The sequence below is a fragment of the Temnothorax nylanderi genome, unplaced genomic scaffold, assembly GCF_030848795.1.
Source record: "Temnothorax nylanderi isolate EJ_2023f unplaced genomic scaffold, tnyl_v1.0 TNYL_tig0437_pilon, whole genome shotgun sequence".
Lineage (NCBI taxonomy): Eukaryota > Metazoa > Arthropoda > Insecta > Hymenoptera > Formicidae > Temnothorax > Temnothorax nylanderi.
In genome coordinates, this window is record NW_027249499.1 from 44645 (window position 1) to 152500 (window position 107856).

The following is a 107856-nucleotide window of genomic DNA, read 5'->3' on the forward strand; positions in this document are numbered from 1 at the left end:
AAAAATTAAAGTGTACCAGTTTAAAATATCATAAAAGTGTATATTATTTTAAATATAAAAATAACAAAACGCGATAAAAAAATAATAAAACATTACTAAAGGAATTATAAACAGATAAATAAGTGCTCAAATATTATTCGTGTGTATAGTTATAAAATATTTCAAATAAAATACAAATATCTACACGGTTCTACTTTGGACATTTTTCAGTAAAAAATAAAAACATAAAAAGAATTGAAATAACAAATCCAGCAATAATATTTTGTTAACAGCAATATCCTTCTATTAATAACTTGTATTTTGCCTTTATTAACGGTATTAAATAAATGATTTAACAGTGCTTAGCTTTTATTTGAATGTTTATTATTCTTTCTATAATTATGTACCTATTTTCAGAGCCATTATTGTATATTTGTTAACAAAATATTACTTTTAGATTAAAAATAATTTTACTTGTTATAGATTGGTTAACAAAGAGCTCCATATAATATTAAAAATAATGTAAACTTTATTGTAAAAATCAATATCTAATAAGATTATAATTCTGAAGTACAATCTATAATCACTGTAAACTATAAAAAAAAGTAAAAAAGTAAAGAACTATAAAAGAAGTAAAGATACACGAAAGAGAAATATATAATCAGTAAATAACCCAGACAGCACACATGTCCAAAAGCGGGACATAAGACGTGTAAAACATCTTTTAGACATCTTTTAAACGTCTTACGAAAAAATGGCTAAAAGACGTCTTTATGTCCCGATTTTGGACATGGTGCTGTCTGAGTAATAAATCACATTATCGTTATTAATAGGTATATTTATTTGAAAAATTCCATTGATTGATGTTTTCACTCTTGCAAGATTGAACGCAATTTATTTGTTAGCTCCATCTAAAAAAGAAAAACAATTAAAATTACTTTAAATTAATTAGATTTTTATAAATTAGATTTATTAATTAGATAATTATAAAGATGTTAAATGTTTATGACCATAGCACTGAAGAAAGTCTGATAATAGGTGTGTTCATAAAAATAATAAAACAAACCCAGATAGCACAAAATATCCTAGAAGCATCCTAAATATGTCCTTGGACATCCTGAAAAATGCTTCAGGATATCCTTCAGATGTCTCTAGGATATCTTATACTATCAAGAAAATTATGAAGAATTAAAATTACAAATTTTATTTTATTAAATTTTGCATTGCCATGCTTATACTTGCAAAAATAACAGATTTATCTTGTCGTAATTTATGAGATAAAATTTTCATACGAAACATATAAAATCTACATATTATTTTTTCTTTTAAAAATGGTGGCACTTAGGTAAGAAATATTTAATTTTTTGACATTTTTCAATAAATAAATGTTTTAACTTAACTCTACTATTTTGATGTTTGCTATACTTAAGAAAAACTCGGAATATTTTTTCCATCTGTAAAAAGAAACGCAATGTCGCAGAATTAAGGAAAAATAGAGAATTGCTATGCCAAGCTCTAAGCCGTGTAAGTAGATGATAAAAAGCATTACTGCGTCTCATTGATCCAGTAGCTGAAATACATGTAATACACACTTTTTGATTTTTGAAAATACTTCTAAGTATATATCCATCACCAATGTGATGTATTTTATTTAAGTCTGTTTTACTCCAAGAAATTACTGTTGTATTTAAATTATTATTAATGTTTTTATAAACAGAGTTATCAATTAAGGAACTTTCTGAATCGTGGTTTACAGTCAATACATCAAAGAAATCTGAAAAAAATGTTCTGTCATCTTCTTCATAACTGCTATTACTAACATTCTTCATAAATTGAGACACTGTAATTAATTTTAAATTATTTTTAAACTGAGGTGCATTAGGAATAACATTTTTACGTCTTACAGTAGAAAAAAAGTTTTCGATACAATCTTGCGTCAATCGTGCAGGTAAAAAAAATTTAAAATCTTGTTCGTTTATCAAAATCAAACTCAAGTCTAAAACTGTAGATGTTGATAATATAACTGCAGCTTGAAATGGTTTCCAATTCTCTTTTTCTCCAACTTTTAATTGAGTAAATAAGTTAATTACATCGTGTAGAAAATCTCTAGTTTTTAAAAGTTTTTCAGGATTTAAAGAGCTGAGGGCAAGAGAAACATTTCTACTCGCCATAATATCATACCAACGCCTTAAAAAATCTATAAACCATGCAGTGGTTTGCCGAGTATCATGTTGATTATTATCTGCTAAAAACTTTAAAGAAGAACTGACATCTCGATTAATAACTTTCAATGCATTTGAAACTTTCATTTTTTGAAAGTGATCTTTTGATACTAAATTCTCCTCTCGCATATTTGGAGCTAATTTAATATTACATTCTTTATCAGCCTCTATAATATCAAATAAATGACTAGCTTTAACTTCATCGCAAGGTAATTGATATTTTATTACAAATTCATTTGGAATTTTAAAATTAAATTTTAGTAAAGCCCTACATATATTTTTTAAAGCGTGTGGTACATCAGAGTAAAAAAACAATTTTCTTTCGGTGTTACAAATATGTTGAACGTAATTGACAACTTTAGAACGTCGAGACACTACATTAAATTTTTTCCACATAGATTGATTATTTGGTCCTATATCTGATGTAATTGCATGTACAACAAGACCTACGTTTTTAGCTTTCTGTATTATTTCCTCGCAAATTGACTTTAAAATATCACCACGCGTTGAATTAGCTGTAAAAAAATATGCAACTATTTGCTTCCAGCGACCGGCCAATCCAGCTAACATAAAACAAAGAGCATGAGTCGCATTTCCTTCATGTTCAGGTAAAGTTACTTTTCCATAAAAACTGTCAGTATAGTTACATCATACTGTTTACCAGGAGTGATGCTCATTTCATCCAAAACTAAAACGCAATTTTTATCATAATTATTTTTAAATCGTGAAACTTTAATTCGCATAAAATCGAAAATTTCATTGCAAATTCCACTTTTTAATATTAAACTGTAATTTAACTTTCTTCTGAGAGTACGCAGACTAGGTAAAGGATAATTTTGTTTTAATAATTCATTATAACCTGTTGTGCCACAAGTGAATTTTAATTTAAATACTCGTACTAATGTTTCTTTACTCCAAGAAGATATTTTTTTAAGTTTATTTTGTAACAAGTGCACTTGGTTGTCGTTCAATATGCTTCTTAAAATATAAGATTTATTTTTACATACTTCTTGCTGTAATCTTTTTACTTTATTCTTTGTTCGAAATAATTTACTCTTCATTACATTTTTCAATTTATTACTTTCTTTTAATGACTGCTTCATTTTTGCTAATTTCCTTTCAAGTTTTCGCACTTTCGAACAATTACAGACAGTATCAGTGTTGCATATTGATGCTACTTCTTTTTCTTTATCAAGTGTTTCTTCTCCTCGTACCAATTCACCTCTTTCTTTTAATTGTATTTTTTCTTCATTTTCTATTTGTTCTTCTCTTTCTTCTAATTGTATTCTTTCTTCATTTTCTATTTGTTCTCGTCTTTCTTCTGATTGTATTCTTTCTTCATTTTCTATTTGTTCTCGTCTTTCTTCTGATTGTATTCTTTCTTCATTTTCTATTTGTTCTCGCCTTTCTTCTGATTGTATTCTTTCTTCATTTTCTATTTGTTCTTCTCCTTCTTCTATTAGTTTATTCTCTTCCTTGTTCCATTTCTTTCTATACATACGTCCGATCTTCTCCACGTCGTCATGATCATCCATTGAGTCCCACAGGTCGAAAGAAAGAATACAATGAGAAGAAGGAGAAGAACAAATAGAAAATGAAGAAAGAATACAATCAAAAGAAAGACGAGAACAAATAGAAAATGAAGAAAGAATACAATCAGAAGAAAGACGAGAACAAATAGAAAATGAAGAAAGAATACAATCAGAAGAAAGACGAGAACAAATAGAAAATGAAGAAAGAATACAATTAGAAGAAAGAGAAGAACAAATAGAAAATGAAGAAGAGGTCCCCCCGTTAGCCCTCGGCGGGGGAACAGGTGGAAAGTTCGAGGTGGTAGAAATAGGGTCGAAAACGGAGCTGAGAGAAAGGGTGGAGGTGCAGGATTGAAGGAGGGTATGAAGGAGGTTGAGAGGAAGCTGTGGCATTGGAGGTGAGGGTAGAATCGAGGTGAAACGGCCGGAAATCGAGGGAGAAGAGGAGAGTTAAGAGTGAGGTTAGAATGACGGCGGGGAATTGGAAGGAGGACGCGGCGAGGGGGAGGGTAGGAGGGGTACAGAGTGAGTTGTGGAGTTGAGTGCAGAGAGTGCGGATATGTGAGAGAGCGGGTTCGAAGAATTGATAGATCGAGACGGCATGAGAGTGTGGCGATATATCGATGGACGGCGGAGACAGATTGAAAGACCGAGCGGAGCATTGAGCGGGTGAGCGGAGAGGCGAAGGATTGAGCGGAGCGTCGAGCGGTGCGAGCTGAGAAGGGTGGATCGGCCGCCGCGGGGCAGGAGAAGAAGATGAAGGCGAAGAGACGGTAGCAGAGAGGAGGATTTATAGTCGGCAGCCCAGGTTACAAGACGAGGGAGTCGAGCGCCGAGTGATAACATGGAGTATCGATCGGGCGATTGATCGATATGACGCGAGACGGAGGGTCTGCAATGGTGGCGCGACTGGTGAGGAAGGGAGATGTGAGGCGGCGCGACGGATCGATCGATCGAACGATCGAGGCGAGTTGTGGGTCGAGGGCGGTGGAGAGGAGGGGAGGCCGGCTGCGTGGAAGAGAGAGAGAGAGAGAGAAAGAGAGAGAGAGGGTGAGAAAGCGAAGGAGGAGAGAACGAGTAAGGAGAGGAGGTGCCGAGCGCGCGTGAGCTGAGAGATCGGCCGCCGCACGGCAAGAAGACGGACGGAGGTAGCTACAGAAGGAGGTGGAGGGAAGAAAGGGGAAGGGGGGCGAGGAAAGAGGAAGGAGGGGTAGGATTTGGCGGTGGAAGAACGATGGATGGGAAGGTGATCGAGGGGAAAACCGGGGGTAGGAACCAGTGCCTGAAGAAGTGATAAGGGTGGACAGGGTGGGGGGATAAGACGGAGAATAGGAGTTACGTGTGGCATGAGCTGGGGCCCGAGGTAGCGGTGTTCAGCGAAGGACGTCAGGACAGTATTGGGGGGAACGGCGGAGGACCGAGACGGCGCCGGGTGTCAGATGCCATAGGGGGTGGCACTGCGGCGGGACGTCGAGGCGACGGAAAAGGAAGAGGGGGGGATAGCAGAGAGGGTGAGGGAGGGAGGAGGGAAGGGGAGAGGGAGGAGGTTATCCCTGTGTTACAGAGGCGGGAGCGGTGAGGAGGCGGAGAGCGGAGGAGTCGGAGCACGGAAAGAGGGTCCCAACGAAAGCTCAACGGAGGAAGCGACTAAGAGGAGGAAAAGGAGAGGCAAGGTCCGGTCCGAAAGGGTGGGGGATGCCAGGATGAGAGGCGGGAGCGGTGAGGAGGCGGAGAGCTGAGGAGTGGGAGCACGGAAGAGGGTCCCAACGGAAGGCCAACGGAGGAAGCGGCCAAAAGGAGAAAAAGGAGAGGCAGGGTCCGAAAGGGTGGGGGGGTACCAGGATGTAAAGGGTCGCACGCGGCCAGGTCGGGTATAAGGGGATGGTTTTTTGTAAAGGGTTGGGTACGTCTCTGGAAAACGCCAGTATTATGGTCAGGTCGGGTTAGGAAGGGGCAGGATTGTAAAGGGTTGGGTACGTCCCTGGAAAACGCCGGCTATGTAAAAGTTATGTATGTGTCTGTTGTGAGTTAAGGAGGATTGTAAAGGTTTGGGTACGTTCCGTAAAAACGCCTTGCAAACCTTGCGGGGACAAGCAATAAAGACTACTACTAGAAAATGAAGAAAAAATACAATTAAAAGAAAGAGGTGAATTGGTACGAGGAGAAGAAACACTTGATAAAGAAAAAGAAGTAGCATCAATATGCAACACTGATACTGTCTGTAATTGTTCGAAAGTGCGAAAACTTGAAAGGAAATTAGCAAAAATGAAGCAGTCATTAAAAGAAAGTAATAAATTGAAAAATGTAATGAAGAGTAAATTATTTCGAACAAAGAATAAAGTAAAAAGATTACAGCAAGAAGTATGTAAAAATAAATCTTATATTTTAAGAAGCATATTGAACGACAACCAAGTGCACTTGTTACAAAATAAACTTAAAAAAATATCTTCTTGGAGTAAAGAAACATTAGTACGAGTATTTAAATTAAAATTCACTTGTGGCACAACAGGTTATAATGAATTATTAAAACAAAATTATCCTTTACCTAGTCTGCGTACTCTCAGAAGAAAGTTAAATTACAGTTTAATATTAAAAAGTGGAATTTGCAATGAAATTTTCGATTTTATGCGAATTAAAGTTTCACGATTTAAAAATAATTATGATAAAAATTGCGTTTTAGTTTTGGATGAAATGAGCATCACTCCTGGTAAACAGTATGATGTAACTATACTGACAGTTTTTATGGAAAAGTAACTTTACCTGAACATGAAGGAAATGCGACTCATGCTCTTTGTTTTATGTTAGCTGGATTGGCCGGTCGCTGGAAGCAAATAGTTGCATATTTTTTTACAGCTAATTCAACGCGTGGTGATATTTTAAAGTCAATTTGCGAGGAAATAATACAGAAAGCTAAAAACGTAGGTCTTGTTGTACATGCAATTACATCAGATATAGGACCAAATAATCAATCTATGTGGAAAAAATTTAATGTAGTGTCTCGACGTTCTAAAGTTGTCAATTACGTTCAACATATTTGTAACACCGAAAGAAAATTGTTTTTTTACTCTGATGTACCACACGCTTTAAAAAATATATGTAGGGCTTTACTAAAATTTAATTTTAAAATTCCAAATGAATTTGTAATAAAATATCAATTACCTTGCGATGAAGTTAAAGCTAGTCATTTATTTGATATTATAGAGGCTGATAAAGAATGTAATATTAAATTAGCTCCAAATATGCGAGAGGAGAATTTAGTATCAAAAGATCACTTTCAAAAAATGAAAGTTTCAAATGCATTGAAAGTTATTAATCGAGATGTCAGTTCTTCTTTAAAGTTTTTAGCAGATAATAATCAACATGATACTCGGCAAACCACTGCATGGTTTATAGATTTTTTAAGGCGTTGGTATGATATTATGGCGAGTAGAAATGTTTCTCTTGCCCTCAGCTCTTTAAATCCTGAAAAACTTTTAAAAACTAGAGATTTTCTACACGATGTAATTAACTTATTTACTCAATTAAAAGTTGGAGAAAAAGAGAATTGGAAACCATTTCAAGCTGCAGTTATATTATCAACATCTACAGTTTTAGACTTGAGTTTGATTTTGATAAACGAACAAGATTTTAAATTTTTTTTACCTGCACGATTGACGCAAGATTGTATCGAAAACTTTTTTTCTACTGTAAGACGTAAAAATGTTATTCCTAATGCACCTCAGTTTAAAAATAATTTAAAATTAATTACAGTGTCTCAATTTATGAAGAATGTTAGTAATAGCAGTTATGAAGAAGATGACAGAACATTTTTTTCAGATTTCTTTGATGTATTGACTGTAAACCACGATTCAGAAAGTTCCTTAATTGATAACTCTGTTTATAAAAACATTAATAATAATTTAAATACAACAGTAATTTCTTGGAGTAAAACAGACTTAAATAAAATACATCACATTGGTGATGGATATATATACTTAGAAGTATTTTCAAAAATCAAAAAGTGTGTATTACATGTATTTCAGCTACTGGATCAATGAGACGCAGTAATGCTTTTTATCATCTACTTACACGGCTTAGAGCTTGGCATAGCAATTCTCTATTTTTCCTTAATTCTGCGACATTGCGTTTCTTTTTACAGATGGAAAAAATATTCCGAGTTTTTCTTAAGTATAGCAAACATCAAAATAGTAGAGTTAAGTTAAAACATTTATTTATTGAAAAATGTCAAAAAATTAAATATTTCTTACCTAAGTGCCACCATTTTTAAAAGAAAAAATAATATGTAGATTTTATATGTTTCGTATGAAAATTTTATCTCATAAATTACGACAAGATAAATCTGTTATTTTTGCAAGTATAAGCATGGCAATGCAAAATTTAATAAAATAAAATTTGTAATTTTAATTCTTCATAATTTTCTTGATAGTATAAGATATCCTAGAGACATCTGAAGGATATCCTGAAACATTTTTCAGGATGTCCAAGGACATATTTAGGATGCTTCTAGGATATTTTGTGCTATCTGGGTTTGTTTTATTATTTTTATGAACACACCTATTATCAGACTTTCTTCAGTGCTATGGTCATAAACATTTAACATCTTTATAATTATCTAATTAATAAATCTAATTTATAAAAATCTAATTAATTTAAAGTAATTTTAATTGTTTTTCTTTTTTAGATGGAGCTAACAAATAAATTGCGTTCAATCTTGCAAGAGTAAAACATCAATCAATGGAATTTTTCAAATAAATATACCTATTAATAACGATAATGTGATTTATTACTCAGACAGCACCATGTCCAAAATCGGGACATAAAGACGTCTTTTAGCCATTTTTTCGTAAGACGTTTAAAAGATGTCTAAAAGATGTTTTACACGTCTTATGTCCCGCTTTTGGACATGTGTGCTGTCTGGGTTATTTACTGATTATATATTTCTCTTTCGTGTATCTTTACTTCTTTTATAGTTCTTTACTTTTTTACTTTTTTTTATAGTTTACAGTGATTATAGATTGTACTTCAGAATTATAATCTTATTAGATATTGATTTTTACAATAAAGTTTACATTATTTTTAATATTATATGGAGCTCTTTGTTAACCAATCTATAACAAGTAAAATTATTTTTAATCTAAAAGTAATATTTTGTTAACAAATATACAATAATGGCTCTGAAAATAGGTACATAATTATAGAAAGAATAATAAACATTCAAATAAAAGCTAAGCACTGTTAAATCATTTATTTAATACCGTTAATAAAGGCAAAATACAAGTTATTAATAGAAGGATATTGCTAACAAAATATTATTGCTGGATTTGTTATTTCAATTCTTTTTATGTTTTTATTTTTTACTGAAAAATGTCCAAAGTAGAACCGTGTAGATATTTGTATTTTATTTGAAATATTTTATAACTATACACACGAATAATATTTGAGCACTTATTTATCTGTTTATAATTCCTTTAGTAATGTTTTATTATTTTTTTATCGCGTTTTGTTATTTTTATATTTAAAATAATATACACTTTTATGATATTTTAAACTGGTACACTTTAATTTTTGCCGCGTACAATCCTATATCCTGTTTGCATGCAAATGGCGGCGTGTTGGCCAGTCTCTCCCTGGAGGGTCTCTAGTCTCTCCCTGGAGGGTCTCTAGTTCTACTGAACGCGACCGTGGTCATAACCGCGTCGTATCCCTGTCGTAAGTCGGTGTCATAAATATTGGCATTTGGCCAATATGTATGACTCCGTTTACACGGCACCGTTAATCGGGTTTTATAACATCGGTAGTTCTTAGGCCGGTCAATCACAGCTATTCCATTCTTCTGAAGAATGATTACGATTGGTCTTCCTGACAACTACCGATGTTATAAAACCCGATTAACGGTGTCATGTAAACACAGTCTTATGACACCGACTTACGACAGGGATACGACGCTGTTGTGACCACGGTCGCGTTCAGTAGAACGACTGCTGAGTTGTGATCTTACCAACACTCTACGTTGATTGGTCGATTCACTTATGACTTACGACTTACGATACAACTCATTGTAGACCGGGCTTTAGGATCTGACATGTAGGCGGGGCTTAACCAAATATGGCGCAGAATAGGTAACACTTTCTCATATAGGGTCACTTTCTTCGTTTTTAATGCACTTTCCAGGCTTTGAAACGATCAATTTTCTCAAAATTGCCAAATAAATGTTTGACATGTATAAAACACTCATTAGAGTTGGGAAAACAATGAAATCGAACATTTAAATTTTTTTGAGACTTTTATTTCGAACCAAATGATGAAGTTTTTATTGTCGATAGGAACCAAGAAATATCTGCAGATATTAAAATTATAGCTCCGGGACAAGACAAATATCCAGTCCCTTGGCACTTAACGGAAAATTTCGATGAATTGTGGTTTCCAAAAATTTTTGGAGGAAAAATTCTAGATAAAAAAAAATAAATTAACGTACTCGCAACGAATAAAATTTGAATCGAGGCACAGAGATAGAAGATCGTGTCAACTTACAAGAATTTTATTTATGGCTAAACAAAAATTAGGAAAAGTCAATAATGTCAAATATAAATATTTGCTTAAAGGGATCCTAAAGACGTCTGTAATACCGACACTTGTTTTAACCTCAACTTGCGAAACATTCGCTTTATATAAAAATTCTACAATGTATTGTTACAAGAAGACTGTGGCGTGCCCAGCGGATTACATCCAAAAATACGATACCGTTGTCAGAATTAGGTTTAGACTCTAAACAAAAAAGTTATCTGTGAAAAAGCATGATTGCAAACGTACACTTAAGGTGGAAGCACATAAAATTGCAGGAGCCATGAGCAGAATGCAGAAGCCATATGCGCATGCGCTATGGTATCTGTAGAGCTCTACAAATTCCATAGCGCATGCGCATATGGCTTCTGCATTCTGCCCATGGCTCCTGCAATTTTATGTGCTTCCACCTTTAAAGTGTACGTCGTAGCGCATTGTGGTTTGCGGCATTCTTTTTCTCAGCGAAAGATCTATCAAATACACCTATCAAATTGAGGGGCCCCGGAAATAACATTCTTGCCAAAGATTAAGAAAATGGCAATTTGAATATTAGACAAAAGTTTAGAAAGATCGCTAACGTTTTCATAAACGGTAATACTATGTCTGCACAAGAAGCCGTTTATCATGTCCTTGGCCTGCCACTTTCATTGTGCATAGAGCTGTTGTTTATATTAATACTGTACCACAAAAAGACGTGTTCGTATGTTGAAAAATGACAAACATTTAAGAAAAATGAGCGACGAATCAACAGATAAAACATAATTAAAAAGTACAAGAATAGGAATTATCAAAAATTTTCTGATGTTTGTCTCGCCGATTACGCAGCTAATTGTGAAGAGAAAAGGATTACATACAAAACGGATAGCGATGATGAATATGATGAAGACAAAGGAAATTTAGAGAACGGAAAGAACAGGAAATTATTAGATTTCGTCGTTACAAATTGCAAGAAGATAGATATAATTATTTCAGGGAACAGGTTTTGTTGTTCTTACCTTGGAAAAACGAAATAGATGATGTGGAGACAAAAGAGTGTGAAAAAATTTATATAGAAAATATTCATGTAATTGAGAAAAATAGAAAGAAATTTTCAGTGATAGATGATGCAGAAATTGACAATGCGCTGGCTCAAGCACAAAAAGATCAACAAGAGATAGAAGATGAGGAGATAGAATCTTTTATGAAAACAAAAATCCCAAAAGAACAAAAAATAGATATATTTGGTCAAACAGATGTAGCGATTGCTCGAAAGACAATAACAGAAAAATAAGTAGTCCTCCTAAAACTACAAAAGAAGAAATGATGAGTATAGGGGAGACCGGGGCGGAGTCGTCTACAGTTATCTCGAAATCTGTATGTTGTGTGAACTCGCTATTAATATTGTAAACGCTACTTTTATGGTGCCCATGTGACCAACGGAGTTTAGTGAGATTATATGCCAAGTTGTGATTTTCATTAAGGCAAACGTGTTTTCGGAGGTCAAAAGTAAAACTTTTTGCGCGTCAAAAATTTTTAATATTTTAAATATTATTTTCTCTCCGAATCTCGAGATAAGTGATTCTGAAGAGTAATGCATTCTGAACACGAATCCAGTGAAAATTTTTTATTTTCGTTGATTTCTAATATTTCATGAGCGATCAAACTTAAAATCTGTGTCCGGGGCGAAGTCGTCACCAAGCCATATCATGGAGGCTTCGAATGAAAATCAAAGTCAAAAAAGCAGCAGTGGTTGGATTCCGGCGAGGACTTGGATAATATGTGCTGCGTGTGCTCAGAGATGACAGAATAGAGCTGACGAGAAACAGTGCATTTCGTGCGAGCGTAGGGCACATAAGTGTGTGCGCTTTTCTTGTAATTATTTTCCGCCATCGTGTTTTTAATTAATGTTTCTATTTTTCTATTAAAAAATAATTAATAAAATGTATCCTATCATTTTTCACGATCGGAATTATGAATTTTCATTTAAAATTCAGTCCGAGAATGGAGTGACGACTCCGCCCCGGCAATTTTGACATTTCAATTTTTGCAACTTTGTCGTTTTCATTCTATATCAGTTGAACAAAGACGTAGACCAAAAATGTCTTTATAAATTTTGTAGCCAAGGGTTCACTTTTTACAACAGTATACCACATTTTACTAAAATTATTTGCTTTGTTGTTAAAAATCGGCACCAAAAAAATAGTGACGACTTCGTCCCGGTCTCCCCTACTTCAAAAATTAAACAACAAACAAAGGAAAATCGCAATGCATATTTTACATTGTTTTACAACTGATAATTTACCAATTAAACTATACGTCAGCGGATCAGCGGGTGTTGGAAAAAGCACAGTCATCAACGCGATTTATCAGCTATTATTGAATTATTTTGACGATATATCTGGTGAAAAGAACAATTCGGTAAAAATATTATTATGCGCACCTTCAGGAAAAGCAGCTTTTCTAATAGATGGCGTAACGTTACACACTGTTTTTGCATTACCGATTACATAGTATGGAGGACAAGGGTGGAGGAGTATAGAGGGGTGACAATAATGTCGTCGCTGTATAAGGTGTATACAGCAATCTTGGCAGAGAGGTTAAGAGAGGAGCTAGAGGGGAAGGGAATAGTACCGCAAAACCAAACTGGTTTCAGAAGGGGAATGGGAACAATAGATAACATTTATGTGTTGAATTACCTGGTGAACAGAAAGTTGGAGAAGAAAGGGGGAAAACTGATAGCATGTTTTGTGGATCTTAAGGCGGCGTTTGACTCGGTAGATAGAGGGGTATTAATAAAAGCGATGAGAGAAAGAGGAATAAGGGAGGGGCTGGTGAGGAGGACGGAGGAGATTCTGAGGGAGACGAAAAGTAGGGTAAGGGTGGGAAACGAAATAGGGGAAGAGTTCTGGACGGGGAGGGGGGTAAGACAGGGGTGTCCGCTGAGTCCGTTACTTTTTAACATAATGTTAGCAGATATGGAAGAGGAAATGGGCAGAGTTAAATGGGGAGGGATAATGCTAGGAGGTAAGAGGATATATATACGTTGGCGTATGCCGATGACGTAGTGTTAATTGCAGAGGATGAGGATCAAATGAGGAGTATGCTTGAGAGATTAGAGGGATATCTAGGTAGGAAGAGGTTGGAGTTAAATGTGGAAAAAACTAAAATAATGAGATTTAAGAAAGGAGGAGGAAGGGACTGTAAAAGAAGATGGAGATGGGAAGGAAAAGAAATAGGAGAAGTAAAGGAATTTCGGTATTTAGGATATGTGTTCCAAAGGAACGGAGGGCAGGAGGCACAGGTAAGAGAAAGGATCAAGAAGGCGGCAGCGGTGATGGGGAAGGTTTGGGGGATAGGGAAGAGAAGATTTGGGAAAGACTGGGGAAAAAGAATGTGGCTGTTTGATAGACTGGTGTGAACGGTTATGGGGTATGGAGCAGAAATATGGGGATGGGAAGAGAGGGAAGGAATGGAAAGGTTGGAGGAAAGGTATATCAGATGGGTCTTGGGAGTAGATGGAAAAACGCCGTGGTACTTAGTTAGAGAGGAGCTCCAAAGGGAGAAATTAAGAGGGAGGGCGGGAATAAGCGCATGGAGATTCGAGAAGAAGTTAGAGGAGGGAAAAGAAAGTGAGCTGGCGAGGTTATGTTGGGAGGAGCTGAAGGGAAGGGAGAAGGAAGGGAGAGCAGGATCGAGCTGGGAACGGGAGAGAGAAGGGTTCTTTGAAGAAAGAGGAGTGGGGTTAAAAGAGCTTGAAAGGTTGAGAGAAGAGGGAGACGGTTGGCACCGCAAGCTAGTTGGAGGAGACAAGGAGACGCAAAGGAAAGAGAGATGGGAGAAGATCGAGAAATCGGATTATAATAGGTGGTACAAGGTAATAAAGGGAGAGGGTATCCCAGGATATCTGAAGAAGGGATGGGGAGAGAGCAGATGGAGAAGGGTGGCAAGGTTTAGATTAGGGAGTGAAATGAGAGAGAGAGCAGGTACTGGGAGGGGGAAGAGAGGAAGAAATGTAGGATGTGTGAATATAGGGAAGAAACGTGGGAGCATGTGTGGGAGGAATGTAGAAGGTGGAAATCAGGAGGAGGAAGTTGGCAGGAAGCGGTGGATTGGGTTTTGGGTGAGGAAGGGGGAGGAGAGGAATGGATGATGGAAATAGAGAGGGAAAGAATGGAAGGGAAAGGGGAGTCGGAGGAGTAAGGAGAAGGATTAGGGGATGAGAGAAAGGGAGAAGGAAGAGACAGACAAGGGAAGGAGGAGGGAGAGGAAAGTAGAATAAAGGAGAGGAGAGCAATATGCGGAAGGGCTGTAGGTGAAGGCGGAGGAGCTTCTGAGGGATCCGGACGAGGACAGGGAGGAGCCGAGACAGGAAGGATCGAAGCAGACGGACGTAGAACCGGAGGAAGCGGAGGAAGACAAACAGAGGGGGGAAGGAAGAGGGGGAGGGAGAGGGAATTTAGGCAAATTGTAAGGTCGCATAAGGCCAGGGCGCGAAGGGGAGTTTATGTAAGAGGTTTGGGTACGTTCCTCACAAAAACGCCTTGTAAACCCTACGGGGATACACAATAAATTTATCTATCTAGTATGGAGGACAAATGCCAGAACTGTCAGCAGACAGGGCAAATAGGTAAATACTATTCGAGAAAACTTATTTGAATTAAAATTATTAATTATAGATGAAATATCGATGGTGGATAGTACGATGTTTAGTCGAATCGATACAAGATTAAGACAAATAATGGGTCGTAATAGAAGTTTTGGTAGAGTTTCTGTCTTGGCGGTCGGTGATCTTGATCAATTACCACCGGTTATGGATAGTTCAATATATTTATGCCCGAAATCGTGCACGTTAAGCGTATTTTCAGAAAATGTTCTACGGAGTGATTTTGAATTTTTTGAGTTAATGGAAATAATGAGACAAAGAGAAGATAAAACATTTATTGAAGCTCTTAACAACCTTGCAGGAGGAACAATGTCTGAAAATGATATTGCTCTAATTATAAGTCAAGAGAGTCTACAGAAGAATACGTCCCAAAAGATGCAATCAGATTATATGCTGATAATCAATCAGTTGATAGTTTTAACAAAGTAAAAATTGATTTAAAAGATGGTATAGCTTATGAATATAAAGCCAAAGATACAATTTTAGGAAAAGTCAATAGTAAATTGCGAAATAAATTACTTACATCATAAAAAAATAAAAAAGAACAGAATGTGGTGGCTTGGCTTACAAAGTAGTATTAAAAGTGGGTATTAAATACATAATCTATATATATAAAATAGAATGTATGTATGTATGTATGTATGTATGTATGTATGTTCTTTATACACTCTTAAACTATTCGACCGAATTTTTACCAAAAGTATATGAAATAGGGGTAGAATTTTACGGGGAGTGTTATAGAGTGTATAGTTTTTCGTTACCGATCTTTTTGGAAACCTAGTTAACGGAGCTTGTGGCATATTGAAGAACATAACGTTTAAACAAGGTACAGAAGAACCAATTAAAATATGGCTAGATTTCAATAATAATAGAATTGGTGTGGAACAACGGAGACCATACGTAAAATATATGAATTTAAATTCTATAGAAATGTGTTTGGTTCCTATATATCACCACTCTCTGTCATATTGAACATTAATGAAAGAATGGGGTATGAAATCGTAAGACAACAATTTCCCATTATGCCTGCCGAAGCTTTGACAATACATAAGAGTCAAGGTCAAACCTACGAAAAAGTATGTATTGATTCAAGAAATAATTGTCGTATGACGAGGCCAATGCTATACGTAACACTGAGTAGAGTGACAAAATTATCTGATTTATACATTCTGCTTGGAAGTTTTACACCACCAAAAAAACCATCCAAAGATAATCCTTTGGAGTTAGAAATGAAACGTTTAAGAGAAGAGAAGTGTCTTAAATTATCATATTCCAAAGTAATAGAAGGAAATCGAATAAAAATTATATACCAGAACGTACGATCACTGAATAAAAATTTAATCAATATATCTTGTGATAAGTGGTATAAACAAGCCGATTCATTAGTTTTTGCAGAATCACAAACAATCAAAACAGATAATTTGACATTTGAAGGATTTAATATTTTTTTCTGATCAGATAATTATGATAAACGTTTACCAAAAGTAATAATATGCTTTATCCGAAAAGAAGTGAACGCATTTATTAATGACCATATACAAAAAGATGAAATTATAAATTGTCAATATCGTCATATAGATTTGATACATATATATATATATATAACCATAAATGAGGTGGAAATCATTACTGGTTATAAATCTCCATCAGTACCTAGAACTATGTTTAGGTATGAACTAATGTAATATTTGAAGCAAGTCAGTAAGTAATGAAAGAATTATAATAGGTGACTTCAATTACGACTCATATAATGAAGGAGAGAGAGATATCCCTGCTTAAAAAAACCGATTGAAAATGATGGAAACAGATTCAAACTTTATTGAAAATGTATCTACTTTTATGATAAACTATCGTTTCAATCGGACTCACATTTCGGTTACTATAGAAAACTTATCTATTCCTATCGTTTCTTAACTGTATCTTATTTAAACGATTAAATACTATTGTAAACAAATGTATGCTTTTCTATACAGCCTGTCGAGTTATCTAATCCAATCAGAAAATTACGATTTGCTGTTTATATAAACCTATATTTGGTAGTTAAACTTATCTATTTCTATCGTTTCTTAACTGTATCTTATTTAAACGATTAAATACTATTGTAAACAAATGTATGCTTTTCTATACAGCCTGTCGAGTTATCTAATCCAATCAGAAAATTACGATTTGCTGTTTATATAAACCTATATTTGGTAGATAAACTTATCTATTCCTATCGTTTCTTAACTGTATCTTATTTAAACGATTAAATACTATTGTAAACAAATATATGCTTTTCTATACAGCCTGTCGAGTTATCTAATTCAATCAGAAAATTACGATTTGCTGTTTATATAAACCTATATTTGGTAGTTAAACTTATCTATTCCTATCGTTTCTTAACTGTATCTTATTTAAACGATTAAATACTATTGTAAACAAATATATGCTTTTCTATACAGCCTGTCGAGTTATCTAATTCAATCAGAAAATTACGATTTGCTGTTTATATAAACCTATATTTGGTAGTTAAACTTATCTATTCCTATCGTTTCTTAACTTTATCTTATTTAAACGATTAAATACTATTGTAAACAAATATCTGCTTTTCTATACAGCCTGTTGAGTTATCTAATTCAATCAGAAAATTACGATTTACTGTTTATATGAACTTATATAGATAAAACTTATCATCTATTCCTATCGTTTCTTATCAGGATTTTCTGACATACAATCTATCATCTTCTATACGGCAGCAAATCGCTTCGTTTTCTATCGTATATTAATGATATAAATTGAATCCGCATCAACCAATCGGCGATTAGTTTGCGACAATGCCGCTAGGCCGTGCATGATAAAAAGCGCTTCTCGTATTTAAAATACATCCAGTCACAATATATAAGCAGACCTCCTGCGAGGCGAAAAGCAGAGAAATCCAGTATTGTAACCGGAGGGATCTCTTCCTATATATATATATATATATATATATATATATATATATATATATATATATAGGAACATATAAAAACTGATTGAAAGAAATGAATCGGTATGAATCTGATTCCTTAATTCACGGATTCGTAACGATTGAAATGGATTGACTAAAACCGATTCAAACGATTCATTAACCATATTAAAACGATAGAAACTGATGTACAGTTGATAAGACATTTCAATAAAAACACGATAGCATATTATTAATTTCGATAAAACACAGTCAGATAAATATCGATTAAGAACGATTACTAGGTTATATGCCAAATATCATTAAAAATGATAGAACATTTATCAAAAATATTAGATTTGTTATCTGATATTTATGAACCAAAAACACGATAGCATATTATTATTTTCGATAAAACACAGTCAGATAAATACCGATGAAGAACGATTACTAGATTATATGCTAAATATCATAAAAAATGATAGAACATTTATCAAAAATATCAGATTTGTTATCTGATATTTATGAACCAAAAACACGATAGGATTATATAGACTTTTTTTTAATCTAATTCTATCAGATCTTTTAAGCAGGGATGATATGATATGATTTATTATGTCCAAGCATGGCTAAAGGGCAAATATACATAAATACACAGTATATTGCACTAGCAACAGACTAGAGATGCAGTGAAACACAACAAAACTGCAATATTGAATAGTACAAATAATATAAACTACAGTATAAAATAACGCACTTAAAACTAATACAACAAGTACAGAAATAAAACTAAGAACTAACGCACTTAAAACTAATAATAAAGAAAGAAATTGAGGAAAAACAAATCAATACATCACAGTTCACTAGCAAGCAGAAACTTTTTAAGAAGATTCTTGAAGGAAGGGAATGAAGAAGCCGAAGTGATATTAGAAGGAAGAGAATGCCAGAAATAGATCGAGGAAAGATGAAAAGAGTTTCTGTAGGTATTTGTTCTATGGGAAGGAACATGAAAAGTTTGTGATGCAAGGCGGTCAGATCTCCTCAACGATGGATCAAGTAAAATGAAATGCTCACTCAGATAAGAAGGAGATGACATATGAAGTATACGAAACGTTTGGTAGCCGAGAAAATACAATCTTCTATTTTCAACTGAAAGCCACCTCAGTTGGCGTCTAAACGGAGTGATATGTTCATCACGCTTAAGATAAAAAATGAAACGAATACAACAGTTGACAAGTCTCTGCAATACATTGTTCAACTCTCCACTCAAGCCGTGATAAACCACCCACTCGGCATGTTATGTTGCTGAAATATTGAAATATTCGGAAACAATGCAGAAACACTTCATTAACATCTCACTTGCAACTATGCATCTAAAATATTTCAAAAATGTACCTGCACCATGTTTTTTGCAATATTGCATTAACAATATGTTTGAAATCTTTCAGAAAGTTGTTTACAATATTTATAAGTTTCTGTAATATTGTAAAAAAAATGTAGCAGATGCAATATTTCAGAAACGTTTCCAAAGCACTACAAAAGCACTATTAGGTTTACTTTGCACGAATAATATTTCTGTAACATATCAAACGCAACACCGCATCTAAAATACCTGTGAAAAATCTCCGAAAGATTGCGTCGGTAATGAAAAATTGAATTGCAGGCAGTGAATTTTCTACAATATTGCGGGAGAAATATTGCAGATGCAATGGTTTAGAAACATTTCTGATACATGATAAAACTATTATTACGTTTGCATTGCACGCGTTATATTTTTGAATGTTTTACATACAACATTGCATTTGTAATATTTCCGAAAAGTTGCTGACAGACTTTAGAACTTATAAAAAATTAAATTTATTATTATATAATTATTGCATTTTTTCTCTTTTATTAAGAATTTTCTGATATTCCAAATTTTGTCATATGGCATTTTTAATATAAAATATAAAATATTTAATAATATTTAATATAAAATAATATTCGACGCTGACTGGCAAAAAAGATTTATTCGTATATCTGTATTGTTAATATTGTTATGCGATAGCTTTATGCTCACCAAAATAAGCAAGTATAAGAAAGAAAGAAGCGTCAGAGTCAGAGGATCACCACTACCCTGTTCGATCATCGATGTCAAGCGACAAGGCGCCGGTATACTACTTGGATGGGTGACCGGTTGAGAGAGCGGATTTCTTCGGACAAACGCGCGACGGCTATACGCACATATACGGCTTAATATATATTTTTTTGTTCCGGTAATAAAATATTTTATTTTTCACATATCAACAAATAGTTTTTGCGTCAGTAAGAAAATTTTGTTTGCTGATACGAAACATTTTCTTAGTGTAAAATGTATTTGAAACATCTCTGAAGTGTTTCCGCAATATTTCGTAGATATATTTGAGAAATACTTCATAACATTGCCGAAATCTTTCAGCATGGTCGCATTTGAAATAATTGCGGACATTGAAACATTGCCGAAATGATGTAGAAACGGTCGTGAAAAATTTCTGAAGTATTAATGAAAGATGTAATACTAGGTGCGCAACTAAGTTTCCGGGTTTCACACATAGATTGCACCAATAACACATGTACTCGACTTACATGTCTGAAGTTGTCTGAAGTTATAGCTTGAACATCTGTTAACAATAACCAGTCGTTATATAAACACATATCGCAACGCAAAAATATTTTTTCTAACAACGGAGATGTCGGGTTTTGTGCCAAATAAACAGCATTTGCGGGAAGCTTTGCTTTTCTGCTTTAACTTGAAAAAAAATGCAGCTGAAGCACGTCGTTTGCTTGAGGAGGCCTACGGCGAACATGCACCATCGAAAACTACCTGTGAAGATTGGTTTAAACGCTTCAGAAGTGGCGATTTCGACACTGAGGACAAGGAGCGCTCCGGAAGACCAAAAACAATTGAGGACGCCGATCTGCAAGCGTTATTGGATGAAGATGATACGCAAACACAAGATCAACTTGCGGAGGCATTAAACATGACTCACCAAGGTATTTCCAAACGTTTACATGCCATGGGAAAAATTCAAAAGGAAGGAAAATGGGTGCCGCATGAGTTGACTGAGAGATAGATGGAAAATCGAAGAGCCACTTCCGAAATTTTGCTTTTGCGGCATGAAAGATAGAGTTTTCTTCATCGAATTGTTACTGGCGGTGAGAAGTGGATATATTTAGAGAATCCCAAACGCAAAAAATCGTGGCTTTCACCTGGTGAAGAATCAACATCGACAGCACGGCCAAATCGTTTTGGAAAGAAGACAATGCTTTGCGTTTGGTGGGACCAGAAAGGAATCGTGTACTATGAGCTGCTGAAACCGGGCGAAACTGTCAATGGGCATCGCTACCGACAACAACTGATCAATTTAAACCATACATTGCTCGAAAAACGGCCAGAATGGGACACGAGACACGAACGAGTGATATTGCAGCACGACAACGCTCCGTGCCATCGCAGTTCCATCGTCCAGGACACCATCAAAACGCTGAAATGGGATCTGCTACCGCACCCGCCGTATTCGCCAGACCTGGCGCCTTCCGATTATCACTTGTTCCGGTCGATGGCGCATGGCTTGGCTGGGCTACACTTGACCAATTTCGAAGAAGTGCAAAATTGGTTGGATGAATGGTTTCGGTCCAAAGACGCGTCGTTTTATTGTCGCGGCATTCATGTATTGCCAGAGAGATGGCGAAAATGTATAGCTAGCGAGGGACGATACTTTGAATAAACCATTTTTTGTATTTCTCTTGAAATTTTCCATTTATTATTGATCAAAAAAACCCGGAAACTTAGTTGCGCACCTAGTATTTCAAATGGAATTTTGCAGAAATGCCTTTGAAATATTACATGCCGAGTGGGCAGACAGCAGTAGTCGATATGCGGCATAATTAGAGACAATACTAGCTTTATCCTCAACCCGATAGAAAGAGAACTTTTATTAAACTTAAGCTTGTACAAAGCGTGATGAACCTTCTGAGAGACATGTAAGATATGTTTTTTCCATGATAAATTAGACATGAATGTCACACCCAGATTCCTCACTTCTCTTACAAAGGGTAAAGGCGTCTGGTTTACAATAATAGGTGGCAAGCAGTCGAGGTCAATATCATTGGTATAAGACCGACTAGCAAATATAATTACTTTTGATTTAGCCGGATTAAGTTTAAGACCATTTAAGTTAGCATAGTCGAACAACGCATTTGCATCTCTTGAAATAAGCTCCAGAGCTTGACGAATGTTAGCCAAAGAACACTGCAGATATATTTGTATATCATCAGCAAATAGCATATGATAAACAAAAGACAGGATTCCTCCAATATCATTGATGTAAAGAGCGAATAAAAGGGGGCCAAGTACAGAGCCCTGAGGAACCCCCGAAAACGTGTATAACCACTCAGAAAAATTACCCTCATCATCCACTACAGCTTGATAACGGCCAGTGAGATAAGAAAAAATCCACGCGAGAACCGCATCAGAAAAACCGATTTCTTTCAGCTTGATGAGCAATCGTAGATGTGGGACAGTATCGAATGCCTTACTAAAATCAAATAGAATCATTAATGTAATCAGTCTATTGTCAATTCCGCTCTTAATATCATCACAGACACGCAGAAGTGCAGATTGAGTGTTGTGACCCACCCGATACGCAGACTGTCTAGGATTCAAGAGGTTGTATTTATTTAGGTAATCTGTGATTTGTGAGGCTACAATTCTTTCGAGGATTTTAGACATTTCCGGCAAATTAGCAATGGGTCTCGTATCGGACGGAGATAGCGGAGTACGAATTTTCGAGAGAGGACGGATCAGCGCGCGTTTCCACATTGAAGGAAAGAAGGAAGACTCTAGTGAGCGATTAAGCAGCGGTAAGAGCCATTGAGAAATAACGGGCCAAGTAATACGAAGAATATGAAGCGGAATGCCGTCAAAGCCAGACGCACAAGAGTGAAGCGGTCCACTAGTTATGAACTTGTACACCAAGTCAGGCGAAATAGTAGAAAAGACAAATTCAGGGCGATGAGAAGGTCGAGAAACTGAAGACATGGCAGAAGTGAAGTCTGCATACAAGCAGGGAGGTTGAGAATTAGAGACTGAGGCATAATATGAGTTTAGTTGATTTGGTGTGAAAAAGCGGAGAGGAGAAACTAAATTTGACTTGACTAGTCCAAGACGAGCCAACTTCCTCCACATTTTAGCAGGGTCGGTGATATTACTAAGTGACGCATATTGAAACTCTCCTTTGGCACGTTTAATGTCGAGAGAGAGAGAGAGAGAGAGAGAGAGAGAGAGAGAGAGAGAGAGAGAGGAGAGAGAGAGAGAGGAGAGAGAGAGAGAGAGAGAGAGAGAGAGAGAGAGGAGAGAGGAGAGAGAGAGAGAGGGAGAGAGGAGAGAGAGGGAGAGAGGGAGAGAGGGAGAGAGGGAGAGAGGGAGAGAGGGAGAGAGAGGAGAGAGGGAGAGAGGGAGAGAGGAGAGAGGGAGAGAGGGAGAGAGGGAGAGAGAGAGGGAGAGAGGGAGAGAGGGAGAGAGGGAGAGAGGGAGAGAGGGAGAGAGGGAGAGAGGGAGAGAGGGAGAGAGGGAGAGAGGGAGAGAGGGAGAGAGGGAGAGAGGGAGAGAGGGAGAGAGGGAGAGAGGGAGAAATGGAGAGAGGGAGAGAGGGAGAGAGGGAGAGAGGGAGAGAGGAGAGAGAGGAGAGAGGGAGAGAGGGAGAGAGGGAGAGAGGGAGAGAGGGAGAGAGGGAGAGAGAGAGGGAGAGGGAGGGAGAGAGAGGGGTGAGAGAGAGATTTGATTGATTGATTGATTGAGCTTTTTTAGCCTTCTCAGCTATTTTTTACATCAAATGTCCTTACATTAATTCCTCTACATGAGGTACAATATATTCTTTTAACATACGTTTAAAGATGTATGTCGCTATAGCTATATGTAGTATAATTTTGTTTTCTTGATTAAACAGTGTAGAGCTAATCTCAGAAATTATTCATAAACAACATGGTATCATTGGGACAGAAAAAGCGTAAAAATTGCAATTTTGTCCCATTTTTGTACTTGATATTGTTTAAATAAATCATTAAAAAATTGAAAAAAAAATATAAACAGAAAATCTTAAAAAACCGTAATTGCAATTCTCGATATCATAGAAGTGTACCATAAAAATTTCATTCATTTTTACCGTACATGAGCAGAGATACATATTATATTTACATGGGAAGTATATCTGTACAATTTCTGTAACTTTTAAAGCAAATATCTCAGAAACGGGTCGGACAATCGATCGCAAATTTAACACAGGTTTTTGGGATATATAAGTGCACAATCTTTGTAAATTTCAGCTTTATCCCTTTATTTTGACATAAGCGACATACATCTTTAAATGGTTCGATTCTTTCACATTGCTTTATTTTTATCGGTATATACCCATACAGCACAAAATATTTTAAAAATATTTTAAAAATATTTTTTAGGAAGATTAAAATAATTCACAAAAATATTTTTAAAATGTTTCTATGTCCGCTAGATTATGTCAGAAAAATATTTTTAAAAATATTTTTAAAAGATTGCAAATAAATATATTCAATAATATCCCAGATAGCCAGGCGTTCTTTAGCATAAAAAGGAAATGCCATGGTTGTTTGGCACACTTCAGTTGCCATCATGTTGCTGTCACCGGAACAATAGTAATTTCGTTTAGGGCAACTTAAAGGCATTATGCAGACAACGGTTGCTTTCGCAAACGAGCGGAATAAAGCGGAAAACTCGTAGCATACTTATTGCCATAAAAGTTGCCACAATCTGTTAGAAACCATTTTCGTAAAATATTTAGTTCACATTTTCGCCAATGAAATGGAAATATGTGTAGGCAACTATAGCCATATTGACGCGCGCTAATATATATGCCAGCCAATCAGGTTACGTGACTTGGTGGCGTCGTTGGCGTTTGGCGCCTCTTTCTTATCTTCTCTCGAGTCTCGCCGCTCGCGTCCGTCGGGTAGCGAGTGAATCCTGTGGATCGCAGCTTCGTTCTGATATTGCTTTCTTATACGCGTTATTCTTTCGTCTCAAGTAAAGTGCTCGTTGCTTGTGATTAGCGTCGCACGAGCATCGTATTCCGACTGTTAGATGTACGACGCGTGGCACGTATTCGTTAACCGTAAATTCGTTAGTGTTGTGGAAAATAATTTGTGCTTCGCGGAGATTCACGCGATCGAAATCTGGGTAAATATGCAGAATTGTGGCTTCCTCACCGATTTTGTTAAACTTAGGCTTAATCGACGCGTTTTTGCGTGAAACGAAAGAATCTGGCAGAAAAAAGTGTCGCTCTGCCCCGCGAAGCGAGATATTAACAGTTAAAGTTGACGACTATCAGGTTATGAGACCTGTCATACCGACGAGATGTAGCGACTACGAACATGCCCTGTGGCCATATGCGCATGCTCAGTGGCCGCACGCGCATGCAAGAGGTCACGTGACAACTGTTTGGTTGGTAAGTCAGAAGTGTAACATAATTCGAAATGATATTCTTTTGTTTTATCATTAGTTATTGTGTCAAAATGCAGCTGCACGAGTTTTTGGCATTGACTCACGATAAAGACAAATTAATAAACTATTTAATAGAACATAATGTGATAAGTAACGAAATGTATTGTCCAAAGTGCAATAATAAATTAAAGTTAAACAGAGATAATTTCTCATTTCGTTGTCAAAAGGTATTATATGAGAAAAATAAACATAAGAATATGTGAAGAAACAATGCACATTTAAAGGAAGTGTTAGATGTGATACATGGTTCAGCAATTTTAACTTAAGCCTGGAAACAATATGCAGGATGACTGCATATTTTATTATGTTAAGACCTCCGAGACAAATGTTTTTGTGCACAGAATTGCAGCTTACTCAGCACTCGGTTGTTGACTGGATTTCTTTTTGCCGAGAAGTAAGTATAATTTAATATACTTAATACAATAAATATATGTTAAATAGATATATATTTATAGAATTTGTTATGTTAAATATAATAGGTTTGCATATATTGGGCCGAAAAAAATTCAGCGAAACTTGGAGGATCCAATATAATCGTCGAAATAGACGAAGCAAAAATCGGCAAAAGGAAATACAATCGTGGCCGAATAATCGAGGGAAAGTAGATCTTCGGTGGATACGAACGTGGCACAAAAAAAATTTTTATTGTGCCAGTGCAAGACCGCACGGAAAAAACTCTGCTTGAGCTGATCAAGGAGTGGATTCTACCTGGGACGACGATAATGTCAGATTGTTGGAAGTCGTACAACTGTTTAAACAGTGAAGGCTTCCAACATCTAACAGTAAATCACTCGATGAATTTCGTCGACCCAGATACCGGTAATTACATTGCAAATATATAAAGAGCAACATTATGCATTCGAAGTACACAACACTAAACTTAGCATTATTAATTTCTATTTGTTTGTCTATTCAGGAGCCCACACTCAGCACATTGAACGTGTTTGGAGAGAAGTAAGGGCTAATATCCCACGGTATGGAACGCGTTCTTTGCATTTAGTGGGATATTTAGCTGAATATCTCTTCAAACGCGTTCATGCTTATGAAGATCGCTTAAGCAGTTTTTTCCGTGCAATTGCAGAATTGTATCCACCGAAGACTGTGGACGATGAAGCAGATGTCTCGGAGGCTACATAATTACAAGTTTAAGTTAGATCTGCTAAACCATGTATTAAATCTAACACTTCCTTTAAATGTGCATTGTTTCTTCACATATTTTTTACGTTTATTTTTCTCATATGATACTTTTTAACAACAAAATGAGAAATTATTTCTGTTTAATTTTAATTTATTATTGCACTTTGGATAATGTATTTTGTTACTTATGACATTATGTTCTATTAAATAATTTATTAATTTGTCTATCAAATTATGTTAATATTATTGCATCCCTACTCGTCAATATATACTATATAATATATCAAAGTACATGCGTGGGCGGAGGGGCTTCGCCCCCCCTGCACCTCCCCCATGATCGGTGTGAGTGAACCTAGAAGTGTGAGCGGAGGGGGGGGGGGCTTGGCCTCCTCACTGATTTTAGGACACGCCTTCGGCGTATAGATTAGTGACGCGCTTTAAAAGTATTTAAGTGTTTAAAGCGCGTCAACTAACCTATGTAGATTAGTGACGCGCTTTAAAAGTATTTAACTGTTTAATGATTTTCGTTAAAGCAGGGCACACACACAGGTGTGTATGCCCTGCTTTATAGAAGTTGTGATTTTCATTAAAGCAGGGCACACACACGTGTGTATGTATGCCCTGCTTTATAGAATTTGTGATTTTCGTTAAAGCAAGGCACACACATGTGCGCCCTGCTTAGGTTTTAGTGACGCGCTTTAAACACTTAAATACTTTTCCCACTCGGCATGTAATATTTCAGAAACATTTCTGCAAAATTCCATTTGAAATATTACACCTTTCATCAATATTTCAGAAATATTTCACGACCGTTTCTGCAACATTTCTGCAATGTTTCAATCGGCACAATTATTTCAAATGCAACTTTGCTGAAAGATTTCGGCAATATTTCTGAAATATTTCTGAAATATATCTACGAAATATTGCAGAAACACTTCAGAGATATTTCAAATACATTTTACACTGAGAAAAATGTTTTGTATTAGCAAACAAAATTTTGTTACTGACGCAAAAACTATTTGTTGATATGTGAAAAATGAAATATTTTGTTACCGGAACAAAAAAAAAATATATTAAGCCATGTGCGTATAGCCGCCGCGCATTTGTCCGAAGAAATCCACTCTCTCAGCCGGTCACTCATCCAAGTAGTATACCGGCGCCTTGTTGCTTGACATCGATGATCGAACAGGGTAGTGGTGATCCTCTGACTCTGGCGCTTCTTTCTTTCTTATACTTGCTTATTTTGGTGAGCATAAAGCTATCGCATAAAAATAAACAATACAGATATACGAATAAATCTTTTTTGCCAGTCAGCGTCGAATATTATTTTATATTAAATATTATTAAATATTATATTTTATATTAAAAATGCCATATGACAAAATTTGGAATATTAAAAAATTCTTAATAAAAGAGAAAAAATGCAATAAAATGCAATATTATATAATAATAAATTTAATTTTTTATAAGTTCTAAAGTCTGTCAGCAATTTTTCGGAAATATTACAAATGCAATGTTGTATGTGAAACATTCAAAAATATAACGCGTGCAATGTAAACGTAATAATAGTTTTATCATGTATCAGAAATGTTTCTAAACCATTACATCTGCAATATTTCTTCTGCAATATTGTAGAAATTCACTGCCTGCAATTCAATTTTTCATTATCTACGCAATCTTTCAGAAATTTTTCAGAAATATTTTAAATGCAATGTTGCGTTTGATATGTTACAGAAATATTATTCGTGCAATGCAAACGTAATATTACTTTTATAATGTTTCAGAAATATTTCTGAAATATTGCATCTGCTACATTTTTTTGCAATATTACAGAAACTTACAAATATTGTAAACAACTTTCTGAAAGATTTCAGAAATATTGTTAATGCAATATTATAAAAAACATGATGCAGGTACATTTCTGAAATATTTCAGATGCATAGTTACAAATGAAATGTTAACGAAATATTTCTGCACCATTTCCGAATATTTCAATATTTCAGCAACATAACATGCCGAGTGGCTTAAATCGCGTCACTAACCTACATAGGTTAGTTGACGCGATTTAAACACTTAAATACTTTTAAAGCGCGTCACTAATCTATACGCCGAAAGAATATCATTTCGAATTATGTTACACTTATTCTGACTTACCAACCAAACAGTTGTCACGTGACCTCTTGCATGCGCGTGCGGCCACTGAGCATGCGCATATGGCCACGGGGCATGTTCGTAGTCGCTACATCTCGTCGGTATGACAGGTCTCATAACCTGATAGTCGTCAACTTTAACTGTTAATATCTCGCTTCGCGGGGCAGAGCGACACTTTTTTCTGCCAGATTCTTTCGTTTCACGCAAAAACGCGTCGATTAAGCCTAAGTTTAACGAAATCGGTGAGGAAGCCACAATTCTGCATATTTACCAACAGATCTCTGCTGTTGCTGTCCTGAGTTCATTATTCTCAAATTCTTTATTCTGGCATTTCAAAAAAAGAACAATAATAATAATAATAAAGTAATTAAATCAATATTCATGTTTTAGAAAAATATATGAAGGAAGAAAAATGTTTCTGTGATGATTTAGTTTTGGAGATAAAAAGGAATATATAGTTTATATAAAAAAATGACAAAAGAAAATATTGTACAGCTCACTGAGGGAATTTACTTGACAGAATAGCAGAAAGCAGAAAAACATAAATATATTTATACAAATACTTGAAAGATAAAGTTGAATGCTTTAACACTTAGCGTTATATTTGCATTTTTCACAAAAAAAGTACTCACTTTACACACGTTTTCTTGAGGAACTGCTGTCGAGTTTAAAGTGACTTTTCCACGTTCCATTGTATGATGTACACCACTTGAAAGAAGTATTTCATAATTACTTCGTATGTCTTCTGATCTGAAGTGAAGCTCACAAAGAACTTCGGTATCCTCTGCTTTGCGACCGATAATATCTTCCCACTTTTGTCGAATAAATGGAAATTTATCCTAGACCAATAAATATTGTAAAAATATTAAATATTTCAGGCAAATTAATTCAAATATGTGAATTTTGTATTGATGTAAATACAAACCGTTCGTGGAAATTTAAACATGGTTTTATTCTTTAAACCATGTAATTTATTATTTCTCTTTTCACTAGCACTTCCCGATTTACAACCGGGAAATGAGCACACAGTTTTCATTTCAGAAAATTCTTCCTCTCTTATACTATGTTTTATACGCGAGTGTTACTTTTACAGTAACTTTACGATAATTTACTCCGCGTAAACGAGTGAATTATCGCAATTAGTTATTACAGAAATAACGCTCGCGTAAACGTAGTATATTCACCTGATCGCGACTATCACGAGTCACACGAGTGTAGTAATCTACTAACATACACTCGCACTGTATACATGAATACGCCGTTATGGGACGGAAGCGACATCTCGATTAGCACTTCGAACTAATATCGACAACCACTTTTGGGCTCATGAATCTGACGCATCGCCTATAGGAGTTCGTCCTCCTTATCTCTATTCTTCATGCTTGTGATTAACGTCGCTTGCGATTAGTGTCGCTCGAAGGATCGCACGAACATCATATTTACAGTGCGATACCGCTGCAGTAAGTATTATATTATTATACATTACAATTTGCATTAAGAAAATTAACCTTTTAACCTCAACGTAACCTCTTTACTGCGACAGTCTTTCGTGAGCTGGAATAATTTACCTATTAAACTATTATCTTGCATAGCATAATTGCCTTGCATTACATAATTGTTTCTATAATGTTTTCTTCGTGTTTCTCTGTATTTTTATTTTTTTTATGAGCTTTGTCGTAGCTGATGTTCGGTCGCTACAACACTAGCGGCGAGTGAGTTTCCGATATGGTTCATTATATTTTTATTTGCACTTGTACATCCAAATGTCTGGTAGTATGGATATAATAAAAAATTCAAACATTTTTATGAAAGCATGGTTAATAAAGTCATATTAAAATGTCATCTCACAGTGTACACTTTATGCCAAAAGTCGTACTTTGCAACGCATATCCTTTGTACGGAGACTGTAATAGCTTATACTTTTTGTATATGGTTTAATTCTCTTCCTAAAAACTACTTTGTTTGCATATATTTTTGTATTTCAAATTATATATATATATAAATCTTACTCGTCTTTAATATTTATATAACATATCTTTTACTAATATGATACAGAGAATATTACAACATAAAACCTGCGCTTCAGTTTAGTGCATAATGTTTTAAAACAGTTTATACATTCACTGGATACCAAAACCTAGTTGTATGCTAATTATTGTATGTTAATGTAGTCACTTATATTAATTTTTTTTATAACAGATCTGGATCTAATAATTTAATAATGAAGCGAATCCAGTTTGAAGCTTTCAACTCGCGCTATTACTCTTCGTGCGGTATCGAAAAGACAACAAAGATTAAGATTGGCCCGCCGGAAGCAAATTATAAAAAAAGCAATGGGTGTGACAAAATCACTTTTGATAGATGATAGTCTGATTTGTCCTGTAAATACTTCGCGTGAAAATATTACTTACTTGACTGAAAATATTATAGAACCTCAAAATTTTGAAGACTGCAACGCAAATTATTTTGTACAAGAGAGGCTTGCTCCGGTTGCACACCTTCCTCCAAATGAAGAATTTCCTTTATGTACAAACAACGTAAGTAGAGTAGACGTTATGAATAGAAGTGATGAAGCAATTTTTCAGGAAAACTCCATGCTCAAAATGTACAGTTCACGAGTTTACTATTGGAAGGTACATGGTACTTAGAGGTATTGAGCATAGGCATCGCACAAATGAAGATTACAGACGACAAATAGGTGAGGAGCATCATAAATGCTCAAGTCCATTATCTCATTTACCCTTTGATATGGTCAAAGATGTTGTTTTCGAATATATGCATATGTGTTGCCTAGGAGTAATGAAAAAATTAATTTTAACATGGTTACGCGGAACTTATACAAAAAACACTAAATTAACAGGGAGTCAAATCCAAATTATTTCAAATTGATTGAAGGTTCTGTCAAAGTACTGCCCACGAAAATTTGTACGCCACGTTGAATCGCTTGATGACTGTGATCAATTCAAAGCCACCCAGTGGCGTTTAATTATGTTATATGTTAGAGTAGTATGTTTCAAAGAAGTTCTTAAAGATTATGTATATGATCATTATTTGCTTTTCCACATCTCCATGCGCATTTTAGTATCGTCGGTATTGTAACGTATTCTTATGTAGATTGGACGGGCCGTATTGAAACTCAGTGTAACTTTCTGGTTATAGCAACGTGTGTATTTATTCTGTTATCGACATGGTACTGCACACCGCCGAGTCGACTCATCGAGATATCGACTGATCTCGATATCGTTACATCCTCCTTGTTTTAAAACAAAAAAATAAAATAATAATGACGCTCAATACAAAAATATTATGAGTTTTTAAATCAAATTATAATTTGTGTGATGTTGTTACGATGATTAATTAGTTATATGTGTATTTATATTATATCTTTTTATTTTTTTCTTTTTGAGCTTTTGTAGTAGAATTTATAGATTAAGTCTGACGACTGGCTTGATGAGTCTTCCAGATCTCGAATGATAACCGTTGCTCTGCGTTGTCGGCTGTGCTTCGGTTTTTATGATTGCCGGTTTCGCTGTAGATCTTGTCGCTGAATCGTTGGGGGGGGGGGGGGTCATCCTCTCCTGCGTGACTAAGGGCTCGGCCGACATCCTCGGCGTTGACGGGGGTGCGTCTTCGGGCTGGAACTCGTTTGTGAGAGACCTCTCGCTAGGAGTGTCCAAAGGTTTTGGTTCGACGACAACGCTTTTCCTCGCTTTGGTAATGTTGCCGTCGAGCACAGTTGGGCGAATAAAACTGGTGTTTCTTCGCATTATTGCTCCGTCATCCCTTTTGATCACGTATGACCTATCAGTTACCGGGTATAGGATGTTTCCGGTATACCATTTGTTGTCAGTGTCTCGGACGAGAATCCTTGACCCGTCATCGTATCTCTTCGCTTCTATGGCTCCTCTGTCTGCGTATGCTTTCTGTTTCTGTCGTCGATTTAACAGATTTTTTGTCACGTACGTCGGTGTTCTAGGTTTGAGGATATTGTTTGAGAATGTCAGTGGAGTTCTCGTGTTTCTACCGAACAGTCTTGCAGATGGTGTTCTCAATTCCTTGTCCCTGGGCGTATTTCTGGCCATCAATAACGCGAGTTGAAAATCTTTGCCACTGAGGTCACATTTCTTGACAAGTCGTTTCGCTATGTCTACGTACTTTTCTGCTAGGCCGTTTGATCTTGCGAATCTTGGACTTGATGTAAACAGCTCGAACCGCCACTCCTTCGCAAAGTTTTGGAATTCCTTTGACGAAAATACTGCATTGTCCGAGTGGAATTCTTGAGGTACTCCGTGTGTAGCAAATCAAATTTTGAATTGATGGATCATTGCGCTAGCTGTTGTTCTGGACATTTTCTGAACCTCAAAAAAACCATTATAGCTATCTACTAAGACAAGATATTGATCGCCTTTGTAGTCGAACACGTCGGACGATACAATCTCAAATGGCAGCTTTGGTATTCTTTTCATAATGACGGTTTCCTTGACTGGTTTTCGCTGGGTATGTTGACAGATTTTACATTTTTCGATCATGTCTGTGATGTCTTTTGCCATCGAGTTCCAGAAAATGAATTGTCTTGCTCTTCGTATTGATGACTGTATTCCTGGATGTCCTTTGTGTACAATTTCAAGAATCTTAGCTTGTTGGTCTTGTGAAACCAGAACTCTGTCACCTCTGAAGATCAATCCCTCGCAGTATGACCGCTCATCTCGATAAGGGAAATATTGGCGTAACTCCTTCGGTACTTCCTGTATCCCGTTCGGCCAACCGTTTTTTATGATCCTGACTATTGCTTGGCACGTCCTGTCGTTACTCGTGGATTTCTTGAACTCTTCGGCGGCGTTGTTTGACAGTGGTAATATGAGGTGGACTTCAATTTCCTCTTCATCTTCATCCTGTGTTTCTTCACAGTCCCTGCTGAGTGTGTCAGCGATCTTAAGTTCGCTTCCTTTCCGATATTCTATTCGCGGGTTGTATTCTTTTAAGTCAAATAATATTCTTCTCAATCTAGGCGGTGCTGATGTGAGCGGCTTTTTCCAAATCGTCTTTAACGGTTTGTGGTCCGTTTCGACTTTAACTTCTTTGCCCCAGATGTAATCGTGAAACTTTTTACAAGCGTAGCGGATCGCGAACGCTTCTTTGACTATTTGAGGATAGTTTTGTTCCGTTTGCGTCAGTGATTTCGTCGCATAAGCCACTGGTTGTCCTTTTTGTAGTAGAACAGCTCCGAGTGCTTTTGACGAGGCGTCAACCGACAATGTTACCTTCTCATTCACGTCGTAGTATTTGAGTACGGGAGCTTGCGATAACATTTCTTTAATTTTCTCGAATGCTTGTTGATGTTCGATTTGCCATTCCCATTCGACGTCTTTCTTGAGTAGAGTGCGAAGTGGTTCTGTGAGTGCTGACAGGTTTGGCACGAATTTTCCCAGGTAGGTTATCATGCCAAGAGTCCTCGACAGTTCTTTCTTTTGCTTTGGAACCTTAAGCCTCTTGATCGCTTCTACCTTACTCTCGTCAATTTCCAGGCCTTTGTCTGTTAGCACATGACCTAAAAATTTTATTTGTTGTACATTAAAAATGCATTTTTGCTTGTTGAGTTTTAATCCTTTTTCGTGAAATCGGCGGAGTACTAATGTGGTTAATCTCTTCAGTTCCTCCATTGTTTTGGCGTGAATCAGAACGTCGTCTATCGCACTCTCAACTCCCTCTAAGTCGCGTAACAGGTCCTCCATTATTTGCTGGAACACCTCCGGTGCTGAGGACAAACCAAAGGGAAGTCTTTCGCACGAGTATCGTCCCCACGGTGTTGCAAAGGTGAGATAATCTTTTGTCCTCTCGCTGATTTTTATTTGCCAAAATCCCTTTGTGCAGTCCAGCAGTGTGAAGTATTTACTACCTGAAATTCTTGCGGTAATTGCTTCAACAGTGTTTAATGGGAATTGACGTCTTTTTATATTTTTATTTACGTCGGTTGGATCAATACAAATACGAATTTTACCTTTTTGTTTTACTATTACCATTGGAGATACTGCCGGAGTCGGTTTCGTGGTAGGTTTGATGACGCCCATCTTTACCATCTTGTCGAGCTCTTTTTTCACCTCAGAGCGCATCGTTAAAGGTATTGACCTCGCCGGATGTATTTCGAACTTCGGATTCTCCACTAAATCGATGTCGTACTCGTAATCCTGAAGACAACCTAAGCCGTTGAATAAATGCTCTTCTTCAGTCGTTGATAACGGGATATCTTGTCTGTTGAATTTCACTTCCTGAATTCGCAATATTAGTTTCTCTTGTTCGCAGGTGGCTTTACCTAATATGGGAGATACATCTTCATTGATGTTGTGTTTGTAGGGAATATGCGGGACAACGGAATAACTGTATAACCGTACTGTTCGATACTTCTAAATATATTTGGTTAGGTACGTGCGTACATTCTCGAGCGCGGAACCACAGGATCTGATCTAACGCGCGATCCCCCTCTACTCGTCATCCCGGTCGCTCGCGCATACACGTTTTCATGAAAGCTCTGGTGTCTTTCCAATCGCAAGCGCGGGAACTTAAAACTATTGTAACACACATATAACAATTGACGACTAAGAATTTTATCTTCGTCTTTCTTCTTTTTAGTCTGCATTTAATAGGTAGCTCGCCGATGACTCTAAGTTTGTGATCGCTGAATGAAATTAATGTTGAGACTTTTGACTGTGCTAGATTTTGTTTCATGCCCAGTTTTTCTACTATGTGCATTGGTAGAACGTTGCATTGTGCTCCGCTGTCGAGTTTGGCGTGGAATGCTTTCTTGCCTACCTTGACTATTTCTGTCCAGACTTCATTCGCTGATTTGCTTATCACGCTGTTTACGTAAAGAGTTTCGTTGCTTGATGAATCGGATGTGAGCTGTGTGTCCTCTTGCACAAGATGCACTTTTTTCTTTGATTTGCATTGTTTCATAAAATGGCCTAGTTTTCCACATGCCTTGCATTCTTTTTGATATGCCGGACAACTTCGTCTCTTATGATTGTTTCCGCATCTATTGCACTGTAATGTTTCTGTATCTTGCTTTTGTTGATTCTCCGTATTTTGATTCTTTTGAGCTTTTTTCTTTAATATAGAAACTGCTCTAGTGTCGTTATTCTTACTTATATCGGTAGCTTGTTTTTGAGCTATTTCGCTTGCTTTGCACACGTCAACTACTTTTTCGTACGTTAGATCTGACATTGCTAGTAATTTTTCACGTACTTTATCATTTTTTCCACTCACTATTTTATCCTTGAGCATTCTTTTCCCTAATTGACCGAAATTACATTTCCTTGACTGCGTTGTGATTCGTGTCAAAAATTGTTCGAAGCTTTCATCAGTTTCTTGAGCTATTTTATTGAACATGTATGCTTCGTATGTTTCATTACTTTTTGGGACAAAAAAAACATTGAATCTCTGTACTACTATTCGGATATCAGATTTATATTCCTCCGACAAATTAAACGACTCGAAAATTTCTTCGGCTTCGTACCCGATCGTTGACATGAACGTAGCTACCTGGACTTCTGGAGGTTCCCTGTCTAACTGACTGAGTCGCTTTTGAGTACCAGTCGTATGAAACTTTCCATGCTTTCCAGTCTTGAGCCATATTTTTGCTGAATACTAGCGGTTTCGGCTGTCTTAGCTGTCGTCGCGGTGCTTCTAACCTTACACGACTCGTGTCTTCTTCTACGCTCATTGTTTCTTTTTCGTTTTACTTCGAGTGATACTTTATAATCAGTTATACTTTTCCGTCATCCCACTTCTGACACCATGTAACGTATTCTTATGTAGATTGGACGGGCCGTATTGAAACTCAGTGTAACTTTCTGGTTATAGCAACGTGTGTATTTATTCTGTTATCGACATGGTACTGCACACCGCCGAGTCGACTCATCGAGATATCGACTGATCTCGATATCGTTACAGGTATATAATACAAATAGAAATCTTGTTTTTTCCGAAATGGCTATAAAAAAATTTGTGTTACTTTGTGAAGACATTTATGGATCAACTTTTTTATCATACAATATTCATGGAATTCTACATTTAGTTGAAGATGTACTCCGATTTGGCCCTTTAGATAGTTACTCAGCATTTCCATACGAAAACAACATTATTTATTTCAGAAGAATGTGTAGAAAACCACATCTTTCCTTGCAGCAAATTGCTGCAAGACGTGCAGAACAAGATCAGTGCAAAAAAAGAACTATTGTACAACATAATTATATTAAAGTGAACATTTGTTTGGAAAAAAATCAGTTTACTTAAAAATTTCGATAAATATGAAATATTAAAACAACAAATGGGTTGGACTGTTACTGTTGAATATTGCATCGCGACATTTTTACACACTTAATATAATTTTGTTTTATAATATTAATAATTGTAATCAATTATTTCAGACTAACAAATGAACGATTGGATTCAATAGAGCGAAAAATCGATTCCAATGTCGTTAATGCAATTCCCACGAAGCCGCAAGTCCTTCCATTGTCGACAATAGAAGCAATACAAATGTTTACGAAAGACAACGCTGCCGACGATGAAACTGTAAGTATTGATCGAATTAATTTATATTTAATGTACATGTTTAATTTAAAAAAATTATTAACGTATATTCCAGTCACGTATTATGTAATAATTTGTATTTATATAGGTATTTGTATTGTATTTATATACGCTACTTCAAATTCTTGAACTGCATAACATTAAAAGATAGCGTGCATCAATGCATAAAGAAGGCCATAACGACGCAAGTGGCCGAACGATTAACGTGGTGTGGGGAGTTAATGCTAATAAAGTCCCATTCTATAATACAGTTTTATGCCAAGCGATTTACCGTAAGAATATTTGTTACTCTGCTGTCATTACAATATTAATTGATTATGATACTAAATAATATATTATTTTACAGAAGCCGTAGCGTCGAATCAGTACTACCTCAAACCAACCAGGGAAGAATTCCAAAGAGCGGTTGTCGGATCCTTGAAAGTAGCGAAACAACAAATCCGGAATGCCAGGGGTAGGCATCCAGGTATACAAGGGAACCGAAGAAACTTAGAGGCCGCTGCAGATGCGTTATACAATGAAGATGTTGGCAACCACGAAGATGACAGAAATCAACCAGAAAATGAAAACAATAACAACATTGAACACTTGGATCTGAATGATAGCGATGACAGCAGCGAGCACTCATCAAATTTTGATGATTAAGAAACATGTCTTTTTAGTGAGTTTCAAATATACACGTAATATAAGTAATTATAGATTTCCGTTACGTTATAGATGATTTAAATGTATTTGAACGCATATACCTTTTAGCATACAAGAAAAATTGAACTTCTACACTGTCGCAATCTTGCCTTCCACAAGTCGAAAACGACTTGGAGCGCTGTTCCGGGAGTAGCACAGATGTTCCTAGCACGGTAGGAAAATGCGTCAAGGTTTATACGCCCAAACAACGTAGATCCATTGACGAAGTTCGCAATAAGCTTGTACATACGCAATGCAATTTAGTGCCAACTCCGCCGCACTCTACGGATTCCATAGATTTACTAGACGAACCGTCCGCTAATGATGTACCAGTTACTCTGTTGACTTCCTTAGATATGGAAAGCGCCGAATATATCTTAAGCTTGAGTACAGAAAGCATACAATCGATAGTAGGTGGTACTATAAGTCTATAAGTGAATATAACATATTGCTTTTTCTATTGTGTGATATCGTATCTTTTTTTTATTATATAAGATAAGCTATTTCGGAACATTTTTTATCTTAAGGTTTTCATAAATATTTTTTTATAACAGTCTATGGTCTATGTCATTAATAAGTTCAATTTTTGTTCTTTTTTGTCTTGTGATACTTATAAGTAACGTTTATGATATCACAAATTTAAACATTTTTTAAGTATTTATTTTTGTTAATATACATATGACATTACTGCAAATGTATTTAGTTTTCTGTTTTGTATTATTCGACATATTTCGATGAAACTTGATGACAGAAATTTAAACATAAATAAATAAATATATAAATATTTTTCTTATAAATAAGTAATTTTTTATAAGAATTGAATTAATCCTTTCTCGTAAAATATAAGTAGATTATAGATTTCCGTTACGATATAGATGATTTAAATGTATTTGAACACATACCTTTTAGCATACAAGAAACATTGATGAATATAAATAATTGCTTTTTCTATTGTGTAATAATATCGTATCTTTTTGTTATTATATAAGATAAGCTATTTCGGAACATTTTTTAAATTATAAAATTAGTTAACTATGTACGACTTATTTGCAAATATATATGTGTGTGTGTGTGTGTGTGTGTGTGTGTGTGTGTGTGTGTGTGTGTGTGTGTGTGTGTGTGTGTGTGTGTGTGTGTGTGTGTGTGTGTGTGTGTGTGTGTGTGTGTGTGTGTGTGTGTGTGTGTGTGTGTGTGTGTGTGTGTGTGAGATAGTTTATACACAATACATGAAGTTACTTTCTCTATTTTATTTGTTATAATTCATAACTTTATTTCCATTTTGCTTTCTATAATAAAATCCAAAAAGTGTCGTATTATCTCTCTTTTGTGTAAAACTACTCTTGTAAATATATAAAGGAAGATTAAACATATGTTGAGACATATGTTATTTCGTAACATTTCAACATACAAATTTATTTTAAGTATGTAAGATTTATCTTTCCTTCTTTTTTGCTTTCTTTCTATATTCTATACATATAATTTTTTTATTTTCTCAGAATAAAATATATTACTCCAAATTATGAAATGCACCTAATATAATGTTTACAGTGGAATTATATAGTTTAATTTTGAATTACACAAGTATTATATGAGACCATTGTTTTTCGATTGCCAATAAATCCAACAATCTTTTAATTATATATTATTTATTATTGAAATATTTTAATATAAATAAAATTTAAAATATGGCCTAGTTTACACCGGACCGTTTGATACGCGTACCAAGTACTGTATCCGTATCAAATTCGTATCAAATTTCGGTTTACACCGGGATAACCCGAAATTTGATACGGATTCGATACGGATATAGTACTTGGTACGCGTATCAAACGGTCCGGTGTAAACTAGGCCCATGTTAGAATAGAAATTTAACTTTTTTTTTTATTTCTTTTAACGGCAACGGTTTCCTTAAAAATGCTGTCAGGTTTTTGGCAACTTATTGAATTAAGAAACTGTCATGTTGCCCTGTGGTTTCCAACAACCTATTATACCTTTTGTTCGTAAAGGTGCGATTTCACGATGACGCTCGACGCTGGATTCGAGCGTCAAAAAGCTAAACTGTGTTTAGCTTTGACACTCGACGCTCATTTCAGCCAATCCAGTGGTTAGGTTATATTTCGCGTCCCTCTGAATCTAATCACGTGACCAGATTTGACGCTCGAATCCAGCGTCGAGCGTCATCGTGAAATCGCACCTTAAGAGGGCAACTGTTGTCATCAAGTTGCTCATAACCATTGGGGGCAATAACAATCGGCAATCCAATAAGCAAAATCGGAAGCCGCTTTCCTCAATATTGAAGGCAACTTAAGCAAAGCAGTTTTAAGCAAATTGACAGCAACCTGCAGGCAACTTGGCTATCTGGGATTTGTAAAATCTTTTAAAAATATTGCTTTAAAAAATAAATTCCCAATCAGCAATAATTATTGCAAGCAATCATATTTAAAAGATTTTTTTAATATTTGAAAAATATGCATCTTTACATCTTACTTTGGAAAATATATTATTTCTGATATATTATCTATATCATCGCAGCAGTGTTGGGTGAGCCTTGCGTTGTATTGCTAGCAAAAATTATAATGTCTTGCGAATGTCATGATTTTGCTTCGCCGGAGGCCTGCTTATATTAGCCCCCAACTAAAATTTACTTACGAGTTAGACTTACCATTATGCGCCGCCTAGCGGCGTCGTTGCAAACTAACACGGAAAGATGCGCTACCATGCATCTTTCTTAATTAAGAATATTTCATAATATTTCAAAAATATTTGAAAAAAGATTACAGAACTAATAATAAATTTAAAATATTTTTTAAATATTTTGGAACAAGATTATAAAACAATAAATATATAGATTTGAATTAATATTTCAAAAATATATTTCAAATATTTAAGAAAATATTGTCTGGGTAATAAAGAAAAACATTTTTAAAAATATTTTTTAAAAATTCTTAAAATATTCTTAAAAATGTTACCCCAAAAGGTTTTTAAACTATTTTAAAATATTCTTAAAACCATTTTAAAATGTTTCTTGCAATATTTTTATAGAAATATGTAGAAATATTTTTTGAAAATATTTTGTGCTGTATGGGTACTTGTGTGCGAGTGTGAAAAGACAAAATGTCAGAATCTCAACAGAGATCCGTAAGAATATTATTAAAAACTATTTAAATTTCAAATAATGTAACTTTGAATTAATAATTTTATATTAATGCAATACTATATTGAACAACTTTTTTACAAAATATAAATTTTTTAATATGCGGGAGTTTGAGGTTATGATTATATATTTGTTACTTGTTTAGGATAGAAAATGTGGATATTGTGGATATATTCTCTCAGGAAACTATGACCTGATGAAACACTTTTGCTTTTGCTTTTGCTTTTGCTTTTGCTTTTATCCGTTTAACGAGGAAACATATCTATTAAAAGTGGATGAAAATTTAGTAGTCACTGTTGGTATAGGTATTATTTATAGTAATCGAAGTATGTCCCTTAGTAAAGAATACCTTTAATTATTTATTGAAAAATTATATTGTCCCGTCTAGCAATGATACTGAATGGACTGGGTTTCGTTTGCCAGTGTTATTATTGTTCCTTTTATTTTACAGTGTCTCGTGCATACGAATTGGAATTAAATGATCTGCCAAATAATAACATGCAAGGATTTGATACGGATGAGCTCTTAATATCCCAGATAGCAAAATGTGTTCGTTCTGAATACATACCTATATATTGTACTCACGTTTATTAAAAACATGATGGCAAGAATAGACACAGATGCGGGCTCATATGTTGCTCAGAATGCAGACATGTTATGAAATCTATAAAAGTTTACAAAATAGTGACATAATGAACACATAAATGATTTTCAATGAAATACTGCATATTGTGTGCATATAAAGCTGAAGAAATGACAACAATTTATTCGTACGGATTTTCCATTAAAACCTATACTTCGAATTTTAAATATTTCATGCTTAATAACATTATTTAAAAACATGTAAGTAAATAAATAAGTACGTATCCAACAATTTATCAAAAATTGCTTCGCAGACCTCTGCACTATGTGATACCGGAGGTATCACTTAACCTTTAGACCGCCGGAAAGCCTAAATATAGGCTCTACGTGTGATCGGAACTTTGTATATGTTATATATAAGATATAAGCACAACAATTTGAGGACTTTCTAAAAGGATTAAAGCTCATTAAATGCCGGCGGTCTAAAGGTTAAGCTGATCTGCAGCAAAGAACATTGTAATTAGGCTTCTCACAAGCTCGCCTCTTATACTTGCGCGTGATGATTTTTTATTACGAGAAAGTGACGCGTGGTATAGCCGCGTCGCGGCAGCGTGCGTACTAGCGCTCGCGGTCGCGGAGCGTCCTCGCGAAATCAGGGCGTCTTCGCGCTTATTGCGAGTTATCAAACATTACAGTGAACAGTTTGTTGTGTGTGCACAGTGGTCTGACTATCACATTTAATATTAAATTATTAAATTATAAAAATTATTAAATTTTATATTTTATTAGGTCATGTATATTTATGCAAATAGATAATTTTCAATATGTAAGTAAAATTCCCTGTGATTATTTAAAGCATTAAAAAACGTCAATTTACAATATAATTGTTGTAAAATATAGAAAATAGTGAACATTTCTTATGATTTATTATAACTTAATACAACTTGTATTTTTTCATAAAAATAGAAAAAATAGTATTGAATCTTTTATGGATTCATCATGCTAAAAAAAATATTAGCCACGTATTACAGGGAATATATTGACATAAAAAATTCAAATGCCTTTTACGTCATGAAAACTTGTTTAATGCTGTGTAAAAAGATGTAGAAAGTTGTAAATAGTTATAATATTAAAATAGTTATAAATTGCTAAAAAAAAAGTTCATGAAAAGTTGTAGAAATTTCTAAAAATAAACATTTTTTACAACTTCTACAATTTACTACATTCTCATAAAAATGTTCATAAAAATTTGTTGAAACTTGTAAAATTTTTTAAATATTTTTTACAACTCACTACAATTTACGGCAATTTACCATGAATTTCTACAATTTTCACAAATTTGTAGAAATTTGTGATTTGTTGTTTAAAATTTCAATTTTTCGTAGAAATACGTAAATTGTTGTAAAATTATTTTCACCAGGGTCAGCATGTGATTATCATGAGTTGGCTAAAACGTCAATATCTGAGCTCATATATTTCCTCATATACATGTTAACTTAATTGTACTCATGATGTGTATCATCACAATATGATCACAAGACATACATCACATTTCGATCAATATCAGAAGATCATGACGTGATGAAATCTGATCATCAGGCATTGCTATCTAGGATATTAAGTATCCCAGAAGAGAGCATTATTCGATCATCGAACACCAGCTAGCGACAGAAGCACATTGAAAAAAATGCACTGTGGCAAGAAATATGTAACTCATTGGGAGGTTAGTACCCAGATAGCCAAGCATTCCTTGGCATAAAAAGGAAATAGTGTTTGGCATAAGTTTCCCTTCAGTTGTCATCATATTGCTGTCACTGGACAACAGTAATTTCGTTTAGAGCAACTTAAAAGCATTATGCAGACAACGATTACCTTACGCAAACAAGCGGAAAGCTACCTCCCGTAACTTAGCCGGTCAACTGCGACTTTATTAATTTTTTTTTTTTAATCGTTTGTTGGTCGTTTGTCGGTGATTGTTGGCCTAATTACAACGTTTGTTGGTTCTTAATTTTTTTTTAAATTAAAAAAGAAAAATTAGCCTTAAGTTAGCCGGAAAAATTTTATTTTTAATTTAAAAAAAGCCTAATCGATGCGTAATCGTTTGCTGATGATTGTTGGTCTAATTTTAGCGTTTGTTGGTTTATTATTAGTCTTAAAAACGAAAAAAACCGAAAAATTATCTTACGTTAAAAGCCGCATTTGCAGTAATCGAAGATTGGTTTATTTGCTTACGACTTAAGGTTTATTTATATAAATGTAAGGCTAACATTCGTATGTATTTGACCGGAAATGAATGTCCGGGAAAGAATCTACCATATGAAATCGTTTGTATTTCGTATGAAGACTTTTGAAGTGCAATTGAAAAGGTTTGTGAGTCATTCGTTTAATTGTAATTAATTAATTATTTTTGAGTCATTTGAGTCAGCATGTCCGAGCAACCGGATTGTCCATTGCGTTCCACCTTGAATTTTTTTTACAGTCGTTTATTAGGATTGCTCTACTTTTAAATTGAGCGCTTTTAAATGTATTATTATTAAACTACCGATATCGATATATTATTAGTAATTTAATATTAAAGCTTGACAGAGTGACGTAAACTAATTCGCTCATAGTATTATAACAAAGTATTATGCGTTCAAATTCTCGAAAGCTAGCTTCTTTACTATATGCTCTCTTTTTATGTCGATCGATTCAGATAAAAATCTCCGAAGTCTTTCTTTCTCTCGCGATATTCCTAGAGTAAAACTGTACAAAAACTCTACGAAAGTGGCGATATTTTTCACGGATCTGGTTTGAGTCTCGGCTCTTGGGAAAGGTATACGTATGTAGAAAGAGTACGCCAACACAGTTTATCCTGCTAAATGGTTATCAATCTCTATAAGTTCTTTATTGTTTACACATAAATTATAGAATATCTAAACGTTTCTTTTTTTTCGATGTCCTGTGAAATTGTACAATAGAGTTACAAATAAAGATAAAGCCACACTTTACGTATAATCTGATTCAGTCTTTGCTAATGTTACATAATAACGTGCGAAAGAACTAACAGTTAGACTATTTAAGAGGCTATTTAAGAATTTTAATTAAGATACTGAAAGCATAAAACTGTTCAGCTAGCTTTACACAAGATATTGGTCTTCTTCTTTATGAAATCGTCAAATTATGATTATGATACATTTCTACATTATCACCAGCATCGAATCTAATCTTATTTATCGTGATACTCTTGAGAAACTGTTAATCCATTGTCTTAACTCGATCGCGGCGCAGAACTGCGTCCACCAATATTGTTCCTCTTCCTCCAATCGATTCCGTAAAAGCTGTCTACATATTGAACAGTCGATACAACGACGGCGGATTAGTCTGAAATTAAGCACACGTTAACAATCACTCTTCTTGCTAAAATCACAATTCTCTTTTCAATCGCATACTTTGATTATGACATAGACCAGCACGGGAGTCAGATCGTCGGCAGCAGGTATGCCTCTTTCCGACGCCATAGAGAGGAGATTCATGATGGTAGTCGCGCAACGAAATACACACTGCAACTTATCCCTAGGAGTCTTATACGCCGATATCACAACCAATTCAGCCTGCGCCCATGACCAGGGGCATTCGTAATGATAAACTTTTGAAATGTGTAGGTCCTTGTGATTTGGATGAGTTACGACCTTTGCCAACTTTTTGATGTGACCGTGAAAAAGCTGGTCCCTATATACATCTCCATCTTCATTTAGATAGAGCGCATTGTGGTATACCCGTGCCATGACGGTTCTTTCCACCACGACTCGCCAAATCTAACTGGTTGGCGCTCGCCGCTGAAAGTAAGAAGTAAGTTCAGACGTCTCTGAGCACTCCGCTAAGATCTATTGCGAGATAAATAATTATATTCATGTACATTGCCAGATCGGATCGTTGTCCATTTCCACGTGGACCTTCCCTAGAAAATTATCCACGAGATCCTGTTTCTCGTCAGCTAGCGTAAGCTTTTTAAACTCTTCGCAGAAACGCAGGAGGAAAGCCTTCTTTTTTTCCAAAAATACCCTCACACAAACGGATACAAGATGATTATTGATAGCATCCCGATCGCACTTAACTCGCACGCATAATCTGAAAAATATTATTATTAAACGGTTAACATCTTACATTTAAACATCTTACATTTACTTATACATTACATACAAAGATGATATTTATATATAAACAGTACCTATCTAAGTGAGCTAATGTCGACAGCAATCCCTGACGACATCTGATTAAATATGCGATATAAGGAGATCGCTTTTGATAATCCTCTCGAAGTGATTTGAAGAGCTTTCTACATCCATCGTCATTAAATAGACGCACGCAACGTAAAGTTTCATGAAGATGAGCTAGTAATGCCCTATCCTGCAAGTTTATAGCTTCTGCCAATTGTAGTTGTAAAAACGCAACCAGTTCGTTTTCTTTCTGCGACTAACAATGTCTCTGTAATAAAATGTTATATGCGAATATTTGAACATTAAGTAATTAAGTAATCCATAAAAAAATCACACTTTGTTTTGTACGCCATGATTGAAAAATAATACAATAAATACCTCTGAAGTATTCCATGGAATGTGTTGAAGGTCAGCAGTGCTAAGTACCATACGTAATTTTCTTTTAGCATCCGCAAAAGCATAAGAGAGTTCTACATTATTCGAATCGATTGAAAGTCTTTCGTCTTCCACCTCTTTTGTACGGGACTGATTGCTTTCGACCGAAGCTGTATCGCCTAGCTGCGCTTGGCTTTCTTCTGTATTTCGCTAATATATCATCGGTAGTATCTGAAATTAATCAAAAGAACAATTTATTACTGTCTAAAACTTGCAGGAAAACTTTTCCTTTTTTTTAGCATTACTTTCCGATTTATCTTCGATTCTACAAAACTATTAAAACAGAAACCGTTTATATTGTAACAAAATAATATATGATAATTGTTAATAGTTATTTATTAATATCTTACCGCCCGCGACATTACCGGATGATGTTACATCTTCCGACATAATCCTGCGTAATCTGTGCCTGCACACATCGACGCCGTCGCCACCAGCTTCTCGATCGAAACATCTGTCGTCCGTCACGCGGATTGCTTTACCTCTACGATTTTTTAATGACAATTTTAATTTACCAAAGAAACCGCGTTTGTTTTTTTAATCGTTGTCCAACAATTCCTTATCGCCACGCTCGGCGGTCATGTCAAAGCTTATGCTCTTTGGAATAGTTCCCGTTGATGCATTTGGAAAAATTGAGAATCGAACCATCTACCGCGTCACACGTGCCATTAACCGTTGGTGTTGGTAAATCTGACGTTGAAATGTTACTCTTCACACGAGGTTCTGATCCGGAACTGCTGCTGGATGTTACGCTAGCCGTGCTTAATCGGCCTACGGTATTCCCGACTGACGCCATGCAGCTGTCCAACTCCTGATTCACAAAATTCACATTAGATGTATAACGTTCTTCGGTGGGAAAGACAACAGATTGACAGAAGGATTAAGTGAAGAAATGCAAACCTCTGTTTTCACGTCACCGTTTTGGGACTTCTCTGACAAAACAGGCGCAGAAATATGATTAGCTGATAGCAACGCCGGCCGGTGCGACTGCAGCCGCAGCGATGTAATTGTGCGCAGGTGCTTGACGTTCAACTTGCTTACCATTGTCAATTTGAAGTTTATCTATCAAGTGGACCAGCCTATCTATCTATCTTGAAACGGACGAGCAGCGCCAGAAACAGTGCTAACGACAGCTCGAACACTTCCGGCACCAAATACACGCCATTCTTCGACAGCGCGACACACAAGTACTTTAATGGCGATAACAAACATCTCGTTAGAGCGCAATATTGGACCGGCATTCTGCAAGATTCCCAGAAGTAACTGAAGCGACAAGATCTTGGAACGGAGCTTGTGCGATCGGGATCGAGAGTGCCGTCCGGCAGCGGTTTCATAGAGAGCTTGCAAAGAGCACGAAACACCAGGACTGCATCCTTTTGCAGCACATGGGTGAATTTCGCAGTTACCATTCTCAGTGGCCGCCTTGTCATCGTTGTCCTCCGGACTGCCGTTCTCCAAACTGACTTCCTCTTCCAATGGCACCACAGATTTTACTACATCATCAAGAATACTCTTGACAATTGTTTGAGAATCAATGTTATCATTACTAGGAGCATTCTCTAGACTTAGTTCAGCTTCAGTTTCGCCGTTTGCTATGACAGAACCCTCCTGCTGATGTTTCCCATCAAGCCTCACGTTCTCTTCCTCCGCCTGAGTCTCCATTCGCGCAAAGATCACGTTGATCATCTACGTGAGAGTAGCACAGGCTGTTGTTTGATTCACCAGGTTGCGCGACGACAAGTAAACGTTGTAAACAGTACGAATTGTTAACAATACCGTACCCTCGTATACCTCCACATGCTGGCTTGTCATTACAGTCAGCAAAGCTTTAATAATCTGCAGCTGCACACTCTCACCGGTCTGTGGACCGGTGAAGCAACCGCAAATTGTCTCGACAATGCGCACAATCAGCAGCTTGTTAGGCTCCGTTGAATCAGGCACATTGCCAGTGAGATGGCTATATGCGATTAACTTCTGCAGGCAGTCCAGTGCTGTGTCACCACAATCCGTAGTGACTAGCTCTGACATGCTGATTCAAATGGCAAGAAGTACTTCTCAGCGGTAATGACATTTGAGTCGCTCAATTGGGCTGTGGCAGGGCGTTTGAGATAACCTCTTCACCCTGCACAGCTGGTACATCTTTGATCTCGTTAAAGCCCGGTGTCCACGATACAAGAACTGTGTCCAAGTTTCGGTTTAAGCCAATGAAACTGCTACTTTTCTGTAAGAGCTGCAAGTTGATTGGCTTTACGGAGGTCCTCTGCAAGATGGAATTATATGAGTCACAAACTTAGGGCCAATTCCTTTTAGTGACACAAGTCGACACAAACATCGTTCTATCCTTCTTGGCATTCAATGAATAACAAAGACAGAACGACACTTGTGTCGACTTGTGTCACTAAAAGGAATTGGCCTTTAATTAGCAACTATCGCTTATAATTACAGGCTTATTAGTCTGTATATTTATTTATTTCACTATAAAATAATTTTTAAAACGTTTATATTAATTCTGATTGCAGACGGACCTTCGGGAACACTAGCGCTTTCTTCTTTTAACATAAATAACTAAAAATCTATATTTCGGCTAATTACCGAGTTTATAAATATTTAATTAAAATTATCTGGGTGACTCACAAAACTTTTTAATCACACTTCATAACTCTTCATGCGAAATACAAACGATTCCGTATAAAAACTTTTATTAATTTATCTATTTCGGCTAAATGCATGGTGTAAAAATAATTAATTAATTACGATTAAACGAATGACTCACAAACCTTTTCAATTGCACTTCAAAAGTCTTCATACGAAATACAAACGATTTCATATGGTAGATTCTTTCCCGGACATTCATTTCCGGTCAAATACATACGAATAAGGCTAACATCTATAAAACTGGCTATGAATATGGGCCTTAACATCGGCAGAAAATCGCGAAAAGATCAAGAAACATGAAACATGGTGGTATTTCCTGTCTTTTTGCGCCAAGCCATCGTTTGAACGAGAGACCGAGTGAGATTAAGGTAATTAATGTAGAATTCTATATGCTAATGTTTTAAGCAGAACTTTCTTTGATTTCTAATAGCGTTTTTCGAGCTGGTGCGCATTCAGTGCACATTAAAGCCGTCATACACAAACCAACGTAAAGTGAATGTTTAGTATAAACAGGTTAAATCATGATTGCATTATTTGATAAAATATGTACTGGGTATTTTATCAGTCGAAATATTTGCATTTTACTTTGAATATTAGAGATTAAATCAGTGTATAAACAGCTTTAATGTGCATTGAGTGCGCACCAGCTCTGCCAGTGAAAAACGCTATAAGAGGATATATCTTATTTTTTCTTGCATAGATAAACAGAATGTTATCGGAAAGTCATCTAAGCATTTTGAGAAGAATCTTCGGAAAGATGAACGTAGAAACCAATTGTTGCAATTAAGAAGAAAGAAGCACGAGCAAGTATTTACGCAGAAGAGAAATCTCGGTGGTTTTTCTTCGTCACCTGTTCTTATCTGTGTCATACCGTTGCAAAGTGACGTGGACATTGTTAATTAGTTACAGCAGATACAATGTAAAGAACATTTTGTATCTGCTGTAACTAACATGGATGAAACTGCTAATGTTGCTACTAGTCAAAATGGCATTATATAGTACATATTGGGTACGCTATAAAACAGGAAAAGAACTTGTTTATTCTATTATTAGTGAGGTAAATTAAAAATTTGTTAATATTATATATATATATATATATATGTATTTGTATTAATTTAGTGTTCCAAGACTGAAACAGCGGTTTTCTATCATTGTACCGTTGATGGGTGACGTTTTAGCAACATTAGATGCAGCCAAAGTTGCTACCACGATACTCTTTGTTACTTCTGTCGCGAGTCAAGCAAACGATGGTACGCAAAGAGATATTATAGGCGATTGGGACAAGGAAATTATTATGTCTTGCCTTACTCAAGGTTTACCTTCTACAATAAATGCGGTGCATAATATTCAAAGACTTCATATTAAGGTACGTAATGATACGTTTAACACTTTATATAAAATTTACAAAGAGTAAACTCTTCACAATAAAGAATTAATTAATTTCTATATTCGTTTCAAAGATTTTTAACACTTTGAGTGCCAAACTGATTTTGGCTCTCTTGCTACGAGCTTGGCGAGAACGCTGGACTGATTTGCAATGGGGTATTAATATCAAAACGGTAAGCGTCTGTATTTCCTTGATGTGCTTTCTATTTGCTTCTCAAGGTTCTACATGTTTTCTAAAATCAAGATTAATTCTTAGATTTTGCCAAGAGGAGTAAGTGGTGATGTATATAACTTAGCAGATTGTATATTACAACAAGCGTTAGTGGGACCAGGACCTAATCAGTTAGTACTGTCTTATCTGAAGCACTCGTTAAGTTCTCAGGTTTGTTTATTAATTATATATATATATATATATATATATATATATATATATATAATATATTTCAGGGGTTACTTTAATTTTTTCTTACACAATACACATATACTGTGACTTGTCAGTGATTTATATTTCAAATTGTCTTGCAGCTAGTGTCATACGCTGCAGTGTTGCAGCGAATAAGTAAATATGATGCTTTTCACAAGCCCCATTGCATCGTGAGCCTGCTGGAGTTCCTGGAGTCTATACAAGTTGGTATCACATGCCGCGGTAAACCAGAGGAAGATCTCTTGGCAGCGGCAGTCCTGTCTATTGTACATTGGCTTCTACAATGTTACCTGCACACCTTGACAAAGGCGCCCTAGAGTAATCCTCTCACTCCGCATCCGAGCGAGCTCGTAGACAAACCTGCTAGTATTTTGCAACAGATGCTGAATTCGGACTTTTTGTGCGCGATGATGTATCTGGCTAAATACGATGACAAAGGTGTGCTGTGACCAATGGAAAATTATTCAACGTTTTGCAATTGCTTATGCATTTGCACTTTTTCTTTTAGATCTATACATAGAAGTTGTGAAGAAATGCCAGGAGACCGAGACATTACTGAAGACGAGCACTCAAAATTCCGTGGTACCAATAGAGGATTCACTGAAAAAGTTATGCAATCTGGAGATCGAAAGTCTCTGCCCTGAGAAAATGAAAATGGAGTCTATTACGCATTGTCTGCAGCCACTCTTTGCCGTTCAAGTGTTACTGAATCCTAGTACCAAGACAACCGTGTTCGTCAACCAGCTGCTGATGGTGCAGAGATTAAAGTGCTATACAAATGCACGGCTTTACTGCGAGATTATCCGCGCCTGTCTGATGTGTACCAAAATACACAAAATTGTGAAGTTTCAGCCAAATCGGTAAGGAAGCCCCTCTCCTTCATAATTACCGGAGAAATAAATCGTCTGTTAAAATCAATTATACAAGAGTTTGGTCTTCCTAAAAAAAATTTTCTTTTCCATTCGTACAATCCATGATTAACTGTGGGATAAACTGTTGGTAATATTTGTATATCTGTTTTCAGGTACCTTGCCTTCTCAAAGCATTGCCCGAGTTATTCACGACTGATATTCTACTGAGATTGTACGACATACAAACCATGATCGGGCGCAAGGCCACCGCGCGAGATCTATGCATGTTGCGGAATATTAATCTGAAGCCTACAAAATAAAGTCACAATTATCGTAAAATAGAGAATGCATCTTTTCACATGGATAATATTGACGAACAAATACATCAGTTTTATATATATAAATATCTATATAATGTACACAAATATTATCCTCTAAATTCTTATGGCACTTGTACTGCTATATTAGCAGGACAACTGACAATGGCAATGTAATTGTACATTAAGCGTCTAAATGCCTTAACAGCTTATACAGAAATATTACTGTATGGGGCAATCTTTTGCGCCATGGTTTACATGTTTGTATGTAATGGCATAAATAAATAATTATGTTCAATAATTATTAAGCTAATCATACTTGATAAGTATTGATTTTATAAAAACACAGAAGAAGAATATTATATTTGACGCATGGCATTTGTTAAAAATTATCTTCTCGATCTAAAAATTACCTATTTCTTTACTACAAATAAAGTTAGAACAAATATTTGAACGTAGTCACTTTGAAAGTATTCTTAGATTAGAAAATGCATCTGATATATCTACATTTCAAAGCATTTGAAGAAATATAAGTTTATAATTCTACTTTAAACATAAAATTGTATTTAAAATGGATTAATTATGAATTTATCATTTTCTTCCCATGAACTCTTCATTCAAGACGCCTAGTTGTCAAAGTACGTATAAAATAAATGTCAAACTTACCATATGTGCTAAAAAAATAATAGAATAAAGTAAATCATAGATACCTAAATGTGATCACTTAAAAACATGATACAATGTTTCATGATACGCGCATTATGTTTGCGTTTAAAGAACTAAAATTTAAATAAGTTGTATTTTTATAAATAAAGATTATTTATGTGATCATTAAAAGTATATGTTATTTTATAAGAATATAAGCTTCAACCTGATTGAATTTATATAAAATTAAAGAGAATTCTCGTATTCATACGTGAATATACGTTTCCTAGTAGAATTCTCTTGAAAAAAAACCTACTTCCCAAATGTATATATGCTTCCGTTTCTCACTTGTGGAAAGTGTTTTACTGTAAAATTTATAGATTTGTTTGAAGTAACAAAACGTCATTTTTTTAAGAACCTTATTCTTTCATACAATTTTCATATAAATCCTAATGTCCATGTCTTTTACAATAAATAAGTACTATATGTATCTCAGGTCTATATTCCACTTCTTAGCAAGGACTATTCTTACAAATTATCTGCACAAGTTTCTTAAAATATAGCTTACTTACAGCTAGGAACTCGAACTGGAGCTTTACGTTACATTGAAGTGTATTAGAAAATAGTATGTTTATATATAGTGAAAACGAATCTATAAGCAATATAATACATATATAGAGTAAGAGTTAGAGAATAGAATTAAATTCGCAGTTTACAAATAGTTTCGATTTACGCTGTACAAAATTAATGTATATAATGCATATAAACTATGTATATTCATATATATCTATATATATGTATAGATTATAAATAATACTTTTCTAGCGTCTAACTTCGCTTTATCATCTTTCATTTTTCAATAACTTCCTGAAAGCTAGCGTCAGGTATGACACAGATAAGAACAGGTGACGAAGAAAAACCACCGAGATTTCTCTTCTGCGTAAATACTTGCTCGTGCTTCTTTCTTCTTAATTGCAACAATTGGTTTCTACGTTCATCTTTCCGAAGATTCTTCTCAAAATGCTTAGATGACTTTCCGATAACATTCTGTTTATCTATGCAAGAAAAAATAAGATATATCCTCTTATAGCGTTTTTCACTGGCAGAGCTGGTGCGCACTCAATGCACATTAAAGCTGTTTATACACTGATTTAATCTCTAATATTCAAAGTAAAATGCAAATATTTCGACTGATAAAATACCCAGTACATATTTTATCAAATAATGCAATCATGATTTAACCTGTTTATACTAAACATTCACTTTACGTTGGTTTGTGTATGACGGCTTTAATGTGCACTGAATGCGCACCAGCTCGAAAAACGCTATTAGAAATCAAAGAAAGTTCTGCTTAAAACATTAGCATATAGAATTCTACATTAATTACCTTAATCTCACTCGGTCTCTCGTTCAAACGATGGCTTGGCGCAAAAAAACAGGAAATACCACCATGTTTCATGTTTCTTGATCTTTTCGCGATTTTCTGCCGATGTTAAGGCCCGTATTCATAGCCAGTTTTATAGATGTTAGCCTTACATTTATATAAATAAACCTTAAGTCGTAAGCAAATAAACCAATCGTCGATTACTGCAAATGCGGCTTTTAACGTGAGATAATTTTTCGGTTTTTTTCGTTTTTAAGACTAATAATAAACCAACAAACGCTAAAATTAGACCAACAATCATCAGCAAACGATTACGCATTGATTAGGCTTTTTTTAAATTAAAAATAAAATTTTTCCGGCTAACTTAAGGCTAATTTTTCTTTTTTAATTTAAAAAAAAATTAAGAACCAACAATCGTTGTAATTAGGCCAACAATCACCGACAAACGACCAACAAACGATTAAAAAAAAAAAAATTAATAAAGTCGCAATTGACCGGCTAAGTTACGGGAGGTCGGAAAGCTCGTAGCATACTTATTGCCATAAAAGTTGCCACAATCTGTTGGCAACCGTTTTGGTGGCAATAAAAGTCGGCAATCCAATAGACAAAATCGGAAGCCGCTTTCCTCAATATTAAAGGCAACCTTAGCAGAGCAGTTTTAAGCAAATTGACAACAACCTGCGGGCAACTTGCTATCTGGGTATGTATATACATATTTTGGCCATGTATAATAATTATATAAGCGCAACTAAACTTTTTATTTGGTTCTGATGTGTGTTTATAGGAGTATTAAATATAACCGAAGCCAAAAAAAGATGGCGATATCTTCGACATTGCTATATGAAAGCAAAAAAAAGAACATATGTACATTCCAAGTGGGTCTGCTGCTGAAACTTCAACTTTGAAAAAAAGTTCCTTCAGGTTCTACGAACAGATGAAGTTTTTGGATGAGTTTTAGGAAAATTTTTGTAAGTTTAATAATTTTAATATACATATACATTGTTTAAAAAGTCAATGTATTTAAAATACAGAGACACTACAGACTTGACTTGGTTATTTTATTTAGTCCTCTTTGACACTTGAAATTAGTATCCACGCAATAGGAATTTTTCTCCAAGGTTCTTGACTATTCTTTGTTAAGACCCGATCCGATATTAAAAGTGCTGTTTTTCTCTCTAGAACATGTACTAGTCTACCATCAAACGTTCAAAACAATGAAGAAGATGAAAGTATGTTAACTGAAGTTAGTGAAGACTCAGTGTTGGTGCCCCAACCAACATGCAGCAATGCGAGCAGCAATGCGAGCAGCAATGCGAGCAGCAATGTATCAAACTTATTGCTTGTGTGTGCCATCAAACTCCGGAAAAATTGATTTAAACTTAAGTAAAAGTACGGTTCTATATTACTTTATTAAACATTTCAATAAATTTATCTTATGTTGAAAATCAATAATATTTTAGAAAGAAAGTCAGACAGATTGAGCAAGACAAACGACGAATTTCACGAAACCGTTATCGCAACATTACGCGAAACCAATAAACGACCTGTCGGAGTTGATGGATTTTTACTTCTATTCGGAGAAGGATTAAGGAAACTGCCATACAGAAAGCGAACCGAATTAGAAATGAAATTCCTTGCTATGCTCATGGAAGAGCAAGTTAAATTAAATAACCAATAACAAATAAATCATATTTACTTTATGTTCACTTAATCTGCTATCTGATATAAAAGAAACTTTTTTTACTACATTATATTATTATTATATCTATTTATTTTTATTTTTATTATTACAATTTTATTTTTTATTACATTAATATAAAGTATGACTATTATTGTACTAGGTATATTCAGTTTCAAACAAATACAAGTTATTTTCAAACAAAATATATTTTTATTATGACATAAACCTTACGAATAAGTTTATCCAGTGTTTATAAGTATATCTACGCTTTACCAACTTACATCTACTTACAGTACTACTTATTCTACGGGAAAAAATCCATCAGAATCAATTGACCCGTCAAAAACTTTGTGTTCCCCAGTGTTATCATTATCGTAAATTATCGTCAATCATTAATTAAAAATCGTTTTGCAACGCTTTTTCTCACTGGTAATAATTTTATAATTTTACTGCGTAGTTTTTGCTTTTTAAATAGACACCGACATTGTTTTAATTTATTTAATAATACGCAAATAATAACAAACAATTTTTCAGAATTCATTTTTAGCGATTGAATGTTGTAGCAATTGGTGACAATTTTGTAGGTTATAAATGGAATTCGTTAATGTGACAGATGTATTGCATGATGTATGTACATACGTGTGATTCCGATCCGCATAAATTTGTTTTCTAATGTCCCATGCAGCGGAAAATGCGGAAGCGTAGTCTGTGCGTGCCAATAATATACACTGTTCCGATAGATACAATGAAAGGATCTATGGGAAACAATCTTGTGATTGGCAAGCGTCAATTGCGCTTCCGCGAATTCCGCTCCATGGGACATTAGAAAAGATATTTCAGCGGAACGCGACTGGCGGAATGTCTGCGATTGGACGGACTTCATTCCGCCAATTCCGCATTGCGCATACGTTCCGTACCATGGGATCGCACCATAATGCCCGTTCTAGACTGGAGGACGATGATCCTACTCGCGGCTCATCCTAGTGAGTAGTGTAGGTGTAGACGGATAAAAATCATTGATTATCCATGATTTTTACCCGTCTACACTACTCACTAGGATGAGCCGCGAGTAGGATCATTCTCCAGTCTAGAACGGGCATAAGGCCATTGCACGTAAGTGCTGGGGGTCGATTGTGTATCTTGAAATGAGGTGAAAATTACAAAAGTGAGGAAATTCACTAGCGTATCTACGATTTCATTTGTCGAAATCTAGTAAAATCTGTTCACTTTTGTAATTTTCACCTCGTTTCAAGATACACAATCGACTCCCTGGTCTACAACCTTGCTTTCTCTAAGCCGTAAGAAATTGACCAATCACAATGGAATGTGAGGAGAATACTCGATTGTGATTGGTCAATTTCTTAGGGCTTAGGGCTTAAAACACCTATTGTAGACGGGCACTAACAATGTTTTAATTGTAATCGTAAGGCCGTAAGAAAATAGACCAATCACAGTCGATTATTCTTCTCGCGCTTGAAGAATAATCGAGTGTGATTGGTCTATTTTCTTACGGCCTTATGATTAAAACTAAATCTTTGTTACGTGCAATGACCTTAAATAACCTTTATTCTGCCCTCCTTGCTGGTTTGGGTTAGGTTTTTTTGGAGATAAAGCCCCCCCCTCCCGCCCCGCAGGAGAGGCGGAACCCACTGCAACCACGCATGTATGTACATACATATGTACATACTTTGCAATGTATATATTTTATAGATATATTTATTTATAATTGAAAGCCAAGTAATGATGCATTATAAATACACATATTTCAAATTCGCACACTTTGCATGCGCGTGTAGCCACGAAGCATGCGCATGTGGCTACGGGGCATGTTCATGTCGCTACTGTCACTAGTAACTAGTACTACTAGTAGTCGCAACATTTCGTCGGTATGACAAGTTTCATAACCTGAATAGTCATCAACTTTAACGATTAATATTTCGTTTCGCTGGGTAGAGCGGCGCTTATTTCTGCCAAATTCTTTCGTTTCGAGTAAAACCGGGTTGATTGAGCATAATTTTATCGATATCGAAGGTAAGGATTTTAAACTGTACAAGTACCGATGTTAATTAGGACAAAATCTTGAATTACGTTTTTAAGCATTTGTATGGGTAACCTTTATAAAGCCTGATCTACAATGTGTTCTTTGTGTGCTTCCTGTTTTCTGCTCTTAACCTCTTTGCGACTATCTCGTATTTCGCAATTCCGTCGCGTAACGCGATGTTTTTTGTTCTCTGTCGCCCAAGATAAAAATTGACGAGCTTCAGAAGAGACAAGAAACATCACGTTACGCAACGGAATTGCGAAATACGAGATAGTCGCAAAGAGGTTAAGAGCAGAAAACAGAAAGCAAAGAGCACTATGGCTGCGTTCGGGGAGTGCGCTATCAGCGCTATTTGCTTATTCTATCCTTGTTTTATACCTGATGAGCGATAAAGATAGAATGATGCAATAGCGCTAATAGCGCGCTCCCCGAACGCAGCCATTGTAGATCAGCCTTAAGAAAAAACCAAGTCGATATCTCATCGGGCCCAAGAGATATTGAAGAATCCGTGAAAACACATTTTACCCCTTTTCACCCGGTTAAAGATCGAATTTCTAAAAATTCCTTCTTAGTGGATGCTTACATCATGGAAGGAATATACTCCCCGAATTTCATGTTTCTAGATTTAAGGGTTTGGGCTGGGCGTTGATAACCCAGACAGCACAAAATATTTATGAATATTTATAATAAATATTTATAAATATTTTGAAAATTTATATTATAAAGTAAATATTTTATAAAAAAAATATTTAAACAAAGGGCTTGCGAACTAGCAAGATATTTGTGCTGCTATAATATATTCTGAACATTACAGATAATCAACAACAAACGTTTCGGCCAGTACTGTGGCCTTCTTCAGTGTAACAAACAATGACATTGATCGTTGAATATAAAACAATGACATTGATCGTTGAATATAAATAAACGGAATAGTCGTTACATATTAAAATTAAATATTACAGTAACCCCCTTATCCTAACATAATTAAAACCGCCAATCGCTTACATACATGCTTTCGTGTAAATCGTCGATCGCATACATAGTCATCGTGTCGATCCCAATCACCGCTCGCCAAAGCAGGAAACACCGTTCATCGTGTACAATTATCGTTCGAGCGTCCATAAGTCGATCAAGGAAGGATCCGTCTCTATTGTCCAACAAATTACGGTCAGGGGTTGGACAGGACCGATGCCGAATGTCCTTGAACAGTAGAAACGCGTGTCGAGGAATACTTGTTATGCTGTGGTCGGTCTAATGTAAAAAAAAAAAAAATTTATAAAGATTTTTTATAAAGATTTTGGAATAATACAAAAATTATTACTAACAACATATAAAATATATGTTAGAAATGTATTGAAAAATATTTCTTGTACATAAACTGAAAATGTTTTTTGATATCTTTTGGCAATGATATAAATATTTATTGTAAACATTTCGATCAATATTAGATATATCTCTGTGACAAATATTGTAGTATTATTTTTGGAAATATTAAAAATACATTCGATAATGGCTGCGGTCCACTTGACGCTACAAATGCTTTGGAGCGTTCATCTTCTCCTTCTTTCTTCATTGAAAGAAAGGAGAAGAAGAATGCTTCGAAGCATTTGTAGCATCAAATGGACCGCAGCCAATATTATATCCAGATAACACTTGTTAATTTATATATGTTATATATACATATGTTTCCTAAATGTTATATATATATCTATATATGTATATTAGGGTGGTCCTTATTTTTCGACTTTTAAATTTATTCTGCGGCACCCCTCAGAATGTTTCCAATTCGCAAAAAAATAATCCCTGCCAAAGCTCAGCTCGATCGGATAACGGAAACCCGTGCCCCCGGATTTTTAAACATTTGAGTTCTCTTGTATTAAACTGTTTATTCCATCAACATTGATTTTTAAAGCGTATTTTCCACAAAAATTGGCCTAAAGCACTTTTCTTTTTTTAACATGTGTGTCTTGCTTTTCTGCATCGTTTGAGACCTTATATGTCTCATTTAAACAATTAGGTCAATTGTTAATAACTAAAAAATAAAAATAAATAGTTATTGGATTTATTGCTTAATCAGCTGGAAAAAATTATGTATGGGCTAAATAGTATATTACACTACAAGGGCCGAAAGTTGAATTTTCGGCCCTGCGCGTCATGATGCCCCGAGGCGAAGCCGAGGGCATCATGACGAGCAGGACCGAGATTTCAACTTTTGGCCCGCGTAGTGTATACGATTTTTCTTCATAGCCGGTCGAAAGTACGTTATTAATTTTACTTTTTTTAACTTTAAATGTTAATAAGCATGTTTTTGATGCCTGCCCCCGACATTTGCGGCACGAGCGAAGCGAGTGCTGCTGGTCGTGGGGGCAGGCATCAAATACATTCGAAGAGTCAAGTCTTGTCATATTTTGTTGAAAATTATCTATGTTAACATTGTCTCTTGAATTTAATGTGCTTTTCAAAATTGACCAAACACTCCATAAAGTTGACGGCTTTAATTTTTTAGATAGGTCCTTAAAATACACAATCAAATTATTTTCTTCACAGTTTGACAGTGAAGTTTTGTGTTCTATCTGCCACTTTTTATACGTGTTGTAAACAAGATTGTATCGATCAACAGACTTCTTTGGCAACGTATCTGTATTTATTATCAATCGCGCTTCTGCATCGAAATTTCGTATAGCTTCTTCCTCGTCTACGGATTCATCAGATGACATATTGTTCATTTTTGCTAGATTATTGAATTGACTTTAATAATATTTTAATATTAAATTAACTGACGACAGAACAATATTGATGACTATTTTTAAGGTTAAAGGGCGTTAAGGTTTAAGGTTATAGAGGGCGCGCGTGTACTTCTCACAGGGAGTAAATGTTAAACTTTCGTCCCTGCTATTAGGGACGAAAGTACGTACTTTCGACCGAGGTATGAAGAAAAAAGTTATAGTAGTATGTTTAAAGCCAAAAGAAGAACAAAAATTAAAAGATTACTCTATTACTCTATAAAATAATCAGTTGTGACACTTTAAACGCGCTTTTCTCGAAACTACAATTTTGTAGCTGGGCGCTCGCGTATTTCGGCCAATTTTTATCCGAATGACTTGAAATTTGGACAGGATGTTTATAACAAAATTGTCTTCAGTTAAGCGTACAATTTTTTATTGGACAATTAGCTTTTGAAAAACAATTAAAAAAGTGAAAAAATTTTTGGTTAAATTTCAAATTGTTTTTTAGAACTGCGCCATTTTGTTAAAGATTAATATTTCAAAAAATCCATACGCTTAACTAAAACTACATTCGTATAGTTTAAAATGACACCAAATTTTTTTATTTTAGACATCCCGTTCTGACGGAACATGAGCGCCCTCGCACCCACAATTTTTTTGCGAAGGTACACGGTACCACACGCTAAAGGCGCAAATATTAATATTTTTCAACGATTTTTTTTGCAATATATTCAATATATGTACTTTAAAGAAATAAAAAACCAATTTCATTAAATTTATTATTTCTCGGGAAAAAAAATTCACAAAAATAGCATTCTTTTTTCGGCCATCACAGTGGTTTCCCCCTTAAGTCTCCTCAGGTTTCCTCCTAGAATAAGGGTTCGAGGGGCTCCCAACTATGTCAGGATACAATAAATGCAATAACTATTTACTTTTATTTTTAGTTATTAATAATTTACCTAATTGTTTAAATAAGACGTATAAGGTCTTAAACGGTAAAGAAAAGCAAGGCACACATGTTACATAAAAAAGAAAAGTCCTCTAGGCCGATTTTTGTGGAAAATACACTTTAAAAATCAATATTAATTGTATAACTGTTTAATACAAGGGAATTCAAATGTTTAAAGAGCCGGGGGCACGGGTTTCCGTTATCCGATCAAGCTGAACTAAGAGGGTGCTTCGATCGTTACCTTAAAAGCACCAAACATTTTTACCTTAATTTTACTAAAACTGGTGCTGATATTACAGGATATATAGATGCAGATTGGGGATCAGATATAAATGACAGGAGATCCTATACTGGCTATGTGTTCAAGGTTGGAGGAAGTCTAGTCTCTTGGACTTGTCGCAAACAAAAGACTGTTGCAACAAGTAGTGCAGAAGCAGAATATATGGCACTTTCTGATGGATGCAGGGAAGCTATATTTCTACAGAACCTGCTGTATGATCTATTTAAAAAATCTTTCTCCGCAGAACTCTTCAACGACAGTCAATCTGCACAAAAAATGGCAACAAACCATATGTTCCATTCCCACACCAAACATATCAGGCATCATTTTGTTCGTGATATGGTAAAGAAGAAGAGAGTCACTTTAAAATATTTACCAACTGAGGAAATGTGTGCTGACGTTCTGACTAAGAGTTTAAATGGATCAAAGCATTTTAGATGCATCAAGGAGCTAAATTTGTGCTGAGTTTATACATGATCCAAGGCACATTCTGATTAAGGAGGAGTGTTGTTAAGATGTCGCTAGTTACATAAATTGGCTATTCTGTTACCGCCATTTCTTTACTCTGTCAGTCAGTTCGTTCTAATTCTATTACGTTTGTAATCAGAAGTCCTTGTAAAAGTATAATTTCGTTTTTCCTTTCTCTAAATATATTCGATTGATATATATCTTACAATAAGCGTATATTTATTCACTCAAGGTAATTAACTTCATATGTACCTATATGTATATATGTATATATGTATATATGGAGGGGTAAAAACCACAGTGGTGTAAGTCAAATTTTTAAAAATATTTTTTCGTGTGCATAGATGCAATTTATATATTGTACAGATTGCATCTATGCACACGAGAAAATATTTTTAAAAATTTGACTTACACCACTGTGGTTTTTACCCCTCCATATGTATATATGTATATATGTATATATGTATATATGTATATATGTATATATGTATATATGTATATATGTATATATGTATATATGTATATATGTATATATGTATATATGTATATATGTATATGGAGGAGTAAAAGCCTTAGTGATCAAATTTTGTAAAATATTGACTTATGTGCATAAATGCAATCTATACAATATATAAATTGTATCTATGCACACAAGTTAATATTTTTAAAAATTTGATTATTACTAAGGCTTTTTATCCCTCCAATGTATGGATATGATCTACACAGTACATTTTAAACGCGTATTTGCAATATTACAGATACGTATCAAATACATAATTTACGTATTTAACACGTATCGAATATATATTGTCATATATTGTCATATACGTATCCGTAACGTAATTATGTATCTAGACGCGGACATTTATCGGTACTAAACATGTATCTAGTACTTGATTCATACGTATTGCTACGTATCTGCTATATAGCAACATTTCAAATTTTATGTATCTATCTGAAATATAAAATGCTGTGCGGGAAGGACTACAAGAATATGCAATAAAAAATAGGTTTAATTTAAAAAACTTATAGTGACACTGACTTGACGACTCCACCTAAAGTCGAATATAGTCAGTAACTGGGGTTGGCAGGGATTATTTTTTTATTGACTGTCGTTGAAGAGTTCTGCGGAGAAAGATTTTTTAAATAGATCATACAGCAGGTTCTGTAGAAATATAGCTTCCCTGCATCCATCAGAAAGTGCCATATATTCTGCTTCTGCACTACTTGTTGCAACAGTCTTTTGTTTGTGACAAGTCCAAGAGACTAGACTTCCTCCAACCTTGAACACATAGCCAGTATAGGATCTCCTGTCATTTATATCTGATCCCCAATCTGCATCTATATATCCTGTAATATCAGCACCAGTTTTAGTAAAATTAAGGTAAAAATGTTTGGTGCTTTTAAGGTAACGATCGAAGCACCCTCTTAGCAGCCAGCCAATGAGATTGACCATAACATGTGTTGAATTGGCTCAATAAATTAACAGAGTACATAATATCTGGTCGAGTACATAAACCAATATACAGCAAACAGCCAACTAGAGTTTGATATGGGATTCTTGGATCACATGTATCTGTAGATTCATCTTTAGTAAGTTTGAGTCCTGCCTCCATAGGAGTCTTAGCTGCTTTGCAATTTGTCATGCCAAATCTAATCAGTACATTCTCAATGTATTTAGTTTGGTCCAGATGCAATTCATTATTTCCTTGGTGAACATGCATACCCAGAATATGTTGTGTATTACCTAAATCCTTTACCTGAAAACTTGAATTTAACCTTTTTAATACATAAGACAAAACTTTATCAGAATTGTACAACATTATTATATCGTCTACATGTAGACCAATTATACAAACGAAAATGCCGATAATTTTAACATAAACACATAGTTCGCATTCTGATCTCGTGAAACCAATTTTACGGAGTTCTTCATTGATTTTAGAATACCAGGCCCTCGATGATTGTTTAAGTCCATATAAGGCCTTTTTTAGCAGACAGACTAAGTCTTCTTTGCCTTCTACAATAAAGCCCTCAGGTTGTCTCATATACACCTCTTCCTCCAAATCGCCGTTCAAAAAGGCAGTAGTAACATCCAGATATGTCTGATTTTTAAATCCATTTCCACAGCCACAGCCATAAGCAGACGGATAGTAGACGTTCGGATAACTGGAGAAAAGGTTTCTGAATAGTCGATTCCATGCCTTTGAGTACAACCTTTAGCTACCAGTCTAGCTTTGTATTTGGTTGTGTTTCCATTCATGTCCCTTTTTATCTTGAACACCCATTTACTATTAACGGTTTTCTTGCCTGCTGGAAGGTTCACAAGCTCCCACGCCTCATTTTGTTTCAATGACCTATATTCGTTCTCCATAGCTTCGAACCATTTATTTTTGTCGTTGCTAGACATAGCCTCGGCAACAGTGAGTGGCTCACTTTCAGACACAAAAGTACTATAAAGAATGTAGTCAGGGAACTCTTTAGAAATTCTATTTCTAAGTGGATATCGCCTTCCTTCTTCCTCGTGAGGATGAGCATCAACGCCCTCGTAAGCATCTTGAAAAACATCATTTTGGGAATCATCCAAATCGTTTTCTTCCGCTCCTTCAGGAATTTGTTCTTGAACAACTTCAGCGTTTTCTGGAACCTTTTGGATTACAGGCTCAGTCTCCTCCTCAATGTCTGGAAAGGTGAACAATGGCACAGAGACCTCTTCTGATTTTTCAACGTCTTCAGAAACAATCTTCTTCCCTTCATCCCTTGATATAATTACTTTCTTCGGGTTCTTGGGATCAATTAGACGATAACCCTTCGTTTCGGTAGAATAACCTACGAATATCAGTTCTTGACTCTTAGGCTCAAGCTTCTTCCTACGCTCCTTAGGTATGTGTACAAAAGCAGCACATCCGAACACTTTTAGGTGCTTTATGTCCATTTTCCTTCCGGTCCACAGTTTAATCGGAGATTGGTTATCGGGTAGATTTCTGCAAGGCCAGTAATTCTTCAGGTATATTGCAGTGTTGATTGCTTCACCCCAGTATGAAAAGTTTAAACCAGCCTCAGTCATCAAGCACCGACTGATTTCGATTAGAGTCCTGTTCGCTCGTTCTGCCCTTCCATTTTGTTATGGCGTATAAGGACAACTTGACTCATGTCGAATACCATTTTTAATGAGAAACTCAGCGAACTCTCTATTTTTATACTCCTTTCCATTGTCCGTCCTGATGCACGTGATAGATTCTGCAGTTTAATTCTCCATCATAATCTTAAATTCTTTGAAGATTGGCAAAACTTCATCTTTGGATTTCAAGAAATATCTAAAAATCATTCTACTGTAGTCATCAATCAGCGTCAACAAGTATCTAGCTTATAGACGGGACGTGCATAGGGCCACACAAATCAGTGTGGACAAGTTCTAATTTCTTGGATGCTCTCTTTTCAGAAATTAAGAAAGGCTTTCTACTGTGCTTTCCAAGAATGCATGATTCACAGAACTTAGTGGATCTTCTGAAAAATTTGTATAGTTTCCCAGACTTTTCATGAGTTGAATCTTACTTTGCTCATTTATGTGACCCAAACGCTTGTGTCAAAGATCCTTTGATTCTTGTACCGTCAACATGGCAGATTCCTCGACTTTAGGCTCTGGATTAATAGTTGCAGTAAGGACTTTGATTTCTCTGGACGCATTAATCCTTCCTGGTAATAGGGTTTCAGCATCTAATTTGAAGACCCCATCAGACTTCGAACCAGTGGCGATTACTTCTCCTTCGACTCGACACGCATCCTTCAAGAAAATCTTGCATTCATTTCTTGAAAAAACTACAACTAGACTGTTGTGACCCAACGTGTTTCGGGGTTCACTTGAGGGATAGGGTTACTAATGTACGTACTTGTAAAATTACAACTTAGTTTAATCGAGACAAATGCGTTGTTGTTACATGGCTCAGTCGTGCCCGTCTGCCGGAAGAGACGGACGAGAGACTCCCTTATACATACAGCGTCCTCTCTCAGGAGGGGAATCCCCGCGCTCAGAAAAGAATTAGCATTATACGTATACAGTGGAGCGCGGCTGGTTTGAATAATAGAAAACGCACATAACACCCTCTCCGCTAAGGAAAGAAGGAAACATAAGCGAGTGTAAACGTTTTCGATGACTACGCGGCGCACTTGTACGAAAAGAAAATAAAACATAGCAATTCGCGAAAAAGGAGAAAATTAATATCAATGTAACTTTTTTCTATCTTAGATTAACTTCATAATCTCCGAAACGTGTAGGCAACTTGTGTGGCCTTCGCGGTCTCTCAGGTTGTCTTGGAGTAGTTTCTATCGGATCAATTTCGCATTTGGAAGGATTTTCTGGTTGTGCTGGCAACCCTTTTGGAGGAGGCGGTGCTCTTACTACTTCTGGTGTTCGGTGATCCGCTTCCTCAACGTTATCCCTAACTCTTTCCTCTACTGGAGGTATAGCATCGACTAATGAATAATCTAAGTCAGACGTGTTAAGAACTACACTATCGTTTAACTTTACTGGCGTCTTTTTGCCAATTACGCGCATCTGATTGATGTGTCTTTTCCAAATTCGTCCATCATCTAGTCTAATCTTAAAGTGTAAATTTCCTATACGCTCTAAAATTTTTCCGAACATCCATTTGTCTGCACCTGTATAATTTCGACAACTCACTCTCTCTCCCTCCTTAAAGATACAATGAGTTTCTGTCCTTTCGTTATGATTCTTCATCTCTGGAAGTAGTAAGTCCAGACGTGTGCGTATTTTTCTAGTAAACATTAGTTCTGCAGGGAATTTCCCTGTCGCTGGATGAATCATGTTTCTATATTGTATTAACATTTGTTGTAACGCAGTGTGCACATTTGTTCTATCGCTTCGCATGCGACGTAAAGAGTTCTTTAAAGTTTGTACGATTCTTTCTGCTTGGCCATTCGTAGCCGGATTGTACGGTGCTGTAAGTTTTTGTATAATTCCGTTTTGTTTTAAGAATAATGTAAATTCGGTCGAGATGAAAGTTCTCCCATTGTCCGATACGAAAGTTTTTGGAATCCCGAATGTAGCGAAAATTTTTCTACACAAATCTATTGTAGTTTTTGCTGTAATGTCTTTGACGATGTAGACTTCTGGCCATTTAGTATATGAATCTACTAAGATAAAGAAAAAATGTCCTAGAAAAGGTCCTGCGAAATCTGCGTGAACACGACTGAAAGGAGTTGCGGTTTGCTCCTAAATATGTGGTTCTATTTTAGTAGGACTATTGCGAAAGGAGTTACAATCTTTGCAATTTTTAGCTAAAGATTCTATATCCTTATCGATGTTTGGCCACCAAACATAGCTCCTGGCTAAATTTTTCATTTTACTAACTCCAAAATGTCCAATATAGAATTCTTTTACGTAGTGTTATTGGAATTACTACTCGATGACCTCTTAGAATTACGTTATTTTGTAGTGTAAGTTCGCCGGTATCTAAGTTGAAACCTGATAAATTTTAAAAATTTTTCCCTAATTTTAAAGCTTTTAAAACTGCTAAGAGTTCTTTATCTTGTAGCTGTAGCTAATTCTGTAACTGTAAGTGGAAGACTTTCAATCATATCTAGTTGAAAAATATTTACTACGTCTTCGTTTACCTGATTTTCTTTAATTGGAAGGCGAGAAAGACAATCGGCATTCGCGTGTGCCTCTGATATCCTATATTTAATAGTATAGTTAAAACCTTGCAGAAAAAGAGCATAGTGCTGCATTCGCATAGCACTGCAAATTGGTAGTCCTTTTTGGGGTGAGAAAATTTGCACTAACGGACGATGGTCCGTGATTAAGGTAAAATGTCCACCGTGTAGGAACTGATAGAATTTTTTTATGCCGAAAATAATGGCGTATGCCTCTTTGTCTATCTGGGAGTACGATCTTTGCGTTTTGGAAAAAGTTTGAGAAGCGTACTGAATAACTCTCTCCGTGCCATCCGGGTACAAATGTGACAAAATAGCACCTACACCATACGCACTAGCATCCGTGGCTAAAATTAAAAGTAGAGTTGGATCAAAATGTACTAAGAAATTTGTACTTGAAAAAGCCTTTTTCGCAGCTATAAAACTTTTTTCGCAATCTGTAGTCCAAATAAATTTAGTGTTCTTACGTAAGATATTATTTAACGGGTGTAGTATCACGCTTAGATTTTTAATAAAACGACCATAGTAGTTTATCATGCCAAAAAAACTACGCATTTCAGTCACATTCTCTACGCATTTTCTTAATTGCTTCGACTTTATTCGGTTCTTTATGTAATCCATTTTTATCGATAATGTATCCACAATAATTGATTTGCTTCATAAAGAATTCACTTTTATCTAAGTTAATCCTTATGTTGTATTGTTGTAAACGTTTAAAGACTGCTTCTAATTTTTGTAAATGATCTTCCGGATTCTTACCCGCGATTCTTATGTCATCTAAGAAAACAGCTATTCCGAGCAAATCCTTTAAAATGTATTCGATCTTTCGTTGCCAAATGGCTGGTGCAGATGCGGATCCGTACATTAAACGTGTAGACCGGTAAAGACCTTTATGCGTTGTCACGGCTTTTTCGGCCGGAGCAAAGGAACGCTAGGAGAGTTGGGTGATAGGCCTCTCGGGTTAATCCCTCGCGCGAGTCAGGCACCTTTCGAATAAATCCGTTGGGCGTCAGACGCGATGCCCTCGCGTCCACTAAATTCTCGATAACTTTAACGCGAAATCGCGAGAACCAAAGCCTGTCGCACGAGGGGCCAGCCAGCTCGACCTAACGGCAGAGGGGCAGGGTAGAGGCAAGGCGGCGCGGATTCGTTGAAGGGAACAAAATAATTCCACACAAATCGCTAAATATTTAATGAACAATAGGTTTCGTTTATTAAAATAAAAGTAAATAATCAGTGTAGTAATTTTTGGATAGTGAAGAAGTAACAAGCTTAATTCATCTGGGCAAGCAGAGAATTAACGGAAAGAATATTACAATTATGATTAGAGAGACGGATAACAATAAGTAATAATTCCGGTGAGACGATAGTTACTGAGCGATGATAAAAGATTGAGAGATCAAACGGAAAAATAAACGGGTTGGATGAAGTAAAAAAAAAGAATTTACAAGTGAGTAATACACGGTAAAGAAAACTTGAACTTGAGCGATGTCCGGAGCCGAAGTAACGGCAATATAATGCTATGAACGAGTGGTTGACGAACAGATGTATCGCGGAAACCACTTATTAAATCTAACTTATCACTATTAGCGCAAAGTAACGGATTTGTTTCGCGAGAAGGGAATCGACGAGGATTCTCAACAGACTTTACGGGGCGGCGCCCTGCCGGGCGCGCCTGAACTCGCTCGCAAGAAATGCGACGCACCAAGGGCGTAGGTCGGTCGCTCGCGATGTTCGCAGGTAACGTCGACGCGATATCGAAATCCCTCGCGACACCCTTATCACGAATAACACAAAGACGAAGACAACAATTCTATATTTACGCGATGACCAATAATCGTTTCGCACAAATCGCGAATGACGACGCAGCGCTGGTCCCTACGCAGTGCGCAGGCAGGTACCCCGCAGGGCCACTCTCCGGCGATGCGCGATAAAGGAACGCCGACGCGAACCCCGAGAGCAGATTGCTGATGCTCGTTACCACGCGAAAAGTTCAAATACGCGAAACTCTATCCACGACCGGATGCCGTGATACCCACGATCTCGCGACCCCGCGGTCGCGATCCTCAGGAGGCCGATCCTAGCAGCGCACGGCTATGTCGTCGCGAGGCTCTTCATGTCCGCCATCGACCGCCAACACCAATTTTTCCGTCGCGTCCGGCGTCCGTCGCGTCCGACGATTTGCACCAATGCCAAAACCTGAAAACCGCTATGCGTACGCGATATCCGAGGACGGCAGGTCGGGGCGAGACGAAACGCGGTACTCGCGGCTTTACCGTGGCTGTTTACACGCCAATTACTGTGGAGGGCAACCTCACCGGTTCCGCTGATTCACGGGCGAAATCCGAAGCGTCGTCACAGACGCCGGGGATGATCCACTCGCTCGAATCTGGATGCTCAATAATACGCGATGAGAAGTTTACTCGCAAGACGTCTACTCGAGTCGGCGGGCGAACCAGGAGAGATCGAGCGGTGATCCGCTCGATGTGGAATCGAAAGCGCGCCCCTCCCTGGAGGTTGCGCGGTAATTAGGCGTAGGGTCGCGACCAATCGGGGCTGAGCGCGTCGCGGATCACGCGCGCACTGTCGCAGGCTTCCTGCGGGGGTCCTTTGCGCCCCCAGGCATCCTTGGTGCCGTAGATTTTTCCACCCGATGTTTAGCGTGTTCGGGCTCGACTCCCCTCGTCCGAAGGTCTCCTCGCGAACCGAGGGAACGCTGGTCAGGCGTCCCGGATCCGCTTGGATGTCCCAGGGTTGGTTTGGAGGTAGCTCTCGTTTCCTCGGGGGAGAAAGGTCTTATCACGGCCCTGTTGGCCTCTCGCCGATCAGCTGCGCCGTGCGTGTCCGCCTCGTGCCCCGCGGTCGGACTCCTCACCGGGTCTCGCGACATTCTCGCGCCGCTCCGTCTCTTGCCGTGGGTCTCGTTCCCGTCGCCGGTTTCCGCAATCCTGGTCCCGAAGCGCGGTGCCTCGGCGAGGTGCCACATTTTCATACAATACAAAATAAAATAAAATGAATAAATGATACGCATTCTAAAGTTTCGGTAGGCTCCCCGGAGATTTCGCGGTCGCTCTCCTGGCTCGCCCGAGGGCGCGAACCCGCGCCTTGTGACGGCGGCGGGGCGCTGTTACGCGCGGCGAACCGTCACGTCACAGCGTATTTAGCGTAAGAAGATGTTGATCCTCGGGACTAACTTCCATTTGCAAGTATGCTTGTCGTAAGTCGATTTTTGAAAAGACCGTACCCCCAGCCATTGAGACAAACAATTCATCCGCTGTCGGAAGTGCGTGATCGTCTACGACGAGCTGAGGATTTAAAGTGACACTGTAGTCGCCACAAATGCGAATCTGACCATCCTTTTTAAGGACGGGAATTATTGGCGTAGCCCATTCGGAAGTATCCACCTTCACTAGAACTCCTTCCGATTCTAATCGTTGTAATTCTTTTTTTATTAGTGGACGTAACTTAAAAGGCACTGGCTGCGATTTGCAAAATATCGGTTTCGCATTCTTTCTTAAAGTTAGTTTTGCTTGTATACCTTTAATCCTTGATATTGACGGAGTCATAATTGACTGGTATTTTTGTAAAGCGCGTCTAACCTATCTTTGTAATTAATATCAATTGTATGTATAGATTTTACGCCACTTATGAAATCCTTAATATTATTTTTATCTCGTAGTTGGAAAATTCATTCGCGACCTAGTAAGGCATTTCTCTTTTCGTTTGTAATGTAAAGATTTAATTTGTGTAATTTATTACGGCATCGTACAGTCACGACTATATATCCTAACAATTTAACATTCTGTTTGCAGTAAGAAACTAACTTAAGTTGCGTTTGTTGTATGGGCGAATTTGGAAAAAGCTTACTAACGTGTTCCTGAGCCATCACCGACACCGCAGCATCGCTATCTATTTCGAATTTTACTTGCTTGCCGTTTACCAGAAGTGTAGTTGAAATCTTGTCCCGAAATTGCGTATGTTCCAATTGTAGAATCTCTTCGAGTTGGTTTGTTTCTCGGTTGCGTTGAAAACAGACCTTTTTCAGGTGCCCGCTTTTTCCACAAGCGTTGCATTTTACATTTTTATCGAGTGTACACTTAGACTCTAAATGATTTGAACCGCACCTATAACATGTAATCGCATTAGTATTCGAATTTGTAGATTTTTTTACATTTTGAGAAGCTTGTTTGCCACTAGGCTTACCCGCGTTTGTACCTTTTGAGGTTACTTTTAAAGACTTATCTACATTAGGCGAGTATCGAGGAGTCCGCTTGACCACTTGTACAGGCTTAAATCGGCTACTCCCCCTTGTAACTGTTGAGCTCCTTTCTCGGATAGTTTCATCGTAATAGCCACCTGAGCTGCTTTCCCCAGTGTTAAGTCCGCCAGTTACAAAAGTTGTGCTTGGATCCTCTTGTTTGACAAACCGAAAACTAGCTGGTTTCTCAAGGCCGTTTTTAAGTAGTCGCCAAACTTACAGTGCAGGCTTAGCTTATGTAGTGCCGCTAAGAATTCCTGGACGGTTTTGCCATCCTTTTGTTTGCGTTGATGGAATTTAAAGTTTTCCGCTATTTCTAACGGAGCTGGATCTTAAAAGTCCCTTAAATTCCTTGTAAGCGTGTCGTAAAGGATCTTGTGGCGAAAGACGATCGCACAAGATGTCGAAAGATGTGGCCCCGACGTAATGTAATAGGTAAGGTACTCGGGCTTCGTCTTCAATTGCGAAGATTCGAAATGCGCCTTCTAACCTGCGCAACCATTGTGACCAATTTGTATTCGTGGAATCGAACGGCTCGATTGTAAAAGTATTTGGCACTGCTGCTGTCGCCATTTCGGTAAAGGCTCACAAAGAGAAGATGTCCGCCTCGTACTTGCCGTTTCCCGTGCTTCCTTGTGCTAACTGGCTTGTATCTTCCTCTCTAGTTATCGAGGAATCCTCATCCCATCCTCGTCGCCAATTGTTGTGACCCAACGTGTTTCGGGGTTCACTTGAGGGATAGGGTTACTAATGTACGTACTTGTAAAATTACAACTTAGTTTAATCGAGATAAATGCGTTGTTGTTACATGGCTCAGTCGTGCCCGTCTGCCGGAAGAGACGGACGAGAGACTCCCTTATACATACAGCGCCCTCTCTCAGGAGGGGAATCCCCGCGCTCAGAAAAGAACTAGCATTACACGTATACAGTGGAGCGCGGCTGGTTTGAATAATAGAAAACGCACATAACATAGACCTTTATCAGTCATTTTGCCCACGGACAATAGGTTAGCTGCCAAATTGGGTACATATATAACACGTCTTTTACATCCTTAATTATACCATTACAGTTTAATTTTAACTTTACGTTTCCAGTTCCATTAGTAGGTACAATAGCGTTATCAGCACAAGTAACTCCTTTACTGGGTGTTGAAGCATCAAGATCATTAAACCAATCTTCTCGCATAGTCATATGAGCAGACGAACAATTATCTAACATCCAGACTTCGTCAGAATTTATTTCAGTAGACATTGTCGTCAGTTTAGTCGACAACGCCCAATTTCCACCCTTTTTGGATTCCGAATCTTGCTGTTTCTTGTCCTGTGTCTTGGCGTTATCCTTTGAATTCTTCAAACCTTCTTTGGATTTCTTACAATCACTCGCCTTGTGTCCAACGCCTCCGCATTTGAAGCATTTAAGGGGTAATATCACCTTGTGTTCACTAAAAGTAGAGTCATTTTTCTGAATTTATTATAAAAAATGAAAAAATGTATTAATATTCGGGTTTTTACATATGAAAGTACAAGTCTTAAGGTACATAAAAAAATTTTTTTTAGATTTTTAAAAACAAAATGGCAGCTCTCGCAAAACAATCCTTTTTTTTTCTTGATCTCCCTTGCCGTACCGCTACAGGTCGCAATTTTGCATTTAAAACAACAAACCAAAAATTTTCTGAAAATATGGCCCAAAATCTAGTGAACATCGTAGGATTTTTTCGATAAATTAAAATTTGCCGATTCTATAGCCGATTTTCAAGCGATTTTTTCCAAAAGAAAAGAAGAAAAAAATTTAAATCGGCGCCATTTTTTTAAAAATCAATTTTTCGGAAAAATCCTACGATGTTCACTAGATTTTGGACCATATTTTTAGAAAATTTTTGGTTTGTTCTAGGTGCAAAATTGCGACCTGTAGCGGTACGGCAAGGGAGGTCAAGGAAAAAAAAGAATTGTTTTGCGAGAGCTGCCATTTTGTTTTTAAAAATCTAAAAAAAATTTTTTATGTACCTTAAGACTTGTACTTTCACATGTAAAAACCCGAATATTAATAAATCTTTTTATTTTTTTGTAATAAATTCAGAAAAATGATAGTGAACACAAGGTGATATTACCCCTTAAACTTGAACTTCTTCTGCTCTGTATGTTTTGTGCAAGGGCGGTTTTTAAAGCGGATGTAGCCTGTGTATTATCTCGAGTCTGCTGACGCAAACTCTCATGCATCAATTTCTCCATGATGTCTTCACTGGTGACCTTTTCCTTGGTATTATCCAGAATTTGTACTATACTATCAAATTGTTTCGGTAGACCTCGCATGATGATCGAAACCAACCAACTATCCTCTACAGGTGCGTCGATATCCGCAAGCTGTTGAGTCAAAGATTTAATCTTATCCAGATAGTCTCGCATATTTGCACACTCTTTGTAGGAAAGCTTCCACAATTCCGTTTGAAGATTAATACGCCTTGACCAACATTTATTCTCATACTGCTTACTGAGGTTGGACCATGCATTCCTTGCAGTCTTGGCGTTCTTTACGTGAACTATGCACTGTGGTTCAAGAAGCAGGTTTATAGTAGTCCTGGCATCTTCATCATCTTCTGGTTTAACATCTGTCAGAATGAGGTTACCTTCGGCATCCTTTGGGGGATTCGCACAAGTCCAGAGATGCTCATGTCTAAGCAGATTTTCTACTTGGAACTTCCAAACTTGATAGTTTTCAGTCCCCTTTAACTTGGCAATCTTTATTCCACCCAGTGCCGATGTTCGCGTTCTAACCTTACTTTCTTCGTTTCCTTGCATGTCGCTATGTAATCCTTCAAACGTTGCACAGCTTTTATTTCCTTTCTGCCAATACGCTTAAAGACAATAAGCCTCGTGGTCGTTTAACTTGTATAAGCAAAATGCTTTGTGAAAAGTATTCACGAACGAACCACACTTACAATAGCTCAGATATTACCTGAAATTATATCTTCACTCGTAATTTTGCCACTACTGGACCCATAACCTGAAGTTAATTACCTTGAGTGAATGGAGTTGCGTGATGGCCGCCGTAGCGAACACACGCGTTTTAACCTAGCTAGTGCCCGCGGAAGTTTTAAGATAGTTTTACGGGTTTATTAGAGGGTTACAAGAGTAGTTTAGAGGCTTTCGAGGGTTTTTAAACAAAATTAAGTATAGGAAAAACGAGGAGGATAACGGCATTACCCACTCCCGGAGGGGGGAATATGAGTAAAGACGTAATAGTGAGAAAGTATAGGAAAAAGATTACACAGGCAACGAAAGAAGCAATAAAAGTAGTGGTAGATAACGAAAAGGAAAAATCAATGGCTGGAAAGAAAAGATCAGCGGATAGCGAAGAGATGGAGAATAAAGACGAGAAATATACAGAGGGATACTCACAGAAGGAAGGAGAGTGGAAGCTTGTAGGAGAAAAGAAGATGGAAAAGCGCGCCAAAATACTGGAAGAAGTCGCGGCCATGAAGGTTGGCAACAAGGAAGATACAAACAGCCAATCAGAGGAGGATGACGTCAATGCGGAAGATCGGATGGACGAATCAGGAGAGGCCAACAAGGAAGATACCAGGTACGATACGGCAAGTGAGATGGAAACGGAAACGGATACTGTAAGTACGCAACACGTGAATTCAGTAAACGTGAAGAGGAAGAACACGGAAGTAAATTCTAACGAAGCAAGGATGGCAGAGGGTAGTAAGGTTGCGGCGAAGAAGGCGAGAGAAGAATATATTAATTGTAAAGGAGTGCTAGAAAGAATAAGCGAAATAGATACTTTAGATGTGACGGGATTAAAGCAGATTAGGTTCACAGAAGGGACCAATGAGACTTATAAATTAGTACTTAAACTAAAAAAGGATAAAGTACAAACTAAAAGAGGTAAGAATTTTTTTCAAATATGGAAAGTAATTACACGAGATAAGAAATACCCGGACGAGATTGTAATGCTATCGCATACGGCAGCGTTATGTAAATTCAGAAACTGTAATGATGCCAATGTCTGTTTAGAATCTTTTTTTTGTTTCGGAGGAAGAGGGGAAATGCCTCGCGCATTCAACCGGGGGCCGGCCACCCGGGATATGTGGGGCTTGCACCCACTAAAACCCCTCTCCCTAAACACCGCACTACGGACTACAGTTACGACAGGCGGAAAACACGAGGCACTACTTCACGTGTCACAACAGTCCTCACGCTCGAGGCGACAGAAAACGTAATCCCAAGACGTAGACACATGGTAGGTCAAAACCCGGGATGCTTTAATCCCCCAAGAGAGAATACCCCTAGCCGAACTGCTGGGCGCATAATGTGGTGCGACGCCGATCTACAGCCACATGCGCCGGCCATTCAGCTACCGCCTCGGAGAACCCCCATAATGATGACTGCGATGTCGATCTACAGCCATACCATAGAGGGGTCTCTTCATTGGCAGAACGGGATACTTCGCTCGAAGGAGTCCACACCCCATAGGTAGCGTACACGAACTGTGACAGGACGTGCACGAACTATACGAACAGGAAACCCCCTCTATCCGGAGAGGGGTTCCACATACACAATACACGAGCCCGAATCCACGTGCTCGTCTAGAAAGAGGGATACAATACCCGTCACCAAAACAATGGACTCGAGTTTACGAGTCCACAAAGTAGGCCGAGAATAACTCGGTTAGAGAGAAAAGCCGCGCCCCTCCCCTAGACCCCGCGCGAACACGGGGCCCAGGGGAAGGGCACGAAGGACATCGAAAAATGGAAAATCCCCGCCACAGAACACGAGAACCCTCAGGGGACGACTAACCGCGGCCCGCCGCCGCAAAGAGACTCCGAGTCCCATCGCGCGAGCGACGGGGTCAGAGCCCCAACAGCGAGCGGCAGACCCCAGCCGGCCAACCCCAGGAGGACCGCCTGAATCGCGACAGAAACCTCCCAAAAATACACGAAGAGGGGAAAAAATCCCCGCCACAGGACACGGAAATCCCCCAGGGGACGACCAACCGCGGTCCGCCGCCACAAGAGACTCCGATCCCCATCGCGTGAGCGATGGGGTCAGAGCGCCAAACAGTAGCGAGCGGCAAGCCCCGGCCGGCCAGCCCCAAGAAGACCCCATGACCCACGGGAGAAACCCCCGAAGCACACTATGAAAGAAAGAAAAAACACATAATATTACAAATACCGCGCGTAGCGGCACCAGATAAGGCCCAAAACGGGCAGCAGAACTTGGAAACATAAAATCCAACGAAGTCCATACGGACCCCGACCCCACGCGGGCCGAGGGGAGCACTAGTGGCGAAAACCCCGTAAGGAATCCGCCCAAGCCCCCCCCAGACAGCCGCGCCCGACGTCATCTACCCACCACCATGCGGAAGTAGATAGATGCCCAGGAGGAGGATGAACCACCGTCCGAAGACTCCCTCCGGTCCAGTCGGCGGCCCTCGTCCCCCGATCCCCCCTGAGAGCCTCCAATCGGAATACATCCCGAAAAACCCAGATCAAGTATATATAAAAATCAAAAGAAGCAAAAGTCCGAAATCGGACTCCGACCCCGCGAGCCGAGAGGAGCACTAATGACGGAGACCCCGTAGGGAATCCGCCCGAGCCCCCCCCAGACCGCCGCGCCTAATGTCATCCGTCCATCCCCATGCCAGAAGTGGACGGATGTGCGGGGGAAGGAGAAACAGCCGACCGGGCTCCCCCCGGATTAACCAGCGGCCCTCGTCTCCCCGAATCCCCTTGTGCAGACCGAACGGAGCCCGCCCCACCCAACCGATGCCCAGCCGAAAGCCCCAAGTCCACGCAAAGCGGACATCTAGGGACCCCGGCCGTGCAAAGGCCGGCCCGGTGGGATCTGTCACCACAGCGATAGCACCTATCGCTGCGGTCCACCGGGGCAGTGCACCGTGCCCGAACGTGTCCCACGTCCAAACAACGGTAGCACCGCAGAGGACGGGCCTGTAAAGGCTCCACCCGAGCCCTACTCCAACCAACCTAGAGACCCCTTTTAAGAACTCTCGAGGCAGCGCCCGCAGGGCATTGTACCCAAGCGGACCCCGCCCTAAAGGCCAAACCCCTAATGGGACCAACTCTAACGTTCCCGATGTTACATCCCCCAACGGAAACGATCGCGGAGGCGATATCCTCCCGAGTGGCGGCGTGACCAGGGGGTCATCCAGACCCCCCACACGAAACTCTGTGTATTTGGAGGGCCTGGAGACCCGCACATCCTTACCGCCCAAAATCTCTCGAAGACGGCCAATAAATCCGCCTTTCTCGCGGAATCGGTACCGGGAACCTCCCACAGAAGACCCCCGGTAACCGCCCTCCTAAAATGTAGATCTCCAATCCCTATATCCGCGAGAAAGATATTCTCTCTCGCGGTTCTTAATACCTCCGCATAAGTAATAGTCCCCCCCCTCGGGAACCGTGATACCCACAGCTGCCCTCTTGGGGGGGGCCGGCATCTTTACCTTCTTTCCAGACTTATCCTTAACGATCGCCTCTCTGTCCCCTCCCCCGGGCTTCGCACGCCCGGAGGTGGGGGCAGGGAGGACGGCCTTATCCTTCCCCAAGTTCATCCTCCCACTGGGCCGCGATTCCTCCGGCCTCCCTGCCATAGGGGGCGGCCCACCAACAGCCTTGTCCTTACCCTTTCTAGGGACAGCTTTCCCATTAGTCTCTCCAGCAAAGAGAAAGTTCCCCCCTTCTTAACGAGGGAGCGAATCTCCCTCGCGAAACTCTCGAATTTACGATCGAGTCAACCCTTGAGACTAATCTCAGATCGCACCCCCGACTCGCAGCAGCCCCGGACTCCTCTACCTCTGAGGACACCGAGTTAACCACCCGCGCCAATCCCTCAGTTTGCACTGAGACGTCCCTCACCTCGATGGGAGGCGACGCTTCCGTCATTACTACCTCCCTGATAGGGGAGGCAGTCTCTTTCACGGTAAGTTTAGCCCTGCACTCGGCGAGTTGTAACTCGCGCTCCTTACACAAGGCCCGCATCGCTTTTAATTCTTTATTACAGTCACTCACCTTGTTTTTCCAGGCGAGTACCTCCTCCGCCTTCTTTTTGTATGCCTCTTTGTTTGTTACTATACGGTCCCGCATTACATTTGCAATGCGGTAGACCGTTTCATCACGTGATTCCCTTGTCAATCTGTCTTCCTTCTCGTGGTCAAAGAGGTGTTCCATGACTTTGTCCACCAGTTTAGCTGCAGACAATGAGTCAGTCCCCTTCATATAAGCTGTTGTCCGCTTCTCTATCTTGTCATACCAATTATCAGAGGAACCGTCACTGTCCCCTTCAGAGCTGGAAGTACTCCTCCTACCCTGATACACCATTTGACATTTCTCCGTGTCGGTAGCGATCGCCATTTCCACCGCCGAGCTCGCCCCCAACTCAGCGGCTGGCCCATCGTTTGATGACGACAGGGGGAGAGCTGAGATAATACTCCCCTCGTGCCGACCCCTGGATGTCCGAACATCCTGGGATGGTAAGTCTATCTTTTTCCTTTTGTCCATCATATATATAAAAGGAAGTGGTTTGATTTCGGGGTCGCCTTCCCCTAGGCTGGTTGTCTTTCGAGACTTACGAGCCCAGCCTGCCCGAGCTCAGGTGCCCCGGGTTTGCCAAACCCGTGTCAGTCGCGCCTCCGGAGAGCCGCCACTGACCCTTGGGGGGTCATCACGGCCCCGAAGAACCGGGCGATTTATTATAGAGGGCGCCTTTCTCGCGCGTTTTGGAAAGGGCCCCCCGGTCTCCGACAGCCTCGAAAGACTGACGGAGATTACGGTACTGCTGTGCTCGGGACCCCGGGTTTGCAAATACCCGTATTAAATGGCGCCAACGCCAAGTGACCCCTGGGGGGGTTTAGAATCTATCAACAAATTATGGGATACCATCGGGATCACTGCGGAAATCGATCAAAGAGGTTCGAAATTCGTAGGGGTTATTACCGACTGGGGAGATAGCATAGTGGACTTATGGGACTCAATCGATGACCACAGCAACATTGAGAAGATTGGACGTATGTACAGGAAGAAATGGGACAAGGAAGAGAAAAAAAAATAGTGGAAGAAGACACAGGAAATCTAATAATAACATTTAATGGGGACACAGTACGACATAAACTAGACTTATTCGGCAGAAGAACGGCGATTAAGATCAGGCCATTTATAGCATCGGTAAAGCAATGTTTTAAGTGTTTCAGGTTCGGCCATATTAAGTCGGCCTGTAAGATTGAGGAAAGGTGTATCATCTGTGGAGAAATAGCCCATGGAAATTGCACGAGGGCGATTAAATGCAGGAACTGTGGAGGAAACCATAGATCCACATACAGAGCGTGCAGAATCTATGAAATGAATAAGAATATTAACGTGATAATGGGATATCAAAATGTCTCTCGCAGGGAAGCGGAACGGATTCTAGCAGGGAAAGAAAAGGATCAGGACCAAAATTATGACAGATATGAGAAACCAGCAGAATGGCCAAAACTACCCTCACCAAGAAGAGGTGGGGAGAAGAGCGGTATCCTACCAGTAATAAGAAAGACAATAACATATGAAGAGGATAGGGAAGACAACAAACAAAGAAGAACAATAACGTATAAAGATAAAGTGGCAATAAATAAAAACAATCAAGTTAGAGGAGATAACGAATATTACAAACAATTTGATAACAGAAGCGAGGAGATAACAAAAGATAAGAGGGGACTAGCCTGTAAGCAGGACACAAAACGACGGGACGAGAGATGGGACGCCGAAGTGTCGGAAGAAGAGATTGAAACAGGATCGACAGAGGAGGACCTACAAGAAAGTAGGGAAGAGACAACACAGAAGATCCCAGAAGGTTTTAATAGCGAACAGGACATTATTATGAGACTGGCAGCTAAACTTAAATACTACACAGACCGGGACTGGGAATTCAGAAGAATTATTCAGGAATTGACACAAGGACCAGAACAGAAGGACCTAGGAGGAAGCAAAAAGAGTTAAAGAAGAAATTCTACAAAGAAAAAAGGAATTAGAACTAGAAGAAAAAAATAGAAAACAAAGGATGATCGTAGGTGAAATCAAGAAAGACTTCTGGAAAGGACGAGGCAGAGGAGTGGCACGTGAAAGTGACCGACCAGGCACTTCACAAAGCCGCCTATAAATATCTGTCGCGTTCACACTGAAAATAGCAATTTGGAACTGCAGAGGATATCAAGAAAAGAAGAATGAAATATATAAGAGGATACAAGACTACGATATTATGATTTTAATAGAAACAAAGAGTAATAAAAACAATATAATTTTCTTAGGGTATCGAACGTACTGTAAGCAAAGGTAAAAGTGGAGAAGTGGCTATATGCGTTAGAGATAACATAGAATTTGAAATAATAAATGGTTGGAAGAAGATATACGAAAGTTTTGATATAATAGGAGTAAGACTTATAAACACAACAGAGAAGATAAACATAGTGGCAGTATATAGAAGACCAGGAAATCTCCCGGAGGCAGTATGGAAGGACATTCATAAGTTCGATAAAAAGGACTTGGAAACAATAATAGCAGGAGATTTCAATGCTCACCACACATCATGGAATTGCCAAGATATTGATCCGAATGGTGAAAAACTGTATGAGTTAATGTACAATCACGAGTATATCTGTGTTAATGTGGATACGTTAGCCAGAATTGGTGCGATCGGTCAGAACTCAAATAATTTAGATTTAGCATTTTCTACAACGAACATATATGAAATATGAACAACTTAAAAATCCTTGGGATTCGGACCATTATCCAGTAGAAATTAGGATAACAACAGAAATTGAAAACTACATAAAGAAGACAAACAAGTTCTCAACAAAAGAAAACAAAATGGACGGACTACAAGGAAAATATGCGAAAACTAATAGACGAAAACAAGGACAAAGTCAACGATACATTATTTGGTAGTAATACCAGCAAGGATGAGAAATATATAGCTTTTGTTGAAATAATTAAATCAACAATTAAAAATATTACGACAAATTACAAGAAGAGAAGTGAATCGACTAATGAAAATGAAATAAAGAAGAAGAAGAAAGAAGAAAGGCCCAGGGGAAGAAAAGTCGCCTGGTGGGATGCGGAGTGTGAAGAAGCCATAACAAGAAGACAAAGAGCGCTAAAGAATTTTAAAAAGAAGAAAGACCTACACTCTCTAACGGAATATAATAAAAGGAAAGCGGAGGCTAAGAAAATTATCAACAGCAAGAAGAGAAATAGTTTTGACAAGTTTTGCGCATCAATTAACAGATTCACTAGCCCTACATATGTTTGGAATACAATGAAAATATTCAAGAATGTCAGGAAGAAAATAAATTGGAACAGCTGGACACATAAGAGCAGAGAAGATGAGATCAGAAAAGAAATTGAAAAATTAGCTCCACCAAGTGTGCAAACTGAAATGATGGGAAGGGACGGAGAAACCTACAAGGAAGAAAGTCTAGAAGATAAGTTTACGAAGGAAGAATTGAAGAGGGCTTTGGAGATGATCAGGAAGAATACAGCACCAGGAAGAGATGGTATAGAATATAGAATGTTGAAAGACATGACGGAGGATATGGAAGAAGCATTATTGAATATTTGCAATGAGGTCTGGACCTCAGACTGGTATTCGGAGGATTGGAGAAAATATCAAACAATGTTTATAGATAAAATAGGTAAGGAAAAAGTGAGACCGATAGCATTATCATCGTGCGTAGGTAAGGTTATGGAGACAATGGTCAATGAGCGATTAGTCTGGTGGGCAGAACGAGAGAATTAAGCTAGTTAAAGATCAGAATGGTTTCAGAAGAGGACGGTCATGTGTGGAAAATTTGGTAAAATTGACAACGGACATCAGAAATGGTATGTACAAAAACCAATACATATTGGCAGCATTTTTGGATGTGACGTCGGCCTACGATAATGTAGTATACAGTATTCTAATGAGAAAGTTAAAAAAACTTAAGTGCCCGAAAAATACCTTAAGATTTATAGGTAAATGGCTTTATTATAGAGATACGGAATTTATTGTTAGTGGTCAAGAAACAGAACACAGAAGAGTTTATAAAGGGTTGCCGCAAGGTGCAGTACTCAGTCCTATACTATACGCATTATACATCTGTGATATTACAAATAAGGATGAGGTGGAATATGAATCGGTACAGTTTGCAGATGATATTGCGGCATATGTTGTAAGTAATAATAGAAGAGAAAATAAGCTTAAGTTAGAAAAGGCTGTGAATAATATAAACAAGAAACTGGAAGAATTAGGATTACAATTAGAGCCAAAGAAAACAGTGCTAGTCCAATTCTCCAAACATGGAGGCTGTGACAATACATATATAGAAATACAAAATACTAAAATATATGCTCAAAAAGAGGCCAAGTTCTTAGGAATATGGTTAGATAGTAAGTTGGATTTCCATAAACAAGTACAAGAAACGAAAGGCAAAGTGAGTAAAGCGAACTCATTAATGGTATATCTAAATAAGAAATCAAAAGGTATGGAAGTTAATACGGCATTAATGCTGTATAAGAGTCTGATTAGAGCAATAACGGACTATGGGAATTTTGTATATTTCCCTAAAGAACAAAATCAGAAATTAAAAATGGAAAGGACACAATATCTAGGAATAAGGACGGCACTAGGATATAGGAACAGTACTACTCCGAATAATGTAATAATAGCGGAGGCAAAAGTTACGTTGCTTAAGGATAGAGCAGAATTATTAGCAAGAAATTTCCTTAATAAGATTAGTGTATATGGTGAAGAAGACCTCTGCACGAAGATTGAAGAACTAATACAAAACGAAGATTATGCAAGATATAGACAACCATTACACCAGAAAAGCATAATAGGAGAAGCGTGAAGGAGGATTAAATGGTGTAAAAGAAAAATGGGACTGAGAAGAAAATTTGAAATATTCGATATGGATTATAATACAGTAACTAAACAAATACACATAGACTTAACTACAGGATACAGCCGGAAGAAGAAAGGAGCTACAGATAGAGAACTTCTGGAGAAGATTAAGGAAAAACACGACCTAGAAGAAGGATTTACAGTAATTTATACAGATGGATCGAAGAAAAAGAAAGGTAAATCACTAGGCGCCAGTGTGGTAATAGAAGAACAGGAATTGGCGTACAATATCAGCATCCCGAAGAATTGCTCGACATTTACTGCTGAGGCGATAGCGGTAAAAGCGGCGTTGGAATTAATGGAAAATGAAGCGGAGGAAAGACCCAGAGATATAGTTATTTTAACGGATTCGAAGGCGGTTCTACAAACTGTACGAAATAATCGTTTAAGTGTTTATAAAAATAGATACGTAAACGAAATTAGAGAAAGACATTTCAGATTGACGAATGTGAAAAAGAAAAGAGTTCTCTACATATGGATCCCAGCACACGTCGGGATATCAGGAAATGAGATGGCGGATAAATTGGCGAAGGAGGCGACAGAGGAAGAGGAGCAGGATGAACAAATAGAAGTACTATTTATGGATTTTCGGCAAGAATTTAAAAGAGAAATATGGAATAAAACACAGGACTCACTGGTTAGAGACGCCAACCATAAAGGGATCTATTATTTCAAGAACTTCTATAATAGAAAAAGGAAGAAGCCGTGGTTCCACAAGATGAACGAGGAAAGATATTTTGTAACACTGATTAATCGACTGAGAAGTAACCACTATAACGTCAATGAATCGCTAGCAAGAAAGGGGTATTATAGAGGACGCCAGATGCGAGTGCGGTAACGAGTGTGAAAGTATCGATCATGTGATATGTAGGTGTAATAAGTATGACGAGGAGAGGGAGAGACTGGATAGGGAGCTCAGGGCCAGAGGAATAAGAGAGGAGATAGATGTGACAAGAATATATATATATATATATATATATATATATATATACACTTAGAAGAAAGGAATGGATAACAATTAGAAGCATTTTCAACTATATTAATCTTTAGACCGCCGGCATTTGATGAGGTTTAATCCTTTTAGAAAGTCCTCAAATTGTTGTGCTTATATCTTATATATAACATATACAAAGTTCCGATCACACGTAGAGCCTATATTTAGGCTTTCCGGCGGTCTAAAGGTTAAAAGGATAGGAAGAATAATATAATAGGCAAAGATCGTAAATACTCAGGTCAAGCAACGATGTGCTATATAGCTCCAGAGAGGAGCTGAAGGCACTTACCTTCCCTCACCCGAGGGAAACAACACAAAAAAACCTTGAGTGAATAAATATACGGTTATTATAAGATATATATCAATCGAATATATTTAGAGAAAGAAAAAACGAAATTATACTTTTGCAAGGACTTCTAATTACAAACGTAATAGAGTTAGAACGAACTGACTGACAGAGTAAAGAAATGGCGGTAACAGAATAGCCAACTTATGTAACTAGCGACATCTTAACAACAACATATATACATAAAGTTTAAAGTAATAAAAATGTTTTTATACTAATTTTATTTTAAAATGTTAAAAGTGTTAGCATTTAGAAATATATTATTGATGTAATTTAATTTTTGTGATCAACGTTTTACTTGGAAATGGGTATCCCATTGATTTAATATCCTTACATATTAATAAGAGATTGAGGAAGCTTCATTCTATAAAGAAGAACAATAACACATGCAATGATTCTGAATGTTCCCAACAACAGAAAAAGAGTTTTATTGTTATGCCATATTTAAAATCTGCTTCGGAAATTATTGCCTTAGCGGTGAATAAATCAGAAAATTCGGTGGGATATCGTATTCTAAATAAACTTAGTAGCATCAGGTCCAGAAGGTCATTAAGGTCCAGAAGGATAAGAATTCCTATTTTTCGAATAACGATGTGATATATAAATTTTGTTGCAAGAATTGCGATGCCTCTTATGTCGGTCACACAAACAAAGAGGCAATTACATACTAGACTAAAAGAACATAAAAACAATATTAGATTGGATGAGTCCAAACATTCGGTTATCTCAAAACATATAATTAAATTCAATCATTCATTTGATTGGGACAATACACGCATCTTAGAAATTGAACAAAATTACAAAAAAAGATTAACCGCGGAAATGATTTATATTAAAGAGCAGCAAAATGGTATAAATTTAAACAAGGACACTGAATTATTGGACGATGCCTATTCTGGTATTTTGAATTTGTTATCGTAAATATCTTGTTAATAACAATGACTATTGGTTGCTGTGCCCTTGCGATGCGAATACCGTCTCAGTCACCTGTAATCCCTCGCGACGATCACACGCGTTAGGAAGACGATGGAAAGATTTCATCTTCGTTCTGGTTGTATTGACCGCTTATGTGAGTCCCCTGATTAGTCTTAATTCAATATATATAATTTTACTTTGTTTCTTACGGGATTAAAAAAAAAAAAATTTTATATAGTTGCCACTAAGTTGGTCTGCGAAAAAGAAAGTTTCTCAATTACATGGTTTTCACGGACACACATGAGTCATGCAACGAAGAACACGGTTGATTCTGTATGTAATTTTGACGAATATTCAACAATGTATTCTCCGACTTCACTTTGACTATTGGTCCATATTCATGGGTGAGATCTACTGTGTTTAATGTAAATCAATGCGTTGACTCTGATTCTTTTATTGGATATTGATACGAGACATTTGTAATGCGTTTAGTTTTTTATGGTTCTGAAGAAGACCAAGTAAAGCACGAAACGTTAATGATTGTATACTATTATTGAAATTATTAAATATATTTTTAACAGCTTGTAAATGCTCGAAAATTGGCCGTTTTAAATTATTTAGCTTTTGCTTAGTCGAGCGAGATTAATTTGTTATTTGATATGTTTATATCAGTGCCATATTTATTATTGAATGGCACATAAATTAAGCTTCCGAATTCAAATTCGATTTAAAACCGTAAATTGACTAGCCTAATAATATTTAATGTATCACTGATTTATTTTACTTTCGGCTATACAAAACTAAAAGTATCAATTGTCTGTTTGTGAAAATACGCTACTTAGCCTGAAATAATTAATTGAAATATTATCAAAATGTTTTTGCGGAAATACTATATTTTTTATACAGTATTATCTTTTGTTACTTTTACAATAGTTATTGCGTACCAATTTGCGTCATGTACCAACAGCCCTGGTCTCCCGTATATAGATTATTGAGGTTTTCCTTTCCGAATTAAAAAGTGGGCATTATCAGAAGATGTGATTAGCTGATTATATCACAGTCATAGTTCGTAGAGGTTATTACTCAGATAGCCAAATCTGCGCAGACTGATCTGAGCCTGCAATAAATTTTTGATCTCAGAAAGGCAACAAATTTCACACTGTGGAGCCCAACACAGAATCCGAACCTAAAATCTAATAAGATCGTCTATTGGCCCCCTTTGAATCTTCCAACTTTTATCTGAAACATTTTTTCAATAAACCAATACTTTCTGAGATAATTGGCCGTTCCGGAACTTTTGGTATGCATAGTATAATATGATTCCAAGCAATCGATTGAGCTTGTTAAAAATTTCGACAATCGTGCCTCCGCTTAACTTTATGGTTCGTGTATTATAGATATACTCTTTATTTCGCTACTTGTGTCGCGTAACCCTTGGCGCGAGACCATGTCTCTTTAGTATTGATTTAATCTATTTGTTAAAAATAATAGATTTAATCGATTTTAATCTGAGAACCTGCTGTTATATTATATGTACAGATTTTATTAGTAGAACACGAATTTAATGTAAATGTGGTTAATGCTAATCTGTCACAATGTTCTGCTCGAATTTATTGCAAATTGCTAACATTCTGTTTACTTTGCATACCGTTCTAATATTTTCTTCACATTTACAATACATTTAAATATCTGCAAAAATTTTTGTTTTTATTTTTATTTTCCGTTTAACATTTTTCTTTATAAAATTTTGAATTTTTTGAGAAATGTCCGTGGTTGCTTTAACTTTCGTAAATGAGATAGGCTCAATTTTTGTTATTTTAAGAATTATTCAGAAAAAAATTTATTTGATATCAATGTACAATTCTAAAGCCAAGCAAAAGATACTAATAAAAAAAAATATAATTTTGTAACTACGTGAATTATAAATGCAATTAAAGTCTACTTCACGAGATGATCTGCTATGATCTTATATTACGCTTTCAACACCGATGAAGCAATTACTGATATCGCGTGAACCGAATTGCCTTTCGAACGTTACAAAGCGACAAACAAATGATATCACTCAATGACCTTTCCATACCATGAGTATCCATGCCATGCCATATAGTACATTTAGATATTCCTTAGATTAGTAGAGTTTTCAAAGTTGTTTGAAATATTAAAAACTTTGAGTCTTAGATTCTTAGATCTTAAGGTTAATATATTTAAACTTTCACAAATTATATTCTTTGTACATAATATTTAAGATTATTAATGCAGTTTTACCTTTGTGCAATGTTGCTTGATTCAATTAAAAGTCATGGTATATTTAAAATAATATTTTTTTTTTGGTAAAACTTAATTCGGATTAAGGGCGACCTCACCGATTTCAATGACCTTGATATATGTTGTCAAGGTCATGACCCCGAGTGACCTTCAGAAGGTTTTAGCCATCGCTCGTTATTCGTTAAAAAGTTATTAACAAAAAAAAGTTTGGAAAATATAGCAGCTATTTTGAGTATTGGAAGGCATAAATGACTAATATATATGTCGAAATAGTTCACGCATACACTTTCCACGCGAGACGAGTTGTCACATGGGTTCGTGGCGTGCTTTACAAGCTCGTTTATGTATATACATACTAGCTTCTGACCTTGATTATTTACATTCTGTAGTATTCGGTCTATTTGGCGTGTTTGTACTCCTATTCTATCAGTCATCTTTTGTCAATCGTTGTTGCAAGACTGATACGACTTAAAATAAAGCTTTACGAGTTTTTGGGAATATGTGATGATACAAATAAACTTATTGATTATCTAATAAATCACAAAGTTCTGCCAAGTTCTGCGTGTTGTCCTCGATGTAATAATTTAATGGATTTTGATCGCAACTTTTTATTGTTTCGGTGTTACAATGTAGAGTATATTCGTAACTGTCATAAAAAACGATTCAAGAAGAAGTCGTTTAAGTAGAGGTAGTATTAAACAAGATAAGTTAGTCGATCATCTATGTGAAAAAAATTGGAGGAGACCCATTTTATGTATTACTAGATGATATAAAATATATGTATTCATGAAATTAATAGAGAATATATAATGTTTCATTATGTATATATATAAACGAGCTTGTAAAGCACGCCACGAACCCATGTGGCACCTCGTTTCGCGTGGAAAGTGTATGCATGAACTATTTCGACATATATATTAGTCATTTATGCCTTCCAATACTCAAAATAGCTGCTATATTTTCTAAACTTTTTTTTGTTAATAACTTTTTAACGAATAACGAGCGACGGCTAAAACCTTCTGAAGGTCACTCGGGGTCATGACCTTGACAACATATATCAAAGTCATTGAAATCGATGAGGTCGCCCTTAATCAGTTTTACCTTTTTTTTAACAAGCATTTCTTTGGAAACATAATTGTGGAGAAATATTTACATTAAAAAATTACATTAAAAATTTCAAATTACTAGACATCACAGACGCGCGCTTCGCGCGCGCTATTTAGCTTTAACATTATACTATTACTACTACTATTACTACTACTATTACTACTATTACTATTACTATTACATTAACTCCTTGATACGCACAACTGTCAAAATATACGATTACAGCTGCTTATAAAATAAGAGCAGCGAGAGAACCAATCGGTATCGCGGAAAAGCGACAACAATAAACTTCGATAGATTCGAGTATCGACTTTACATGCATTTTTTAGATATGGAAATTTTTACAAGATATAATCATATTAATTTATTTATTATTATCAATTATTAATTGTAGTAAAATGAATGTGTTACGAGATCATCATCACAACCTACTGCTAGACATAGGTCTCCGTTTTAGGGGTATTTGACTGTTAACCTATCATGCTGACCAATGCGGATTAGTGAATGGAGAAATGGTGGAGGTACACATAACAGTTGTCAGTTGTTATCAGTTTTGCGAGATATTTTTATAAATGTATATCAGGGGATTTTGAAACTTTATTCATATTGACTTGAACGTTATTCATATTTACTTTTTCTTAATGATTTTATTTTATTTATACATAGAATAATGTGGTCAACTAATTTATGTAAATAAAATATGTGAACAATAAATAAGTGAAAATACGACCGTACATGATATACAATCAAATTATAAAGGAAACGTTATCGGTTAAGACTGGATCTTGATTGCCTATATAATATTATTTTTATATCGTTTATTTCTAATTTCCTTGTGTATGTTATAGTGTAATTAAATTGATATCAATTTAATTATGTGATTGTGCCGTTCTAACTTTGATTAAGACTGTCTGTGTTATGTCCGAAAGTAATGGCACGTGGTTTGTCAAGAATTGTACTTTCCGAAGAATTGTACGTAAAAATTCAATCAAAAATAATATTATATAGAGGCAGTCAAGATTCAGTCCTGACCGATTACGGCATTTCCTTTGTAATTTAAAATATGTGATTTTATTTAAAAAAAAAATAAAATTATTTTGAAATTTCGAAGGCGAAACTGTTTTCTATCTTGGATAAAACCGTGCTAACAAGTTGTTTTTTAAATATTATTTTTTGTTTGAAATTTCTCTTCGTTATAAACGTAATATCAAAATGACTATTTGAGAAACGAGTTATATTACAAGAATATTAAATTGAATATTGAACAATGTTGAATTAAATTGAGCAAACTAACTTTATTATTGTGAATGGTTCTATCATGTAATGTAAATTCTATCACACATGTAATATGTATTACGTCAATCTTTTCCAATCCGTATACATACTAAAAAAGATACAAGATATAATAAAAACTTCAGCTTTGAAGTGGTCTACGATATCGTCTCTGCTTATCATCGAACGACATTAGATATGGTTAAAGCTATCGTAATTTGATATTTGTATTTTCAAATAGTTTCTGCGTGTCCGTTGTATGCTTTATTAGCATCTTGTCGTGTTTTTACAGATCATCAAAAATGGTTATTTTAAAGTTTTACAAGGCACCTGGTTTAAAGACAGGTCAGTTGAAAAATAAATTACACAAAGTATCGCAAATCGAAGCCTCAGTGACCGATCTTGAGACCGAACTGTGTTATTACGTGGAAACACTTGAACCACTCCAGGAAGATGAAGTCCGAATATTAAAATGGATCTTGTCACCTCCTTTTAAAGGAGAATGTTTGCGAAGCGATACTACGTTCAATGATACTGAAGACCATGCTATTGTTATTGAAATTGGACCCAGGTAAAACTTTGCATTTCGTAATTATGCTTTTTGTCTTTTATAATTTTCTCTTCAATACCTCTCATTAATGTGTATCATATATTATTTTTTTATGTATTATGTTTTAAGCACAGTTGGGAAAGTTTATTTTTTTAAACATAACTTGTTACCGTTACTGTTACCTACCTTACTAAAAAGTAACGATTCGTTATTTTTTCTGTTTAAATAGAAAAAAATGTTTAGAATAAAAGTTCAATGATAAGTTAAGGTCTACAAAGTGACATAAACACAAATTTAAAAAAATTGTATTGCAAAAAAAATGTTGCAAAATTTTTTTTTGTTTATGTCACTTTGTAGACCTTAACTTATCATTAAACTCTTACTTTTTTATAATACTTTTCTCTATCTCTTGTAGTTTAAGAGTTATACGCCAAAAAGTGGAAGCGCTCTTTTGACTTGAGGTTGAAAATCATATCTTTAAAGGGCGGTAGGACACGAATAAAGTATACCCCGTTGTTCAAGTATTGAGTCACTATATACATCCACAAAAGTTCATCCAAATCGAAAAGTTCGGGTTCGGAATGTTCCCTTGTCAGTTGTCGTTTGCCGATAAATAATAAAAAAAATCGTTATTATTTTCATTTATGTCTGCAAAACATTAGCCAAAAATTGAAGATTAAATACATGGAAGTTATATTATAAATAGGTTCAAAATGTAAAAAGTAACGATAAAAGTAACTGTTAAATTTGTTACCGTTATTTAAAAAAATGTAACTACGTTACAGTTATAGAAAAAAGTAATGCCGTTACCAGTCCGTTTCCAAAAAAGGTACTCTAACGGCGTTACACGGTATTACAAATAATACGTTACTTCCCAACTCTGGTTTTAAGTATATACTAAATATATTACATATATATCTTTAGTATATATCGTAGATGTAATCAATGTAGAACATATCAACGATTTTTTGTTGTTATAGACTGAATTTCTCGACTGCATTTTCTACTAATGTAGTTTCTATATGTACAACTGTGAACTTAAATAAAATAATAAGAATAGAAGTGGCGATTAGATATCGCATCAAGCATAAAGGAAGGCTTAACAAAAAAAAAGAGAACGCTGTACGTATACCTTTTAATTTTAGTTGGATTTTTTATATTAATTTTTCTAGAAAGTTGAATTTACCTTTTCCTCTCTCTTTCGCCCTCTTTTTCCCAACTCTTTTCTCCTTTCTGTGTCTCTCTCTTCTCTGTTTTCACTTTTCCCATCCCTCCCTTTCCCCCCTCTCTCTTTCTCACTGCTTCTTTCTTCCTCTCTTTCCTCAATCTCTTTTTCTTTTCCCCCTCTCATTTTCTCTTTTTCTCCCCTTTTTTCTATAAGATGGAGAAACAGTAGGTGTACGTGTATGCATGTATGTCTCCATATATTATTTATTATATTATATGATATTTTGTGTTTAATGGAATATTATATATGTGTATACATATGTATATTGTTTTATAGATTGTAGATGTGTTGGGAGATAAAATGACAGAATGTAGATACATAAAACCCATTGAAACATTTGATCACGGCTTTAGGCCAGAGAAATGGTTTGAAGTAGATATAATCAAAAAAGGTAGGAGAGCTTTGGAAGAAGTTAATCTGAAATTGGGTAAGTAGCAATATTTAAAAAACTGGCATTTTTTAATTAAACGTAAAGCGGTAAAAGCATAAATAGTACAAATATCCTACACAGCAAAATATATCACCAAGATATCTAGAAGATATCTGAATGACGGAATATCTGATTGCGCAAGATATCATGAGAATATCTCAGAGACATCTCCAAGATTATAAAAAGCAATGATAATTTTATCTCAGATATAATATCTGATTCTGCATATATATCGGATATCTATGCCTCAGTTAAAAGCAGATATGTTATATACAACCCAAATAGCAAGAAGAAAAGAAGAATTCTTTTTAAACTCTCGATTTATAAAATTAATTCTTTTTCCGTATTTATTTCTCTGTTCTAAAATGATTCTTGAGAGTTCAAAAGAAATTCATTTTTATGTCACCAATTCTGAATCCTTCTTCAGATGTAAAAGAAGTTCTTTTCACATAAAAATTCGCAATAAATTCAAAATTATGCTTCGATACTATTCCAATATTTTGCATTTTGCCATCTCTGCACTGTATGATATATCGGAGGTATCACGAAATTCACGAAAAATATTAGAGCTAAGTATCTTACAAGTTCGCCTTTTATCCTAGTGCGTAAGGATTTTTGCTTACGAGAAGATACTGGCACATGTAGCCGCGCCGCGGCAGCGCATGTTACTAGCGCTCGCCTGAGCGAAAATTTGTTAAGTCCCCTCGCGGGATGTTGCTTTCGCGCCACGGTCGTTACCTCCGGCGCAGCCCCAGCAACAGTTTTTAAGTCCCCTCACGGCGAGTTGCTTTCGCGCCGCGGTGTGTTACCTCCGGCGCCGCCCGGTGATAATTTTCTAAATTCCCTCGCGGCGTGTGGCTTTCGTTGGGACGAATCCGTACGGCGTTCAAGTCCTCTCGGATTGTTTTATTGGCTACGAATAAACTTGAGTTGATCTTTATAAAATATAAGAGGTAACTGTGAATCGGCCATATATTCGAATGCAAATGTTGCAGAGACGTCTTTTTCAAAGATATAATGTGATATTGAGTAATGATGTCTTGCAGATATTCTGTGAATATCTGAAAATAAGATATCTCAGATTTGACTTGAAATTGTAGGCATAAAGATATCTGGCTATATCTCAGATATATTTTGCTGTGTGGGATATATTGTTTAAATATGTAGTTAGCCTCGTAAAATGTCAACAAATAATTAACTAACGGCAAATGCAAGTTAGACGCGGTACGTGGTGCGCAAATAAAGAAATTAATATGTAGTTTCAAAAGTAACGAACATTTCAACTCTTTCTTAAAGCCTGCATCTTCAGGCGTTTATTGGAGACGATGGCAATACGTTTTATTTCCGCTCGACTTGAGGTGGGAGGCTCCTTTCTTGAAGGGATGTCGTATTATGCGAGCTGGAAAGCACGGACAAAGTGGACATAGTTTCCACTGCGAAAGAAACACAAAATTTAGTACAAAAGCTATTGTATAAATATAAATAAAAAACTAGCACATTGCTTCCTCATCATACAGATCTCTACTATTGCTTTTATTTTATTTTGCTCACAAAGCTCCTCTTATGAGGAAGCTTGTATTTTATTCGATGCATAATTATGAATATTTATTAGTTTGGCTTCCTCATACGGGAAGCTTTATGAGCGAAATAAAATAAGAGCAATGGTAGCGATCTGTATGATGAGGAAGCAATGTGCAAGTTTCTAATTTGCACACTTTTTTAAATTTTAAATTTAGAGCCTGTTCACACGAGGCGGTTTTGACGCGCGGTTGCGCCGCCGCGCGTGGCCGCGCGTTATCGCGAGGCGAGGTGCGACAACGCGCGCATACGCGCGTACGCGAAACGGCGCGACGACGAGCGTTTACGATACGCTTTGCGGCATTTTAGATCCATAGGCACGCCGTCGCGCGTACGCCGTTTCGCGTACGTATGCGCGTATGCGCGCGTGGTTGCACCTTGCCTCGCGACAGCGCGCGGCTCGTGCAAACGATAACGCGCGGCAGCAATCGCGCGGCAACCGCGCGGCAGAAACGCCTCGTGTGAACAGACTCTTAATCTTTTTATGAATTTGTTAAGATATACGCGTATGGATGATTGACAAGGCGTGATTGATCTGATTCAAATAGACAACGCACTTGTAACTTTATTATAATTATACAAAATAACGTGATTTGTAATGTAACGTGCGAAATGTAGCGCAAGGCGTTGTAAGCTAGAGCGGAAACCCATTCTTGAGAGGGAAAGCGGAAGACGAGCCCCGGCCGCACTCTTGCCAACCAAAAGTACTAGAATAAACTCCATCTATCTGGCGGGGCCATAGCTTAATTTGAATTGCATATATCTCTACAGAATTGATAGAGGGTTAGATTAGTAGCATAAGTGGGGTTTTACAATCGACACAATGTCAAATCAATGTTGACTTTGGGAGTTCAGGCTACATGGTCCATATATGGACTTCGCATATGGACCTTTAATCGCGTATAAAGCTGGGTCTAATCAACCAAATCTTAAAGAATTATATATGAAATAGAGGTAGAAAATACTGAAGAATATAACAGAATTATAAATAGCCTAATATCTCAAAATTGACGGAAGTTAGAGCAGCCACGGACATTTCTTAAAAAATTCAAAATTTTATAAGAAAGAACCCTTTTACCGATTATTGCCAAATTCAATACCAACCTTCTTTTAATGATACTCTATATAAAATTACATGTATAACTTATACATGTAACTTCTTAAGCAGAAATCGGTAACTAATTCACCGATCCTCGCCAAATTCAATACCTCCTTAAATGATATTTTATTCATCAAATAACTTACACATTTTTTAAGCAGAAATCGGTAACCCTTTCACCGATCCTCGCAAAATTCAAAACAACCTTCCTTTAATGATACTATATAAAATTACATGTACATTTTTAAATTCAAAAATCCAACCTAAGTGGTAGTTTAATTTCTCCTTAACAAATTATTATATCACAAAATTATGTTACCTAACTCAACCCAAGTGACATGTATTTCAAAAAAAGAATGTGAAATCTTTAAATTGCGCCAATTGCAAAGAAAAAATATATATTGCTTTAAAAAATAATTGTTGTGTGCAACTACTTTTAAAAAATAAAGTTTAACTGGTATATATCTTTGTGTTCCCATTAAAGGATCTTCCTATTCCAACCCAAGTAATAGCTTATTCTTAATTCTCCTTAACAAAATTATAATATTACAAAGAATCATTTTAATCACAAAGAATTTAAGAGGTAACAGTACAAAATAAAAATAGGACTTGGTTAGTGGATGTGTGTGTGAGTGGGTGCGGAGAGCGAGCGTTACGTAGGATATTGCTAACGACTGCGTTCACAGATAGATTTGGAGTGTAGGATAGAGGGAGAGGGGAGGCGAACGGCGGTGGAGGCGATAGAAGTGGAGGGAAACAGGGAGACGCGAAGGGTGAGAATTAATCAAAAGGGTAAAGATACGAATAGGTGAGATGTTAGGATAGAGGGTCGAGGGGAAAGGCTAGGGATAAATTAGGGATTTTGTGCTATGTACATGCGGCGTACGGCATAGAGCATAGAGGACATACAGCATAGAGTAGGGAGACAAGCGAGCGGTAGCGAGGAAGGCCGAGTCCGCATGTAACGCGGCGGGCACGTGCGTACACCATGCAGAAGGACGAGGAAATAGATAGAAGAGGACCGAGAGAAAACCAATTGAAGGAGAGAGAGAGAGAGCGAACTCAACAAGCATAACGGAGTTTACGTATAACGAGAAGAGGAAGAGGGAAGAACTAGAGAGACAGACAGCAGATATATTCAAAAGGAGCAATAAGATGGAAAGATCACCACCTGGAGAGAAGGGATTGAGAGAGAAGGGGAGAGATACGGATGAGAAAGAAGAGAGGAAGAGTGAAGAGGGAGCGATGATAGCATTACTGAGAGAATTAAAAGAAGAGATAGCTGGCACAAGGAACGAGATAAGGGAATTAAAGGAGAGCTGGAAGGCCAGGGAAGAAAGAATGGAAAAGAAGATAGAGGAACTAGAAGAAAGAGTAAAAGAACTAGAGAGACAAGGAGACGGAGGAAAGGGGAGGTTAGAAGAAAAGATCGAAGAAATAACGGAAAAAGTGACGGAACGGATAGGCAGGTGGAAAGGACAGGAGTTTAGACAAGGAGATAAGAGGGGGTCGACGGGCGAGATAGGAGAAGAAGTGAGAAGGCTGAAAAGAATAATGGATGAGAGAGAGAAGAAGGAGAGAAGAAACAACATAATCATAAGAGGACTGAAGAAGGGGAAGAACAGCTTAAAGGAGGAGACTAAAGTATTTCTGGAAAAGGAATTTGGGACCAAAGAAAATGTAAAAGGTGTTCAAGTGGTAGGCAGGGAAGGAAAAGAAGCAGTAATTGTAGAGATGGAAGATTGGGAGGGAAAGGAAGCAATAATGAAACAGAAGAGTAAATTGTTCGGTGGAAACATATTCATTGATCATGACCTGACGAAAGAGGAGAGGGATGTGCAAAGGAAGTTGAGAGAACGGGCAAGAAAAGAACGAGTAGAAGGAAAGAAGGTAAAAGTAGGATATAGAAAAATGTATATAGAGAAGGAGATGTATGTGTGGAATGAGGAGGCAGAGGAAATAAGAAAAAGGGAGAATTTTAAAAAACCGGCCGAGATGAAGGAATAGAAGTGCAAGGAACAACGGGAGACAAAAAGAAGAGGAAGAGGGGAGGAAAAGGAAACGGAAATGCAAGCGCAGAAATAAAGGTGATATCTGGAATGTGGCAGGGCTGAAGAAGAAGGACAGAGAATTCTGGGAATACATAGAAGGATTCGATATTATAGGTCTATGCGAAACGTGGGTAGAAGAGAAGGAATGGGAGAAGATAAAGAGGAATATGCCAAAGAAGTTTGTATGGAAATGTCAATTTGCGATTAGAGAGAAATGTAAAGGTAGGGCGAAAGGAGGTATAATAACAGGTGTGAGAAAGGAGATAGAGGAGATAGATATTAAGGAAGTAGAATCTGTAAACGGAATGCAGGAGAGAAGGTTAAGGGTAGCAGGGGAAATATGGAGAATAATAACGGTATATAATGGGGAAAAAATGAGAACATTACGAAGAGGGTTGGAGGAAATGGTAGAGGAAAGGGAAGAGGAAATTCTATGTATAGGGGGAGACTTTAATGCAAGAATAGGGGGGGGAAGGTAAGAATTACGAGGGGGGCAATGAAGGGGAAGGATGGAGAAGCTCCAAGGACGAGGTAATAAATACGGAGGGAAAGGAATTCTTAGAGATGCTGGAGGAAGGGGATGGGAGGTAGGGAACGGAAATATGAGAGGCGATGAGGAAGGAGAATGGACGTATTCCGGAGGAAGAGGAACATCGGTGGTGGACTACATCGTGGTGAATCGAGAGGCGTGGGATAGGATGATCAAACTAACAATTGGAGAAAGGGTAGAGTCGGATCACCAACCCTTGGAGGTAGAAATAAGGGGAGGATTAGAAATATTAGAGGAGGAGCCTCAAGAGAAGACAAAGGAAATAATACAGTGGGACGAAGAAAGTATCAAGAAGTATAAGGAGAAAGCAGAAGAGGTAGAGGTGAAGGGAGAAGAAGTGGAGGACGTATGGGAAAACTTGAAGAAGGCGATAGAAAAAAGTATGGTAAGAAAAAGGATCAAGATAAGGAGGAAAAAAATAGGAGAAAAGGATTGGTGGGACGAGGAGTGTAAGAGAAAGAAGAGAGGGTTGAAGAGGACATACAAAAGATGGAGAATGGGGAAAGAAGGAAAGGAGAAGTATGTGAGACTAAGAAGAGAATTTAGGGAGTTGTGTAGAAGGAAAGAAGAAAAAAGACTAGAGAAATATGAGGAAGAAGTGAGAAACGCGAAAACGGAAGAGCAAATATGGAAGATAATAAACAAGGAAAGGAAGAAAAGAGTACCCATTGAGGAAGATATAGAGATGGAGGAATGGGAAAAGCATTTTATGAAACTACTGGGAGGAAGTAAGGACAGGAGAGAGGAGGTGGGAAGAAGGAGCAAGGAGGAAGACGGAGAGCTGGAGATCCAGGATCAAGAAATTGAAGAACAGATTAAGAAATTAAAGAGGAGAAAAGCGGCAGGAGTAGATGGGATAGCAGGAGAGGCGTGGCAGTTCAGCGATGGACGGATAAAGGAAAAGCTGAAGGAAATCCTGAAAAAGGTGTGGAGAGGAGAAGGTTTTCCAGAAGAATGGAGAGTAGGGCTAATATCCCCAATTGTCAAGAAAGGTGACCCGAATAACGTGGAAAACTACAGGGGAGTCTCCTTGTTATGTACTGCGTACAAGATTTATGCGGGGATATTAGCAGAGAGGGTAAGGAAAGAGGTAGAAGAGAAGAAAATTCTGCCGGAAACCCAAGCACGGTTTAGGAAAGGCAGAGGGACGATGGACAACGTGTATGTGTTACAGCACGTGGTCAAGAGAGAATTGAGGAAGAAAGGGGGAAAGGTATATGGGTTCTTTGTGGACCTAAAGGCGGCCTTCGACAGAGTGGATAGAAAGATATTATGGAAAGTAATGGAGAAAAGAGGAATAAGAAAAGGTATAATAGAAAGGGTCAAGGAAATTTATGAAGGGACGAAGAATGCAGTTAGAGTGGGCGGAAAAATCTCCAACTGGTTCTGGACGGAGAAAGGAGTAAGGCAGGGATGCCCTCTGAGTCCGCTACTGTTTTCGATATTGATTGCAGATGTGGAGGAGGAGATGAGGACAGGACAGGCGGGAGGCATGAGGGTTGGAACAGAAAGAATATGGACGCTGGCATACGCAGATGATCTGGTGTTGCTGGCAAAAAGTGTGGATGGAATGAAGGAGATGATAAGGAGACTGGAGAGATATTTAAGAAGAAAAAAACTGCAGTTGAACACCGAGAAGTCGAAGATTATGTGCTTTAGAAGAGGAGGAGGCAGACGGAAGGAGGCGGGATGGGAATGGGAAGGAAAGAGATTGGAGGAAGTAAGGGAATACAAGTACTTGGGATACGAACTGAGGAGAAATGGAAGTGACGGTGGACAGATTAAGAGCGTGAAGAAGAAGGCAAATATAGTGATGAGGCAGGTGTGGGGGTTGGGGGAACGGAGGTTCAGGGATGACTTTAGGAGAAGGATGATATTATTTAAATATTTAGTGCTTGGGGTTATAATGTATGGGGCAGAGATTTGGGGATGGAGAGAAAGAGAAGAATTGGAAAGAATACATAAAAAGTATGTAAAGTGGACCCTTAACCTTGACTCCTGTACGCCGGACTATATAGTTTATAAGGAAACAGGGAGAGTAAAGCTTAGTACAATTGCGGGAAATAGAGCAGTTAGATTTGAGGAAAAGGCTATGAGGGTGGGGGAGAGAAAATTGGTAATAAAATGCGTGAAGGAAAAAGAGAAGGAGGGACAAATGGGCATGGTGGGGGAGGAGAGAGAGATGTTTTATAGGCAAAATGGATTTAGTTCGGAAGGAATAAAAGTACTGAGGGATAGTGAGGCGGATATTGGTCAAATAATAGGACAGAGAGAGAGAGAGAGAGTGAGGCTGGGGCAATGGATGGATAGTAAGATAGGAAGCACGAGATACAACGGCAGATATAAGGACATAATGGCGCAGGAGGGGCCAAAATATTTGAGAGAAAAAGGGAGCCAAAAGTTGATTGCGAGATGGAGGTGCGGAAACGAAGAGGAAAGAAACAGATTCTGGGCGGCGGAGGAAAGAAGAAAATGCCAGATTTGTGAAGAAGAAGAAGGAACGATTGAACATATAATGACACATGTAGATAGAGAGAGTAGGATTAGAGTGAGGGATTTTTTAGGAGAGGAAGGAAAGTTAGAGAATGTAAAATGTATGAAAGAATTAGGAAAAATGAGAGAGAATAGGAGAAAGGAAAAAGGTATGGATGGAGGAGTAAGTGTTAAGTAACGAAGTGTAAACCAAGTCCTGGATTTTAGGCTGGAAGGCCGAATCGAATAAAGTACTATACTACTACAAAATAAAAATATTTAATTAAAATAAAATAAAAAAATTAAGGCTGGCGATTACAGTCTCTGAGTGTCCTTGACTCTAGATGCTAGAGTCTCTGTATAAGATACGAGACGCCATTTTGTTACAAAATAGCCTCAGTGGCCAGACTCTTATAGGGACTCTAGTCGGAACATGGCCAATGGTCCAATGAGAGAATTTCTTTTTCGGAAACGAATTTTCCTCATTGGACCATCGGCTACGTTCCGACATCCGACTCCGACATACGACAGATTGTATACCGGCCCTAACCGTTACACGTATCTGACACATATTATACTCGTTATAATTGTCTTCCGAAACGTGCGACTCTATGTAATGTTATAACTCTTTGACTACTGTCGATCCTGAGGTGAGCCTTCGCTTTTTTCTTTATACTTATACAATAGCTATTGTATTAAATTTTGCGTTTCTTTTGCAGTGGAAACTACCCAGATAGCAAAGCGTGTTTGAGCAAAATCGCGCAAACCTGTGATTGCTTATGATGCTGGCAACTTGCCGTACATTTGCTTCAATTGCCCACACAGCAAAATATATCACCAAGACATCTAGAAGATATCTGAATGACGGAATATCTGATTGCGCAAGATATCATGAGAATATCTCAGAGACATCTCCAAGATTATAAAAAGCCATGATAATTTTATCTCAGATATGATATCTGATTTTGCATATATATCGGATATCTGTGCCTCATTTAAAAGCAGATATGTTATATACAACCCAAATAGCAAGAAGAAAAGAATTCTTTTTGAATTCTCGATTTATGAAATTAACTATTTTTCCGTATTTATTCTCTGTTCTAAAATTATTCTTAAGAGTTCAAAAGAAATTTTATGTCACCAATTCTGAGTCTTTCTTCAAATATAAAAAAAGTTCTTTTCATAAGAATTCGCAATAAATTCAAAATTATGCTTCGATACTATTCCAATATTTTGCATTTTGCCATCTCTGCACTGTATGATATCTCGGAGGTATCACAACAAATATTAGAGCCAAGTATTAGGTTCGCCTTTTATCCTAGTGCGTAAAGATTTTTGCTTACGAGAAGATACTGGCGCATGTAGCCGCGTCGCGGCAGTGCATGTTACTAGCGCTCGCCCGAGCGAAAATTTTTTAAGTCCCCTCACGGCATGTTGCTTTCGCGCCGCGGTCGTTACCTCTGGCGCAGCCCCAACAAAAGTTTTCTAAGTCCCCTCGCGGCGAGTTGCTTTCGCGCCGCGGTCGTTACCTCCGGCGCCGCCCGGTGATAATTTTCTAAGTTCCCTCGCGGCGTGTGGCTTTCGTTGGGACGAATCCGTACGGCGTCCAAGTCCTCTCGGATTGTTTTATTGGCTACGAATAAACTTGAGTTGATCTTTATAAAATATAAGAGGTAACTGTGAATCGGCCATATATTCGAATGCAAATGTTGCAGAGACGTCTTTTTCAAAGATATAATGTGATATCGAGTAATGATGTCCTGCAGATATTCTGTAAATATCTGAAAATAAGATATCTCAGATTTGACTTAAAACTGTAGACATACAGATATCTGGCTATATCTCAGATATATTTTGCTGTGTGGGCGATTTCGAGTAATTTTGTTAAAATTGGGAAGGCATAGAGAAAGAAAATGTGTCGGTTGCGGTATTCGAAACGGAAGAAGGAAGTGTTATATTACGTTATGTGTTACAGGAAGAGCGGCTACCAAGAATACATATTATATATAAGATGAAAAACTAGATAATCTGTTGTGGTAACTCGTATTGCACATGAGTGCTAATCTAGGGATTTTTGTACACACAGCCTAACACCCTCGCATGTACGAATAATCTTAACAATCTTCTTTTAATCCTATGCGAGTAATACATTTTTTAAATTTGGGCGCGTACAGTCCTTTAGTTAAAACGTCAGCTATCATCTCGGTTGTGGACAGATGATCGACGATGATGTCACCACTTTCAGTCTTTTCTCGGATAAAGTGATGACGTATATCGATGTGCTTGGTCCGAGGCCTGTATCCGCCATTTCTTACCAGGTCAATTGCTCCGATGTTGTCATTATACAGCTTTGTGGGGGATGATACAAGCGAAGGTTGCAGGTCTCTGGCTAATGCTCGAAGCCACATCACCTCTTGGCAGCTAGCGGATAATGCCATGTACACGGCTTCGGTTGTTGATAGGGCTACCGTATTCTGCAGCTTGTTCTGCCACGTAATGGGTCCGCCCTGAAACAAAAAAATATTACCCGTGACCGAGCGACGGGTGTCGCTTTCGTTGGCCCAATCTGCGTCACAATAGCCTGTGATGCTTGCAGTCTCTTCAATCTGGTCCTTGTTGAACTCCAACTTGTAGTCCAACGTTCCTTTCAGGTACCAGAGTATGCGCTTCACGGCTATCCAGTGGTTCTTGCCTGGATTCTGCATGTAACGACTTACTGAGCTCACCGCGTATGCTATGTCAGGTCTGGTTCCTTGGCTGACATACAACAGGCTCCCCACTACTTCTCGATACGGCACTCCTTTCATCTCGTTCTCTTCTTCTTCATTCTGTGGCATCATGTTACGACTCAATTTATTGCTTGGATCATATGGTGTTGTCGTCGGTTTGCAGTTTTCCATGCCATGTTTCTTGATAATCTTCCTGATGTAGGTCCTTTGGTCTAACCAGATCTTGCCTCTTGTCCGGTCTCTTGAAATATTTAGTCCGAGCAATTGTTTAGGCTCGCCGAGATCTTTCATTTCAAAATTTTTCGACAATTCTCTTTCCAACGTCGACAGTTTTTGTGCGTTACTACTCAGGATAAACAAGTCGTCAATGTAAACTCCTATAATCGTTAGATCGTCCTTGTCTCTTTTAAAGTATATACAGCAGTCAGCTTGTGATCTCTCGAAACCCAATTTTGTTAGTGCGTCGTTTAGGCTTTCGTTCCAGGCCCGTCCACCCTGTTTAAGGCCGTACATGGATTTTTTCAATTCCCATACTTTGTCTTCATTACCTGGCTTCCTGAATTCCTTCGATGGTCGTACGTATATATCCTCTTTAATGTAACCGTGAAGGTAGGCTGCAGTGACATCCATCTGACTTATATGCAGGTCGTGCTTGGCCGCCAAGGCACATACAAATCTAATAGACGCATACCACGGGCGAATAAGTCTCCTGATAATCGATGCCTTCCACTTGTGCGCATCCTCTTACGACTAGCCTTGCTCTGTAGCGTTGAGTCCTTCCAAGAGAATCTTGTTTTCGTTTAAACACCCACTTCGTGTCGAGTACTCTCTGACCTTGTGGCAAGTCCACAACAGTCCATGTGTCATTTTTTACCAGCGATTTGTACTCTTGTTTCATCGCTTCCATCCACATGTCTTTATCCGGTGATGCCAGTGCTTCTGTGACTGTTTCCGGATCATCCGAAGTGTAATTTGTGGTGTAGTACATGCGTGCTGATCTGCGAGGCATTGGTTCAATTATTGGTTGTGGATCCAGTTCCTCTGCTATACAGCCTGAGTAATCCGAAAGTGTTTCTGTATCCGCGTCAGGGCTCTCGTTTGTTTCCTCGTCATCGTTATCTGCCCTCTCTTCGTCTGTCTTTTCAGATACCTGAAACTGGACAAAGTCAGAATCCTGCGTACCATTCTTTTTGTGGTTTTCTAGGAATGTCACATCACGGCTTCTCATTATTTTGTTTGTCTCGGGATCCATCAGTCGATATCTCTTGGAGTTCTCGTAGTACCCTACAAATATATATTCTTTTCCTTTGGGATCCAGTTTCTTCCTCAGCTCCTTGGGTACATGCGCGAAAGCTCTGCAACCAAATATCCTTAAATGGCTCAGATCTTGCTTCTCTCCTGTTCATAGCTCTTCTGGCATCTTGTGTTTAACACTGGAGTTTGGCGATCTGTTCAGTAAGTAGACTGCCGTTGCGACCGCTTCAACCCAATATCGTTTCAGGAGTTCCGCTCCAAACATCATACTCTTTGCTCTCTCTATAATAGTTCTGTTTTCTCGCTCGGCTACACCATTCTGTTCTGATGTATACCTTATAGTTAATTAGTGCCTTATACCAGACCTTCTCAGCAGATCTTTCAAATCTTTATTTACGTATTCCAGACCATTGTCTGTTCTAAGCGTTTTTATTTTATATCCTGTATAGCTTTCCATGAAGTTTTTAAAATCCATAAAAGACTCTTTGACTTGAATCTTCTTTTCAAGGAAGTATACAAATACCTTTCTGCTGTAGTCGTCGATAAACGTAAGGAAGTATCTTGACCCTCCGATAGACTTCGTCTCCATCGGTCCGCACACGTCCGAATGGACTAATTCCAATGGGCGACTGGCTCGTCTTTTGCTAGAGGGAAATGGTTTGCGTTGCTGTTTGCTTTGATACACGGGATGCATTCTGGTATTTCCTTACTCTGGAGTTTCACACCTGTAGCTGATTCGCTGCTAAGTGCTATGATGCTATCGTAATTTAAATGGCCGAGGCGCTTATGCCAAATCTCTGCACTTGTTCCTTTAGTCGCAAAATATACCCTCTTCTTCGGCATATCTATCTTGTAGATACCTTGTTCAAGTGACATTGTGGCTCATCTGTCTCCGTCCTTATCTTGAATATAAGCTTTATGTGGGGTGAATATTACTGATAATCCTTTGTTTACCATTTCACTTACTGACAGTAAATTCGCCGCACTTCCGGGAACGTACATTACTTCCTTTGCAGTAATCTCTTCTACGCCTCTTCCTGTCAATACGGGGATGGTAACATCACCTATAGATTCGACATTTACCGCGCTATTGTTTGCTACCAAAATGCTCGTATCGGTACATTTCCTTTTATTCTGCAAACAATTCTCTTGGTTAGTTACATGACTTGATGCGCAAGAATCTACGTACCATCGTCCGTCCGTAATCTTCTTTGAAGAATTCAAAAAGGTAATAAAGGCTTTCTCTTTACTTGGAAGTTTTGTTTTGTCGGCCTTGTCGGTTTTTCGTACATCCTCGGGTGCTTCCTTTTTCGGCTTGCTTTTGCACTGATTTGATATATGGCCGAGCTTGTTGCATTTGTAACAACGGGGGCCTCTCTTCTTACCGTGTGAAAGAAACGCAGTTTGATGATTAGTGCCTTTGCCGGTTTTCGTGTTCTTTACATCTTGTAGAATTTTTGTCTTTATAGAGTCCGCTGTAATTGGCACGCTCGAGGTTTCTATCATAGGTCGGTACTCGTCCGGCAGGCCCGCTAATAGCAATGTGCCTATCCACTCATCGGACACTCGGAAACCAAGTCCATTCAGTTTGTGGGCTGTGGTGATTATTTCATTCACATATTCGTCCACTGAGTTACATTTCTCCATCTGGGTCGTTGCCAGAGTCCGAAGTAAGCTTACCCGTCTAGTTAATCCTGTATCTTCAAAGGCTGCTTGTAACTTCTCCCACACTTCCTTGACTGTGGTTGCGGATTGTATATGCGAATAATTGATCGGATCGATACACAATACTAACTTCGCTTTCGCCCTTGCGAGCTTACGGGCGTCCGTTTCCGTTCCTTCAATGCATCTCCATAAGTCCTCATGCTCGAGGAGCGCTGTCATCGCGAATTTCCACGAAGGATAATTTTCACGTCCTTTTAGCTTTTCAATTGATGGAATGGCTTGCCCGCTTTCCGACATTTCGACTGTTCGTTGTCGTTTCGAGAACTAACGGTGCACGCACGTTTGTCTAGTCCTTTGCACGTGGCCCGACTTGGTTATGTCGCGCGCGACTGATTCACTGAGAATTACGCACGACCGTATCTATGCACAACGACGTCCTTCACAATCGGGACGTTCTCGAATCTGTTCTTTGCAGTTAATGCTTGGGCCCATAACCTGTTAAAATTGGGAAGGCACAGAGAAAGAAAACGTGTCGGTTGCGGTATTCGAAACGGAAGAAGGAAGTGTTATATTACGTTATGTGTTACAGGAAGAGCGGCTACCAAGAATACATATATATAAGATGAGAAACTAGATAATCTGTTGTGGTAACTCATATTGCACATGAGTGCTAATCTAGGGATTTTCGTACACACAGCCTAACAAATTTAATATTTGAAGCAACACGCAGGCAACATTGGATATATGTATTGCCAGCAATTTTTCGGCAAGAGAGCAGCATCTTTACTTTGCGTTGCTAACAATATGACAGCATTGTGTGATCCTATGAATTATTACAACAACATGACAGCAACAGGTCGAATTTTGAATCAGACGATTTTAGACCGCAGCATAAGTTGCCAACAAGTTGCTGGCAAGTTGCTATACAAAATTGTTATATCGTGAAGGCATCAACTCGCCGATAAATGCGGACTCAGTTGCCACAATTCTGATAGCAACATATACTATGTTGTCGGCAACATGCTAGCAACAATGCAGACACGTTGCTATCTGAGTTTGTCCGTGCTTTCCAGCTTGTATAATACGACATCTCTTCAAGAAAGGAGCCCTCCACCTCAGGTTGAACAGAAATAAAACGTTGTATTACCATCGTATCTAATAAACGCTGAAGATGGCTCGAAAGAAGAGCCGAAACGTTTGTTACTTTTGAAACTACATATTAATTTCTTTATTTGCGCATCATGTACCGCGCATGATTCGCATTTGCCGTTAGTTAATTATTTGGTAAAAGTGTATAATAATGGATAATTTTGTTGATATATTATTTAACTTAAAATTCTTTAA

The 107856-nt window shown here is 37.5% G+C and overlaps 5 protein-coding genes, 4 long non-coding RNA genes and 2 pseudogenes across 14 annotated transcripts; 6 read left to right on the plus strand and 5 right to left on the minus strand.

Moving 5' to 3' along the window:
* The first annotated feature begins 25136 nt into the window (after positions 1–25136).
* On the plus strand, positions 25137–27842 carry LOC139782749 (uncharacterized; annotated as a pseudogene).
* Positions 27843–28975: 1133 nt separating this feature from the next.
* LOC139782755 (uncharacterized) lies at positions 28976–29755 on the minus strand. Of its 2 annotated transcripts, XR_011720983.1 has the most exons (3): positions 29622–29755; positions 29329–29535; positions 28976–29020 (listed from the first exon to the last, which is right to left on the minus strand). It is a non-coding gene; the product is annotated as an uncharacterized lncRNA (long non-coding RNA). The 2 variants fall into 2 exon arrangements; XR_011720984.1 differs by lacking the exon at positions 28976–29020 and having other exon boundaries at positions 29231–29535.
* Positions 29756–30014: 259 nt separating this feature from the next.
* Positions 30015–37773, plus strand: LOC139782753 (uncharacterized). The gene is made up of 5 exons (XR_011720980.1): positions 30015–30156; positions 30896–31394; positions 37120–37267; positions 37374–37557; positions 37632–37773. It is a non-coding gene; the product is annotated as an uncharacterized lncRNA (long non-coding RNA).
* Positions 37774–44553: 6780 nt separating this feature from the next.
* On the minus strand, positions 44554–59054 carry LOC139782748 (GTPase-activating protein and VPS9 domain-containing protein 1-like; annotated as a pseudogene).
* Positions 45405–46297, plus strand: LOC139782756 (uncharacterized). Its single transcript, XR_011720985.1, has 2 exons — positions 45405–45536; positions 45612–46297. It is a non-coding gene; the product is annotated as an uncharacterized lncRNA (long non-coding RNA).
* Positions 47423–48367, minus strand: LOC139782745 (brefeldin A-inhibited guanine nucleotide-exchange protein 2-like). Its single transcript, XM_071721785.1, has 2 exons — positions 48116–48367; positions 47423–48025 (listed from the first exon to the last, which is right to left on the minus strand). The coding sequence occupies exons 1-2, from the start codon at positions 48365–48367 to the stop codon at positions 47423–47425; spliced, it is 855 nt and encodes a 284-aa protein (XP_071577886.1).
* On the plus strand, positions 49906–52809 carry LOC139782750 (mediator of RNA polymerase II transcription subunit 24-like). The gene is made up of 7 exons (XM_071721789.1): positions 49906–50051; positions 50114–50360; positions 50455–50553; positions 50637–50762; positions 50906–51242; positions 51313–51664; positions 51829–52809. Exons 2-5 carry the CDS (start codon positions 50157–50159, stop codon positions 51119–51121), a joined length of 645 nt encoding a protein of 214 aa, XP_071577890.1. The 5' UTR covers positions 49906–50051; positions 50114–50156; the 3' UTR covers positions 51122–51242; positions 51313–51664; positions 51829–52809.
* Positions 54077–55769, plus strand: LOC139782754 (uncharacterized). 2 transcript variants are annotated; one of them, XR_011720982.1, is made up of 5 exons: positions 54077–54224; positions 54429–54701; positions 54786–54969; positions 55181–55390; positions 55462–55769. It is a non-coding gene; the product is annotated as an uncharacterized lncRNA (long non-coding RNA). The 2 variants fall into 2 exon arrangements; XR_011720981.1 differs by having other exon boundaries at positions 54080–54701.
* LOC139782751 (phosphoribosylformylglycinamidine synthase-like) lies at positions 57554–97984 on the plus strand. 4 transcript variants are annotated; one of them, XM_071721790.1, is made up of 5 exons: positions 89016–89215; positions 90029–90155; positions 91199–91477; positions 92437–92578; positions 92961–97984. In XM_071721790.1, exons 2-5 carry the CDS (start codon positions 90139–90141, stop codon positions 93117–93119), a joined length of 597 nt encoding a protein of 198 aa, XP_071577891.1. In that variant the 5' UTR covers positions 89016–89215; positions 90029–90138; the 3' UTR covers positions 93120–97984. The 4 variants fall into 4 exon arrangements, with proteins under 4 accessions (XP_071577892.1, XP_071577894.1, XP_071577891.1 ...); XM_071721791.1 differs by lacking the exons at positions 89016–89215; positions 90029–90155 and adding an exon at positions 57554–57713; XM_071721793.1 differs by lacking the exons at positions 89016–89215; positions 90029–90155 and adding an exon at positions 86345–86416.
* LOC139782746 (uncharacterized) lies at positions 72663–74872 on the minus strand. Its single transcript, XM_071721786.1, has 4 exons — positions 74185–74872; positions 74081–74093; positions 73159–73518; positions 72663–72807 (listed from the first exon to the last, which is right to left on the minus strand). The coding sequence occupies exons 1-4, from the start codon at positions 74870–74872 to the stop codon at positions 72663–72665; spliced, it is 1206 nt and encodes a 401-aa protein (XP_071577887.1).
* Positions 97985–105729: 7745 nt separating the features above from the next.
* Positions 105730–106809, minus strand: LOC139782747 (uncharacterized). The gene has a single exon (XM_071721788.1). The coding sequence runs from the start codon at positions 106807–106809 to the stop codon at positions 105730–105732; it is 1080 nt and encodes a 359-aa protein (XP_071577889.1).
* Positions 106810–107856: the final 1047 nt, after the last annotated feature.

Coding starts and splice junctions, on each gene's coding strand:
- LOC139782745 (XM_071721785.1), bottom strand. CDS start 48,367: ATGTCAGAGCTAGTCACTACGGATTGTGGTGACACAGCACTGGACTGC. Junction 48,026..48,115: donor TGGAGGTATACGAGGGTACG/GTATTGTTAACA, acceptor ACTCTCACGTAG/ATGATCAACGTGATCTTTGC.
- LOC139782750 (XM_071721789.1), top strand. CDS start 50,157: ATGGGTGACGTTTTAGCAACATTAGATGCAGCCAAAGTTGCTACCACG. Junction 50,361..50,454: donor TTCAAAGACTTCATATTAAG/GTACGTAATGAT, acceptor TTCGTTTCAAAG/ATTTTTAACACTTTGAGTGC. Junction 50,554..50,636: donor GGGGTATTAATATCAAAACG/GTAAGCGTCTGT, acceptor ATTAATTCTTAG/ATTTTGCCAAGAGGAGTAAG.
- LOC139782746 (XM_071721786.1), bottom strand. CDS start 74,872: ATGCAAGGAAACGAAGAAAGTAAGGTTAGAACGCGAACATCGGCACTG. Junction 72,808..73,158: donor AATGGAACTGGAAACGTAAA/GTTAAAATTAAA, acceptor CTATCCCTCAAG/TGAACCCCGAAACACGTTGG.
- LOC139782751 (XM_071721790.1), top strand. Junction 91,478..92,436: donor GTTATTGAAATTGGACCCAG/GTAAAACTTTGC, acceptor TTGTTGTTATAG/ACTGAATTTCTCGACTGCAT. Junction 92,579..92,960: donor ACAAAAAAAAAGAGAACGCT/GTACGTATACCT, acceptor ATTGTTTTATAG/ATTGTAGATGTGTTGGGAGA.
- LOC139782747 (XM_071721788.1), bottom strand. CDS start 106,809: ATGTCGGAAAGCGGGCAAGCCATTCCATCAATTGAAAAGCTAAAAGGA.